Below are 110901 nucleotides of genomic sequence, written 5' to 3' on the forward strand. Positions count from 1 at the left end.
GCAAGAATGCTCCTAGTATTTCACCATTAAATATGATATTAGCTGTGCATTTTAGTAGTTATTCTTTTTCAAGCTGAGGAAGTTCTCTTCTATTCCTACCTCACTGAGAATTTTTTTTTTTTTTATCGTAAGTGGGTGTTGAATTTTGCCAAATGCTTTTTCTGCATCTATTGATAGGTTCATGTCATTTTTCTTCTTTAGCTTATTGATGTGATGGATTTTATTATTAGGTCTTTGACTGTTCAACCAACCTTGTATACCTGGCATAAATTTCACCTGGTTCTAATTGAACTTACAACTTTTAATACTAACAGTAAAATTAATATTTTAGGTTAGATTTGTGGGTTTAAAAATATTGTTTTTCACCAACCAAAAACCCCATTAACAGCTCCTAAAACTTCATACTTATGAATTTAATATAATGTAATACTAATATAATTTTTGCCATGAATTTCTTAGAATCCTCCTTCATACATTTTAAAGCTCTCAATTTATCAAAATGGTATTTGTATACTTTCAGAAATCCATCTTAGTACTCTTAGTACCTATACATTCTCTCTCTCTCTCTCTACACACACACACACACACACACACACAGATAATTTAGTACCAATCTTTTATAATTAGACTGGTATAAAACAGTTATCTCAAAACAGGGTACAAAATGCCTTTGCATCTTCAAGTTCATCATACAGCAAAAGAGGGAGGAGAGAAAAGTTAAGAGACGTAGATACACTGGCAGGTGTTTGGAAATTTTTTTTATTGTTACATTCCAAAGAGGACATAGGAAGAAAAAAAGCCAGTTATCCAATAACTGTTACATCTTTCAGAGGGCGGCACCCAGAACTCCAGTGCTAGTTCAAAGCTGCACATACTGGAGCTCAAACAGCTGCCTCGCAACCTGACCAGAAATGCTGACAAATGTATGTCATCAATCCAGAGAGGCTTGGGTTTAAAAGAAAATTTCCTTATTGCAAGTATCCAAGTCCTTAGGATTCATCCTTAAAGATATTAGAAGATGAGAAAGACCACACACACCAAGACTATGTTTAGTCATTAGAGTAAACTAGCAAATGGCCAGTTTGTTCCAGGATGCATTGCATCAGACATCACAGTACTTGAAGAAAATCTGCATTTTGTGAAGAGCCAGCAGGCATTTCAGATCTAGTTTACCATGAAGTACAGCTACAGGCCAACCAGATACCTAGATAATATTGTCAGTGCAAAATTCAAAAGGAATAAGTCGGGGCTTTGATGAGGATGGCTATACTGCAAAATATAAATGAAACTTGAAAGTAGAAAGTAAAGTCTATTTACAAAAGTTTGTTTAGTAAAGTGACTTGAGAAAAGTTATATTAAGCAGTTCCCACGTATCTCTCCTCTCCCCCGCCAAAGAAAAAAATACCTGAATTATCTTAAAAACCAAGTTAAAATTATGTGATGAAAATGAGAGTGCTTGTTCCAGGTAAAGGACATCAAGATAATTTACAGGCAGACTTAGTTTTATTTGTAAAAGTCACAAATAGGAAAAGGTTTATTGGCTGACTCTGAGGTGTGTGTTTTTAAAAATGTCTCAATATATTAACAAGAAAAAAAAAATACCAAGCACATTTCTATTTCAGGTTTTGAATTTTCCAGCAAGAGTTGGCAAAATCAACAGGGTATGAAAACAAAACCCAGGAAAACTCAGTCAATTTTTTTCTAGGTGTCTCATTGCTTTCTAGTTACCTTGAATTTGATTCTCAATTAGCTGAGGACAACATGACGGTCAAAGACGGATTTTCGCTGCTCTTGAACTTGAAGCTTCCAACGCTGCTGGGCATACTCTACCTTATTCAGCACATTGGCTCGACTGCGGGAGCGGGCCAACACATCATGGGCATTTGCAAAAGGCTGGTGATCCTGAAAGTGCAGGAATGGAGAACATCAGAGATTAGGTATGATCAGTGTAAAACGCACTCACAAAATAGTGGTTATTCAGCCACAGAAATAGTAGCAGTTGGACTTTTCAAAGAACAGACCACCTATTTGACCAAGCACTCCTAAGCACTCAACTGCAGAACAGGTAGTTCAAGTAGCATAAACAATGAGGAGTTATTTGTGAAATGTTCCCATGAGTCATCATTTCCAAAGACATTTCCCTTAAGAAGCAGGGACCAAGACAAGGACAGTGGTCATTAATGTGAAAGAGAAGCTCCTCTAAAGAGTAGGGGAAAGAGTAGTATGTTATATCTAGATACTACAGACATAGAAAGTAGGACTTTTCCTTGCTTTATTAAATACTATATATCTAATCTATGGCAGAGGGAAGACCTGTCTTTTAATTTCCTAACTTCTCTTATATTGTTACTTGCCAGGTGGGACCACATTTACCCTGGGAGATGAATGGAGAGGATCTTACTTTGGCTGGTTTTAATTTCTCCCTACACCCTCAACACATACACTAAATGGACCAGTTTCCAAAAGCTTTCTCATTTCCCCACTGTTTCCCAATCTGTAATGAAAAGTGACAGAGCTCAAGTGCTACAATTACCGTCTATTACCAAGGACAGTAAGGAATTCCTTCTTCAGCACCTCTATTCAATAAAAACTTGAGTCTTTTATTGCTGAGCACGCAGTGCCTTTCATGTTAGTTGCTGCCTTAGGAAAGAGGTCATTGAAGGCTTATCCAGGTATCTGTGTAGAAAACTAACCTATCTTGGTCAAAGTAAACCAATGCCACTGGTGTTTGTTGCCATTACACAGGAACCACTGTGCTAATCTATCTATGAATGAGATATAAACACAGCTGCTGCTAGATGACAAAAAGCATTCAATACTAATTCATGGCTTTTGTTTGCCTTTTCCCTGCTCTCTTATTCCCAAACCCCGGTTAGCAAAGCTTCTAAATGTTCCAAAGTAGGATCCAAGTCACAAGTCGTATCTCTTAAGCTAAACTTTGCCTCTAGGAAAGAAACAATATTGTTTTACTGTGCATGTTTGCAAAAGCTCTATTATATATCCAAGGCAGGAGCTGGCATGTCTATGGAAAGCTATACACAACTACACACATAACTATATTTACAATTATAATATATGGCGTTACAACAATTGGTCTTTTTATACTAAGACATTCATAGAGTTTTCTATAAAGGATCTTTCCCTGCCTACTTTACTAAAATTCTCTCAACTTTTCACTTTATTTAGGAAACAGCTTGTGCAAACCCCATTATTTAAAAAAATTTTTTAACCTACAAATGAAAATAATAAAAACAATTTCATAAAGTTAAAAATGTTTCAAAGACATAAAAAACAAAGTGAGGAAAGAAGGCAAAAGTTGTTGGATTACTTGATTTCCTATAAGGGAATAAACTGATCCAAGGTCATCTGACAATTATAGCACAAACACCAAAGCTTAGCTCACCTAACCTTGACTTCACATCATATTGTCTAAACATACTGATTTTGTTCAGGTAGATTAAAATGACACTATAGAAATATGATGATGGGCTTGTATATAAAATATTATTACCATTGGTTTGTTTTGACATAAACGAGACTAGGAAGAAGGATGTACTTTATCAGCAGAGCACCTCTCAATTTCATAGTCCTGTTATCTACTTTTCAAGGTAGGGGGAGAAAAATCTTAAAGAGCAAATTAAAGGATTTAACAAACCAGTAATCCTTTCGGTCTGTTCTCCACCTATCAGAACAAGATTGAACTAGTTGCTCATAGTCATGGATGCTGGGAGAATGCAAATAGAGATTTACCCTTTTTATATGTTTGTTCTTTTTACACCTGATAAAATTACAATAAATACAAAACATGTTTGAAAGTAATGCTTTGATAATAGCAATGATATTTCATGGATATATGATACAGTAAATACTGTGGCTGCTTGCAGTGAGCTTCTTAACTATTTGTACTAACTCTCACTTGATTTAAAATGCTCTACACTGAACAAAAATGAAAAAAATGAAAACAATTTAACCAGGAATCTAACGAAAGCATTTTTATAAGCACATAATTAAAGAAAAATTCTTATCTTGGGTAAGCAACAATTGTAGTAATTGAAATTTAATTTCTTTTTGTACAGAGTTGTTACCATAAATTCACAACCCTGATCAGAAAACCTTTCACAGCCCTGTTCAGAAAACCTCTTTCTGGCCGCAATCAGTTTAATGTATCCAAGAGTCAGCCAGGGCTCTCAGAAACAATGTTTTCAAATGGTCAACTTACACATAGAATCAATTACTGGTGAACGAAAAGGTTACTAAGCACATGATCTTACCAATCAAATGCCTTTCCTACATGTTTTTGTGTACACATTTATGCATCCAATTCTTTTATGTTCTTTGTGTATTACATTGATATTGTCTATTCCTAAAATCAGGAACCAGATATTTAAAACTATAAGTGATGCAGTTTAAGTCAGACTTTCTATCTATGTGTCTTATAATGAAATGGTTTATATGTCCTTTGACACATAACATTTTTATATGTGAGTAGTTCTCAGCTGGAGGTGATTTTACTCCTCAGGGACATTTGACAATGTCTGTGGACGTTTTTTATCGTTATGATTGGGATGGAGGATGCTATTGGTATCTCGTAGGTAGAGGTCAGGGATGCTGCTAAATACTCTACAATGAAGTGGACAGCCCCCTACAACAAAGAATTAGCCAACCCCAAATGTCAATACTGTAGAGGCTGAGAAAGCCGGTTATATGTGAATTAACATGGAACTCGACTACTTCTAGTATACAACGTCCTGTCCTTCTAGCTCTCTCACCCCATTAGTCCCTTATGCCTGATTGTTGACCACATCAGATCTCCAGTCTTGACCTTTATCCCAGCCCATCAGTCCCCTCCTGGAATTCTTCAAAAATAAATAAGCATTGTTTATATGATTAAAAATAAAAAAGGTCCACAGCCATGCCACCCTGAACAATGCCCGATCTTGTCCAATCTTGGAAACTAAGCAGGGTCGGGCCTGATTAGTACTTGGATGGGAGACTGCCTAGAAAGACCAGGTGCTGTAGGCATTAAAAATAAATAAATAAAATTAAATTAAAAAGGTACACACACTATTATTAGTCATTTTTTTACATGTCTGTTTTATTCATCTCTTTATTGCTAGCACCCAGCATAGTACCTGATAATAAAGTTACTCATTATGTATTATATGAACTCATAAAAGGGAAAAAGGGGTAGGGATGTTTCTATGAAAGCTCTACAAAACAAAAATCTTGCCCCAATAAGTTGAATATTCATAATTGTTATTCATGAGACAACAATGTGTTGATCAAAAAGCAGGTTCTGTTTGTAGTTATAACTCAAGCCATCCAGTCAGGATCCCCTTTCCCATCTTTTCCCAATAAATCCACAAAAACCATTCCAGAACAAAAGGACTTTTGACTATGATTGGCAGGTGCTCACCCTGGTTTTAGCTTTTGGAATCGGTTCTTAAACTCTGCTGAATTTTATCCACTTTAAGGAACATAGTCCAATAAAGTAATCCAAAGTAAAAAGTAATTTCTAAAAAAATTATGTATGTGTGTATGTAGGTAGGTAGTTAGGTATGTAGGCAGTAGTGGAAAATTTGGAAACCTGCCCAAACAGGCTAATGACAAAACAAACAATATAATTCTCTCAGCTATACTAAATAACAAATTTATGGACCATGTCAATTTCTGGACATTTTGTAATGACGTAATGTTAGCACAAAAAGGAGACCACAAAACAATTTATACACTAATTATACCAACTATGTGAACAAATATAAAAGTGTTTTAAAGATAGGAAGAGAATCCGGAGTGATGGTTTTATTTTTCTCTAGAGTTAAAGATCACAAAATTTTTTTGAAAGAAGGATAACAGAAAATATAAAACATCAGCAGGTTATCAAGCTGCATTTCATTAGAAAAGAAAATTGCAGTCTTCATGCTGCCCTTCACTAAAGCCTCTTTACCTTCTATGATATTTGGTGATGCTGACAGGAAAGGTGTTCAGTCAGGAGCTTAGGAAGAAAACTATCTCGGATGCTTTTCTCAATGTAAACAGGGAAAGGCAATGCACATTGTGCCCTTGGTACTGAAGGGCAAGGCCTTGTACAGCACACTCACCAAGGATCATTAGTTTAAACCACCATATTTATGGCTCTACAGAGCAATTTCCTCGTAAGGAAACATATACTAAAATTAGAACTGTCTTTAGCTTCTCTAGTTGAGGATCTGCTCTAGCACATGAACATCTCTATGTGACTATTTTTCACTTGCACTTTATATCAGATGACAGAGACCATGAATATCTAGGGCATGCTGAAAACTTACCCCAACGTCATCATCACTCTGTATTAATTGTGAGTGTCCAAATAGGCGTCTCTTCAGTATGGGCTCAACCAGAGTGAGATACACCATGTACAGAAGTAGAAGGCCCAAAATGGATAGATAAATTATAATGGTAACCTAAAGGAAATTGAAAATAAGTTACATCTCTGTTCAAGCCAAGAAATCAGAATTTTGTATAATAATAGTAAAGCCACAGTGAAGACTGATCTATCTGCTAAGCATAAAGGATTTCTATACACACCAGATTCCAACATAAGAAACAAACTCAACTCTTCACCAAGGTATTAAAGAAAAAGAAGAAAGAAAGCATTTTGTCTTTGGGATTTTTTTGTGAGTCTTCAAAACTCTGTCTCCACTTACTGCTAATCATCTGTCACCACTGCTAGCACAGCAGTTTTCTTTCTCACTTGAATACAGTGTCCTAGATTCAGCAGCACTGCTGTCAAGACCAATTAAAGGAACCCTGACAAAATGTAATTCAGTTGAATTTCAACAGAATACTCTTTTAGATCAATTTAGATATACAAAAATATGTTTTAGGCCAGTGATTTCCTTGAGATTTTAATCTGTGTGTTAAGAGCCACTACAATGGCTATAATTAAGTCAGACAATACCAAATGTTAGTGAGAATGTGGAGAAACCGAATCCTCATATGTTGCTGGAGGGAACGTAAAATGGTACAACCATTTTGGAAAACAATCCGGCAGTCTTTTATTTTTTTACTTTTATTATTTTTTTTTCTTTTCTTGTCTATCCCTGGCAGTCTTTTAAAAGTTAAACATAAACTTACCTCTTTAAGGAATCTACCCAAGAGAAAGGAAAACATATCCGCACAAAGACATGTACGCAGATATTCATGACAGCATTATTCATAATAGTAAAAATCTGGAAATAATCCAAATGTCCATCAACTGATGAATGGATAAATAAAATGTGGTATAATTAAGTACTGACACATGCTACAACATGTATAAACCTCAAAAACATGTTAAGTGAAAGAAACTAGTCATAGAAGACCAAATATTGTATGATTCCATTTATATGAAATGTCCAGACCTGTAGAGATGCAAAGCAGAACAGTAATTGTCTAGGGCTGGGAGGAGGAATGGGATTAACTATAAATAGGCACGAGGGATCTTTTTGGTGTGATGGGAATGCTCTAAAAATGGATTTTAAAAAGATTGGTTCTAAATTTGCTAAAATTTATAGAATTGTACACTTACTCTGAGTGACTTTTAGGGTTTATAAAGTGTACATCAAAGATTCTATTTAAAATAAAGTGCAGTAAGATTTCCCTATAGGACAGCACCTTGCTGGTGCAGGAGCTCTCCCACAGGGTCAGTCACAACAGAAATCTTTGTAACTGTTACAGCTGACCACCTCATATTCTCTGTGAAGCCTCTTTTTAGTAAAGGGATGGGAAGCTCCATACAAAAAAAGAAAAAAACTAGGAGAAGAACCATTACCACAATAAAGTAACTGAACTCATTAGAGGTCCAAATGGTGGTAAAAGTGATCTACATTCTATTTTATATAGCAAATAAAGAAAAGAAATCTTAAAATCCAGAAATGATGTTTCTAGAAGAGTCGCTAAATAATTTTTTCTAAAGGTTGAGAGGGCAGGAAGAAGAGAGCCAAATCACATTGTTCTCTCACTAGCCTTTGGCATACATGACCCACAGAGAAGCTGGGATATTTTTCTGGGATATGCTAATTACACATAGGGCATTTTTTGTGCTGTTTCACATATACCTATCTAACATATCCTAATTAATCCACAAAACATCTCAATGATGTAGGCAGAGAGCAGGCCCACTGTTCCTTTTGGGGTGGAGGTTGGAGATGAGGAAGAAGAGGGTAAAGGGGGATGGTGGGGAAGAGCAGTAGTTTAGGTAATGAAAACAATTCAGATGTCCAAAATTTTCTTTCTTGGCTTCACACCATCAAGAAATATTCTAGAAGCAAAAAAGATGGATTTTTTTTTTTTTTACCTTGATTGTTACAGAGCTTCTTTCTTCATACTTGCATTCACAACGTAGACAGTATGCTTCCACATCAGGCCCCCGCACAGGCATGGGCTCCACAACGTGAAGGCAATCGCTAAAAACACAAACATAAGATACTGCTTAAGTCTAGCTGGATTTTCTATTCACACTGATCGAAACTTTCCTGAAATTCAGAGTAATCACAGAATTTACTCAATGAAAGAATACAAGGAACAAAAAATAAGGAAAGTGAAACTGTTTCCTCTCTTACTATCAGCAATTTGGTAAGATTTAAAAACCATAAAGACATACATAGTAACTATTTTCAAAGGTACTACTGTTAACAGTTAAAAATCACCTGAAAAATCCCAAATGGGATCAAAAACTACTTAGCAGATCAAGTCCTATTCAGACTTGTTCAGTTACCAAGCAAAACTGCTTTAAATGGTTTAAAATGACCTGGGCACTGTTCAAATATGAGATTATCTCTTTTATGAATTAACATCATTCTTAACTGCCACAGTGTGGTATATGAATACCTAATAAAACTTAACAGCTGGTAAATTCTGAAATTCTGAAACCTGAACACTCAAAGCTACAGTAAGAAACAGTTACTTTTCTTAATGAGCAAATATCTATTGAAAAGGCATGAAGGAGGAGGATTAGGACAAAGAAAATATTTTAAAATGAAAACATTACTTTGGAATATATAAAAAATAAAAGGCTGAATGTTTTGTTGTTGGATGTTGTTGTTTGTTTATTTTTCCCCATTTTCCAGGCTACTTATTTATGGCTTATGAAAAACCAATTCTATCAGAAAAAGCTTTTCCCAGAAATCTGTCAAGTCTAGGAAATGATTAAGTTATTTCTCTCCCCAGAGCCTACGACTCTGATCACCTTCAGCTAAAGTAGGCAAAGCTTTCCTGTCCTCTAGCCAGCTGCTGGGCAATTTTCTTCCCTTTTGTCATCTCTCTCTTAAGCATTTCCAGCTGCCACAGGAACTCTGCTATAGTAGCTTCTTGTCTCGCTCCACCCATCCTTCTTGGGGACACCCAATGCTCTAGGCTGATTCTTTCCCTTTGCCCAATCAAAACATATTTTTGTGTTCCACTCTCTCTAAGCTATGGCATAAGAAAACCCAACATGGCATAAATGATAAATGTTCAATCAGTATATTTAACAGGTAATTTAATTTTAACAAAGGTAGTATATAATGAAAAAATAAGTCTCCACTGGTAGAATTTCAAATAAGAGTTAGGTCCTACAACATACAAGTGTGTGATATCTGTTCCGAACATATAGAAGACCAGGAGTGTATCCAGCTGCATGCATGCATAAAATGGGCAGAAGAAGCTAAATCTTATTACAGGTGTATCTATCTCAGAATCAGAGCTCATCCAGCCCAGCAGTCTCAGAGAGGTCATCTGCACAGATCACAAAATAAGTTAGTAGTTAAAAGGACCAGAATCTAAGGCTTCTGACTTCTACATCAGCCAGTCTGTATCTCTCTGAAATACACAGGAAAATGACACATCTCCTATTTAGTTTCCTCTTTCAACTTTAGAAGCCTTAGTAAAAACACCTAGGAATACTTGGAAATCTAAGTGTTGAGTACTGAGTGTTTATTTTGAAGTAAAAATACCGTTTAATAATGAATAAATACTGAGTACTGTGTAAAAAGTTGTGCGGGGTGGGAGAGGAAGCAAGAACGTTGGTTCTCACAGGCCAGTAAACAGAACCCAAATACAGAACTCAATCACTTTAGGACTAGGCAACACCTCCCCCTAGTGCCAACAGGAGGACATTACTGGCTTTAAATAACGCCCCAAACACAAACCAGAGAACTCAAACTTTTAAGTCACACAGCAGAAGTCAATAAAGAAGTAAAGCTAACAATTGGATAAAATGGAGGCCAGAAGGTAAAAATTATATCTAGGGCCAGATAGATATTGGAGGCCTTGTAAAACCATAACACGGCGACTAATCATAACTTGCCTACCCTTCTGCTAGTTAAAAACTTTCAGTGATGACTGGGAACCTATCCTCAATGAAAGACTAAGCGCAGGAAGGAAGCAAGGGAGAGAGGGAAGAAAAGTCCAAACCAAGACTTGTTTTCAACTGTTTATTTTCAAAGGTCCCTCTTTTGACCAGTAACCAAGGATGAATGACATATGGTTCTGTCTGAACCTGGAACAACAAAGTCAGTGAAAAGATTAGTGCTAAACAGTGAGTTCATTTGCCAAATAATAGGCATCATATTCTATTACTGATAACAGAATAAACTGTAAGTGCTCAATATATTTGGAAAATTTATAGAAATAATAGTTGATAGCTGGTCACGGGGATGGGGAGCACAGCATAGGGAATGCAGTCAGCAGTAATGTAATGGGTAGGTATAGAGCCAGAGGAAAGAAAGAGTAATCAGGAGAATCATTTCATAAACTGTATAAATGTCTAACCAATGTACTGTATACTCGAAACTAATAATAAAATAAAATTTTTAAAAATCTGAAAAAAATAACTTAAAAATTTGAGCTTTCTTATATAAAGTAACCTGTAAGAATATAAAACCTGTAAGATATAAGATAAAACCTGCTGATATAAAACCTGTAATCACTTTGTAATGAGACAGTTTAAGTGGAAGTTCACAAGAAGTTATCAAATATACAATTACCAAGTATCAGACTGAAACAAGATGGGAAGAATAGACAATAACATCAGAAAAATGAAACATGCTCGAAGAATGCCTTTTCTTTTTCAAAGTCAGCTTGGAATATCATAATCGAATGAATTTAATTTTGCTTTCAAACTTGTACAGGCTGTTTAGCTGTGAAATTGAATACATGTGAAAGTATGGAGCATTTGGGACTATTTTTCTTCTATGCCTATCCTTGTAATCTTCTGCCATGGTTACTGCTACAAATCATAAAACATTACAATTCCATGGGAAGAAGCCCATCCATTCTGCTACAATACAACTGCTTCCCAACCATTTTATGGCACATGTAGAAAAACTATCATTTGTAAAGTCCACTGAGATAAAAGAGAAGGCTGCTGGTGACTAGCTAGTCAGGATCGCAATCATCACAGGCCTTCCTGATTACCCCAAATCTGAATGGATCAGTATCTTAGCACATCTATAATCTATTCATGGCACACCAATTGGGAAATTCTCATACACATGACTCATTCCTATTTCTTCCTGAGCCTTCTGACACTTTTAAACATAGTCTTCTATATTTGGCAATACATCATCAAAACATGGAAGTTGTAAAAATTATAGCACAGATAAATGAGACTTGCTTACTTTCCACTGAAAAGCAAGAGGGAGGACCAAAATTTAAGGGGGACAGGAAAGTAGCTATGGGTAGTTTAGGTGGCACAAACTCAGCCCCATTCCCACAGAAAACCCTCTCTTCCCGGGACTTAGTGTTTTGCTATATTCCTTTATGCTTACCGTCATGCACTCAGGGCCTCTCCCTTCTTCCAATCGGAAATGGAATTTGACACTTTTGCTTAAAAGAATATTTAAAAAGAAAACAACACATTGGATGAACATTCTGGGCTAACAGTGATGACGACGGAAAGAAATCTGACAGGTAATTCAGTAATCCAGAATACTTACCAATCTTTTTGGGTTATGTTCTTATTATAAATATGCCCGGGATTATCTTTATAGGGAGGACAAATACATTTACATCGGACATCTTCGCAATTCTGTAACCAAAATGGAAACTTAGTATAGCTTGTTGACAGGTGTATCATCAACATTTTAAAAAACTGTACCACATACATTTTGCTAAGCATCCCCTAAAACCATTTACTTAAAACTTTAAATAACTTTGAGAGATACAAGTTTTTAAAAGCCACAAGTTCTTTTTGGTAATGCTACTGAATCATTATACATTACCTAAAATCATTTTGAAATAACTCCTAGTACATGATCTGTGACTTATTAATCAGATTTATGGGTCAGGGGACAATCAAATTGTACTAACATCACCATCTATCAGCCAGTAGAAAGACGCAGTAGATGGATAGCTGTGCCTGCAAATAAGAATGCAGATTATAAAAGGATGGGGGATGAATCATACTGAAAATTATTCAAAAAACAAGTCACAATTCTTCTATCCACCCTATCCATCCTTCCACCCTTTAGTAGAAACATATTAATGTGGATAAAGGGGTTGGGCCAGAGTCCTATAGAAGGGATGAAGTATTAGAGGCACTCAGCTACAATTAGAAAGGAAGTACATAAGGGAAATAGCTCGAGTTTAGCTGAGATCAATTTGTTCTACGCTTCACAGGAAATTTTGCTTCTAATCCTTGGTAGACAGAGAGGACAACTACCAATAAAGTAAATTTCAAGAGGTGGAGGAGGTGACTAATAAATGAATAGGGGGAGTAGGAGATGCTTCCTCAGCAAAGGGGGATTTTTCTGAGAAGGCAGTCATTCATTAATCTCCAGAGGACCAGGTGCACTGCTCCTAAATATGGTATGTCTGGAAGAACTATTACTGACAATTCATTTGCTCATTCAGCAACTACTTAATGAGAATTTGCTCGGTGCCAGAACCTGTGCTCAACGAGGTAGATTCAGATAAGTAATTTAGGACACGCCCTAGTAAAGGAGACTGAGAAATAAATACACGATTACAATACACTACCTAAAGTGGAGACAGGAGATATGCAGAGGGTGCCAGCAGTTTTGAAAGTCAGGAGACTTGCTGCTGTTTCTGTTTCTTGTGAGAGGTAGGGAAGATTTCAAAAAGAATCCCTGATCAAGAACCCCTGATCAAATCCCCCTGATCTGTCTGTAACCTGTCTTTCTCAACCCCTTTATTTAAAAATATTATAAAACTCCTACTTTTTTAGAAAAATGCAAATGTCATTCTGTTGTCCCATCATATGTATGTGAATTCCTTCTGTTTTCCCCAATAAGCCAGCTAGCTCATCAAGCAGGAAGCACAAGTGTGTATGGAGTCAGGGCAGGTCTATAGGATAGGGGCATGAAGGTGGCTAGAAGGCAGCATGAGGAGACTAGAAGAGCCAAGAAATGGAGCAGGGGAGAAGGCCACAACTCACCTCTCCTGCAGTTTGGATCCTCCCTTCCCAGTAAATTATCGGTTAAAGGGAAAACAAGAAAGGGGCCAAGAGGCCCTGGAGGTAATTAAGTGAGGATATTAGGCTGGTGAGAGGGACTCTGTAGGTCCAGTTGGGAAGGAAGGCTGCCAGGAGGGCAAGTTCCCGCAATGGGAAAGGAATCTGCACAAGGATGAGTTAAGTTAGTCCTTAGAGGCAAGACTTCTGTGAGATGGGGGCTTTCTATCATTTTGGTTTGGAGAATGCAGGCAGGGTGGTGGTCTGTGAGGCTGGTGGAGAGTGGTGCTTAAGGGTAGAAAGTTCAAGTTTAAGGCTCCCAGAATTGTCAAGGTTGTAAAGTTTGAGGTGGGTGCTGTCGAGACTGGGAAGGAAAATGCCGAGGAGGTGCAGGAGCTGCGGGCACTGTCAGGGCTGGGTGGAGCTGCCCAGGCTGCGGGCACTGTCAGGGCTGGGTGGAGCTGCGGGCTCCAGCGAGGTATCAGGGCGGGAAAGAAGAGAGTACAGTCTGAGCTGGGGGGTGGGTGTCGGGGCGGTGGCGCTCAGACTGTAAGGGTAAAAGGGCGAGAATGCTATCAGACAGTCTGGAGGCTCATGGGTAGGGTTTGCCAGGGCTGCGAAGCCAGGGGTCGGGCTGTCAGAGCTGGGAGAGTAATGGGGTGGGGAGCAGACTGACAGACCCCCGCCAGGCCGGAGGCAGGGGAAGAGCTCCTGTGTGGAGCGCTGGCTGGGCGGGACTCACCTTGGCGGCATCTGACAGCTGCACCAGCAGCAGCACCGACAACGCCAGACAGGACAGGCTGAGCAAGGAGCCAAGACGAAGGAGGCCTCCCCAGGGGGTCGCCATCGCTGCGAGATCCAGCAGCCCCCACAGCTTGGAGACACCCCACAGCTCGGAGACACCCCCCGCCGAGACCTGTTCCCGACTAGGTTCAAGCTCGGCTCAGGCTCTTCCGCAAGTACTTCCGCCTAGGCCTTCGCGTCACAGGCTGCGCCGGATCAAGTACGAAAAGCATCCGCCCCGGAAACGGTTCCCGGTGCGAAGGGCCCGAGGCTGCGCGGTGCCGGCGCAGCCAGGCCTACGCTCGGCCCGGGCACCCAAGCGGGCTCTCTCGGGGAGCCAACCTCGGCCGAGCAGAGCTTTGAGGAATAAGGATATTTATCCTGGGCGCAGAAGCAGCGGCGGTTCTGGACCGCCGGTGCGTTGAGAAGTCTTCCCACCCAGGGAGACCCCCAGCCACCCTCCAGCGACCCCTGCAAGGCCGAAGTGAGCCTACGCCGCAGAAATTGTTGAGAGGGCGACCCATCCCTGCTGGCACAGATCGGGCGGGTGCTAGGCGTGGAGACGGTTAAGGGGCTGGCCGAGCCATCCCTTCTTAGAAAACCCACCCCAGTCAGAGAGTTGGGGGTCGTCTCGGGCACTTTGGGTACTAACCTGCCGCCTGCGCGCCTCCAGGATGCCATTCCCGGCACAATCTCTGTGAGCTGCCTTTGCAGGTGTGGTCTCCGCTTGGGGCTCCCCGCTTGCGGGGAGCTGGCTGCCTTGATCCAACGTGCCGCCAGGAACCGGACCACAGCGGCGGGGCCGGCCTGGGCCAGGTTGGACTCGGGAAAGAGAGTTGGCGAAAGAACCGCCGTAGTAGCCTTTTCTGCCCGGGACTCCAGAAGGTGGAGGATGGCAGCGCTACAGTCCTATTCAGGGGCATCTGGCCCCCAAAGTCAGGGGGAAGCCCTGGCCCGTCAGTGTGGATCATCCACTGCAGGGAATTTAGGATATGGCGCAGTGTCTCTAAAATATTTTTCAGTTAGTGGGGACGCGGGCGGGGGACGGGCGGAGGTAGTGGAAAGAATACAGGGCTCATCACACATCCACTACGGATTTGCTGAATGACTTTGGGCAAAACACTTCACCTTTCTCGGCCTCTGGTTTTTGGCTCAATATGAGATTGAAGTCTTTTTCTATGAATTTCAAATTCTGCTCCCATGGAATACCTGTGTTTCATAAACATTTTTTAAAGGCGGTCCTCTACTAGTTTGTGGAAATGTTTTAATTAACAGACTGCATTTCTCTCCCATGTTTCTTGTTGATACTAGAATCTAACAGTGGAAGGTGTCTGATATTGCACCAAATATATTTAGCCCCTTTCAGTCCTAAGTGGCAAGTGGTGCCCAGTCCCAACTAGAACCAGAGGGGCAGGACTAGACGACCTTTCACCAAAGCCCCTCCAGGCTACGCTATGAAGATGTCATAACGTTCCTGAAATATCAAGTCTCTATAGTGGGTGTTCTGCTGGCCAGAGGACAAACTGGGGTCAAATGTGTCTATGAGGCACTGTGGATCTGTGATTGCTAAAAGTTAACTTATCAACAAGTTTGGGATCAATTTGGGGTTAATTGACTAGGTCTAGCATCTAAAGGGAGTGCTCACTCTGGCTGGAACCTCATAGGCCACCTCTTCCTTCTTCAGAATTGTTCTCGGGGCCTTGATGGTACAGAGGCTTAGAGGAAATATATAGTAATGCCTGACAGGCCCCATCTATTTAATGAAGAAACACCAAGTACACTCAATGTAGGCAGAATTTTAGAGTTACACTGTCCAACAGAGTAGGCACCAGCCACATGTGGCAATCGAGCACTTGAAATATGGCTAGTCTAAATTGAGATATACTGTAAGTGTAAAATATACATGGATTTCAAAGACTTTGTACAAGAAAAATCTAAATGTTTTTATAGTAAAGTTGCAATATTTTGGATACATTGGGTTAAATAAAATACATTAAATTTCACTTGTTCTTAAATATGGCTATTAGAAATTTTAATATTTGTATTAGGCATTGCTGTTCTAGAATATAGAATGTGGCTGCCATGAGTGGAGTGTGACTATAAGATGGTTTCATCACTGGAGACTGAAGAGGCCTGGGTAAGGAGAGGGATGACAGGAAACAACTGGCACAACTAGAGCCAAGGGTTTGGGGGAGGTATATGTCCGTCAAAAAAACAAAAACAAATGAATGTAATTTTAGCTGATGCAATAGAAGTGGAGGGGTCAATTCTTCTTGTTTTGCCCTGCTCATATCCAGATAACTCTTACTTTTAGGTCAGGGGTTTTCTAAGCTAGAAAGAGTTCCCTGATTTAAGAGTACTCCTTTCTGTGTTTGTGCAGACCTCTTTCCTAATTTACCCCATTATGGTAAAACTATGTTTTCATATCTGCCTCTATATTACCAACCTCTACCAAAATATTTCGAATTCTTTGAGGGTAGGGACCTTGCCTATTATCTTTGTACCTGGAGACTGGGATATAGTAAAAACCAGTAAATGTTTGTGGAGACCTGGAAAAGGGAAATGGGAGAGGCTCCTCTAGTCATTCTCAAAGAATCAGGTACCTACTTGAATCTTTACTTAATTCTTTTCTGACCACAAGAGGGCAAAGCTGAGATGCCCAAAGTATAGATGGGATCTGGGGCACCATGATAGGAAAGAGGAGATTTCTGACCTTGGCTCTTCCTAGATCTTTGGGTCACAGTGTTCTGTTTACAGGCAAGGCTGACCTTAGTCAGTGTCCACTCTACCCCTCCCTTTTCCTTGCTTCCTTGTGACTAGGCTTCCCTACTTCATTCCTTTTAAGGAGTAACACAGGCTCGAGTGCACCTTCTCACTGGATCTGGGCCCTCTCACTTCTTTGTGAGGCCTGAAACATTCCCTGGTGGCCCTCTCACTTCTTTGTGAGGCCTGAAACATACCCTCGTGGGGGATGGTCAGGAGAGTAAGAAGAGCCTTCTCTAAATTTAAGTGTGGAAGTCAGAAGGTTAGGAAGTGACAATTTATGTATCTGGGACAAAGGTTTTGCCAGCTCTGTCTGCAGTCCCCCACCCACTTTCCCTTCCAGTGATCAAATAGCTCTCTGGATGCTTCTTTCATATTTCTCCACCCCATCCTATCTGATCTACTCAGCACTTTTCCCAGTCCACACCAGGTCAGGAGAACAGATGGAGTCATGCACAACATCAATGATGGTGGTTTCCTTGATTGTGCCTCTAGTGGTTATGGCAGGAGGCACAAACACAGAGTTCTTCAGGTTATTTCTAAGCGTATCTGGGATTATCCTATATGATGAGCCCTCTCTTTTACTCCATGCACCACCAGGATGCTCTCCCCTACTTGGCCCCTTTAGATTTTGTTTGCTGCTGCCTGTAAAGCCGCGGAAGTGCGCCACACCATCAGTTGCTGGTGTCCACCATGATGACAATGTATGAGGCCAGAATATCTCTGTTACTAGAGATTCTGGTGTCCCTATTGCTAACAAGTTACTGCAGTTCCTAAAATAACAGCAACACAAGTTTAGTACCAAAGCAGAGAATTTTTAAGGTTTCATTCAGAGAGGTGCTAAATCAGTATTGTTGGTTTCCCAATGTCTTAAGGAAATACTTGGAAAAAAAAAAGTCTGTCCTTTCTGACCAAGATTTTCAAACAAATGAAATGCTACATTATTTGTATTCATTTTCATTTTTACCAGTATAGTTTTAAAAAAATCAAATAGTATTTCACAGCAGACCCTGTCCCAGCCCTCTATACTCTCAATTTCTACTCTCCAGAGACATTTTTTTTTCCTTTAGCTATCTCTTCTGGAATTTATCTCCATATTTCTTTACATCCTTATAGTACTAGTTCTTGACTTTTCAGTTGGGTCTATTATTTTACTTCTTGCTATAGGAAATAAACTATATATTTATATTTTAATGCCCTCTCATAAACATATGTATTATTTCTTCATTTCCCATCCCTCAATATATCTATTTCACCTTGCTTAGGTAAATCACTATTCATTTATTATGACTGTGCATATTATTCATAGTTTATACAATTAGCATAATATCACATTTTTTAATTGAACTATTACTTCTTTTTCCATGCTTAAGTACCTAGCATTCAAATACGTATAATTAATTTATCCCAAACCCTCCACTCAATACATTCAAACATATCAGGTAGCCTATAAGTTTAGTTTTTAAATTGGAGACAACTCTCCAGGAGTCCGTCATCCTCCATTCTGGACTGGTTCTCAGCCTACTGCACAGCTTTTGTTCTAGGATAATTTATCATTTCTTCCCCCCATTTCTACCTCTGTTTTTCTGAAAGATTTCCATAATACAACTCTTCTTTTGAATTTTTACATTTCTGTTATCATGTTTTAAATTTCTTAGGGCCCTTTCTTGTCCACCTCCCCCCACTCTTTTAAACAGCATTCTGTTCATCTGGGTGCTGTAATATCTTATTTCTATGAGGATACTTCTAATGTTTTGTTTCTTGAATTGTCTGTGTTGAGTTTTGCAGTCTTTCTTTCTGTCTTTTCTACCCTTCAAAGCTGGGTAAAAAGCTCACTTAAGACATTTCTGAAGTGTCTGGAGATCCTTGGCTATTCATTCGATGTAAGAGTGAGGCATTAGAAAGCTGATGGAAGCTCTGTGTATATAGATGGGGCTTGTAATTCGGACACACTACAGTATTTTTTAAACTTATGGTTGCAGCCCCACTAGTGGTTTATGAAATCAATCTAATCAGTTGCAGCTAACATTTCCGCCCCGCCTCCTAATGACAGATACTGAACACGTCACACACAAAAAGGAAATTATTTTGTGAAATTTTAGTTTCACACACATACTCCATGTATACATATTATATACTGGATCAATCTCATCAAATTGGAATTTCTTATTGTAGGTGCTTTTTCAAAGAATTTTGAAAACATAATACTTAGGGTCCTCAAGATCTCCAACTCAAGACAGGTCTTTTCTCTTGGAAGGAGAGCTAAGTTTCCTTGGAGAAAAATTCTCTAAACTCCTGCCTGCTGGCCTGGTAGTCAGTGTTCATTCATTCAACTATTTGTTGTACACTTATGTGGCAAACACTATTTTAGGTACTAGGTATACATCAGTGTATAAAAAAGACAAAACTCTCTACCCTCTTAGAACTAAGATTCTAGAGGAGAAGACAATAAGTTGTACAGTATTTGGGTATTATGCTATGGTAACATGATAACAGAAGGGAAAGCTGAATATCCGCATATAGATGCCAGTTAGAGGGTAGATGTGCGAGTGGTGAATGTTCTTATTATTTCATGAACGAAGCAGAAAACAAGGTCATCATCTGAGAGTGAGAATGGGGAAGGAGGCACTACAGATATGTATGACTGGCTTGCTCTTCCCAGGATGCTGCTCAGTCCCTCAAACACATAGGCTCCAACTGGTCCACCCTACAGGCTTCTGGTATACACGGACAGATATGAATCCCAGTAATGGAGTCAATTTAGGCTGATGCTGAGATTCCCACCCCCATTTTTCCTTCCTTTTTATTGTCACTCTTCAATTCCTGTCCTTCCCCTCATCCCTTACCTGCTGAGACTGAGCCTTACTATTTCTGAAATTCTACACACCTGGATCCTCCTCTCTGGCTGCCCTTATTCAGACCTTAGAAGAGGCCCTTTTCATACACCCCTGTGGTCTAATTGGTCTTTATGAAACCTGTTCACTTTAATATACTTTCTATTCCCCAACTGATTCCTATATATCACAGAGAAACTATTATGAATTCAGACGTGGGGGATAGTCTCTATAGAACCTTCAAGACAGAGTAATTGCTTCCTCAAATGGTCAGTCCCAGCACCAAATTCTCAGGTCCTTATCCATTTTCAAAATATAGCAGCTCCCTCAAGTACAAGGTCATCCAGTATATCCAAAATGTACAGCATTTCATAACAGAATCCCAAGATATCCCACGTTAGTTTGCCAAATGATGAAAGCAAAGTTAAATTCCTGTTACCCAGGCTCACAGTTGAGATTATATTCCGACTCCCTTTGCCTTCCAAGTCTCTCCTCTGGCAAAGTATCTCTACTAGATCAATTACACTTCCTCTCCCCAACCTACTTCTGCTGTTCAGGCAATTGGCAGGGATTATGTACGTCAACATTGAAGTATGTGGGTTCCCTGGAGAAAGGTTTTCTGTATTAATCACAAATTGGGAGGCTAGTCAGGTCCAGTAAAAGCAATGCCAGGATTGAATTCCCCTCCCTGATTTTGGCGGCTGGGATTTGTTGGTTAGGGGCATATGTCTAGGAAAGAGTGTGATAAAGGTGCTGGAAAGAAATAACAAAGCATGTAGTCATCAGGCTGCTGGAGCCTTTGGACAAGTTACTAACTAAAAGCAGGTAAAGACCCAGATTTTTCTATGTCTGGTCAGGCATGTGACAGCCCCAGTCTTCCAGAACAATTATTTGGTTCGTGAATTCAAACTATTTCACTGCATTGAGTGAGATTATGACACCTTAAGCTCAGATTGCCCCAATTGTTTCTATTACAAAATTGGAAAATCACTGACTGATTCTCAGAGGCCAAAAAGACCCTTGAATAAAAAGGTCTTTGATGAGACTGTTTGTAAGGATGGCGGTCAACAAGAAACTACATTTGATTCACAGTGCCATTTAACAAAGATGTCCTAGAATCAAAGAATTTTGTCATTACAAATGATTTTGTAGGTCTGCTTAACCAACCTTCTACCCAATGCAGACATCTCTTTCATAATATTGGTAGGAAATGATCATCCTACCTTTCAATTTCAGTAAGAGAATTGAGACAGTCCATTTAATTGCTAAACAGTTGTGTCTTTATACTACTCCGAGCCTTAGCTTTTCCTTCTGCAAAACTTTGAACAATACTACCTTTGTGGGAGCTAGCATAGTCCCTGGTTTATAGCGGGTGCTCTCTTCAAACTGAATCAAGATATATGCCTCTCTACAACTTCTACCTATTGGAAATGCTTGCCTTCTGGTGCCAGAAAGAACACTTTCCACATGACAGTTCCGAAGACAATAATTATGTTACCATTATCCTTTTCTGGAAATACGACATACTGTATACACGTCCCTGTTTTACAAACGACAACTTCTACACACACAGAGTCCTGTAAATGTAGAATGTGTAATCAACTAAAACACCAATATCATCTTCACATGAACTTCTGTTAATTCAATTCTCCCCCACTGTGCCAGTACAACAGATTTTTTTAATGAAGGAATATATATTTTTTTAACTCTGTGAAAGCTTAATTTTGTTGGTTTCATTCTACTAAGATGATTATGAATCTTGAGTCTATCATTCATTGCTTAAGAGTCAGGTTGGGGGAGTCTTTTTACATTTTTGTATATTTAGAATAAATGGACAGAAAACCTTTTGAGGTGGAATGGTAGTAATATGAGTAGTAATAGAACCATAATTCCAGATCATGATAACCACTGTCATAGTTACAGAATGTTTCTTGTTGACTAGTTAACCACATTGTTTCAATATTTAAAATATTAACACTTAAAGGTAAGTTTTTATCACCTATAAAATGCATTTATTTGGAATGTCATTTAGGCAATGGCTTTAACTATGTATTAAGGTCCAATCAACTCTTCCCCTTCCCAAACCTCTCCTATTTGTTTGGACTAATATTTCCTTCTAGAAGTAAGTGTTCCACACTGCTGGGAGCATCAGCTTGCCACTCTGCCTTTATTTACAGGTGAATGTCAACTGACCTTTCCCTCGGAGTAAAAGTAAGTTCGAAGTGTACTTATTCACATCATAAGGTCAATAATATAATAAAAATCTGTTAAGATTGTTAAAATGAGAGAAAATCACAACGACTGTAATATAAAAGGTATCTGAACAACAACAAAACAAAGCAGTATGAAGGAGGAGAAAAAAAGTGTCTCCCTGTTCCTGCCAATATTTATACCCTAACTTATAAACAATGTCTGGCAACAACAGCGAAGGGACTCTGAAGGCTCATTGAGGCCAATTAGTCCTCCCCTGGAGTGCCTGTTTGCAGAAAAGTTCTTGGGGAGATGCTGGTACTGGGACCCGCACACTGGGCCTCCTGCTTACCTGGCTCCAGGTCAGACACATGGCATTCCTCCACAGCTCCAAAAGGGCTGTACACCTTTGCATCAATCTTTCCCTTGCCCCATTCAACCTTATAGCAAAGGAGGCTGGCTGGTTAACCTTTAATCCCGAGTCCTGAAAATTTAATACATTAGACAAGGTTACGGCCCTCAGTGTTCCTGCTCAGTGGCACACACTGACCAGATCTGGGACCCAGGGACAGCTGAGCCACCATAAAAGACTATTCTCATATGCAGTTAAAGCTTTTAGGGAATACCAATTTATATGGATTATCTCATTAGATACTGTAGATAAGTACTATTATTGCCTCTGTTTTATAGATTGCAAAACCATGCTCAGGTTCACTAATTTGCTCAAGGACAGACAGCCAATAAGAGGGAGAGCTGAAGGGCCAGTAGCAATAGAGGAAATGAGGACCACAGAAGACCCTATGCGAGAAACACTGATACGATTAAGCTGTTCCTGGGCTTTCCCACCGTCCAAGGGCCCTGACACAGACACTTTGTCAGACAAGCACACAGAGGGGAAGATTTCACTTTATTGTTATATCAATCTCACAAATAAACCCAACACAGTTAGAAACACTGAGCAGATAAAGTGCCAATACAGAGGCCTGGCAACAGGAGGGAGGAATCCAGTTCATCTCCTCCATGTCCCCGACCTGGAAAGATATTTCTATTATACAAGAGTGAGGAAGCTGACATACTAAACAATCCATTCTATAGACACTTTGAGCTAAGGAATAGAAAATCTTACTAGGTGGGATCTATGCAGGGAAAGGAAATAGAAAAGTCAAAAAACATTTGTTCCTCATATAAGTCAGGCATATAAATACCGAATGACAAAAACAGTACTTTTCAAACTTTCTGTATTTGAGATGGACATCTGTTACAGAACGAGAGGGGTGGGTTACTTCTGGCTTCTGCCTCGCTTCAGAACTGTGACCTAGGTAGACACTATCTTCCTTCACCCTTAATGAGAGGCACTAGAGATAATTTCCTAGGATTCAGGGAAGAACTGACCTTACCTGCTTACCTTGCCAGCCCCCCAAAAGTAGACCCAGTGCTCCTTAATGAATATCAAGAAGATATGGGCTGTCACAGTAATCAACTTGGCAGCATTTAAAGATTAATGAAGTTCAAGATTTCTCATAATTGTCTTTAGACATTTTTAGGTACCTTTATCAAGCCTAAGGCTTAAAGCACAATTATTTGACAAATTATTTGATTGCATTGAGTGAGACTGTGATACTTTAAGCTCAGATTGCCACAACTGTTTCTGTTACAAAATTGGAAAATCACTGACTGATTCTCAAAGGCCAGAGAGATCACTAAAGGCCATCTGATCATCCCCCTGACACCATATAATCCTAAACTCGAAGGGTCAGAATCAGTCACATCTTTCCAGTACCTATGAATTCCTGGTATCTCTGGTCCACAGGGACTCTAAATAAGGATAACCCAGGCCAAGGAACTTCCAACATGCCTCATTTGTGGCCAAGAGTCAAGGCTTGGCATGGAACTTTCAACTAGGGAAGGAAAGGGTGAAGTGTATTTCAACTCAGTCCTAGGATAAGAAGCAAGCCAAAGTGGTGCCATGATAGAGGAAGAGAGTGAAGAGGCTTCAATGGAAAGGCACAGGTCCCTCCCAGGTAAGAAAATGGGGTAGAACTGGATGGGGTATTGAAGGTTGGTAACCTGGGATCGCCCCTGCTGAGCTTCAAATGTGACCTCCTCTACTTAGTGTTTAGTTTTCCATTTTCCACTTTACTTCCTCTATAGGGGACAATAAGAAGGGGGTCTGGGGATGACTCAGTGACAACTGCTGCAAGTACAGCTGCATAGCTATTCAAGCGAGACCACCCAGTTTCTAGTCTTTAGGAAGTTTCTAGTCTTTAGGGAGTTTCTGTAAGGCCGAAAACATTCAGAGTTCCAAAGGGTTGTTTGGTAGAGACAGCAGCTGAACACTAGACAAGATTGTTGGTAGAAACTGGCAAAGTTCAAAATGGAATCCATTAAATACTCTGGAAACAACTGCTATGAATCAAGGGTATACTCACAAATCCCATAAAGGGATACTCACAGCTGGCTATTTTTCTGACTTCTCTGAGCACTACTATGACCAAACTGAAGGGGAAATTCTTTACAAGTATCTGTGTACCCAAGTTGACACCCCAACAAAAAAGCTTTGAGAAGTCCCTGTGATCTCCAACACTTTGAGAGGAGTCAGGAAATATTGGGCAGTCAGAAAAGGTTGTCCTTAACACTGTCAGCTCCTGTCCTGCCTCTGTCCTCATACTAGGACAGAGCTGAAGAATATCCCTACCTTCAGTTCCCTGTCTGTAAGTTTCAATACTGACTTCCATCCCAGAAAGGTTTCCCTATGTAGGCCTTCCCTCCAATTGATTCCACCTAGTACTCCCTTCTATTCTGGTCCTGCTCTTAGTTTTTTCATCTTATTTCCATGCTCCTGTTCCCATCTACTTGAGTTCATGGCAGACAAATAACAGGTTAGGCAGAAATAGTGACTAGATCTTGGGAGTATCAATTTCTGACAATGATGCCCAGATTATTTCTGAAGCCTTCAATTCCATCTCAGGGAGTGATGGATTAATGTTCTTCTGTCTGTGGTTCCTCCTTCCTCTTTCCCTCCAAGAAGTTCAAGGTAAAAGACAATCCCATTCATCTTTGTACCCTCAGCTTTAGGCACCAAGATAAAGGCCTAAATGTGATAGTTTGGGGCAGGGGACTTTTAGTAGGTTGAGCACACAGCTGAGAAGGCTACCCAGATCCTCTTAGCATCTATCCCTAAAGTATATTCTTCCCCTACCCTGTCTTTTTACAAACCCTCACCTCTTTGTCTTCCTCTCAAGGCTTGAAGACAAATGAAGCAGCATGAGAGAATGAACATAGACTTAGCTTGTCAGGTCTGAGATCTAGATTTCTTTTGCCACTAACTCAGTATATGAGCTTAGACAATTCACTTGCCTATCTGGACCTTTAAATGAAAGGGTTGAAATAGATTACCTCTCTGGGCTCTTTCACATTTCAGTTCAATTCGTACTTGAGAAATCAATGAATGAATTAGAAGAAATTTTAATTCTGAGACATAGGTAACCTGCATCTCTGTGAAACAGCTGAAAGGAGGTAAAGGTCAGGTTCCTATTTATTGTAAATTTTAGCTATAGGAAAATAAGCAAGTTTATCTATGGAGAAATAGAACCTGGCAGCCCCTATACTTGACTATTAAAGCAAATTCCTAGAAGCAGCAGAGAAATAGGCCACAAGTGAGACCTGGCAGTGTCAAAAAGGTCTATAAATTAAGTGATAAAAGGAGTAAAAAACAATGGCTATAACCAGACAAGATCTCTAAGCAGAGACTAAAGTCTAGAGAGGTCTGGGTGGGAAGGAACCCCTGAAGCTTCTATTAGAGAAAAGGACTTGGTCCACAGCAGGTTGCTACTGCATTTGGTTCAAACACAGTTTTTTCAATCTGTCAACCTGGTGCATGTACATATGTGCAGACATGTTAGAGGCTGCAGTTATGCTTCTGAAGTGCTGAAATGAGAAAGAAACAGAAGAAATTATACCAAATTCAAAGAAGTTAGTTTGAATGCAAGTACAAGTTTAGTTTAAAAGCTACTCATTTTCCCCACCACTGTGCAGATCATCAGTGCTCCTTCTGAAATGTGGACTCAAGAGTTTTGTGGGATGGGATAGAGAGGGGTGTATTTGTAGTATGATTTAAGGCCAAAGGCAGGACACAACCCAATATCCTGTGTGAGAAACCCTCTGGTTAATGGCAAGTGGATTTGACTTGATCTGACCCATCTGCGCACTCACTTGTCTTCATTCAAGGAAACTGCCTCCACAAAAGGGATTTCTTCCTTATCTGTCTTCCCCATGATCAGCCGGTGTTTATCCAAGTTTATGATGCACTGAAAACAAAGGAGAATCACTGGCTACTGTCAATGATCTCACTTTGGGGGTATCCTTGTAAGATGACCCCTGCCTAAGAGAAGAAGAAGTGAAGGGAAAGCAGAATCAATCCTACCTTCAGGGATCGGAGAGTCTGGAGACCAAGAGACAAGTTTTTCTCATTGTCTTCTAATAAAAAAATAAATAAAATTCAGCCATTTTTATGCTGGTTTAGAAGTCAGCCTTATCACCATTAGATTCCATCCATCCAACCAACCATCCATACATATATCCATCCAATAAACATCTATTGAGCATCAAAATTAAGTAATTTTCCCAGATCAATATAGTTAAAAGGCAATAGAGCTAAGATTCAAACCCAGGTCTTTTTAAAACTAAGGAAAAGAGGCCTTTAGACAAAAACCAGGAACTTAGAGTAGTCTAGAATAGAATACACGAGGGAAAGTATGAGAGATGGTGGGAAATTATAAAGAGATTTATGGCAAAGTAGTAAGAGGATCTTGCCTTCATGGAAAGCTTTCAGGGACCATTTTCCCTGGCACACAAAATGTTTTGCCCCTTGAGGTTGTTTTTTTTTTTTAATCATGAGTTACACACTCCTTTTTCTGAGTGATTCTCAACTTGTCTTGAATGTAGCTCAAGGCCCAACTGAAACTTTGGAAGGCAAAAATATAGACCTTGGGACAAGGTCTATAGAACAAAGTAGAAACCTTGGATTTTGAAGAAGTCAATATTTACAGGCATGAAATCTCATGAGGGTTTGGTAGAAGTAGGGAGAAGAGTTACATTAGGGATCCATAGCTCTAAGCCCAAATTCTACTCACCAACCACAGCTGCTGGGCAGTCCAGGCGGAGGGATCCCAATGTGATCACTAGGTGCTCAATCTGGCCCACTACTTTCAGATGCCGAGGTAGAGAAAGCTTCTCTGCTTCATGCCTGTGAGATCTGACATGCTCCTTGAGTCTGCATCGGAGAGGAAGATACCAGAATCCTCTTGGCAGAGGTTTCTGATGGAATCTGGCAATGCTTACCTTCTGACCCATAGTTGAGATTTTCCAAAGATTTCCTGGGATTAATCTATCCAAAAAGTGCTCGCTAGCCTATACTTCTTGTTTCAGGACTTTGTCCTATACCTGCCTGAGGATAAACAAACAAACAAACAAACTACAGATTCAGCTCCTGTTCTCAAAAGGCTATGCTACTATCTGCACTGTTAAAAGACAAGTTGACATACTCAGAGAATCCTATTCTGCATCCTAACATCTCTACCTATGTGCAAGGCAGTTTAGTTAGTTAACATGTCCTTTTACCCATCTGTGGATAAGAGATCTCAGAGAGGGCAGGTTAATCCTAATTTTAGAAGATACTTTGTTCAATGTCTAATTTTCTATTTGTTGTTTCTATTTCAGTCTATCCTTATCAATTAATCTTGGGCTATAAAGTTAGTAGTGGTAACTGCATTGATATTGATATCAGCAAGGAATATCATGGAGAAAGTTTTAATTAAACTTGTCTGTGCAGGGGAGGAAGGAAAGAAACATCACCAAGGTTATGTAATGTGATTGGAACAGCTAGCACCCGAGCTATTAAGGGTTGGTGGATAAATACTTAATTATGGACTTTCCGTGCCAATACTTCTACTTTACTCCATTTCCTCTCTTTTGGTGTTATAGCCCATCCAAAAGAAAAATAATTGCGGTTTTACAGATGGTTATTAATTCCTCTGGAATCATGGCAGTCTGCTGCCTAATTATGTACCAGGACGTTATTAATCTTTCTGGAACGATCATGTTGCACTATATCTCATCTTTTTACCATATAAAAAAACTCAAGAGTCTTCTCACAAGAACACTTGCATCCTGGACTCCCCCACAGCAACCATTTATAGCAATGTACAAAACTCATAATGGCAACTTCAAAGAGTCACAGTGATAGTAAGGGGTGAGGACAGGGGAGAAAGGAACAGATCATGTGGCAGAGGTCACTGATTATACAAATCAAGTCTTGTGTAAGCCCTACCTAAGAATATGGACATCTTGAAAGTAGCTTAAAATGGGTCATTACATCTACCTTAGTGATTGTTTCAATGCAGAGATTTAGACTAGGGAATGATTTGTTGCAATTAGGGTTACAAAAGTAGAAAAGGATATTGGGTTGATCCTCCCAATTCTGGGCTAGACCTCAGGACCCGTCCGGCATTTTGGAGGAAAGAGAATGAAAGCAATAAAAGTACAGATTGAGTGAAAAGGAAGAAAGATACAAAATGGCTTTCTCTGTCTAAAAGATGGAGAACCCATTACCAGCTGTTAGAGAATAAAGACATTCAATATATGAGATGTTTGCCTCAAAATTACTAGCAGGGGCAGCAGTAAGATCTGATTTTACATGTTCTTCACAGAGAGAAAAGGCACCAAGATACTATTGGTTTATCACCCTCGAAAGGTTCAGGCCCAGCAGCAATAGCAGCCCTATTCCAAGTTCTGATTGATACTTCTTGGGACAGGTACTGTGACCTCCAGAAGGACCCTGAGTAAGTTAGGCCAACCACATCCCTGCTTTTACTCACCTGGAGTACACCAACAAGACAGCGCCATCTAATTTGTTTTCTGGGCAGGGCACAAATCAGGATCAGGGCATGGTACACAATGAGCCAAAGATCTTTCATTCTCATTCTAGAGCCCAAAGTTCTGAGGCTTTCCTGGCTGACTGACTTTTCCCCAGTAACTGAGTACCCACCACTCTGTCCCTCTACTAAGGGCTGGTTCCAGCTGATATTTGAGCTCTGCACACTTCTCTTGGGGCCTCTGTGGAAACCCACACCATCTCTAACCTCAAAATACATTCGGGGAAAGAGTGATTGGCATCTGAATTCCACCCAGTACAAGTGATTACTTACCCCAATCTATCCACACAGGCTGAAGAGATGAGATTATACTGACAGCCTGTGTCAACCAAGGCTTTCACATCCTTTCCAGCACACTGTGGAGAGGAAATGTGCTGTTCAATAGGAGCAAGGGAAGAGAGATCCAAAGAGCAAGCAGCAGATGTCATATGAAAGGCAGAGTTGGAGAGCATCTCCACAATTATGGGTTGGTAGTGTCCCATTTTTACCCACTGCTGAGTCTCCTTTGAGGGGCTCTTTTTTCCTGCTGAATCTAGAGCTGACAGAGGACCCCAAAGGACTTTGGGTATTTCATTCTATATACCAAGCAGCTTTTAATTGTGTGTGTGTGTGACATATTCCTTTGCAAAACTGATGAAAGTTTTGGTCTTTTTTTTCCCAGAAGATGCATACAAAATGTTGCATACACTTTCTGTGTTGCATGGAGTGACCCCCTTGAAACTAACTTATGAATTCCATGATAAGACCCACACTATATATAGTTGGAGGTGAGAGACCTACTATTGGGCTCATAATGGGCTAAAAGCCTACTCTTCAGAAAACCCTGGAAAATCTGTTCTTAGAACATTACCTGGCAAGAAATCAAAATCATGTCATCATCCTCAGATTTCTTCAGTCCCTCAGACTTAGTCTGATTGAGTTTGTTGGTCTTGGATGCCCAAGGGACACGACTGCTTCGGAGCTTAGACAGGTTCGTTTCCATGAGGCGCCTCTGCAGAATGTTATGAGGTTGCTTGAGGGATAGAAAGCAGAAGTTCCTTAAGGACAGGTCATTTCTTCCTTCTCCCGCTGTACCCCAGATGCCACCAAAATAATGAAGGAGCCTCACATTAATGAGCTCTACCCTTGCTTCTTATTTATTCTTCTTACAAACAGGGATTTCACTGGTATTGTCAGACCAGGTACTATAAACCAATTTGCAGTAGGCCACCCCGAAAACATGAAAAAGCAAGGTAGGACACTGGGAAATATGGATAGGGCCAATGAATATTCTATGGCTAAAGAAAACTAAAGGACCCTGTGATTTGGACTACCTGGGCCTGCTGCCTTCCCTCCCCTTACAAGGGTATTTCAGGAGAGAAGTTGCCTTAGTCTATATGGAATAGGTGCATCTTCCAGGCGACTTAAAGAAGGAGCAGCTTATTTTCAAAAGCTAAAGAAATCTACCTAGCACTGATTGTCAGAAGCTCTGCCTATTTCTATTTCAAGTCTCCCTTAGTCTTATCTTTTGGACCTATTCGTTATATGCCTTAGTGGCCTGAGGGCTGAGTCACCACCCATGGGTGGATGCAGTGGGAAGACAGGAATTCATACCTGCTGAAACACTTTGGAATGTGGCAGAACCCACAAGAATCATCCTTATTGAAATCCTCTGGATCTCAAGGAACATAAGACAATTGCTGCCATAGTCTTATCATCCATTCCCCTCTCTGCGATGGGCCAAAAAGTGGGAGTGTAAAAGGTGTAGAGACTGACTAAGAAGCAGGGGACTTAATTTGATCTTATGTCTGTGCCAGGACACCTAATGTGAGGAAACAGAATGAGGAATGTGAATTCGAACTTGCCCTTTGATTGAGCTTAGGAAAGTTTCTAGGGCGAATATATCCATGCTCTACTGTTTCTACCCAAAGTGACCTCCGGAAAGTATAAGCTATCTCTTGATAAGTCATTTGACCTGAGAAATTTCTATACACAAGCATCTCATTCCCAGTTTACAATAACATTCAAAATCCTTGAAAATACAGACTCTAAGCCCAAGTTTCTATGTAACACATACCAGATGGCACTTCAAATCTAGGGGGAAGGGAGTCACTCTTAGAAGCCCATAACCTAGAACCTTCCCAGGGAAGGGAGTAGAACTGGAAGTCTTCATTATCCACTATCTTACAGATTTCTGAGGAAGAATGGAGTTAGAGCCGTGACTCACTGTAACCCTGGTGAGGTGAAGAAATGTATTCCCAAAATACACTGATTCTTGGCAAAACAGATTCTAAATTAGTATCCTTGAGAAAAGGAGAGAAAGAGGTACTTAAAAGAAAATGAGAGTTTCTTAACTTGATAAGGAGTTAGAGGAAGTGCTAACTCTGTCAAATTTCCTGATGTGACACTGGAAGAAACATTGCTCCTCAAAAGAAACAGAAATTCTTCATCCTTATCGCTCTCACTAATAAGCCTGCATTCCTAGCTCAAGTCACACTAAAGCAGTGTGTTTGTTTCTGCCGAGACCATGCTTAGTAAGACCAACTCAGATAAGTTGAATTTGTAGAACTGAAGACTGGAAGGGGCTTCTAAGGCCATCTAATCAAAGCCCTCCTCACTGAAAGTTTGGGGCTTTCCTTTTACATGGGTCCTGCTGAACACCACTTTTTCTGGTTACTCTTAATCTTGCAGAAGAGTCTAATCACCACTGGATAGATGAGGCAAATGAGGAAAGTTTTAAAATCATTTTCCTTCAAGTCATTTCTATTCTGAATTCTCCTCCCTTCCTACTGGATCCTTCCTCCACAGGCTATAAAATATACTCAAAGTTCTCTTCTCATATATTAAGGAGAAAATCTCAGACCCTGCCTCCTCAACTCCACATCCTCCTCTAATCACATCCTTGTCTTGAATGGCCTTTTCTTAAAAACAAAACAAAACAAAACAAAATCACCATGTCTATTTCCTGATATATTTCCAAATATACCATTTTGCTTGACTGCTCTAGGGCATTTGGCCCTGCTGACTACAGCCAGCCCTCCACATCCATGGGTTTCACGTCTGCAGATTCAACCAAATGCATATTGAAAATATTCAGGAAAAAAAATCCCAGAAAGTTCCAAAAATTAAAACTTGAATTTGCTACGCACCAAGCACTACACTGAATCCAACAAATGAAGTGATATATAGGCATATCTTGCTGTAGCCTGTATGCAAATACTACCCCATTTTATATAGGGACTGGAGCATCCTTGAATTTTAGTATGGGAGAAGGAAGTGGGCCCTGGAACCAATCCCCCGTAGATCCTGAAGGATGGCTGTATTCCTTTATTTGTTCTTTTCCTTAGTAACCAAAAAACATTCAAAGATAATACGTGCTCAATATAAAATGTTCACATATCACTAAAGTGTATAAAATTAAAAGTAAAAGCTTTCCCAATCTCTCAACCCCTTCTCAGTCCCACTCCTTACAAATAATAACCTTTAAATGTATAAGTATATCCTTCTAAAAATTTTTAATATGGTTACAAACATATACAGAAATAGGATATTATAATATTGTTCTAAAATTTCTATTTTTGTTTAACATGTGAAAGGCATTTTTCTGTCAGTATAACTTTCTTCATTCATTTTCATAATTGAAAGTACTTATAGTATAGTTTAGGAATTGAAAATTCACAGCCAATGAATGTCATTTTATTATGCCTACATGTTTTAAATGACAATGTAACTACACACTTACTTCTGCTCCCAACCAAAATTTCACTAAAATGAGTCAAAGAATAAGAAAGGCATAAACTGACAAGGACAAAGAGAACAGTAAAGGAAACAACAAAGAGACAGAGGTTGACAAAATATGGGAATCTGAAAAGCAGATAGAAAAGTGGTAAGTGACCTAGACTAGAGAAAGCTAAGTGCTTCATACCATTCTACTTCACAGAATGCTTGAGTGGTAGAGACTGCCAGTTGCTCATCAAAATCCATGTTCTCTTATTACTGTGCAGATACCTACATTATGTTTCTCAGACTTCCTTGCAGTTAGGCATGGCCATATGACTGAGTTCTGGAAAACATAATATGAATAGAAGTGGCATACACCACTTCTAGACCTGGCTCAAAAAAATCGCCTCTGCACACTCCTCCATGTTCTTTTCCTCTTCTAACTGGTTGGAATGGAGATGACCACTAGGATAACCCTGAAGGTCATATGTTGAAGACATAAAAGTCAGTGTCAGCCTGGGTCCCTAAATGACTACATGGGAGAGCTGTCTTGATGACCTTTCCATCAGTACTATTACTTAAGAGCGATTATATATTTTGCAGTCTAGCTGTAAAAGCATTTTTTCCTACTCAAACTAGAACCTTGAAAAGGCTGAGGAGTTAGAGGTATTAGAACCTGTACAGTTGGAGGGTACAATTAAGGATGGAAATAGACTAGTGTGAACCCTACATAAGACTACCACTTGACCCAGACAACTGGGAAGAATACCAAAATTTTATTTTGCTATACAAGTAAGTCAAAAGACTCTGGTTGATATTTTGGCTAGGCTTAGGAATTATGCACTGTCAGATTTCTAAAACAACTAAAGGCAGACTTCTGTCATCCTTCCAAATTTCTAGTCTGGTCCATTCTGTGGACCAAAAAATTCCATTAGTTTGATTTTGTCTGGGTTCAGTGCAGCAGGTAAAGGGACTGAGAAAGTAGCCTTAGAAGTTCTTGCTCAAATAATGATTCTGTGGCATCCTACAGTATAATCTATATCCTTTCACATCACTTTTCTTCCCATTCTACAGCCTGTTTAGAAGAGATATTTAAGCAGACTGTGTGCCAAATTGAGGAGCTTCAAATATTCCTACCCAAGAAATAGCACTGCCTACAGAGGCCATTTCTTGCAGAAGCTCCTGATGATGATGGAGGCAGCACATTGAGCTTGCCTGGACTTTAGATGCCTAAACCCTGTTTAGGGTTTAGCAACCACATTTCAGAAAGAGTAGAGAACCCAGGACTGCTTAGGGTAGTAGTAATTGCCTCGTTGAGCTAAAGCATAAAGCAGGATTCATGTCAGAATAACTTGATAATTATGTCCAAAAGGCCACCAGAGTACCTGCAATACCTGAATAGCTAACTACTAGTGTGTATCTTGAAGGATATCAAGAAAGTTGAAGACAGTCCTAGGAAAGCCAGTATTTCAATAAACATAAAATGAACCACTTAAGTAAATTTCCAAAGCAACAGTCAAGGAGTAGGAATGCAAGTAGTACAAACTATGTAACATAAAAGTGCTGAAGGGATTCTGAAAGAAAGAATTAGATAACGTTAATCAAGGAAGGCTTTTTGAAGAAGTAAAGGGTAGAGATTTGTTTGTTCATTGCTATGTCAAGAACTGGGGATATAGCTGTGCAAGATAATCAAGATCTCTGCCCTTGTAGAATTAACATTCTAGTGGGAGGAGTAAATAGTAAACAAATAAATAAGCAATTTTTTGATTTATTAATTTTACCATTATCTATTGATTTTCTATTATATGATATAAGGGTTTAATTATTTTACACCTCCCCATCATGTCCCTCTCCTATTAATATTCTGTAAATAATTGTTTTGGGTCAAATCAGTATTTACTGCTTACATTATTATGACTATGTTCATATTATTTAAAGCTCAGTCAAATAATGTATTATAATAATGTTTCCTTTCTCATACAAATATTTATTTTTCTCAAAATTAATAATTACCTAGATTTCTATTTATGTAATTTTCTATATACAATTTAAATCTCTTTCAAGTACTTAAAATTGTAGATGATCTAGCATGTCCATTTTTTTTTCTTGGAGACATCCTTCCTGGAACCCTCTATCCTCCCATTCCATTTTGACTGGTGTTCTCAAGGCCTGCTACACAATCTGTATCCTGGACTTTTCTTTCAACACCATTCTCAGAATTTTCTTTGCCTCTCTTCTCTATTGGATCCTTTATTTCTTGAATCCTATGCTTTTTTCTTTGCTCATTGGTTTCCCTCACTTTGGTGGAGCATATCCTTTAGTAGCTTCTTGAGGATGTATGAGAAATTCCTCCTGAGTCTTGATTGACAGTTTGGCTAGGTTTAGAAATTATGTATTGTTAGATTTTTAAAGAATATTATTCCATTGTCTTTTAGCTTCCATTATTACAAGCAGGCTGCTTTTTGTTGTTATTGCTGTTGTTGTTAGAAAGGATTCACACATAGGCAGGGAACTGGACTAGATCACCTGTAAGTTCTTACTCTGAGATTCTATAAGGCACGTTCTGGAGACAGCCTCCTCTCCATACCATATCATAGTTAGCTGACTTTCCAGAGAATGATGAAGCTGTAATCAGATGCTGGTCTCCAACACTACTGCACTCCAGGCCAGAGTAATCATTTCTTCTACTGAACTCCTCTAGCACTTACTGACTATAACATCTTGGCGACTAGCTTAGGCTTCCTGTGGTGTTATTTATATTCCTCATGAGCTGTCTACTCAACAACTACACTTGAATAACTAATAGATATTTAGTTGTTCAAAAATCAAATTCCTGATTCTTATTCCCTATCCCTAACCTGCTCCTCCTATAGTCTCACTCATTTCAGTAAATGACAACTTTATTCTTCCAATTGATAGATCAAAAACCTAAGGTCATTCTTGACTACTCTTTCTTTCAGACCCTTAATCCAATCCATCAACTAAACTTATCAACTCTGCTTTCAAAATGTATCCAGAACCCAGTCACTGCTATCACACTGCTCTGAGCATTCTTCCCCATTTCCTTCAGTATCTCCTAAAATGTAATCTTATCAGAGAGGCCTTCCCTGACCATCCCATATAAAATAGAAAGATTCCACTCTACCTTACCCTGGCCACTGCATTCCCTATTACCCTTATCCTGGTCTATTTTCTCCATAGCACTCATTGCTACCTGATATATATTTACTTTTTATTTTCTGCCTTCTCCCCCGATAAGAATGCAAGTTCCATAAGGGCAGGAACTCTATTTGGTTCACTATTATAACTTCAATGCCTAGATTATTGCCTAACATGTAACAAGTGTTTGATATTTGTGGATTAATTAATCTGTTCTATCCTTCCTCCTAATCTATAAACTCCCCATAGAAAGAGAAATTTTGCTATCTTTTTTGTGGTCCTAGTACCTAGTAGTGTCCGGAACACAGCAAGTCTTCAAATGTTTGCTACTTGGATGCAATCATGACTCTGAAAATCTCCAGTTTGTACCAGATCCTGGTGTTATACTGGTATTTCATGCTCCTCTTCTAAGGTGCTAAAGTTCTCTAGTCTAAAACATGTAGCATGATGTGTGTCTTGTGGCATTATGAATGGCTAACCTATAGGGTAACACCTATGGTTGCTCCAACTGACAGAGATTTTGATCAAGTAGATCAGATACTGAGATTACAGGGCTAGTCATTTCATGTTCAGTTGGTTTTGCTGTGTTCCATCATCCTTTCTCTGGCCTTCATTCTTAATTCTAGTGAGTTTTGCTAAAGCATTTGGCTATAAGCATAATCAATCATAGATAGGAAAACAAAACTCTCTATTGCTGGATGATTAGGGCTTTGGTCTAATGGTCAGTAATACTATCACATAGGAAAAACTGTACATTACCCTATGACAGGACTGCTTTCAAAATTAAAAAGTCCTTACCTCAGTGAGAAGAATATTTATGAACCTGGTAGCTAAAACAAAAGAAATTACAAAGGGTAAAACTCCAAGACTGGAGGTCTTTTTCCTCCAGATTCATCAACTTTTTAAAAAATAATAAGTCAAAATATTACTCATCTCTCTGATTTTTGCCTCTTCATCTAATACAGACAAAACAGCACAAGATGAAAGGACAAACAAGATAAGAAAGCCAGACATAAAATTAATTTCCATAGCAGACTTTGTAGCAGCAAACTACGCACAAACAGGAATAGGGCAAAAGCACTGCCTTGGAGCCAAGAGAACAAGACCACATTTGATTGCCAACAGGCGCTCTTTGCCAATCTAAAAAATTGGCTGGTATCAAATAGTGAATGTTATAAAAACAGCACAGTAAAGGTAGATAATTCAGAAAACTCAGCATTATCATTCGAATATAGGTTGCTAGCATGAGGAAAACAAGCCATCTCACTGGCACAAACCCCAGAGTCAATTAAAACTAATTTGTCCTTTTCCCCCCTCTCTCTCTGGTGCCATCCCTTCGCTACTCTTTTCCCCCTTTTATTGAGTTTGTACTATATATCCATTCAATAAATTTTGGTATCCTCAATATTTCACTTCAGTGAGAGAAAACTGAGTCAATATTGGTCTATACTACCAGATACATCCACAAAGTTAAATGAGAGAGCATTTCCAAGGTTATTCTAAGATTGTACTGAGAAGCAACATCAGTTCCTAAAGACCTTAAGCACGCCAGCCAGCTCACCCTAAGACTCATAGCTCTCCTAATCCTATCACAGTCCGCCTGGCTTCTGTGACCTGTTCTAGCTCTTCTGTGCAATTATTTGCACATTAAAGGTGTGAGAACAGTGAGAGAGGGATGTCAACTCCATGGCAATGGGGATGGGGAGGCCCAGAAAGTGTGAACCATGGTTCAGGGTCTCACAGTAAACTGCTGTGTCACATCCATAGCAATAACCTGCTTTCTGAGGATGCTTCCTTCTTCCAGCCCACTGCCTACGTTCTATGTTATCAGCTTCTGGGCAGCTCAACTGAGACAGGATGGGGTCAGAAAAGCAGATGGAATTCTTCCTATACCAGATGAAGTAATATAAGGAATACTAGGAAGAAGGATGGAAAGATAGTTCCTCAGGAATAGGAAACTCCTTGATAGCCCAGGACAACTAAATGTCAATAATATCTTAAATCCAGGACGAAGGGAAGAAAAACATTCCACATTTTACTTATTTTCGTAATAGTGCTCCCATTATTGGTTCCTGCGGCTTCCAAGAACTAGGATTATTGTGGCCTGAAGGTAAGAAGATTTGAACCTGATTTGTAAAATGAATCTAGACTGCTTTAAAGTAAAAGAGAAGAGAGTTATCTTTTTTCTAGGAATACAGTTCTGTCACTCGCCACTGAGCGAGCACAAATCAGATTGATGATCCTGTGATTTGTGCAGTAAAAACATCTTGGAAAAAAACAGAGCAAGACAACTGGATTGACATCCCCTGCACATAACTAAAAATGATTCTCTATTATAATGGGGAAGGGCAAATCTGATATTGGTATCTATGTGTCATTAGGGTTTTTTTTTTTTTTTAAGTGGATTCAGCTCTGTCCTTCATAATCATTCTTGGACTGGAAATGGCAATTTCAGTGAACCAGGTTGACATCCTCCCCTCCTTGCCAAATTAAACTTTCCAAACGCTAAAAAAAATACTGGAAAAATTATAGTGTACCTACTTCATTTAAAAGACATTTAATTAATGCTTCATAAATTATTGCCCAGATGAATAAAATGATCATAAAATTCATGAAAACAAGTAAACTACAAGAAAACTCCAGATGAAACTGCAAGGCTAAACATAAACTTGGCCCAGCACCACTACAATGATTAAACGATGAAAGACAAACTCAGTTCTTTAAACTAGCAACCCTTAGCCATCCGTCCTCCTCCTATAGCTAAAGGGCAGCATGGTCTCTGAATCCAGACGCCCAGTCCTGGGGTTTCTCCTTCATGTGAAGAACAACCCTGCTAGAAAAAGCCTGAGCCAGCCCCAGCTGTAAACGTTAGCTGGTCAGTGAAATGGAGCAGCCTGGCTTCCTCCGTCTCTCCACTCTAAGGGTCCTGGGGTGGAGTAGGAGGAGAGATGAGAATGACGAAGAGATGTTTACGGTTCAGGAGACCTTCACGTTCGACCCTTCTCCCCCCGCCCCCCGCCGCCTCCTTCCCTCCGTACACCCCGTTCCCCTCTCCCCAACCTCCCTAGGATGGAAAGTCAAAGGAAGATAAGACTAAAATCAAACGGAGAGGTAGATTTTACACAGGGGGAAGATGGATCCAACAAAAGTGATCTGGATATAATGACTGCCAAGAAGCCCCCTTCCCACTTCGTCCTCTCCTTTTCACACCCACTAGGAGTCACCTTTGTCTGGGTCATAGGACCGGCCAAGCAGCCTGTGAGGCTGCCTTGGTTGCGAGGTTGAAGCCTCACGCGATCAAATTCGGTACTGCGAATAATGGGAAGGAAAGGCGACCGGGGGGCAAGAAGGCGGGGCAGTCTCTTCCACTCCAGAGCAAGGAGATACGAAGGGAGGAGGCAGAGCCCAGTGGGGCGCAAGCTAGAAAAGCTACGATAGAATATCCTGAGAGACACTGAGGCAGAGGGCTGCTGGATGGAGAGGAATCTGAAGCAGATCAATAGCGAGACAAAGGGGCCCGGGCGGTGACTCAGTGAAAGCGGCAGTGGGCGGGCCCAGGGGGAACAAGCACAGCACGAAGGCGACGGGCCGCCGCGCGCGGGGATCCCGAGGCGGGCGTGGCCGCGAGGCTCACCGTGTCCTTGGACGAGCCCAGCTTCTTGAGGCCGTCCAGGGGCAGCAGGTCGGCGGAGTCCTTGTGGATGAACTGCACAGCCTGCTTCATCCGGCGCTGCTGCCGCAGCGACGCCGCCTCCCGCATGTCCGTCTCCTTGCGGCCGCCCTCGGTGAGGAGCCCTGAGTAAAACATCACTGAGGAGCCCGCGACCCAGCGTCCGTCCGCCTTGCTCCCGGCTCCGCGACCTCCCTCGCCCTCGAGTTCCTTCAGCGCCGCGAGAGCCGCGCGCCGCGATTTTTATAGCCGAGCGTGACGTCACGGAGAGCAGCCAGTGCGCGGCGGGGGGCGGAGCCAGAGCAGCGCCCCTGGCCCGCGCGCGGCTCCCAGCGTCAGTGAGCATCTGGGTGTCACCCTGCCTGGGGGGAAGAGCCGGACGGGAGTAGTGGCGCTGGCGGGACTCACCCGAAGCGCGAAGTGTCCACCTCGGTCACTTTACCCAACCGCCCCCTTCCTGTGGAGGGTGCTCCGCATCCCCTGAACCGGGAGGGGGTGTGGGGCCTAATGCTAGAGCGTCTTCTCCCACCCCAGCCGCCGCCGTCCCCGGGTTCCGCTCACCTGTCCACGTAGTGGCCGACCCTGGGATCACGGACAGCTGGGCCATGTCCCGAGTCCTACTGTCTGCCTGCTGCTCGACTTCGCAAATTGCCACCTCTGCACTCCCTTCCCGAGAACCTGCGCCCACAGCCCGGGCTCGGGAGGGTGAGCGACACACTCAGAAGTTGGGATCGCTCAGGATTTCTCCAACTTCAGGTCGGTCCCCACCCACCAGGCCACGTGACTGGGGAGGGGGCAGCCCCTGCGGGCGGGCTGGAGCTGGCTTTCCGGGGACCTCCCCTCCTGCTTGGGACCTGGCACCCGCGCTTCCGAGCCTGGGAATCAGGGCTGGGTGGGAGCCTGCGGGTCATCCTGGGGCAGAGAGCAGCGAGAGTCCCAGGCCCTGCGCGACTGAACACGAGTGCGAGCCCTACACCTGCTCTTTGGAATACCCCGCAGAGAAGCACGTTTTTTTCAGCCAACACACTAGGGATTACCGTCTCTCCAGCATGTTTCCAGAGGCAGTTGGAACCCGGTTTTCTTATGACTCTTTCATACTCAAGCCATTCTAATGGGGCATCCTGGGTTCTGGCCTCTCTCGAGGTCGTGACTTACTGCAAACCACGTTTCCATCGTAGGAACAACTACTGCCCTCTCCCAGCTTATCTCACTGGAACAGCCATGAAGAAGAAAGATCTGCTCTCTATAGAGAACTAACAATAAAAGTAACAATAAGGACATTTACCGAGCATTTCATCATGCACCAGGTATTGGAATAAATACTTAAAATGTAGGAGCTCATTGAATCTTGGCAACAGCTCATGAGATAGTATTATTGCTATCCCCATTTTACAGGCAAATACCTGAGACCTCTTAACTGGTCTCCTGAATGTGCCTTGGTTCCATCCCAGTTTCTCATTTGCTACTGCCAGAGGAATCTTTTCAAACTACAAATATGATCATCTTACCTCCTTGCTTAGAGCACCTCAAAAGTCTTCCTATTGTTTTTAAGCTAAAGATCCACATTCTTGCATGATCTGCCTCCATCTGCTTCTCCACTCTGAGCCTCACTCATGAGCTTTCTTCCAGTTTGCTGGAGGAGCCATTCTCTCTCTTTCCAAATGGTCTACCTTTGATTATCCTGTTCCCTCTAGATGGAATGCCTCTCCCACTCTGTTCAGACAGACTTCAGTTTCATTATTGTTCCTTCCAGACCTCAGCTCCATTTCTTTAGGAAAGCCTTCTCTGACCTCCCAGAGGGTGAATTCTCCCTAATTATATACTATGCATCTCTCTTAGACATTTTATGTTTTTTGATGGTGGTGGTGTGCTAATTAATTGGTTGATTAATATTTATCTCTTTCACCAATTGTAAACATCATGAAGACTACTGAGTCTTTTTGGGTGGGGTGGCTACCATTGAATCTCTAGAACATAGAAGGTTCTCCATAAATACTGAATATATAAGTATGGCAAGAAGTTAAAGTTTTGCCGAAGTGGTAGAGCTTGGCTTTTAAACCCAGGACTTACTACCCCCAGAACCTGTGCTGGTCCTCCTAGACCTGGAAGGGCTGGGATTGACCTCATGAACTGGCATTTTTCCCTCGGTTCCTGCCTCCAACACTTGCCCTAGATTCAGAGCTCACAGACTGTTTGTGGGAAAATAAATTTAGAAGGCCAGGAGGCTGTTTACCTGGCTTCAAGTATTCTCCCCCACCCCATACTGCATTGAGGGCAGGGTCTCCTGGAGGGGAAGGCAGGAGGGGGAGTAGGATTGCAGCTCACCTTCCGGTCCCCTGACTCACTTTCAGCAGTGAACAACAGTGGCTGCCCTGGCCCCTTCTGTTACCTGGATCCCTGCCTGGTCACTCCTCTAGGCGCAAGTCGCCCAGGGAACAGTGAAAGACAGCCTTGCCTTGTATCTCTAGGACAGATGCCTCCAAGCTCAGCAAAGCATCAGGACAGGCCCAACAGCGAGGGCCCCTGGGGCTCAAGCTGGGACAGCTACTTTCCTCTGAGAAGAAGCCAGGCAGGCAGATTCTGACTCCCCATTCCTCAGGCAACTTAGCTCAGCCTTGCAGCCTTTTTTGCTGAGGACAGCCCAATGGAAGAAAGGGGCTCCTTTGATAGCTGGAGCCCCCCAGGGAACACCAGGAAGCTGAATCTCTCTGTTGAACTGGGATTTGTCCATATCAAGTGTTGCTGAAAAATAGATAGGGCTTTGGCTGGCACTGGGAATCTTTTTGTGAATGCAGAGCTCTTTGCCATTGTAGGATTTGTGTCCTGCAGTTGGATCTGTAGCCACAACACTGGTTGTTGGTTCCCTCATCTGTCAGAGATCTTCCTTAGCCAGACTCATACTATGAGTTTCTTGAGACTGAAGACTGGCAGCTCCTTTTGTGGAGCATCACCTCTGGGCAGTTTATCCAGTTTACCCAAATGACTTTGAGCAAGTCACTTCCTACTTCTAAGCTTCAGTTTCCATATCTGTAAAATGGGTGCAGTGAGATTACATATAAAATTTGGCTTTGTAAACTCTGGAGAGCTATAAGAGCAGAAAAAATTAATAATTCACCATATAGCCAACTTCTCCTGCCCCACGGACCCATCTTGGAAGAAATATAATATAGTTAAAAGCACAGGTTTTAGATTCCAATACACTAGGTTGAATCCCTGCTCTGCCACTTACCAGCTATTGATTAGTAAATTACTCCATCATTGTGAGTTTCGGTTCTTCATCTAGAAAATGGTGCCAGTAACATATTTACCTCTCTGGGCTTCTGTGAGGAATAAAGGAAATAATACCCATGGCACATCATGGCACATAATAAAGGCTCAGCAGAAAGTAGCTAGCTTTATTACCTGGAACAGTTTCAGAAAACCCATAGATTGCCGAGCCTCAGAGTGGGCCTTGGTCTATGCTTCCTCCAAGCCTCCCTACATTTCAGACTTGAGTATATTTTATCCCTCACCTCTTGCCCCTTGGAGCCAAGGCCTCCTGAGGCAGGGGCTAGCTAGCTTTGTTCTACTCCCTGGTGCCTATAAATTTGGAGTTTACCATGTCGGGTGGCTCTGTTCTAAAGTTCTCTACATCCTTCTTTGGTTGCTGTAGAGGATCTGTCCTTGAAAATTGTACCAGACAAGCTGAGGCTGTTTCAGTTAGGATTTTATTCATGTTGTTCTTATTATAAGTGACATAAGCCCAATTGACTTAAGCCAAAATGCAAACTTTTTGGTCTCTTTAATTAAAAAATGAAGGGGTTTCAGGCATGGCTGGATAGAAGGGCTCAAATGACATTTTCACTGTTTCAGCTCTGAGCTGATGCCACAGTCGGCAGGCTCTTTTTGTCTCATGGCTGCCGGCAGCTCCCAGGTTACAATCGATTCTCCCAGCAACTCTCCTTTGAGTCTTCAGCTAACAGGGCAGCCTTTGAGAATGGGACACAGGATGAGTGCCAGAGCTGGGAGGCCAGAAAAGTAGATGAGAAGAGCAGAGGAGAAAGGGGAGATGGTCAAGGAGTTTTAATCCCTGTTCCCTTCCCACTCATGAATATTTTGCTCTGACTTTTCTCTTGGTCACACACCCAGAAAGTGAAGACCACTGCCCAGATCCCCTTTACTTACCGTCTCCATCTTTGTAGCTGCACAGTCTCTTCCTCCTCTGGTGCCCTCACCACCCCCACCAACTCCCTCTGGCAGGATGATTCTTCTAACAGCTGTCTGCTGCAGGTACCATATGTGTGCCAGGATCTCTGGCTACATGGATGCCCACGACTTGGCACCCAGCCCTGAAAACTGTGTCGACTTTGGCAGGTTAAAGCAAAGACAAGAGATATTTCTGTCTTCCGAGTGATTCCCGACATCACCATAGCCTCATAACATGGGGCTGATGGCAGCCCCGCTTGTGTTTTCCAAAGTTGGCTGGATCTTTTGGATCCATTCCTGTTAGTAATTATTTTATTTCACTTGGTGAGATGAAGACAGGCTCTGACCTCAAATCAGACAGCAAAGAGGAGAGAAAGAAGGAGAAAAATCTCAGTATCTGAAGCAAGAATGTCTGGTGGAAAGAGGAGAGTCTAGGCTTGGCTTTGAATCCTGGCTCTCCCCTTGCTTGCTGTGAGGCCTTGGCTAGGTTACTGCAGCTCTTCGAGCCTCAGTTTACCCATATGGCAGGACTCTGTGTGGTTTAAATAAGATAACATGTAAAGCACAGGGCCCATTACAAAGTGAGCCCTCAATAAATGAGTCCTCTTCCTCTTTCCTTCCCCTCTCCTAGGTATGTAGAGAACCTAGAGACAGACCAGCCCTCCAGAGGCCAGTGGAGAGCTCTTCCCTCAGGAAACAGACCTCCAAAGCTGCCAAACTTCTCAGAATGTTTTGCAACCCTGATTACTGTCTCCCTGGAGTCAGAAGCTGGACTTTGCCATGCTGGAAACATCAAACTTCAGATCAGCATTCCTGGAGAATGTGTGGTTCTGGGCTCAGCAAGATATATTACCATCTTCACACATCAGGGGCTGAGAGCTGGAAATAAGGAAAGATGAAGGATTGACAGGTTTTTGCCCGTGTGTGTGCGCGCACGTGTGTGCGCGTGCTGTTTCTGACCTAAGAGAGACAGTTTTAGGAGACTGGAAAAGTGCATTTCATATTTCCAGAGCAGGAAGATAGGGCTTTTCAGAAGGTCTTGCGTGAGAACCCAACTCAGGCCCTGTGTCCTTTTATGCCTGCTTTAAACTCTAACTCTTCTGCTCCTAGAACACATCACTAGAAAGCTTATAACTATAGGACTCTTTTTCAGTGAAATGGGAAAAAAAATAGTAAAAAGTGTGAACCTATTTTAAAAATTTATCTTGGATTTTACTTCTGAAGTCTCAAAAAGTGGAAGAGAGTGATGATGATAATAATATACATTTACTGAGCCTTTACTACATTCCAGGCAGTATTCTAAGAATTTTCCATGTATGTAAACTCATTTAATCTCACAATAACCCTATCTAGTAGGTACTGTCATTATCTATATTTACCATATGAGGAAACTGAGGCAGAGAGAAGTTAAGTAACTTGTGCAAGGTTGAATAACTACTAAGTGGCAGACAGGGATTACAAATCCAGCTACTGCAGAGGACATAATGGGAGTCTTAGAGAAAATGAGCATTATGAAACATAAATCTTGGTGAAATCTTTCACCAAGCTCAACAGAGAGAATGCATTCTTAGGAATATTGGGAGGAGGATATTAGGTAAGTGATTCTGCTTGAGTCACCTCAGTTTCTCATTGGGAGCCCCGAGTAAGGGTTTACTAAGCCTCTTATATTTTTGCACCTACATCACCCAAACCTTCAGCTTTGGTACCCGATGTGGCTGCTAAAAGCTGCCTTTTGCAAGCCACCTGGGTCTAACATCAGGGTTCTAGGCATATATTCTTGCTTCGCCACCATTACCATCTTGCTATATTATCCACAGTTTGATATGATGGACAGACAGCATATACAAGCAACTTCATTGGCACCGTGTGATGATGAGCAGTTTGTGGTCACACACAGTTAGTACCTACAAGGCTGCAGAGGCTCAGCACGTAGGCCTGGTCAGGGTTCACCGCAAGCTCACACTCTTTACTGCCATGCTTTTCTGGTGGCCATGGCCATGTCAGTCACACATTGCTGGGCTCTGCCCTCCCCGGGCCATCAGTTCCATTTCCTGTTCAGCAACTTTTAATTAATTAAAAGTTAATTTATTTTCAACCACCAAATGTGTATAATAAGGCAAAGCCAACACCAAGCTTAGATTTGAGATAGGTTTATATTTATGCTTTTCGCATTGTGTAGGGAAAAGACAGAAAACTCCAAACTGTGCTTTGAATTTATCCTTCAGTTCCAGGATAGAATACAGGGTCAGAGGGTATTCCAAGTCAGGGGGATATGGTGGCTCTTAGAAATACATATGGTGACACATTACACTAAATTAAATTTGGGATAATTTTTCCCCTCATTCTTTCAACTTTTGTTTCTTCATGTCTCAGCAATATTATGTATCCAGCCTAGCATAGTGCCTAGACCATGACAATAAGTGAATAAACGTGGGTGAGGTGTGCATGCATGTGTTTGTGTTTTTGGACATGATTCAGAGTGTCGTTGATAGTTCGAAAGGACCTAAATCAATGACTTCCTACCTGGTCATTAGTAGGCCAGGCAGAAGGAAGGAAAAGATCTAAACAGACACAGTCCAAGGGTCTGTGTGAAACAACATGCAATCAATTGTCAAACCACAGCCCTGCTCCCCAGTGCCCCACCGGTAACATTTTGTCTTGAATCATGGGCATTTGAACTCCAAGGGCATTTAAGCTCCAAGGCCAAGGGATGAATGAAACACAGGTTAATTCCATTTTACAACCACTAGGCGGTGCCTGTTCTAGGAATTGCAGAATGGCTGTTAACCTGGAACTTTGATCATGAGATGAAATGTCAAGTCCAGGGCCAGTGCTGGGAAGAGCCTGGATTCATGACTCCAATGATGAGCTCATCCAATCTAAAGTAACAACTCCCTCCCAGCACTTCCTCATCCTCTATCTTTTCACTCTTCTTTATTTTCTTTATAACAGTTATCACACTGGACTTTACAATATGTTTGTTTGTCTCCCTCCACTAGGATCTAAACTCCACAAGAGCATAGACTTTATTTTGCTCACTACAGTATTACCAGCTCCTATAATACCTAGCACTTAGTAAGCCTTCAGGAAATATAGTACAAAAATGAAATGAATGAGCAAACACATAACAAAGAATTATGAGTAACTAAGGTCTGTAGTCACATTTCCTTAATGCGATACTCTGAAAACCAAGCAATGTTGAGTTATTGTCATTGTTTGCAGCAGGTAGATTTAATTCATATCCCTTTTATTCAGCTAGAACAACTGGCTTGTGAATTAAAGTGGTTTTATTTTCTAAATCTATTTTGCTGTGTTCTCTGGAAAGTGATCCCTGATGAGTAGTTTTGTCTTTGTGGAGCAGCCACGCTGGGCCAGTAGGCCCCTGATGGTGGTCTCCTGCAAGCTCTCAGGGCTGCCTGAAGGGAGTAGGAAGCAGAATTCCACAAATATTGAGGACATTTCTGAGCTGCGCTCACAAGCCCCTGGAGTAGAAGATATCACAGAAAGGAAACTTCCCCAGGTCTTCTCATTTTCTGTGGATGGGCCTCTACTGATCATACCCAGGACCTGGATTCGGAGAATGGCTTGCCTAGCAAGAAGGCCATAGGTAGCAAGGCCTCTCAGTTTGGTGAGGAACTATTTTACTCCAGCCTCACTTAACCCATTTGCCTCTCAAATATAAGCTAAGAGTGATGTATACTTGGGTAAAGCTTGTAGGACCTATCCTGCTGTGTGATAGGAAGCAGAGAGGTGATAGCTCTAGTAAGAGGCATCTCTTCTTTGTTGGGAAGAGTAAGGCTGGGCCTGCTGCGGGTCTCTGGGTTTCCCAGAGGTCTGCAATAGGCAACATCCCTGGTGTATCTTCTGGCAAAGACCTGCCCAAGGACAGGTGAGTCCTTGCTTTGCGCAGTATAGCCACCTCCTTTTTCAAGTTACCACATGATAATTTTAAAATCACCTGCAAACCTAAATCTAGTGTGTGCCTACAGACAACGCACTTAACAGCCTAGAGTATGATTCAGAGGAAGCAATTTTCCACAGTGAAGATAATCATCTGTTAGTGTGAAAAGGCAAACAATCTTTTATTAGCATTGGAAACTCAAGGGAAATGTTGCTAAATCCATAAATGTAGCACTTGAGTAAATGGCTCAAGTACAATATCCACAGCTGGAAGGAAGGACTTGTACACATTACACCTCCACAGAGTTCTCCAACAGAACTAGCTCTCTGAGAGGGAAAGTAAAACTCAGCTCTGGCCTCTTTCTGTTTACTTAATAAGCAGCTCCTTTAAGTCCTGGTCCCTGTGCCCAGTCAAGGAATCCCAGAGTTCAGAGGTCCCTGGTCATCTTTCATCTACATACCATTCCTAGGTGACCTCAACCAGTTTCATGTCTTTATTCTGTGACATTAAAATTCATATTCTATTCCTGACCTTTCGTGGGGCTTCGCAGAACCAATTGCCTATTTGAACTCTCCATTTGGATGTCTAATAGGCACCTCATACTTAGAATGGCGAAAATTTGACTCCTGATCTTCTCTTTCTCAATGCCTTATTATTGCATAAATAATCACCCCAAAAACCAGTAACTTAAAATGACAATAAATCATTGATTTTGTTCACAAGTCTGTAATTTTGGCTCAACAGGGACTGCTCTGTGAAGCATCTGCTGGGAAAGCTCCGCTTGGGGCTGGAGAATCCATTTCTAAGATAGCTCACTTACATAGCTGGCAGGTTCTGCTGTCAGCTGGGAACTCAGCTGGGGTGTATTGGAGGCAGGAGACTTGGTTCCTATCCACATGGCCTCTCCGCAAGCTGCTATGGCTTCCTGAAGGTATGGTGACTCAGTTCCCCATGTGAGTTTCCCAAAGAGAGGAAGTGGAAATTGCCAGTGGCTTAAGTTCTGGGCCCAGAAACTGGTAAAATGTGACTTCTGCCATATAATATTGGTCAAGCAGTCACAGAGCCCAGATTCAAGGGGAGTAGGAAAAGACCCCCAACTTTCCATGAAAGGATAATCAAAGAATCTGCGGACATGTTTGAAAACTGTCACATGTCCCAAACCTGCTTCTTCCTACGGTCTTTCTATCAGTTGCTCAGGTAAGTAGGAGTCATCTTTGGATGCTGTCTTTCCCTTCCCCTTCCAGTCAATCCTCCTCAGCAAGTTCTGTTGACTCTCCTCTGAAATATGTCCAGAATCCTTCTATTCTTTCATCTCTAGCGCTACTTCCTTAACCCAGACAGCCTCATCTCCCACCTGGATGACTGCTTGGTTGGTTGCAATAGCTCTCTACATCCATGCCTGCTTTCGAAAATCTATTCTTCATACAGTAACCAGAGCTATCCTTTAAAAACATAAATCAGGTCATCCCATGCCTCTACTTAAACCCCTCTAAAATCTTCACAACACATTTAGAAGTAAACCTGAACCCCTCTTTTGGGATTCCAAAGCCTGACGTGCTCTGGCCCCTGTGCAGCTTCCTGGCCTCGCCTCGTACCACTCACCTTCTCACTAGCACATACATGCCTGTTCCTGCATGATGGCCTTTGCAATTGGCTTTCCTCTATATGGAATGCTCTTTCTCCTCATTTTCCCAAGGCTGGTTCCTTCTTGCTATTTAGTTTTTAGTTAAAATGTTAGTTCTCTAGAGAGACCACCCACAGTCCACAATCCTAAAGTAGCCACACAGTCATCTGTTACATTAACCTATTTTAATTTTCCACATAACACTTACTACTAGCTGATACTTTTCATTGGAGATTTATTTGTTCATTGTCTGTCTCCTTCCTCTAAAATGTAAGTTCTTTGAGAGTAAGAATCTTGTCTGTCTTGTTACTGTGCATCCCTAGGGCCTAGAAGAATATCTGGCACATAGCAGATGTTCAGTAAATATTTGATTTAGCAGGTGGCAACAGTAGCCCCAGGCATCCAACAGGACCACAGCGTCAGTTAGGTTGGTTGACTGGGAGAGAGAGGAAGCTTCAGGAGGGCCTCAGTGGCTCATGCTTGTAAGAGGAGCACAGCTAAGGTGGATGGTCTATTCCTGGAGGATGCTTCACAGAGATGAGGTTTATGCAGCCTTCCTCCAACACCCAGCATATTTCTGTCCCTAGCCTTCTTGTGAAATCAGCCATACAGATTCACACAGTTATGAGCTTGGGCAGGATGGCTTGGTTTAGCTCACCCACCTCCCCATTGGTCAGGTCCCTGACTCAAGTTATATTACATTTGAATTTTCATCTTATCATTAGACTCAGAAATGTAGGCAAAGTTCTGGTATTACAAATTCCAAGTGCTTGTTTTAATTCTCTTCGAAAATTTGAACACCTTCATATTTTAATGAAGGTGTTGAAATTTAGAAATGAGAATTTAGGAGCCATCCAAATAAAGAAGAAAAGTTTGATTAGGGTTCTTTTTTTAATCAATCTTATTAATAGGTTAAAATAAACCACAAAACCACTGAGGTAAAAAGCGAGTTCAACAATAATAAAAGTCTTTGTTTTCTTTAAAAATATTTAACTATTTTTTAGTACTTTGGTATAGAGAATTGTGTGTACAGTTTATTACCAAAATAACAAAACACTATGTTTATGTGTAGTCAGCCCATTCATTAGGGAAATGGCAGCTTGCTCAATAGGATTCTTTTTTATTCACTGTAATGAGATTTTTGCCTATGGATTTAAATTTTTAAAAATACAATAATATTAAAAATTCAAGTTCCTGTAGAAGAAAATGATTGTGAGGCCCTGTTGTGCTGACCACAAGTGAGATGATTCCACGGTACTCAGAGGCCAGGATTTGTGTAGATGCCTCTGGCAATGATGTGACCATTAAGAGAGACTACCCTTAGCAGCGCTGCTCATGTCCTCAGAGCTGAGCCAGTCTCTCGCCCTGGAGGGTGAGAAAACAAGGCAAATATAACAGGCTGGTCTTTACCACATCCCACCTGGACCTCGGACAGCCCTGGTGGGAAGCCCACTGTGGAAACAGGACCCTTTGCAGTATGACTCAAGGTTTGTAAAGTCTCCTTTTCATGAATTCTCATCCACCAAGGAGATCCTGTCCGACCCGCTCTCCAGGCCCTATCACCATGTCCAGAAGAGTGTCTAAAGACATCGCTAGGGATAAAACCTGCACTGGGCCTTTGCTACAGAGTGGAAGCTGGCAACAAAGAAGGCTGTCAATTGGTCTACATTATTAAGTCTGAGGAATTACTTAGTTTTTATTTTTTTATTTCTAATTCTTTCTGTTTTAAGTGTATTTTAATGACCAATGCTTAGAACTCAAGATCCTGGGATCAAACTTAGGCCACACAACCTGGAGAAGAAGGCTGCGGAGAAACAGAGTCCTACCAAGTCTCAGGTGTGTGGATGGCGTCTAGAGGGCTCTCCCTCCCTCCTCTCCCCTACCCCCCTTTTCCTGATCTGCGTGGTCAGAGCTTGTACCTGGATGCAGAGAGCTCCCTTAGGGAGGGCTGGGCTGGAGGAAGCTGAGGTTTCAGGTGAGGCAGCCCCTTCTGTGGCCTCCTTTCCACCACAGCCCACTTGGGGAGGAGTGAGAACCCGGAAGGACAGGTGAGTCTCACCTGAGCTGACTGAGGTCCAGCTCAGCCAGCCCTTGATGTATCTAAGACATATCTGCCCACAGCAATGAGGAGCGGGTATGACTCCAAGCCTTTCTCAGTCCACATTCACAATGCTGAGAAAGAAAAACCAAGTTCATTTTACCAAAATATATGTATTATCTATAAAAATGGAACTCTAACGAGTCACTGCTACTGGAGGCAGTGATATCTGACTATGCTGGCTGCGGAAGCAGACAGCTGTGTCCCACCAGCCCACAGGCAGAACATGGAACTAAGTGGCATGTGGGCAGACTCATTTGTACGGTCTCAAAAACCTGGACACTTTGGAACGCAACAATCGGATGAAAGATCTTGGAAACATCTCCCGGGACTCCTGGGCCGTGTACTTGAAATAGTTCTGGGGATGGGCCAGGACATCAAACAGTGCCTTGATCAGCTTCTTATCCTAAAATGAACAGAAGTTTTGTTACTGGGCCAAAATATTTAAACATTCTGAAATTTTGCCAATGGAACTATAATGACCCAGTGTTAGGCTGATTAGCTGAAAAACACTTTGTTTTTCAAAAACTGAGTTTTAACTTTTTTCTAGTTTTCATTTTTCCTAATTATCAACAAAAAGCATGTATTGCTTTTATAAAGGAAGACTTAATATATAAAAAACTGTTTTCTTTTTCTAAACCAGACAAGATGCAAGCAACATTGGCATTTAGGGAATATTTATTGGGTTAGTGACATGGCAAGTGCTTATTGAAATTACTTATAAACATCTAAAATTTGGTGAATTTCATGCTTGAAGGACGGAGGAGCTGAGGATCTTCAACTATTTGGAGAACAAACATGAAAACAATTTGCTGCTGCCCTGGATTGATGATAAACAAGTTTCCCACTGCTCTTCCACACATTTCCAAATTGAAAAAATACAACTTCACTTGACAACACTACAGACAGCCTCGTGAAATTTTTTTTAATGAAGTCTAGTGAAGATATAAAACTGAGCTCAGCCCAGAGCAGGCTAGGTGTCTGAAAGATGGCAATACAGAGCAAAGAGACCTTCCTCTGAAGGTTGCTCAGAAGCTCTGTGCATGACTGCCATGTCCACCTTCGGTACATACTCACCTTGAGTATTTCCTGATGATTCTCAGATGCATAGAGCCTTCCATCTCGAACTATGTCTTCGATGAGTTCCTGGTAGTCCTCTATTGGAAGAAAGGACATATTTTACATTTGTATGGTTTAGTTACTTCCAAACTCAGTTTTTCTTTCCTTTTTTTTAAATAAGGTTCTGAGAAATGCTCCTTCTGTAGCTGCTGTCAGAACAATGACCTCTGCTATCCGGGAGGCAATCAGAAGATAACATCCATAGACTCCCCAGCACATCCTTTCACCTTCCAGCATTGGCACCCATCTTTCCTGTTCTGTCTTCCTTCAGATAAACCCTCTGTGCATCCAGTCAAGGCCTATCCTTCCACTTTGCTCACTGGCTCCATCTTCTCTCACAAAATCAAGGGCATTGTTCCAGTAATTCTGCTCTTTCTTTCCTATATAATAAAATGTCCTCTCTCTACTAGTCTCTTCCTTCAGCATGCAAACATGCTGTTATGTCTCCAATCCAAAAAAAAAGTCCCTCTCTTGACCTCATTTCTCCTTCCAGCTTCCATTCTGTGTCGCTGCTCCCATTTGTAGCAAAACGCCTTGAAAGAATTGTGAACACTCACTGTCTCTGATTCTTGTCTCTGATTTCTTTCTTTCTCAAACCCAGTCCAGTCAGCTTTGGACTCTACCACTCACCCAAAACTGCTTGTCAAGGTCACCAATGGCCTTCATGTTGCTAAACCCCAAAGGTCAACTCTCAATCCTTATCTTCCTTGATGCATCAGTAGCATTTGATTTGACAAATTACCCCTCCTCCTTGATCCACTTCTTCACTCATCTTCTAGGACACCACACTCTTTGGTTTTCCTTGTACCCCAATGGTTTCTTTGTCTGAGGCTCTGTTGCTTTTCCTTCTTCTCTTCCTGACCTATTATTGTAGGAGGGTCCCAGAGCTCAGTGCTTGATTGTCATCTCTTTTCTGTCTATACTCACTCCCTGGTGAGCTCATCCAGGCTCATGCCTCTTCTCTCCCTCTCTACTTTTCTCCTTTCTCTCCTCTTCCTTTTTTCTCTCTCTGTCCTTATATTATATAAAACAATCAAGCTTCTTATCCACCAAGCAAGACCTTTCTCTCCTTTTTTTTTTTGAATGGGGTTAGGGGTGGGGAGAATTTGGCTGGTTGGAAAGGGAAGAAAGTTACTCATTTTCTCATTAATAATTTTGGGTCCTGACATACACATTAAATGCAGAGCACACAGTGTAAGCCTTCTCCAAATGGAACCCCTTCAAAGTCTAGTCTATTTCCTACAGTCATAATTCAAATCAAGCATATGCAAAACACAATCTTGCTGAAAAAAAATGCCTCTTTGTATGCATATCATGTGCAACAAAACCAAACAAATCATAAGAACATCACTGGAACTGTGTGGGAGGAGTTCTTGAAAAAGCGTCCCCTTGTCAAGTGATTGTAAATGGAAATTAATAGTATACTACTCATAATTACAATTTAACACATATGCAATTTCACTGGTACTCTATTCATATGGCATCTTTCTTCTTATGCTTTTATTTTAGTGAGTATAAAATATGAGTAAGGGCACATGCTTTTTATCTTGAATGCCTCTGCTGCTGAGTCCCTACCTCAGAGGACTAGCTCCTTTTGATGATGGGCATTTGCTGTGCTATGTTCTGCTTCAGAGAGAGCTGGAGAGCTGTTTACCACTATATCAAATGCTTCTAGACCACTCCCTTTTAAAAATATTTCCTCTGCTTTTAAGAACTACTGTGTCTCCCCACTTGCTCTAACAGTCATGAACAAAGCAGTCAGGTATTATAGGCAAGAACTCAGGACCTATAGTCCCAAAGACCTCTGCAACTTTATGCTGCTGTGACCTTGGGCCAGCTAAATCTCACAGCCAGAGTGGCTTCATCTGTAAAATTAGGAAAGAATCGTGTCTATTTTATGGGTGATTGTGAGGAATATGCCATGTCAAAAGCACTTCGCATGTGCCTGGTGCTCAGTGATGCTCAGCCCACATTAGTCATGACTACAGTTCTCCCTGTTCCCCAGCAGTCAGTGGGACAGTCTACAGAGGCCTCATCTGCCCTTTCTAAATGTGATATCCGTTCTTCTGAGCTTAGAAACCATATATCAAACTTATCTGAAATATATGTTTAAAAAATATATTAAATAGGCTCTAGGTGAAAATCTAAATGTCTTCTGTATGGCCAAAGCAGCAATTTTCAACTACTTTCTGCTGTAACATGTGCAAGACGCACTCCTGTGGGCCTGACCAGGGTTATGTGTAATTTCCTTTCGTCTTTAATTTTTTAAAAAATCAAGATGTTTTCTTGTATCACAAAGGCAGAGTTCAGAACAGCCAGACTAAACTATGTGAGCTTTTATGACACTTATTCTAGAGTCTCCACGTTTTGGTTCCTTCCTGACTCCAGATAGGGGAGGTTTTCAGCTGGCTGCTTTCAGGTAGATGAGGCACTCTGTCTTTCAGCAGGGCCCTGTGGGAGGCACTTGTGTCTACCTAGGAGTCCGATACTAAGAGCCCATGTCTTGGGTATTTGACATGGTTTCTGGTGCAGAGAGGATAATCCTAGCTTTTGGAATACATTAGAAATAAACTTTGTGAAGTGTTTTTAGGAAATCCATAGAATATTTTCTTTCCAAAAGACCTACTTTGGGCACTTGTCTGTCTAAACACCTTCAATGGCTCCCTATACAATTAGATTTACTCTTCTAAGTTTGGCACTCACAACCTAACCCCCATCCCCTCCTAATCTCATCTCTCAGTGCTAAGTCCCATGCACTCTACTAACTGGCCAAATCATCAGTCTCCACATATGCCAAATACTTTGTCATTCCTTCTTCCTGAATGTTCTTCCTCCCATTTATAAAACAAAACAAAAATCTCATGTTCTTTCTAGATCCAAATCTCTTGAGACTTTTCTCCAAATCTTTCAAAAACCCATGCAAAATTAACTGTTGCCACTTCTTCTATCTTCACACAGAGGATAGTACATGCCCCATTATAGCATCTATGACAATATATACTTTTTTAAGTTTCTATCACTTACCATGTTGTCTCCAGCACTTAGCCCAATGCCTGGCACAGTAGATGCTCATTAAATATTTGTTGGATGGATGAATGAGTAAGTTCATGAATGAACAGATGACTCTTCCCCTATAGATTATGAGGTCCTCTGGGACAAGGTCCAGTTTATTTTGTATTCTTAGTAAATGTTGGTCAACAAAGTGTCAGAGCTAAGTAGGGCTCCAAAGATATCCTTTCACTTAACAAGAAGAAAATGAAACCAGAGAAGTCATCTCACTTGCCCAAAATCACTCAGTGAGTTAGTGGTAGACACAGGGCCAGAACTTGAGTCTTTCTCCCCTCTCCTCAGGATTCCTTTTAATAAAAGCCACAATTATGTTAATATTTATTGAGTATTTACTATGTGCTGGGCATTGCACCAAGTCCATCAGATATATTCCCATTGAACTCTTATATTAAGTTTAATGATTATCATCATTTGCCCATTAAGAAAATGAGGCTTAGAGATTGTAAGTAACATAAACAAAATCACAATAGAGATCAAACTAGGCTAGCTGACTCCAAAGCCCATGTTCTTACCCACCAAGCTATGCTCCCTTTTATTTTCTAAAACATCTTTTCATTCCAGTAGTCAGTGTTCCCAAATGCCAGTTTAAAATTTGGCACTTATGAGTCAGCAATGTCCTTTGTCCTGATCTTGCCTGACTTTCTGGGCATGCGTGCTGGTCAGTAATCCACCAGTTGGCCCAGAAGTTGATTCTGTTCAAAGCAGAGATGCTCCTCCCAAGTAGAGCCTTCTCCAAAGGCAGCCCGAGCTTCATAGCACTTACCATCATATGTCACATAGGGGACCTGGAACCCTCTGGCGCTGTTCCCTTCGTTGGACTTAAACTGAATCCACAGCTTCTTTGATCTGGAGGTGAAGGCAATAGGGCGTTCATAGGTCTGGCAGGTTTCATATGTCGTCACAGAATTGGATGAAGCTGCCAAGGGAAGTTAGAGAGGGGTAAGGTTCAAAATTCATCACTGAGTAGGCATACGATGAACATTTATCTTTTCAAATGCTCACACTATAAAACAAATTATGCTCAAGAGCTCTTCAGGCCCAGCTGAGCCATCATAAGAGCTAAAGTCCGGGAAATTGAGTAGATGCATTTGGTGATGCGGGCCTCCAGGGGAGGCTAACTGAAAGGCCTGTGGCCAAGCAAATGGCAGCAGCCCAGGATGCAGCACACTAGGAGCTGGAGAAGGAGTCCGTACATCCCAGAGCTGACCTGCTGTAACCTAGGAATAATTACCGCCAACTACTACATACGTCCTAGGACCAGGCAGTGTGCTACGCACTTTATAAACTTTATCTAACTAACTCTCTGAAAACTGTAGAAAGCTGGTTCAGTCGTTGTCTCATTTATAGAGATTAAGCACCTGGCCAGGGTCACACAGCCAGTATGTGGAAAAGTCAAGACCCACACCTGTCTTCCGACACTGAAACCACTAATAAGAACAGCAAACACATATGCTTTAAGAATATGAACTCATTTATTCCTCGTGATAACCCTATGAGGTAACAACATTATCACATTTTAATGGATGAGGAAACTGAGGCAAAGAAAACCCAAAAAGTATGCCCAAGACCACAGAACTAATAAGAAGTGGAGCTGGGAGTCAGACCCAGGCAGTCTAGCCACGGAGCCCACTCACTACACTATCTCTAAGCTGTGCTGACTGCAGTGTCCCTTTGTGGACACTGGGTCACGTGTCAAGATGGGAGGAGGGTTCTTCCTGGCTGGACCATGCCTTTTGCTTTGGTCAGTTCCCACGCCATGAGTTAATTCCTAGAGTGAGGTAAGTGTCCAGGTCCAGCCATGCATGAGCTTCATCAATTCTCTGTGTCCTTGTGGAAGAAGGTACCCAGCAAGCACAGAGCAAAGACTGACCTGCAGGAATCCCACTGGGGTTCAGCAAGAGGCCTCAGTGTGTGGTTTTTGTCTAAATTTTGTTTCTTGGCAAACTCTAAAAACTTATGACTCATCTCTATTCTAATACAAAGGTGATATTCTAGATCTGGTTCTCACATTGAAAGCTGGGTGGTGGGGGGCATGTCATCAGGCTTCCCAGCTGGCCCTGGGAGGGGAGGGGAGCAGAGGGGTAGGACGCACAGGTTTTCCGCATCACCAGGTAGTCTCCACAGTCATCCTCTATAGGCAGGAAGATCTCAGGGACCACAATCAAGATGCGGCGCTTGGGGGGCGGGTTGATGGTCCACGTACACTCAGTGTTGGCCGGGTAATTGCCTGGGTAATTTGGGGATTCGATGTATCCGGTGAAATCTCCCAGCTCCCCCCCACATCTTCTGTCTGGAAGAGGAAATGCCATGAGTTATAAAGGCACAACATCACTCTGCCATAGCCGCTGAGAACCACTGTGTCCCTTTTGTCATTGAGGAATGGGGCCTGGAAATGATAGTATCCTGGGATTGAATCTGTCCTGTTATGCCCAGGGTCCCCTCTGGGAGCCTAGCTACATTCGCTCCCCACACAGAGCCCACCCTTCTGAGTTCTCAGGCATCATTTTCTTTTTAGCTTAATGGTGCTCAAGGTCAGGGGCAGGCGTTTGTGAAACAAAAGGACAACTTTAGTTTTCAATATTTTGTTTACAAAGTCCAAGTGCCAGGGGAACCATGACACAGAACCTCTAGGTCTGTCAAAATCTGGGAGAACAGAGCTTACTGCTCAGTAGAGGACATTTAACCCCTTCCTAGAGATCTTTGATGAAGACATGACAGCCATATTCTTTCGCTTTTTTTCTGGTCAAGACCATGTTTTATTTTTAAGTGGGGAAGAGAATTCTAATTAGCTATCAGTCAGTATGGGGCAGGCTAGATATTCACCTTTGGCACCAAAGACAAGGAGTGAACACACGCACACACACGCGTGCTCATGCGCGCGCGCACACACACACAAACACACCCCTCGGCCACATATTCATTCATTGACTTTCCTCATCCAACAAATGTTATCAAAAGCTCTGGGGGTTCAGAAATGAGAAAGACACAATCCTCGCCCTCAAAGGATTTATTGTTTAAAACTGTCAGGTGAATCTGTGCAAGAGAAAATGTTAAAGAAATTACCCTTTTCCTTTTTAATTGTAACTGAGATTTATTACTCTAGTAAAAAAAAAAAAAATAAGCAGACTTTTCTTCTTAGAAGATGGGGAAGGGAGAGCCTTGGAGCTGAGAAAACTGCCTTTGAGCCTGAAGGAACATGCCATGTGGCTCCCAAAGAGCAGAAGGTGGGAGTACAAGAAACAGATTTCATCTTGGTGTGGAGAAGAACCTTCCAACACTGTGAACTTCCCCAAATCTAGGATATCATGACAGGTAGTAAGATTCTTGTTATGCCAAGTTTTCGAGAAGAGATTAGAGGGCTACTTGTGAAGATATGGTTAAAGGGACTTCATTGGGATAGAGAGAAAACTAGATAATCTTCCAATCATAAAATTGAAATGATTCACTGCCCCTGTCAATCCCAAACTCCTCCAGCTTAGGGAAGCCTCCTTGCTCCTGAACATTGCTGTCTTAATGAGACCAAATCAGCTGAGATTTACTTTTTGGCCTTTACTAGAGAATTTTACACAATGATTACAAACAAACAAACAACACGACAAGAAGTCATTGAATGATTTGCTTCCTCCTTCTCATAAAATACCAATCAAACTCCTTACTGTAGTATTCAAGGCTTCCCTTCCTGGAGTCTCTTCCCCAAAAGCGTTTTGCTTTTCTGAGCCTGTGTTTCCTCCCAGCTATGCTCTTAGGCATAAAGCTTTTTCTCCTGCTCTCCCCACAGTCTCCCCACCAAAACTTTCTCATGCCCTCCAGAAGACTTTGCTCATTTCTCCAGAAAGAATGAGTTGCTCCCTCCTCCACAATCCCACAGCTTGTGCTACCTGAGAGGCTAGGGACTTGTTCTGCCTGGCACATAGCAGTCATGAAATAATGCTGGCTGAACAGGGATGAATTGAAATTTTGCCCTTAGGAGGAAATTACAGCAACTACAGGCCTGTGAATGTGCCTGGAGAAGTAGCCAGAATCAATAAAGGTGACTACCTGGGGGTCAAGCCCTGGTCTCTTTCAGTGCTGGTCTACAAAGTCGTGAGCTGGGCTAAGAACATGTACATGGTTCTGAATGAACCTGAGATCCTTGACACAGACAGACACACACACACACACACACACACACACACACACACACACACACACACACACACACACGGACCCAGGCACTTGACTTTGTAATTAGCGCTGTGAAAAGCCTTAGAGAGAGACCTACTTTTACACTGGGTTATATTTGTGGAGCCATCAAAGTCAGTCGTAGTATTTCCTGGGCAAGAAACACAATTATTTTTTCCAAATTCAGGCTGATATGTTCCTGCTGGGCAACGAATACATCGGTGAGTGGTGGTGTTGTAGAAGTGTCCAGGAGAACATTGAACTGTGCAAACAGAAATGAGTGGAAAGAATGAAAAAAAAAGTATTTTTATCCAATGTAAGATAAAAGATTTCACAGTTAATGAAATCAATTTTTATCCCAAATGAAGTACTGCTTTCCTACTAATCTGTGGCTAATCAACACTTAATTCTCTAAATAGCCAGCCTAGGTGGAACTTGTGACTCATGTTGCTAAGAAAAACACAAAGGGAACAAAGTATGGCTGTATCTTCAAAAAGTTTGTGGTCCATGCAGAGTCAGGAATAAACAGTTACAACTCGTCTTCATGCAGAGCATGTTTGTGAGTATTGAGGGTACAGAACTGACACTGGGCGTGAACCTGGGCTCCTACAAGAGGCAGCAGGAGTAGGGCTCTGGAGAAGGGGTAGGACGTGTCAGGGTGGGATGGTGGGTCGCTCTAGGTAAGAGTGCTGAGAGGGAGGAAGGCTGGGAGGAAGAAGCTGGGGAACCTGTGTACACCTGCTCATCTCTCCCTGGTTGTCCCTCCAGTCATGTTTAGGGGATTCCCGTGCTCCCTGCATATCCTGCAGGGGTGGATAAAGCGGGACCTGACATCCCAGCCAGTGGGGCACCACCCAGGGCCCCTCTGGGCTGGGCTTGATCAGAGCTTTATCAGACTCCTGTGGTTCTCAAATGGGAAATTCAGTTCTGGAAAAAGGCAAATTGCCACATCCTCACCTCTGGTTTCACAGTGCTGGAAGGAAGTGGCTCCCAGATGTTTAGTGGGGAGGCCTCCGCCACAGGAGAAGCAGGAAGTACGGCCAACTTCAGGCTGGAATGTGCCCAGGGCACAGAGCTGGCAGGGTGTAAAGCCATCAGCAGAATATTCACCAGGTTGGCACAGACCTGGAGACCAATGACCCTAAGTGAGCAAGGCCCCTGGGGCAGAGATCCTTTCCCATCTCTCTGCAGATGACATCAGACTTTGGACAGGCCTCACAGTCTGTGCTGACTCAGCCCCCACCTCAATGACAGAAGCCCTGTCCTGCCCTGCCACTGACCCCGAGTAGGTGGCATGTGAGTGCCTGATGTTTACCCATAGGGCTACATAGTAAAGTGCAAAGATGTCTCCAAGGAGCCAAATGCTGACTGCTTCCCAAGCATGGAGCAGGCCTGGGTGTGCTTCAGGCTTAGGACTGCACAGGGCCCAGGCAGCACCTGCAATGCAGAAGACCCCAGAGAGAGGGTTCTCAGCCCTCAAACCAATCTGGTCATTCAACCCAGAAGTATACCCTCACCCAGCTGATTACATCCTACTGATAGAAAGACTCTTCCAGTCACAGAAGAATCTCCTGTTTTACCAATTATATTTACTATGTTACATCTCCTTGCCCTCAGGTGTGTCCTGGCCTCCCTCAATTAGTCTATGAAATCCAAGCAACCAATTCACATTGACTGAGGAACCAAGTGGCCTTTACTTTAAGCACCTTATTTTATTACTATTTTTTTAGTTTATGACAAGGAGCACAGCTTCTATGACAACTAGGTCATGATAGGCAAGATGCTATAAAAATCTGTTGCCACTTGATTAGAGATCCTAATCATCTCTCCTCTATTAATTTTCTTTCTTTTTTTTTTTAGGCGAGGCAACCCTTGGTCGATCTCACAGATTGCAAGGAGCTTGTCATTTTACAATCCCTTATTTTTTTATGTTTTACGCCTACAGCACCTGGTCTTCCTAGTACTAACCAAGTACTAACCAGGCCCGACCCAGCTTAGCTTCCGAGATCAGGTGGGATCGGGCTTGTTCAGGGTAGCATGGCCGTAGACTCTCCTCTATTAATTTTCATAGTCTTCTTTCTACCCATAAGTTAGGGTTTTAGTGGCATTTAATGAACACACACCCAAGTGAGGAGTCTGGAACCTGTCACACCTGGCTTCTGATTTCAAATCCTCCACTCCTTGGCTGTGTGACCTTGAAAGAGTCACTTTAACATTATAAAGTTGTTATCGTGAAACAACGACCATATAAAAAGTTTATGTAATACACTTAGCATGATGCCTGGCATAGATAGGTATTCAATAAACGTTAGTTATTATTATTATTATTATTATATTCTTATATTTATAAATATAAAGGTCACATATAAGTGTGAACATATGCCCCAAAGTACCTCCTCATCAACTTTGCAGTTAGTTCTAGGATTTCATAACAGGTCAAAGATGTGGTAGGAGTTACATTCAATCTGAGGATCTGACTTTTAAACCAGAACAGGTCCTGCGGTTGAACTTGGGGTCATTTAGGTGGGAACTAAAGCTGGCTCTGGGCATCACTGGAAGGAGAGGCCAGAGCCGCAGGGGGCCCTGCGCACTGTGCCACGTACACACCCACAAATCTCCACGTCAGATCACCTTCCATTTGAGCCCACAGTGTCAATACAGCTGATCCTTCTTCTATTTAATAAAAGGGAAGACATTTGTTAATATATAGGAAAGAAGCCCAACTGAACCTAAGTAAGCTTGGCTCCAGAGTTAACATTTTATAAGAGACAATTAAAAACTCTTCACAGAGTTTTTTTTAACAATCAGGTGGATCCTATTAAAATATCAATATGCTATGAATCTGAGACCAAAGCTAGAAAAATAATCAGAACTACTTTCTCCATTTTAATACTTTCAATAATCTCTATGTACTAGCAGATCACTCAGGTCTTAGGGTTTATTTATTTATAGTGAATAAAGCATGTGATTGCAACATTTACACTTTTTTCTGCCGATGTATTTTATCAGATTGTCATTTATTTATTCAAGTGGGCATTACCCAGCAAGTGTCAGGCACTGAGTCAGGCACGGGAGAGCCAGGGAGGAACCCGATATGGCCCCTGGAGCAGTGTGCACTGTCTGTATTGAAATGTACTTATGCCTCCTGTATAAATAATGATATTGGGGACTAGAAGAGCAAGCAGGGGTAGGCAGAATGCTTACCTCCACATTCAGACACATTCCAAGCTTCTGAGGTCTTCAAGGCCCCAGGATTTTCTGGTCTTGGGCATGGTTCGCATGTGATTTGTCCTTCCTCATTTTGGAAGGTTCCATTTGGACACAAAATGCAGCGTTCTTGTACTCCATCATAATATGTCCCAGCCCTGCAACTGACTAGCCAAAGGAGAAAATGATCTGGTCAGTGATAGGACAGAGGCTAAGGAGGGGCAATGTGAATGCTACAGATGAAGATACACAAATGGCAATGACCCCACATTACCCCATACAAACCCCCTGGATACAGAATGTGCAGCACCTCTATATTCCCTTTGAACACCCTCTTTGCCATGATTCCTGTTACCTACCTGTTAGAGGCATTAATGGGTCTTCTTTCCCTAGACCATGATTCCTGTTACCTACCTGTTAGAGGCATTAATGAGTCTTCTTACCCTAGACCATGAGCTCCTTGGGGGCAGGGATCATGGTGGCCCTAATTATTTTTGAGCACAAGCACTTGATGACTCTCCCTACTACACAGGACTGCCAGAAGGATTATAAAAGTGAAAATCATTCATTGAACATAGGCCTACTAAGGGAAGAACAGAGAGGAGGGTAATTTTAATTCTGGCTGGTGGCATCCTGGAAGGTTTCTTACAGGAAGCCACATTTGCGTCAGGCCTTGAAGGATGACTAGACTCTCCCCAGGTAGGAAAGCAGGCAGGTCGTAAAGATTCATGCATGACACATGGGATGAGAGGGAAGAAAGGAAGGTTTGGGGTAGATTAAAAAATTTCTTAAATGCTAGGCATTTAGATTTTATTCTGCAGGTAGAGGAGCCAATGAAAGAAGAGGAATGAGACCAGAAGTTATGTTATGAAAAGGTCATTCTCTGGTGGCTGAAGGGAGAGTGATCTCAAGGGTCTTACAGAGAAGCTCTCCAAAATAGCACAATTCATATTTGGAATAAAATTAATATGCTACAAATTGTAAATCCTCATCAATATCTCCCGAAAGAACAAACTACAAGGAAATTAATAACTATGCTTCTGATTACATTTCTGGTGTTGTTAGTTAAATGTGGATTTATATCTTATTGTAGGATATAAATATAAAGTAAATATATTGAATTGTGTTTCTAGTATGATATTCAAACATCATCATCATAACCACTAAAAGAGCCTTTCTAATAGCTAACATCTGTTGAGTACATACAATCCACTATATGCCATGCCAAAAGCTTTACTTACAGTATCTCATTTATTCCTAAAAACAACCATAAGGAGCTAGGTGCTATTATTAGCTCTATTTTACAGAAAGAAAGACTTAGGAACATTAAATAATTTTGTCACGTTCTCACAGCTAATCTGGGAAATACACCTACAGTGAGATCAAGAGCTTTGAGATTAAGGGAAGAAAAAGTCATTTAACAAAAACGCAGACTGAATCACAATTTAAGACTTTGCCAAGGATTCTCTATGGGGCATTAGGGAAGTATGACTGAAATAAACACATTCTCTTTTATGTTTAAGATACCAAGAAATAGAAAACAAAGTATCGAATGATAAAATTAGTTATTATATCTCTTGGAATAGCTGTAAGGGGGAATATCTGTTTTTATTCTATCCTACAAAAGTAATCTGTATATATGCTTATAGAGTTAAACATGACAAAGTTCTCTATTGCCAGTAATAAAAATGTCTTTTCATTATTCTCTATAATTTTTTTAAAATGAGGCTTTTAAAAAATCAAAGTAAGCCAAAATAAACCACATTTCAAATATTATTTCTATAAATGCAATCAATCAAGAAGGTCTACTCTACATTCTAAGTGTTAATACTTTTTTATATTGTTTGGATTTCCTTTTACAGCGTCACGTATAATTTTTATTTGATTTTTTAAAAAAAATCGAAAGTGAACCAAACTTGCTTTTTGGCAGACAACATTGTAATGAGTATGATGCATAGATGTGTGGCAGACAAAGCCTGTAATTCCAGATTTATTCTCTAAATGCAGCCCTGCTGGTTTCCACGATCACTCTGATTTCAGCTCTGCTCCCCCGAAAAGCTAGACTGAATTATGTACTAGGGATTCATGACTGTTTATTCCGTGCCCTACCTGATTATTCTGATGCCTACAGCAAGCCAGTAAATGAGAGAATAACCCCTCCATGGTTCTAACAGGCCAAATGTCACGAAGACTGACACAAAGTAACTAAAACCTAGGCTGTCTGGAACCCCTCTAGCCTAAGCCATTTCCATTTAGGAAACAGCAGTTTTCATAACACTCATTCGCCCTAAAGGGAAAGTGCCCGTATGATGGCAATGACTCCAACAGCCCCAGTAATTGTAACTTAGAGCCAGATCAGTATGGTCTGTCCCATCACAGTTTCTCTGTCCGCCTTCCATGGGTGGACAACAAGGGACCCAGTTCTCACTGAAAAGAGTAACTGGATGGGCTCCTGCTGCTCTGGGTGTCCGTTCCTCCTTAGAACTATTTAACACCCTCCTCCCCCGCCAAAGCGTTTTCAAGATAACATTTTGAGAAGCCTCACAATATCCCACATCTGTTGCAATTTCTCAGCTGAGCAAAGGGCTGAGAAATGCCCCTTGAGCTGCCCTGAGGAAAGGAGGGCACCAGTTCTTTTTTTCTCACAGTGAAAGGCCTGCTTCACATAAACAAACTCATATTGTCACTCACAGCTTCCATTTTCCTTCCAGAGAGAAAGACCTACCGAAATAATTCATGCCAAGCACCTTCCACGTTAATTTGTTTCTTTCACAAAGTAAAAACGAGCTAAACACTAAAAAGCTATTCTGAAATGTCATGAAGAGACGTCTGAAAACAGCTCTTTGCAAATGTGCTGAAGATCTGGCCTGAAGAGACCTCAATCACACGTTCCAGTTGGTTCTCTTTTCTCCTCCAGCAGCCAGCTTGTTTTGCTGCCTGGGACAAAGGAGTCAATTGCCCCCAGAACACTTCACGATCATAGCAAAGCTTTTGTGTGTCTTCAGTGACCATTAAAATCCCATTCTCAAATCCCACACAGCTGTTTTCTCCCCTTCTTTAAAAAAAAAAAAATACAAGAAAGCTTTTCTGATGCAAAAGGGAGAGGCCAGCAGGACCAGGATTAATGGCGACAGAGACCTGAAGGATTGCCCTCTTTTCAACACTCCAGCCTTTGAGTATTTCAGGCTATGGACAAACACTATAGTCTCTCTGTGGCTAAGATGGTGAACCTAATAAAAGAGGTCACTCTCTAGCATCTGACTGTTTTCTTAAGAATCAGGCCTTGACTTCTAAAGGAGAGCCACAAGCAGCCCATTCAGATTCCCAGGGCGTCCTAGAGCTGCGCTTTGTCTCGGCTCAGAAGTGACAGCGCTCTAGGCATCGCTGTGGCCTCGGGATCCTGGTTTGAACCCTTTTTAAATGAAACTTTCAAGATAACAGGAGACAGCACCTCCTTGGGCTGAGAGGTTGATTTGTCATGTCTGGCCAGGTTTTTGGTGTGTGCTCAGTTCGCAATTTGAAAACATTCTTATAGTTGAGGCAGAGAGATGGGCCCAGCTTGACACTTCCCTTGCTGGGTACCTCAATGTGTGCCGTGTTCTCTTCATGCCTAGTTAACTGGGGCTGAGATTTCACTTCCTTTGGAGTGCCTCTTTTGCCCTTAATTTAAATATTTTCCCAAAGATTTGCCCTTTGCCCTCTTTTCTCTTATGTTGGCAACTACCCTCGGGATTTCTTCTGTTGTCCCTCTGAAGATTCATTTATTCATTCATTCAATTAAATACTTACTAAGCCCTGATTATGTGCTGGCTACTGTTCTAGGAGCTGGAGATATAGCAGAGAAGACAGATATGGCCCTGCCCTAAAGGGACTCTCATTTCAGTGGAGAATATAGACAATAAATGAGCAAACAAGTATATAGTAGAATGCTAATTAGTGGTAATTGTGATAAAGGTAAATAAAAATCAAGGTGCTAGGGAAAGTCAAAGAGCGATGGGGGTGAAAGTCGTGTGTATGCTATTTTAAAAGAGTATCCAGGAAAGGCCTCTCTGAGCAGAGATCAGAGGAAAAAAGCCTTGCAAAGGCATTGCCTAATAGCAAAAAGGCCAGTGTAGCAGGAACACAGTGAAAGGGACAGGGTGATAGGAGATGACTTTTTAAAAGTAAGCAAGGGCCAGATCACGTAGGTTCTTGAAGGTCATGGTAAGGAAATCAGACCTAATTCTAAGTGCGTTAGAGGTTTACATGAAGGAGTGAAACGATTTGACATGTTTTTACAAGATCTTCTGGCTGCTGCATTGAGAACGACGAAAGGCAGGCAAGGGTAAGGAGAACAATTCAGAGCCTATCACAATAAAGTAGGCAGGAGATGGTGGTGGCTTGGAACAGAATGGTAATAATGGAGGAAGAGAAACCTAGTTAGATTCAGGATAGAATTTGAAGGCACAGTTGACAGAATTTGCTAATGGATTAGATGGGGTGCATGACAGAATGAGAGAGGTCAAGAAGACTGAGGTTCTCAACTCAAGCAACTAGGTCAATATAAGTGCCATTTACTGAAATAAGAGAGAAATAGGTTTTATTTAGGAGGGAGGAGAATAAAATATTATGTTTAGATACATTGAGCTTGAGATGCTTGTTGGCCATGCAAGTTTGATATTGAAAAGGCACTAGTTATACTTCTGGTCTCTGATTATACCTCAGGGGTTTACAAGACGATCCACTGGGTGTGGGCAAAACATTTTCACATCTATGTATGTTAATTTTTTACCTCAAAAAGTAAAAAATAAAGAAAGGTTCACTGGTTTAGTATATGCTGTAAGACTGACCCCTCAGTCAGTGTACATCTTCGTGAGTCACAGACACACGTGAAGAAGACACATGGTCTCCAGCCAAAGAGAAAAGCATTCCACAACTCTGTGGGTGGGAGGTCCTGACTCATTCTCTTCTTTTCAATGTATTGAGAATTACAGTTTAACTGTGCCTGGTCAAATAGATTTCCTGACTGTATTATCCAGTTTCGACCAAACTGTTACACTTTGAATGATTCCTGTAGAAACCTGGACTGAAGGCGAAACCAAAGAATTGAGCACAGTGAACAGGGAAGTGCCAGCCGTGTCCTAGTGTTCATTCTTTGTCAAACCACATCATGAGGTAGAAATGATAACGTTTAGTCAATAAGATCTGACGAGAGTTGAGCCAAAATACTAAAGATTAACAAGAAGACTATTTGAAAAATGGACTTATGACCACTACTGTTAACAATGAACCTTGTCAAATTGTAAACATGATACCTTAAGATGCTAGCCAGCTATTTAAAATTGTTGTTTAATCTGTATCTCATTCTTCTGTCTTTATAATGTACATAATACAATGGCCAATAGTACAAGTGGAATTTTTAAATAGGCAAATATTCATAAATTTAAGAATATTTTGCTGTGTGTGTGTATGTGAGAGAGAGAGAGAGAGAGAGAGAGAGAAAGAGAGAGATATCAAAAATGTTCAACACTTCTGGAATAGAGAAGTCTATAACTCAAAACAGACGTCAGAGCTGGAGAGGGCACCAGCATGTGGTGGCATTTAAAGCTATGGCACTGGACGAGGTCACCTAGGAGATCGTGAATGTAGAGGAGGTCGACAGAAGACAGCCTGAGAATACCTGATGTTTTCGAGATCAAAAATTAGGGGAGAACCAGCATAGAAAAAGAAAAGGGAGCAGCCAGTAAGGCAGGAGGAGAACCAGAAGTGTGTCGTGTCTGAAATCCATAAGAAGAAAGTGTTTCCGGAGGGAGGCAGTGATCAGAGAGGCCTGAGTGAGAGTTAGGTAGGCCATAGGTAGGAGCATGGGCTGTTTCTTCATTGTCAGAGCACGTGTGGACAGACACAGGATAGACTGTTTGGACATGGAGAGATGAAGTAGTTCTCCTAGACCTACTCAGATGCCCATGGATATCTCTATCTAGAAGTCTTGTTACAACTTAAATTCAACTTGCCCAAAGGGAATGCTTCTCTTCCCTTCCATGCCCAATTCCTCCTGCCCCTCTGGCTTTGCTCTGTTTATAAACACATCTCTACCCTCTCAGTCACCAAGGCTTCAACCGTTGGAGTCCAAACCACAATTATAATCCCAGATTTCTCTTCTCCCTGCTCCATCGGTCAGCTGCAGCATCCTGCAGGTGTGTCCCTTTTGTCCATTCTCTATTCTTCATCCCTATAGCACTAGTGTCCTTTGATCCTCACTATCTCTTATGGAAATTACTGCAAAAAACCTTCTATTTCCCTTGCCTTTTGTTCCTCCCAGCCTCAGCTCCGTTACACCATCAGAGTAACCTTTCCAAAGTGCTTCTTTGATTACTTCACTACCTGACTCAAAAACCTCCTCTCTCAGTGTCTGTGACTCAAAATTCAGTCTTTAGTCTCCATTTCTATATCTGAGTTCATTCTTTCTCATGCCCTCTCAAGAGCCTATTTTTTCTCCCTGCTTTTCCTATAAATCTTTTCTGATTATTTCTTCCCCAGTGATCACATTCATCTAACTATTCAACCAACCCACAGGCTTTTTCTCAGTGCCTCCTGCATATGAAACAGGGCTGGGTGAGATGAGCGACATATGGGAAGTAAGAGCCAGGATCAGAGGCCAAGTCAGAATTCTGAGTTCACTCCAATTCCTTTCTCTTCTCGGTTCCCAATTCTATATATCACCAAATGCTATTTATATTTTCCCCTAAATATTTCTCTAATCCCTTGCTTCTTTTCTATTCTGTCTAGGATGTTCAAGTTCTCCATATTTCTTATGCAAAGAGTTCAAAAGCTCCTAAATTGGTTTTTCTGCCTCTAATCCTGACCCCCCAATCCAGTCAGAGAGATTTTTTTTTTTTAGAATACAGATCTGACCTAGACGCTTTGTGGTCAAATCCTTTAATGGCACCTTGCCGCCTAGAGATAAAGTTAAGGCTCCTTAGCAACATATTCAAGGTCTCTCATGACTTACCATGCTTTTTCCACCAGCCTAGTAGCCCATCACATCCCATCCTGCACTCCAGGTTTAGTAATACTAAAATGTCAGTAATCCCTGTGCACATCTTTCTCATTCTCATTCCCCAAGACTGTTCCTCTATTGAATTCTCTTCTCCATTTACATGTCATCTGTGCATTCTTCAAAATTCAGCTTAGGCTTTCTATCTTTGGGGAAGGCTTTCCGACTCTTCCCTGGGAGGGCTAAGTGTGACTTGTGGGATGGTGTCATATTTCTGCAGGCCCCCTCCACACCTAGCACAGAGCTGGCCTATGGAAGGTTCGCCATATGAGTGCAGTATGAAGATCATCACAGGGCGCAGGCTGTACCCAGGATGGCTGACAGTTTTCAAACTGAGAGAGTTGAGAACAGAGGCTCTTGAATCAGATATGGATTTGAATCCTGGCTCTGCCACTTATTCATTGGGTGACATTGGGTAAATGGCTTACCTCCCTCTGCTTTATTTGTTAAAAGGGCATGATCCTTCTTCCCACTTAGGTCTTAGCTCAGATGTCACCTATTCTGAGAGCCTTCCCTGAATACCCTGTGGAGACTAACCTTCCTCCCCTCCGATTCTATTTTATCATCTTCATAGCACTTGTAACTTCTGAAATTATCCTTTCCTCTTTACTTTTTTATTGCTCATCTCCCTCTGTTAGAATGTGAACTTCATAAGAGAAGGCCCCTCAAAGCTCTTCTTCAAAGCTCAGCTTCCCCCAAGAGAGACTAAGCTGAGCTTTGAAGAATGCACAGATAACATATAAATGGGGAAGAGTATTCAAGCAGAGGAAGAGTCTTGGGGAATGAAAATGAGCAAGATATACATGGGGGATTACTGACATTGCACTATATTCTCACTGCTTCATTCCAAGTTCATAGAGTGGCACTGAGCGGTATCTTGATAAATACTGGTGGAATTAATTTTTCTGAACTGCTACAGAGGAAAGCTACGGCTGTTAAAAGCTGAATTAAACTTTCCTAGTCTCTCAAGAACTCAGGCACTAAAATACTTCCCAGTTCGCCAATTGCCTGGATTGTGTCTTTTAAAAATCTCGCAAGTTTTAAGAACAATCAAATACAAAAAAAAAAAAGTATATTAGCAGTATATTTCTTAAATAATTTATCCTTTTTGAAAGGATAAATAGCTATGGAAGAAAAATAGTTAGAAATACATGTCATCATTAATTTTTCTTTAGCTATGAAGGGCTTTACGAATTACTATGAAGCTTTAGGAAGTTGTTCCTTGGAGAACATAATTGCTATCTTTTTTTTTTTTTTGCCATCTTGCTAAAATTGATCACAGATGGTACAAAGGTCACCTGCAGAGCAGGCTGTCCCCAAAATCCTTAAATGCCAAATTAATAAGACTTCACTATGTAAAAATGACTATAAGAAAGAAAGTATTTAACTGGTCAGAAGTGACTGTTCTTTGATGTAACTTGGGACTTTAAAATTTATTTTTTAAATGAAATTAGAAAAACAAACAAGTCAATGAAAATATAGGCAAACAATATGGATATTCTCAGAAGAAATTCAAATGGCCACAAACATATGACAGCATGCTCTGTCTTACTGATAATCAAAGAAAAACAAGTTAGAAAAAGTATATATTAGTATGGTCTTTTTGGAGGGTAATTTGGCAATATCAAAGTTTTAGATACATGTATCCTTTGACCTGGCAATCGGATGTCTACAAGTCTATAATCTTCAAAAATATTGGCCATGTGCACAAAGAAGAATATTCACTGCAGCATGGTTTGTAATAGAAAAATTACAGATAACTTATATGTCCACCAATAGGATAGCTATAGGTGGATATTTAATATGGTTAATAAACACTGGTGTCTTAAAATAGACTAGGAAGCTTGAAAAGAAATAAGGTAGCTCCTCTATGAGCATGGAAAGATGTCTGATCTACTCTATAGTTAAAAATAACACATAGCACTATTCGAATTACACTGATATATTTTTAAATGTTTTTTTCATACATAAACCTATAATTTATTTTCAACACAGCAGCCAAAGTTGTCCTTTTAAAACATAAGTCAGAACCCTGTTACGCCTCTGCACAAAATCTTCATTTCTCACATTCAGAGTCAGCACCCTCACCACCATTCGCATTCCCAACATGATCTGGCAACTGCCCTGACTTCCACCTTCCCCCTCCCTTCCTCAGCTCACATAGGCCTGGACTTCTTTCCAGTGCCTCAGGGGTTTTGCACTTGCTGATGCCTCTGCCTGGGTCTCCTCCCTGACGTGGCTTCTTCCTCTGTCCTTCACATCTCTGCCCAAATGATACTTTGCAAGAACACAGTCCCTGACTATAGTCTACATTTTGGGGAGTATTCTCCTCTTCACCCCTCCCCTTTATTCTGGCACTTTCTATTCTACTTTCCACCCCTGCTTACCTGTTCTTATCTTATACCCTTACCACTATCTGCTACAAGGTATATTTCCTTGTTTATTGGATTGTGGCCTGTTTTCCTTCTCTAGCATCATAAACTCTGTGAGAGCCAAGATTTTTGCTCTTTTGTTTTATTCCTGGATTCCCAGCACCTAGAACAGTACCTGGCGCTATTGGGGTACCACACACTGAACACAGTGGGTGTTCAATAAGTATTCAGTGAATGAATAAATAAAATTTCATTTTTATATGTGCATAGAAACAGACTGAAAAACTCTTGACATGATTGCTTCTGGGGAGGGGGACTGGGAGCTGTGGGGAGAACTTTCGCCTTTACTGTATATATTCTGTACCATTTGAAATATGTACTATTTCGGTTATTAAAAACTAAATAAACATATTTTAAAGGAAAAACATAATAGTTCCATCTCCCCTTGCAAGTGACCCAAAATACTTTTTTTTGGCTCTTTCCTGCAGACACTGAAAATAATTTCCCAAAAGAACTATTTTAGGTTTACCTCTACGGTATGTACCATACAGAGTTCAGAAAATACCAGTAAACCTGATCTTTATAAAGTTCTGACATCATCAAATAGACGAAGAATGTAAGAAAGACAGACAGACAGACAGACACCATCCCTCTCCTTCACCCCGCACACACTGTGGCTAGCCCATGCCATGTGTCCACTCAATAAAAAGCCATTCTAATTAAAATACCCGGCTCTTCTTTTCACCCATTTCCTCCCTCCAGCAGGAAGAAGGAATTTCACTGGTAATTCTTTGTGCTGTTTCCTCTACGTGGTAAAATCTTGAACACTGCTGTCAGTCAGGGTGAACCTGCTTCGGTCCCTAGCAGGCTACAAAATCCTTCCATTGCTAGAGGGCGCTCTTGAGACAACACACATTGCCTCCCTCAGCAACAAATCCGACCTAACTTAGCATGACAAGCATCTCACTCCGGCTACATTCACACACAACAGCAGCTACATAAATCCCACACTGAGTTTTTTTAATAAGTTATCATGGTCATGAGGCCTCTGTTAAGTAACTCTTGACCCTCATTCTTGGGTTTTTATTTCCCAAAAGCATACTAGTATTGGTAAAAGCATGGTAGTATTGGTAATACTCTCACCGGGAGTTGGTCTACAGGGCTGTTGACACCAGTTTTCCCTGAATTCTTAAGTGGCCACAAAGGCTCCCTGAAGAGCCTACCAAGCCTCTCCCTAACAGGTAGCAAATGGGGCCATGAGAAGGACTGGCCTGTCTATCCCCGAGAGTTTCTACAACTCACCCTGGAAAGTAGGGCAGCAACAGCCGACTCTCATCAACATTTAGGGATGGAAGCTGGAATTCTTAGAATTTTAAATGAGAACAAACCAACTATTTGCGTTGTTTTTACGTTCCCGCCCCCCCATAAAAGTCTCAGCTGGAAAAAAAGTCAAGACTATTTGAGAACCAGACCTTGGTGGATAGTTATACTTGATTCTACACTTGATTTTAAACTATGTTTTGGCAAAGCAACAGATTTGGGCTGTGGGGCTATTGCTGACAAATCTCCCAAATGAGTACCCAGCTTTGCTTCTTCAAAAACACTGATCTATTACTCCTTGGCTCAAGCTTCATTTCTCAGGACCTGCGATTCGAATGACACTTCAGAAAGGACGTAGGTTTGTTCTGGAGTGGTCTGGTTATTGAAATTCACCCTATTTGGGACCAGAGCACAGGTTTTAGAGTTGGACCATCAATGTGATCTTGAGCAAGAGAACTTAGCCCTCCAAGCTCGTTTGTTCTTCTGTTAAATGGAGATGATAATACCTACCTAGTAAGATTACTGTTAGGATTAAATGAGATAATGCAGATACGGTGCTTAGATACAGTGCTGTACCTGTGACAGCTGGGAACTCAATAATTCAATAATTCATTACCATTATTACTATAAAATGAGACTCACAATTTTGTCCATCTAAGACTTTTCAGATAGTATCTCCCAAAATTGCCCAGAACAGTCTCTCACAACAAACAAATCTCAAGACTGATCACCCTAGAACCTCTTGCCCAGGTTTCTCTTGCCTAGAACTTCATCAAAGGAATAGAATTGATGTTGCTCAAATGCCAGGTCTCAAATTAATTCTGCCACACACCACCACCACCACCACCAATACACACATACACACTCTAACACACATGAAACTGACACTGCTAGCGGCCCTGAGGTGAAGCTCAGGGATCTCATAAGGCAGCTGAGCAGCCTCCCAGCCTTGCCTCTGCACTAAACTATGACCAGGATATTGTTCATTGCTACCTTCAAACAAGCCAGAGAGAGATGAGAGGAGAACAATGGCAGTGGCATGTGCCTTATCCCTGCAGTCCTGCCCTAGCTGGGAGACCACAGTCATCTGAAGACTGCCGTCCCTCAGACCTTTAGAGGGCAAAACGCCCTCTTCTCATCAACCTGCCTCTTCCTTTCTGCCCCTCAATTCGGCAAACAGTTATTAAGTGCCCACCACAAGCCAGGCACTATGCCAGGTGCTGGAGAGCTCCTGGTCCTGTAGACACGACAGACACCACCGTGTACTTCCCAAATGAGTGGGTGTCCAGGGTGTTCTCCAGAGTGAGCCCAGAGAGGGAAGGATGAGCCAGACTTTGGTTACCCTTAGTGTTTATAGAGCTCAAGACAGTTGTTAGCCAGAATGTCCTAGCCAGCAAGGCCACTCACCACACTGGTTTCCCACATGGCCCTGGCCCACTCCACAGGACTCTGCCTGGCGTTCGGATGTTCTCAAAGACTTTTTGGCCACTTCAAGGTCCACGCCTGAGAGCTGGAGGTGAAATTGCTCCCTGTGGGCAGCCTTCCGGAGCGTGCGGGTGGCTTTCCGGAGTCGCTTCTCTGTTCGCTTTACAGTGCAGCTCAGGTCGCAAGAAGCTACAGAAATAGAGGGGACAGCAGTGGGGGAGGACATCAGGCTGTGGCAGGCGAAGATGTCCAGACCGACTGCAGCATTCACCAACACCCACAGTTCCCTGTGGACAAAATGGGGAGAGACCTGGAGCTGGGTAGCATTTGATACCAACAGAAATTTGTTGACCAAAATGGTAGCTTTGGGTTTTCACGAAGCAGATAAAATCATCAGGTTCCAAACCAATTCAGTTTAGTTTGGGGGTGATAAAAAACAGGAGATACTTCAGTGATTGTACTACCCCCGCCCCCCACCTCCGAAGAATGATAAAAGGTGAAAGGCAAAGGAATAAGGAGCAAGCTGTGAGAAGCCTGGCACCATAAACTGTTTTCAGACCAACCTGTCACCTCCTTTTGGTTAGTTTCAAGTTCAAACTCAACAGTGATAAACATTTCCTTAGTGGTGCTTGGTCGGCCAGGGGCTCCGGGGACTTGCTTGCTGGAGCTGCATGTAAGGTTTACGTAGCGGAAGCTCTCTTTTACTGAGCTGTGCTTTTCTGTATGAAGAAACAAAATTATCGGAAGCCAAATTCTGGCAAAGCACTGAGTTGAACATTCGCTAGAGCTCAGTAAACATTTCATTAAAACAACTCTTGAGGGACTAAATGATTAACTCCAGATGCCAAGACATTGAAAGCCCTCAGCTTGGCGCATGATAACATTTTAATTTTGAAGAGCCAGTATTGCCTCCTATATAACTTAACAACTTAGCTCTCAGAAATTATTTTCATGGATAAATGCTGGATGTTTACGACTGACCAGCCACATCTGTGGCTGACAGGAACCAGGGTCATCCTGCATTCCCGACTGATGGTTTGCTAAAGTGCACTCGTGTTCTCACAGTTGGTTTCCTTAAAGCCGGACTGTGATGTACCAAGCAGAGTCTGAGGCTTCAAATAAGGAATGAACACAGGAGTAGACAGGAAACCAGCTCCTGCTTTCAGGCAAACAGACCTTGAAGTAATTCCAACCCAAAGAGAAAGCTGGAAAGCACATCAACAGTGATGTCTCATTTTAAAATAACCAGGCGCAATATATGGCACAAAGAATCAACAGAACCAAACGATATCATGAAGGCATCTAGGATCGGAATGAAAGTGTTGTGTAAGGCGAGGCTTTGCACATCTCTGTGCCTCACTTTGCCTGTCATCCCTCCTCCATGGCTTCCAGTGAACCTTTTAACTAAGGATTATTCACCTAAACCAAAGAGCAGGTCCACATATCATCCACACGATTAATTTAGCTCAATTTAAAAATCTTACTTTATTAAACTAATGTATCATCTGTATCCTATTCTTTAATATACAAGAATATTCAAAGAAACAGTTCATCAGAAGCCAAAGGAAGAGAGAAGCAAATTAAATTTCTTCTCTACATATTTTCCCCAAGATCTATCTTAACTTTTCAAGAGGCTAACTTCAAATTTTCAACTAAACAGGTACTCACTTTAAACTGTTTTTCCTTTTCAAATTTTACATATCTAGTTTTTAAACTTTTTATTTTGAAATAACTTTAGATTTACAGGAAAATTGCTAAGATAATATTGAGAGTTCCCATACACTCTTCACCAAGTTTCCCTTAATGTTAACTGACATCTTACATTAACACATACATTTATCAAAACTAAGAAATTAACATTAGTGCAATAACACTAAGTAAACTAAAGACTAAGTCTATTTTTAAATACTGCTTTTTTTCCCCCTTCTGATCTAAAAGTATAAATAGTCACTGTGAAGAATTTGGAAAATTCAGGGAAAAAAAATTAAAACCACCCATGATCCTCCCACCCAGATATAACCATACAAATGATATGGTGAGTTTTCTTTCTTTTTTCTTCCACCTACACTTTTTCTTACATAATTTGGGTTGTATTAGATATATAAAACGTTACTGTCCCTTTTTCCATCTTAACTTTATAACAAGAACATTTTCTTGTCATTAAACATTCTTTGAAACATATAATTAATAGCTACATAATATTCCATCAAATGGAGGTACCAAAATTAATCTTGGTTAGTTACATAAAACAGGCAGTCCAAAGTGATTACAGTAAATATTTGTTTGTACGATTTATTTGAGAATCGATTGGGAAAAGAAGCCTCCCTAGTATGTGAATCCTGATTTTTTTCTAATCTCCAAAATTATTTTATGAAATAATACTGGAAATGTGAGCTAGGGAAGAAAGACACGTATCGGGTTCTGCTCTTTTCAATTAAGCTAGTTCTACTTGGATGGTATATGTCCTTCTGCAGCCTCCAAAAACTAGATTAAGCAGGAAAGCTAGATATTATATCTTTGTTCATCAAAGATTATCCCTTCTGAGCCAAATATTTGTTCATTTGTTTGGCTTACATTTCAAGCAAACTGGAAGATCTAGCACTGAAAGCCCTTACTGACTTCTGTAAATTCACAGGTTTCCTCAGAGCTTCACCATCTATACCTCGCAAAGGAAGCTCTGAAGGATAACGCCAGGACTGTACAGTGGTGCTAAACTGGGCTCCTCTTCCTCCCATGAAGAGAGGCCTCGAAGATTCTGAATTGGTCCGTGCCATCTGAAGGGCTCGAGCTTGTTATGGGCCCCTTTCCCAACATGCAGGCAAGTTCCCTGCACCAGCCATCTGATTCCATACCTGGTAATGCTGGTCGCAGACCCTCAGGAAACAGCTCAGCCTTTTTCAAACTACACTTGCCTTCATTTAGCTTAAAGGTTACACTTGTCCTGATGGTGGCGACATCTTCAGAAAGAAACAAGTGAGAGATGTTACCTTCAGAGGCAAAGGAATGGAAACACCAGATAGGTAATGGCAAGCTATCCATTGGCTGGGTCCCACTGCACACTGTACAACCTGAGCCCCTCTCTTACCCTGAAACCAAGAAAGGTTTAGATCATGGAGTACCCATCACCCTGGGACTGGGATCACTACGAGCCTCCTAAGAGCTACTCTTATCCCACCTGAGATGAATCCAGTGCTCAAATATAACAAAGAGAGGACCAAAACCGACCTTAATGGTGAGATGAAATCTGAAGTCATTTCTGTGCCTTCTCGAGAAAGAAGACCAGAATCCTCTGGTTCAGATTTGGACAAGACTGCTGAGGAAAATGGGGAAGGGCAGATTCTCTTGAATAAGCCTGCCCTAGAAGGACAGGGCTGAGGAAGCCACCATTTCAGACAAGGATGGCACTCACTAAATATGGCTAGGATTTTTCAGGGGATGGAACGGAGCAAGGGTCCCACTCCGAGGGCCTCATGTGCAAAATTCTGCTTGCCTCCCACGGTCAGTTTTAGCTACATGTTAGGCCCTAGAATCAATGACCAGGATTCAAACTCTAGCACTTCAACTTGTAATGAGAACTTGAGCAAGTTACTTAATCTCCCTAATTCTCAGTTTCTTCCTCTATGGAAATAGACATAATTATGGGACCTATATTACCAGGTTGTTGTAAGGACTAAATGAGATAATGCAAAAAAAAAAAAAATGTTTAGCCTATTGTCTGGTATAGAGTAAGAACTGAATAACTGTTACCTACATGCTTGTCCATCCTTGTGGTGCCCTAAATCTCCAAGTGACTGTCACTGACAAATTTGGTGAGACAGACCATGATGCTTGCTCTAGCTGTGCCCGAACATCAGGCAAGAGGGGCAGTGAAGGATAATGCTTAAGACTCTGGATCTAGACTGCCTGGTTAAAATCCTGGCTCCACTATTTTTTATCTGAGTCGCTTTGGGTACGTTATTTCACCTCTCTGAATCTCAGGTTCTTCATCTGGTTAATGAGCAGAATAGTAAAATTTCCCCAACAGGTTGTCATGTGGTTTAAATCAGATAACACAGGTAATGCAGTGACTGGCATATTTTAACTATGCGATCAATATACGCAGACTGTTATTATCCTGCTTTGGGTCTCTAGCTTTGCTCATATATATAATATGGACATCAAGGATCATTTCTTCATTCAGATGTTCTCATGATGTGATCACAGAGATGTCTAAATGTGGGAAAATGAGGCTTCTTAAAAGCTTTAAATTTCATTCTTTGTATTTTGACAAAGCAGGTTCAGGGTCCTTTCTCTGAACAGAATTCTTGCTCCCCGGTCATACCCATGTCTACTTCTACCAACACCATGTGCCCCAGGCACACATTTCCTGCCAGGCCTTTGAGGTGCTCTAGGGGTACAGGGAGTTTGGGAGACCTGAGTCTCCTGGTCCCAGAGCTCTATAAGCCTCTGCCCAAAATGGTGATTCCCCAAGGCTGAACACATGGCCTCCTAACACAGAGTGGACACTCAGGTAAGTGTCTGTTATATGGCAAGTCAGATTTCAGGCATCAAAGCTGTAGGCAAGAACATCCTGTAGTGTGCTCACGGCATCAAGGAGATACAGAGAAAAGAAAACAAAGCCAAAGCCAAGAACGTCACTCCAAGAATGAAGCCCATTGAACACAGTAAGCCCCAGAGAGAACACACAGATTTCGTAATTACCCCCAAAAGCAGAGTCATTTGATTTTTGATGTTTGTTCCTGAGAGGAGAGGGAGAGCCGCAGGTGACAGAGTAGGCATCTTGCAGTCCTGACAGACAGAATGTGTATTGTCAACATGTAAGCAAGATTACAGTCTCTCTTGGTAGCAGCTAAAATCACCTCCCACCCCCACTCCACATGGACCACTAGAAAAATGCCCAGGGGTCTCAAATATTGGCCTCTGGTGGTCAGGGGAAGCTGATCAAAGATTTGGAAGCCTTTTGGAGGTATTTAACTTCTAAAGGCCAGGTAGGCCCGGCCCTGGCTTGAAGACCTGCCCCAGGGGCTGGGACTCACTCACCTGAAGAGAGGTGAATGCCAGAGTGGCATCTGAGGAAGCACCTGTCTCCTCCGCCACTCTTACCGCAATGCAGGGACACGTGGGGTGATACACTAGTGGGCAGGACCCCTTTCACTTCTAGACACAGAAAGAGAAGGACACTTCCAGGTGTGACAAAGACGGCTGAGTTTCATGCAGCAAAGGCCCCAAGAAAAGGTAGAGCTGACACCCAGCGCAGAACACAAGAAACCGGGCTTTACCTTTCCCACCGAGCTAAAGGAGCTACTTGTATGCTATATATTTTTTTTCATGCAGAAAAGCAACCAGGAAAATAGGAGTGAGTTCCAACCTACGCAGAAGCACAGAAGGAAACACCAAAGAGCCTGAAAAGTATCTCCTGTTTTTGAACTATTTAAAGAACGGCTGTTGCAGCTGAGGGGAGGGACGATCAGCTGCATTACGGGGCCAATCAGACGTGGGAGAGTGCTGCTGGCCAGTGGTGAGCCCGGTGACTGAGTCTCAGCCTCGGAGCCCCTTACCCACACAGTCTTTTTTATTCCAGTGGAGCTTGTATGCAGAGTGGCACTGGCACTTGTAGCTGCCCACCGTGTTCACACAGATCTGCTGACAGCCTCCGTTGTTGACACTGCACTCGTTGGTGTCTGTAGAACAAAGCACGCTCCTGTCACGGCAGCCCATTACTGACCCAGCTGACACCATCCTTCTCTTGAAGATGGACCAGAATGGGAGATACTCGCTAAACAAAGGGAAGGTGCTGACTGCCTTTAGGACGTGCACTTGGCACCGACTGACCCCAGTCCCCACCCAGGGGATTTCCTGACATGAGCCTCACTAGGATGCTGTCAAGTTCCATTCCTGACCACACCATTCCTCCATTAGAGACACTCAGAAGGGGTTACACTCTTCTTTCAGATGTCCGAACTCATGCTGCACAGGCTTCCAATTTAAAACTCCACCATTCTCCTGGGCTACATACCAAGGAAGACAGAATTAGAGTTCCCCACTTGACAGTTCACATACTTGAAGCATAGAGAATGAAAATGACTTGCACTGATCCCCATCAGCCTGAGAAGTCAAAGGTGGCTCCAACTAAAACCTAGATACATATCTGTATTCAAGGAATATTCTCTTGGAGTTTCTTGATGTACTGGAAAAATATGCTTTTAGCCATGCCAAGAATGTGTTGAAAAAGAGAAGAGACAGCACTAGCTATGACAAATCACTACTATCCATTCTTCTTAAGCACAGGAGACAAGGATTGGGCCGAAAGTATTTAGGCCAGTGGTTCCTAAATCCTCAGATCCTCAGAATCACCTTAACAACCCCAGACATTCTGAATCAGAATCTGAATCTCTATTTTCAATGATTGCTGAATGAACTTGATGATTGGGGGAGTGAAGTGGGAGTCATTTGGTGCCAAATCTGATTTTGCCATAGTATACATGACCATAAGGGCAAATGACATCAGAACATGATGCTACATGGGCACAGAGCAGAGAGATAAAGTCAGTGGTCCCACCCCAGCTCAAAAAACAGCTCAAAGCACTCAAACAAAGCTCACAATCCATTCCTGCTGATGATGAAGCAAAGATGAAGACTGTTGGTGCCCTGCCAAGCCTCTCTGAGGACAGTTACGTTACTATCTTCCGGAAAGTTCTAATGGATAGGGTATCAGCTCCTGAGAGGTCTTCCCATTCTCTGAATATAACTGCATCAATAATATCAACAAAGAATTCACAGCTGAAGAGCTCAGCTCTTCTCTCTGCTTCATTTCACACTCAATGTGTTAAACGGATAAATGGGAGGAGATTTTCCTTAGCACAGTGGTCCCCAACCTTTTTGGCACCAGGGACCGGTGCTCCTATGACAGTCTAATGCCTAATGATCTGAGGTGGAGCTAAGGTGGCGATGCTAGCGCTGGGGAGCGGCTGCAAATACAGATGAAGCTTTGCTTGCTTACCCACCACTCACTTCCTGCTGTGCGGCCCGGTTCCTGACAGGCCACGGACCAATGACTAGTCCATGGCCTGGGGTTTGGGGACCCCTCCCTGCCTTCGCAGATGCTTCCCTTGAGTTGATGGACTCACTACTGTACAGGGACTGAATGTCCCGTTCATCTGCCAGTGTAGGAAAATTGGCCCTGATCTGGGGAAACCTTAGGGGTAGGCCCTGCTCCCCTACAGGCCCAGCTTCATCTGAGTCCAGAGGGGCATTTTGCTCACCTCCACAATGGGTAAAGCCATAGAGGGTGTACCCTTTGTTGCAAGCACATGTGAATGTGCCAGGATGGTTGATGCAGCTGTGGTCACAGGTCCTATCCAAAGAGCATTCATCCACATCTGTAATTGTAAAGAGAGAGGGGACTTGAAACCAACTCTTAGGGAAGCGTGGTGACTGCCTTTAGGACGTGCACTTGGCACCGACTGACCCCAGTCCCCACCCAGGGGATTTATAATAACACCCGTGATGAGAAAAACAACATAAACAGAGTAAAAACTATCAGTTTTCCCACTCATTTGTGTTAAAGAAAGTTTTGAGCAGCCCACAATAAGTATACTCACTGCCATGACCCTTCTTTTCAAATTCTGTTGCAAATTGTACTTGCCTAAAAGCTCAGTTGTTCTCTCTCACCCATGCTAATTTGCAGGAATGAGCAATCTAAAATATTTAAGTGAAGCTAAATGAGATAACATACCTAAAAAGGATTTCTAAACGATTATTGTTATGTTACTATTGGTAAAACAGCGATAGTAATTTTATAAGCGACGGCAAATTGAAAGGAGAAAACATTTGGATTAGAACTAAATCTGGTTCCTATCTCTTTCTGATCTTTCCAGAATGAGTCTTCTGCCCCAGAAGGCCGCCGATCCTGGGTTTTAATGCCCTCTGCACTAAAAGAATACATTAACGCTAACATCCTCAGTAACTTTCTATTGCAGATGCTAAAATTTTGTATTTAAGCTCCACACTGGCTCCTCTTGCCCAGTCCTCTGGCTTTGTAACTCCCCCATGGTTCAGTCCCACAGGGTCCCTCCTGTCCTGGTTCAGTGTGGAGGCATCTCTGGCTTGAGCGAAGGTCATGGAAACTAGCCACAGGAAGCTGCATTTGTTGGTCTAATCATCTTTTCTTCCCTGATCTAGTCTTCACATCTTTCCTGTAGACTAAAATTTTGGTGTTTCAATTCCTCAGCTCTTTGGAGGGTTTTAACAGAGTTACGACTTCTATCTCCAAATAGATAAACCAGGACCAGTGCAGAGCTTAGTGGAAGCCAACTAGACCATTGCTAGATCTCTTTTTCAACACCAAATGTACCATGAGACACTACATTAATAAAAACAAATATTTGGAAAGAACTGGAAGAATAAAAAAATGAAATTAAAAGGGCAAATTCTTGCAAAATCTCTTCTTCCCGAGCTTTTCCCAGAAATCCTGGCAACTTCTTCAGTAAATTTGTTCTGTGCAAATATTTGTACTATCAAGACTGATCAGTGAAAAATGAGAAAAAGTCTGTTTCTTCCCTAGTAATTGATGTCATTCTATGAATTCTGTTATTAACATCAGCCAGTTGTCGAGAGAGTGAACTCGTCCAGTAGCTGACTTTGGCTGCTCATGGCGACGGGCTTTCGCTTTGCCAAAAATAATGAGATCACTTTTCTAATTTCTTTTTAATGTGTTTACACAGCTTAAACAGTACTTCTTGCTCTATACATTATGAAACATTATGTGGAACAGCAAACTTGCTTTCCAAGTCAAATAGAAGAAAACCATGCAATAATCACACAAAATGAACTCGTTGAATTTAAAGGGGCTATACTTAAACTCCTGACAAAATATATATTAAGGAAAAAAAAAAAGAGAGAGACAAACAAACCTATTTCACACCATAAGGTTAAAAATGGTAATGTTTATCTTTAGTATCTGATGAAATCAGTTATTATTTTCTGATTTTGATTTAATTCTAGGATTTCTAATGAAATTAAATTAGGCTATTCTGAGAAATGGAACAGGAATAAATGATAGCACATCTATTTTGAGAGCTTCTTCCTGTATATCGATAGGGCATAAAAGGTGCTCATCTGAAAATATAAATGATGTCCCCCACCCCAAACAGTTTACCACTACCCTAAAGAGTTATTAGTATCAACCACTGCTACCCAGAGAAGCTTCCTTGCCATACCCCTTATGTGGGAGGGGCGCATATGAGAACAGGTCTGCAGTCCTGCCCAATGACTGACCATCCTCTGCTCCACTCTATCCCCTCTCTCCCTTTCCCCAAGCACCAAAGCCCGGTCCTTCCAACAAGGGCTCTAACGATGAGACCAACTGGCACACGATCTTGATTATGGGTTGAGCCCAACTTTTTGCTAGGAAAAGGTATGTTAACTAAATCTACAAATTTTTGCCACCAAATTTTGTTATTAAATCCTTAACATTAAAGAAAATTTTAGAAAAGGAAAATTATTCACAATCTCAACACTCTAATACAACCCTGCTTGCATTCCGTGATCCCTTCCATGTCTGCTGTAATCACACCAGATGGGTTCTTTGAGGTGTTCTCTAGTCATTCGCAGCTTAATTTTCAAAATATACCTGTGAGCTACATCAGTGTTTTTATTCTATCTAACAGATGAAATAAGTGAAGAACAGGTTGGAGGCTGGATTAATGACTCTGTGGAGAAGCCCAGTGACCCAGTCTCTGCCAGGGTGGGGTTTCGTCTCCTCTGCTCCAACCAGCAGGCACCGCACAGCAAAGCTACGTTTCAGCACATACCTTGGCAAGACTTCTCATCTGTTAATAATTTAAATCCCTTTTTGCAGCTGCAGTCAAAACTGCCCACGGTGTTTTTGCAGAAATGATCACAACCTCCATTGCGGGTCTGGCATTCATCAATATCTGTAACAGGCAAGCATCGGCAAATCAGACAGCAATACTCGCCTCCTATTCCACAAATCCCTGAAGAGCTATTGCGTGTGCTTCATTATTTTCTGAAACAAAAACAGACCCATAGAAGCATTTAAGAATGTTTGCTGATGTTTTTAACCTTACACACGTTTTCTTGTCTGGCTTAACCAGTTTTGAAAGACAAGTGCCTCATCCCCTTGAGAACTCTTACACTGCCCTTGACTAACATTAGGGAATAATCTATGGGAAAGAATGGTGATGTCCTGTTATATTCTCATCCTTACCCTTCTCTCTCAAGATAAGATGGCTCTCTTTGGTAGACTTTCTGTTCCAGCTTAATGATTAAAGTTATAAGGAAACAGAAAGTTTGTTTTGGCAAATTACACAATGATCAAATAGTCTTAATGCTTTTAAGTGATTCCTGATACTCAAATTAATTTTATCTTTTCTCAGTTTCATCTGGTTACTGGTTGTCTACTTTTTATCATATTAAAGAAGTAAGCCTTTGTACTCTTGCCCATGAAATACTAGCCCGTCATTGGGATCTCCACACATCAGTAAAAGTTAAAGGTACAGTTATTCATTAAGTTCTCTGGATAACAACCTTGGCTGTTATTTACATAATAATCTCTAGGCTGTTATTTATGATATGCTGATATTATCTCCTGCAAATGTTCCCTTGAACATCTGCCTTTTTCTAATAAGGCCACTACCTGAAATGGATTATCTGATACTTGTAGAAGCTGATCTTCTTAACAGTTAGTGTAATTAAGTTGGTTCTAATTAAGCTTACTCAATTATAACCTTCCACTAGCCCAGGGAAGAAAAGCTTCCATCAATATGAATCATAAGCAAATATGGAATCACTCAGGGGTGTGGAGGGGAAGAGCTGCCTTTATCTCCACACATTAGCAGCATGGAGAGGCACAGGCTACCTTTACAGGTCTTCCCATCCAACTGGAGAGTGAATCCAACGGGACAACTGCAATGAACACCTGTCGAAGTATCCTTACAGGTGCGATCGCAGCCTCCATTGTTGACAGCACACGTTTCTAACAAGGAGGTAAGAAAAAGGCAATTAGCTTCCTAAAGAAGTGATGATACAGGTGGGAGGAAAGGGATATTGGTGCAGTATAAATAGTTGAAAAGTTCATAAAAGTTAAGAAGGATGGTGGGGTATTCATGGTTATACCCCCAAGTCTCTGCCACCTGCAGATGAGACAGAAAGCAGGTGCAACTCCTCCCACTCACCAAAATAAGTGACATCTCCTGAGCAAGCTTGATGGGGTGACCAGAGGGTAAAGATGCCTCTCCCAGAATGCTGAGCCTTTCCCCTCCACTGGCAGATCTGAAGCCACTAAAACTTCCTGTTGATCCACAGCCAGTAACCTGCTAAGTATGATACAGCTGGCAGGCTAGATGTGAATGCAGAATAGGCAAAGGGGGTGTTCCTTCTTTAAACCTGAACCCTCTCCCTTCAATGTGAGTAATGGGCAAAGCAAGAGATAGTAAACATCGCCCACCCCAACCATTCCCTCGCTGCAGACCAATGGCTTCTTTCTTGCAACTGCCAAGTAACTTAGATTTGAAGTTTACCTTTCCAAAAAGAGCTGTCAAAACTATATGAAAAATCAGTTGTTAAATTGCGTCTATAGAGATGAGGAACAATAAACAAATGGCCTCTAGTCCTGCGTTTCATACAATTATTCCAGGTAATAGGCAAATGTTCTTCGACATTCATTCAACTGTGAGCATCTAGGCATCCAGAAACCTGATTTTACTTCCACAGCTGCCTCATTGTAGAGCCTGGACAGACAAGCTTAGTTCTGATTAAATATGATAGAACATGTGTGTTTATCTGTTTCTTCTCAAAACTCCACTAAAATGAGACTATGAAGATTTTTTTTAAGTACAAATCTTTAAGGACAAGATAATAGATGAAAGATGTCAAATATTCTGGAAGTAGCATGTCATTGGAGGAGCAGTAACTGGCATAAGCAGAATTCTAAACTCTAGTGGTCTGCAGAGGGGGTACTAATAAATGGTAAGCTCAAGTGAGCCACAGAATCTCAAAGGCTCAGGAATTGGAGGTACTAAGTTACCCTAGAGGCAGAAGTGAGGATGAAGTTTAAAATAGGAAGATCGATTGAGAGTCTGTATAACAAACAGATGAACTATCAGATCCCCTCCTAAATTTCACAGCCAGGTGAGTATCCCTTCCCTGTTTGAGCTGCAGCAGAGAAATTTATTCTCTGGAGAAGTGGGACCAGAAAAGCACTGGACTCAAGGGCACCAGGAATAGCAGAGGGGTAGAGAGTAGCACTGTCAGTGAAAGTCTATACCCTGAAAAGAGAGATAGAATATTCTTATGTCCCCTCAGCTCCCAGGAAGTTGGCAGTCAAGCCTCTGTCCCCTCAGCAGGAGATGGAAGGATTTCTCTCTAGCTAAATTGCCCTGCCTAACTGAAAAAAACTATAGATTTTGGTATTTGAAGATCGCCACATGAAATGGCTAAGTCATTGTCTAGTCACCCAAGCATAAAGCTCACCGCCTGACAGAATATCAAAATTGCTTTTTAGTATTTCACTATTAAATATAAAAAGTCAGCCAAGAATCACTAGAAACTTCAAGAAAACCTCTAATATAAAATAAATACACCAAGTCAAATGAACAGAGTTAAGGAAACTTGGAGGAAACAAAGATAATACAAGAAACAAAAGAGAAGTTTAAAAAATTCTTATAATTAATTTCCTCGGAGAGATAAGAAAAGCATCCATGAAATAAGGACAGGTTCCTTCAACAAAAGACCAAAGTAAAATTTTTGAAAATTCTTGAAAGCAGAAACTTTAAAAGGATCCTATAGAAGGATTAGAAAAAGAAAGAAAAAACTCCTAGAAAGTAGAACAAAAATATAAAGAAGAGAAAAAAGAAGAAAATTAGAGGATCGATACCGAGTTACAACAGTGAGCTAATAGGAGTTGCAGAGAGAAAGAATGAAGAAAATGGAGTGAAGAAAATTATCAAGGAAAAAATATAAGAAGGTTCCTCAGAACCAGAGGACTTGAATGTTCATATTGAAAGGCCAACTGAGTGCTCGGCATAACAGGTGGGAAGAGTCCCATGGCAAGAGACATTATTGTGGAATTTTGGATCACTAGGGACAAGAAGAAGACCCTAAAAACATCCAGAGAGAAGCTTCCCTGGGTTCCATATAAACGATCAAGAATAAAAATGATTTTACTCTTCCTAAAACAACACTGAATGCTTGAAACAGACAGAGCGCTATTCAAAAGTCTGATGGAATGTTCTTTCCAACTCTGAATTCCACATTGAGCCACATTCTCAATAAAGGGTGAAAGTATAACATGAAGCTATTTTCAGGTGTGCAAAGTTTTTTTAAACATCTATATTTACCCATGTAAACTAACAAAAGAGAAGACGTGGGATCCACTGAAACAGGAGAGTAGGGAAGGAAGCTCGGGGCTGGGGTGGACAGCCAGCCTGGAGGGTCAGGCCCCACGGGAGCAGGCAGAAGCCTCGGAAGAGACTTTTTAAGTAGAAAATGCAATTGATAAGTTAACTGCTGTCTGAACACGTTGAAGAAGGTTTTAAAACTCTGCCAGAAATGTTCAAAAGAACTGGTAAGAAGTACTTAGAAAACTAAGCAAACGAAGAAAATATAATCGTAGCATATTAAATGCCTCGGTGAATCATAGTTAGATATGCATAGTCACAGTCATGTAAATACATAATATTGATTTAAATTGTGATAAAACCATGTGACGGGTATGGGAGAGAAAAATGTGTGTGAGGAGGAAGGGCAGGCGCAGAAGAGAGCTAAAATTTGTGTTCTGTAGTAAAAGTCAAAAGCTAATATTTAAAATTGACAAATCAGGAAATAACTGGAATATCTCAATAAAACTGCAAAAAAGAAATAACTATATACACTTCACTTTGCAGAACTATCAGGGAGAGAGAGTCAGGAGATGAAACAACTAGGCGAATTAAAAATTACTGCCTCTGGAGGATGGGATGAGGGAATGGGAACTTAGGAGACAAGGAAATGATGTATTTCAATACAAGCTTAATAGTACTAATTAATTTTTTTAAGTTTTTATGTTATTCACATGTATTATTTTAAGACAATTAAAAATAATTTTAATAAGGCAGAAAAGAACTCAGAAATATTACCTGCTTGGTAACCAATATCTGCTCAAAATCCTACCTGACTATGAAATTCAGTACCTATCGAAAGATGGGTTTTGTTTACCTCAAGCCAATCTTCCTCCAGAATAATATGTCAGAGGATCTGTCTGAGTCCCACCCCCGCAGCCACCACCCTTACTTCTGCTCTCATCTTCAGCTCAGCTGGCAGACCTTCCCACGTCCCCCAGCCAAGTGCCACTCTTCTCCATGCATCTTTTCTGCCATTAACATGGGCTGAGTCAGAAAGAGAAAACTCAGCTGACAAAAAACAAAACAAAACAAAACAAAAAACAGACAAATTGCCATGCTAAGCTAGGGGCCACCCAAAATGCCTCTCTGGTCAGTCATAGTTACTCAGAAGGAAGAGAACTGACATTCACTGACCACCCATGAGTCCCAGGCATTGAACTCTGGGCACTTTTGTGTATTATCTTAACTGAGCTTCCTGACAACCCTAAGAGGTAGGTTTTATTACATCCATTTTAAAGAAAGATCAGGAGACAGGGGCTCAGGGCAGTTTGTCCAGGTCTCACAGCTAGTTGGGGCAGCACTAGGATGCTAACCCGGTTATTCTGCCAGTTGGGCCAATGCTCGTCCCACAATACCAAGGTCTCAGATGGTGACTAAACAACAGCAGTGAGTGAAGAACAGACACACCCTGGCTTGACAGGAGCTGCTGACCCTGGTCCAGCTGGTCTGAGGGCACAGAGGTCCCAGGTTCAGGTATGATGTAGTAAGTTGGTGAGGGAAATGGACAATGACAATGGCCAGGGGAGGGTAGGTAAGGCACCTACCCATAAGCAGCCGCCGTTTCACCCGTTTGTCCCCGTCCGCCACTGATGTGGCATTGCTCTCTGTCACCTCCAGGGCAGTGTCCTCTCTCTCTAGAATAGATGGAAAAGAGCACAGTTCTGAGACCAAACGAGTCAGATTATTCATCGCCTCCACAACCACTTCTGCTGAAATCCCAGACATGAGAACAATGTAAGATATGTGACTGTTCACTGAATAAAAATGAGTTGTAATGAGGCTCTGCGGGAAACACAGCATGCTAAATGGCCGCAGAGCCTTGGTAAACATGGGAAAGGTTTTTGAAGCACACTGCACTGACCAAAGAGACACTAGGGAATGCAAGCTTCAGATTCACTCCAGTATCCTTAGTCCAGGACAAAGAGAATCTTGGGACTGGGAACCTCTAAAATGGAGCAGGCAAGGATATGCCATGAAAGACAGGACAGGCATACCACCAGAAATATGCCTGACTCCTGCTGACCATAAAGACCACTGTGTCATCACAAACGTTAGCTTTAACTTCGTGTTGACCCAGTCCTTTGGGATGTTTTGTGCCAGTCTCCAGAACACTAGCTTCAGGAGCAGCCTCGTCCAGGAGAGAAGAAAGGGCTTTCCAAGTTCACTCGAGGAGGATGGGACCACCATCCCAGGCCTACATCACTTCCACTGACATATGTAAAGCAGCATGGGAACTTTTGGGGGCAAACACACAGGAAACTCCCTGCATCTGGTGTTAAACACCATTAATAGTTCGGGTTAGGGGTGGGCAGCATGGGGCAGACCCTCACCCAGTGTGGGAGTCACTCCTTACCGAGGCAGCTCCTCCCATCTGCGTGTATCTTGTACCGTGGATGGCAGCTACACTCTGGGCCGTCAGCTGTGTCCTCACAGGAGTGCTGGCACCCACCATTTCCATGGTTACAGGTCACTGAGAAGAAAATAAATCAATACATAAAGCACTGAGATTTCCAAAACCAGGGCTGTGTTTGCTCCACAAGAATTCTGATTTTCATTCAGCAAGTATTGGAGCACCTAGTATGTGCTAGGCACTGGGCATGAAAGAGATAACCCTGACTCAGACCCTGTCTCTATGTAAACAGATAATTACAATATGAAATGTCAAAATGCTGAATGACAGATCTTAGCAAAATTATACAGGAAGGTGGAGATGGATAGGTTGGGGGTAAGGGGTAGATTTTTCACTACTAAGGGAAATCATATCACAAGATTCTAGACTACTGCGTTTCTCCATCAGGAGAAGTACGCATATTAATACAGCTGTCCTGGGACTCTGGGAAATGCAACAGCACTTCATGTCTGGAACAAACAGACAATATTTAATCCGTATATGTGTGTTAGGATTTCTCTCATCAAATTCCATTTGGTTTATTTAGAAGAAAAGGTAATCAGAGGAAATGAAGACTCTTTGCACACAATTAATGCAACACTAACAATAACTACAAATGCTATGTATGAATGCATTGATGCCAAGCCAAAATATAAAGCCAACTACAAAATAATTTATTCTTCAAAACGAACGGTGGTTACCTCTGTCAAAGGAAATGGGAGGGAGGAGGTTATATGTTCTTTACACACTTTGGACTGTTTAAACTCTAACATAGACAGGCATTTGTAATTTTTCTAATTCAAAAGAATGAAATGCATATTTGTGATGTGAGAAAGAAACTGTTCCGTTGACTATAGTTACGCAAAAATTGTGTGATACGTATGAACAACAACTAAAGAGGAATATGAAGAAAGTGAAACAGCTGGTTATGTGGTCAAATTCTGGATCTTTTATTTTCTTTTTTTCCCCTCAAGTGTGATTATGATATTATTTGAGTAGCGACCTCTCAAAAACATTTTAAAAATTAAATAAACTTTCTACTGGCCCCTGAAAAACTGAAATGCTGAGAGTCTCACTCCACAAGTGAGTCTTGGAGGACCTGGGTCCTCCTTTTGAAGATACCTGGAGTCAGGTAAGCGGTCTTCACTCTGCCCAGCCCACTGGAAGCCCCCAGGGACAGCCTCATTTTAGGGGCCCCAAGAGCCTGTCAGAACTTGTTTTGAGGATGGAACCAGCCCTGGTTTGGCAGGCTTTGAGGCTGTGCTCTGCTTTGTAATGGAGACAACGGAAAGAATCTCTCCCCAGTGAAACCATCTCCTCATTTCTTAACCACTAAGGTCTACTAGCTATAAGTGACCATCCCTAGCAAATGGCAGGGGTCTTCGGGAAGGTCCCTGGCTTTAGGAAGAGTGCCTAAAAGGAAAACTTCAGTGTTTCCTCTGGTATCCATAATGGTTTTGGAACATCTTTAAGGGCCGGTTGTTTCCTATTATCCATTGGAGTTCTGTTATTGTGTTTCATCATTGTGTGGTAACTGTGTCAGGACTGTGTACACCATTCATTGATCCATTAATTAAACAAATGTAGATTGAGCACATCCTGTGATAGGTACCAGAAGAAGAATGAGAGGCAAAAATAAGACAAGGTCTCTGATAAGGAGGGGCTTATAGTTGGGGAGACAGACACATAACTAACAAAATATAACCCAGAATGTCATACCCTACAAATGAGGACTAAACAATGCTGTGCGAGCCAAAATACAAAGTGGCTGCCCTGTCTGAGGCCATCAGAGAGGATTCTGAGGCAATATATAGCATGATGACTAAGAGTACAAGCCTTACAGTTAAGCAGACCCACACGAATACTAATTATCACCATGTGGCCTTCTCCCCAGTTTTCTCAACTAAGAAGAAAGATAATAATACTTAGCTCCTAGGGTGGTGACTGTAAGAATTAAATGGGATATGGGACATCTTTGGACAAGACTTTGCACATAAGAAGTGCTCCCAAAAGGTAGCTGTTTATCCTTCTCACTATTAGAAGTTGTGCAGGACATCAAAGGTTGTGAGAGAATTCAGTAAGCCAGGAAGGGAGGAGGGCTTGGAAAAGGCTTGCAGGTGTGAAAGAATATGGGCTGTTCTCTGAAAGTCGAAGAGTTGGGCATCTGGGAAAACGAGGTGGGTGAGGCTTATAAAAGAAGCAGGAACCAGGTAGCAAAGAGCTGTGATTGCCAGATGAGGAAATTTGATTTTATGCTGTGGGAACAGAAAGACCCAGCTTTCAACATTCACACCCCTTACTCCTGAATTTCATTTCCTTCTGATTGGTTCCTTTAAAAAATACCATTTCCCTTGTCTGCTGAGGGACTACCCTTGTGCAGTGAACTGAGTACTTAGTGGAAGTTGGCACTTCATGCCAGATGTCTTCCCTGATGCTCCTGCTGTGCCATGAGGTGGTGTTCCTGCCAGGCTGCAGAAGACAACCTGTGGGGAAGGATGGTCCCCAGCGAGGGTGTGCGCCAGTCTATATACTTACAGATGCAATCTCTCTGGTTCTTGGCCAGCTCAAAACCAGGCCTGCATTCACAGGCGACGCTGCCCCTTGGGGCCTCCTTGCAGAGGTGACTACAGCCGTGATTCTTATTCATGCAGCTCAGCCCCTCTGCAAAACAGCAGCATGCAGTCGGTGAGCAGGGGTGGGACACAGACTTGCCAGCCTGGGTCTCCATCAGCCTCATATTTTAAAAGAATATGTCATTAAAATCAAGGCAGGTCAATTAACAGAGACATGAAAAATCTCTTATGTCACCTAAGATATGAAGTCTCAACTCTCTGAAAGAGGAATGGGCCCTCCAATAAAATTTAAAAAAGTAAGCACCCATCAGAAGCTTTCTGCTGGCTGTGGAATCAGAGCCTGCTGACCCCGGGAACTGGTTACCCATGCTGATCAAAAACGCAAAGACAAAAGGAGAGTCTCCCTACGAAAATCTGCAGAGTCCATTGAAGAATCCCAGTGTTTTCACATACGCTTGAAGGTGATTTTCAGAAAATTCCCATCTTCCTCTCTACCCCCACCAAATCCCCACTTGGAAGGGGACTGTGACTACTATATTTTGGCACCTCTACAGGGACACCTGCCCAGGAACTTCTCTTTTGTGACCACCCTCAGTTAGTCCCTGGGCTTCTCCCTCAGCAAGCTTGGAGGACAACCCTCTATAGCTGTCATACAACAACAACACGACACCAGAGAACAGAAGGAGACCTCCTACATGTGGTTTCCTTTAGCTGCTGTGTAATTCTTTTCAGGTATACTGTAAGTTCCACTAGGCCCAACCTTGTGGTTATGGTAGCAGAAAGAGGGGAAAGGTGCTTATTTTCCTGGATGGTATAACGTGCATTGAAATGATGGGACTATAGCAAAGTATTCACCCACATGGTTTGCCAGCATCACGCCTCATCTCAAAACGGATTGAGATCTTGCCACCTGCCAGCATTCTGAAGGAGCTATGTGCATACCCAAGCGTATTCTCAAAACATCAGCTCAGTTTGCAGTGCATTAGTAAGTACATGCTCATTGCACATGCTCGATGCTTTGATTTTGTGCAGTGCAACTCTAAAACATCTTTGAAAGTAGGGATTGTGCTCTCATTGACTCTCTACAGACAGGACACTTTCTAATACTGGAAGTAGCACTGTTTTAAACATGACTATAAAAAGTTTTCATTCAACTTCTCTAGGATCCCACACTGTTCTGTATTGAGTCCCAAAAGCCTTAGACATTTGGTTCTAATGAAATCAAAAGTCACCACTCTCCAATTCTGCTACAGAGCCATCAATCTGTGCTTAACTGGAATAATTGTTTTAAAACAAACAGATGTCAGTCCTGTTCCAAAAGACAGTGTAACAGTTAATACATCCCATACTCTCTTAAAACCATCGTGTTTTTAATCTGACAGTTACAAGCTGTTTGAACTCCAGCACTCAATCTGCTGGAAGTTGCCGGGGACTCACTCGCCCATGCCAAGGGCTGCTGTCAATTAACACAGATGGAGACTTGCACTGGATCAATGGAAATTTCTCTTTGCTCTGGCTGCAGATTTCTGAAGATGTCATTTTCTTCCCGTACTAAGATGGCACAGGAAATGAGAGCTACCTCTGGAAGCAGTATCCTGCTCTCTTAGAAAGGCCCAGCAAGTATTACATTCAACAGAGCATTAGAAGTGACAGGTGCAAGGAGCACCTAGGGGTGCATATAACAGTGCCCAAGAAAAGAAGGCAGTAACACCTGCAAAGTAACACCGCCAAACAGGTCAGCTGCTGCTGCTGCTGCTTCACACTGTTTACAAGTCTGTTAAGATGTTTGCAAAATGACCTTTACTGCCTCAGAGCAATTCATTTACACAAGAAATACTTCATAAGAACTGTGTGCCAGATGTCATGGGGATACACACGAAAGTTGGTCTCTGATGTCACCATATCAAGCTAAACCTAAAGTTACCAGGAGGTAAAGGAGGTTTAAATGGCTCTGGAGGTGCTGAGGGCTTTTCAGAAAGTGACCCTGAAGCTTTTCAGAGTGCCCTGTCCCAAAACAAAGCCACTGCTAAGGCAGGCAGATGGATCTGGCCCAAACTGGGAGGCCCAGCCACGGTCCTGGCTCCCCCAGACACTGGCCTGGCAGTCATGTTTAGGGTTATTAGTTCACCAGGAGGAAAACAGCTCAGAAACATTAGAAATGCTCCATTCTGGTGGTCTCCATCCTCAGCGTCTCGCTGCAGAATATTTCTGGAAACCAAATGAAAATATGTCTTGCCAACAGGGCAAGAAACATTCCACAAAGGGAGAAACAGGTCCTAATGAGAGCACAGCCCCTTCCTCATTGCGCTGACACTTTCCCCACTACTCTGAAAGGCAGCAGTACAAACATCTAAAAATATTCTCAGAGTAGACAAAACAAGAGGAATGCTCATTTTGAGAGCCTGAGCACCCATGAATAGGGACAAAGGCAGGCTGGGGTGATGTGTCTCTCTCCAGCCTACCCCCATTACATGGGTGAAAACACACAGTCTCTCTATCAGAGCTTTGGGGTCTTTAAAGATTAAAAAAATTCAATAGTGTGAGCTTTCTCTCAGAATTGGCTATTATGATCCCCTATATTGAAGAACACAGTAAATAACTATTAAAAACAACAACACCAATACTAGAAAATACTAGCTTGAAGTATTAGCTTCTTTTAACTATTCTTCAAGTATCGACTGCAGGTTTTAAAGCCTATTCTAATATAGCTTCTAAGGGTTTAGTGTGCACATCATGGAGGAAATCCTAAAGGATACCGTTTACAGATTGTTCTATTTGAAGAGTTAAAACTCTGGGATGGAAGGGGTCTTCGTTACAGACCGCTATAATCTGTTGGCCCACGCTGACATGAATTTGCCAAGCAATCAGGTTGAAACACGAGAGAAAATCATGGAAAGCACTTCCAGACCACAACTTAAATTCTTGGATTTTGGTCTTAGCTCCAGACGAATATGTTCATTTTAAATACTCTTCAGGGGTTCCGAGAACGTCTGAATTGTAGAAAATTTAGGAAACACAGACTGTGGAAAGGAACTGCTTTTGTATTTACTTCTGTTTTGAGGAGCCTGTGTCTGTAATCGGTCTGGGGGGCTTGCGGGAGGAGAAATAGGGCCTGAGCCGCTGTTTCTGGAAGTGCAAGGGTAAGAAGTAAGTGGTTTTGTGAGTGGGTGGGATCCACGCTGGGGGTGCTCAAGCAGCGGCTTGACCTATAGGTCCCTACCTCCCTCCCTGCTACCTGAAGAGAAAGCCAAAGTTACTTGCCAGGAAGCAGCTTTGAGCAAACGAAGGGGAGATGCCCTGATATCCGTGCCACTGCACCTTAATTCTGCCTCGGACCAGATGCAGAGCTGCCCAGAGAAGCCAGAGAGCCCAGACGGAAAATGAAACCCAAATGCTACTCTATCAAGCCTGCGCGAGATATGGATCTGCCTGATTAGAGCCAAAGTATGTGACTTTCCTGCTCAAACACTGACAGTGAGCAGGCTGGGGTGGTAAGAGCCACCAAACCCACTGCCCTCTGTGTTTTCTCTGACAACTCTTAGTACCCAAACAGGCTTCCTAGTTAGGTATAAGGAGGAAGCCATTATTCTTGGAAAATGAGACAAAAATCACCTTCCACAAAGAAACCCTTGAAAAATCACTAAAACTATGATTAAAACAATAAACCCACCAACCGGTGATTAAATAGAACTTAAAAGCTCCTCATTCTTAAGTTATGAAAATGAATAAGCAGCACATGCCAGCAGGAATTAATCGTCTAATATTTAGGGCATTTCCCTTAAAAACAGGCACAGGCAACCTGTAAGAAAAAAATACAGCCACCAAAACGTAATTGTTTGGCTTAAGAAAGAACAGAGAAGAGTTAAAAGCACATCACTCTGTTACAAGTGGCTGATTGGCCACATGTACTCAATGCCCCTCCCTCCCGAGAGTCCATTGAACTAACAGAGGAATAAGAAAAGGTATAAACTCAAAGCAGAGAGAATGAAAGGGGAGCCATCAGGAGAGAAGAGTTTTCTGCAGATTTGTGGAGGAATGGTACTGGCCATATGGGTGAAGGAAAAGCACAGCTTGGAGAACCCAAGTCTGAGGAGGGGGTCTCCTGGACCCTGGAGCCCCAGAGGCTCAGAGTTCAAAAACGCAAAACACAGGGAAGGCCAGATCTAGCCTGTGGTAGAAAACAAGGCGAAGCACTGGAATCTCCACTGGAAGTCTACAGTCCTTCCCCACCCACCCTGAGCGAGGAGCAGGCTCACACTTGGTGCTGTGGTTTGCAGCACGTTTTTGAAAAACTTGGCAAACTGTCTATTTCAACTGAGACATCTAGTCATGTTTGATATGTACTCTATTTAAAGATTAGAATCAGAGAATGTGAGAGTTTGAAGAGACCTCAGAGCTTACCCAGTCCAACCCACTTGTTTTGCCAGGTGAGGATGTTGAAGCTAAAATAACTTGCCCACGGTTACCCACTAGCAGAGTCTGGACTCATCCTCTGGCCTCCAGATTTTCTATAGCCAGCCTTCCCTTCTAAAGTTGCTAAAGTAGGGGAGAGATTCTCAGATGTGGCCTTGCCCCCCAGCCCCCACCCCCACCCACAACAGAGCAGAGAGGTACCTTCCAAGCGGTGAATGCAAGTGTGCTGATTGTCACTCAGGAAAAACCCCTCCTTGCAGCGGCACTCGTAGCTCCCCATAACGTTGACACAGGTGTGCTGGCAGCCACCATTGTTCTCCAAGCACTCGTCCACATCTGGAGGGGGAAAAGGCTTAGCCTTTGCTTTTGTAACTATTTCAAACACCCCACCCAGCCCGGCAGCTCAGGGACACCTGCTAAATAGAGCTGAGGTTCCTCTTCTGGTCCCTGCATCACAGAAGCTCTCAGAATTGAAGCCAGTGGGACCCCCATATGATTAACCAGCCCTCATAAGTCTGGGGCTCACTAAAAAAGGCCTTCCACATGCACACAAGAAAATCAGTTCAGTAAATACTTATTGAACACCTTCTCTTTTCAAAGTACAGTTCTCAAGGAGACAGCAAAACATAGATGAGTAAGATCAAATTCTTTCACTCTAGGAGCATGCCTTTCAGGAGCAGGAAAGAGACAAATGTACCAGTAATTATGAGAGATGGTAAAAAGGAAAGAGAAGTCACAACTGGCTGTGGGGTATCAGGATGGGTTTCTTAGAAAAGCTGATGAAGGAGGGGGTCCTGCAGGATTTCTTCAATTACAAATCAAGAGATGGGATTCTAGGCAGAAGAAAGAGCACGGGTACTAGTGGGAAGGCTGGAGTCCAGCATGGAGTCTGTTCAGGTTAACAGTGGTGGTCACTCCACTGAGCTGGAGCACGGGTACAAGCAGGGAAGTTACAGGAGACAGAGCTGGGAAGATAGATCGGGGGTCACAACGCAGAGCATCTTGAATAACAAGCAAAGGCCCTACTTCATTTAGGGAGTGGTTGAGAATCACTGGAGCAAAGGTGACATAGTCAGACCCTCGTGTGAGGAAGGATAAGGCAGCAGCTGAGAAAAGGACAACAAGGAAAAGGAAGAACTGAAATCCTGGGAGTCAGCTTCACATGAAATAGCCATGGCTGGTGCTAGTGGGGGACCGGACCTGGGGCCTGGCAGTAGGGATGCCTAGGAAGGAAGAAATAAAAGGGGACTATGGACAAGGCACCTGCAGGGCGGGGAGCCATGTGGGCATGAATTGGGGTGGCCAAGAAGCATGGGGAAGGACGACACTGGGTACAGAGATAGGGGTGGAAATGTGGGTGGCCCGAGCGTGAGATGCTGACATTCAGGGCTAGCTCCGCAGGCAGTGAGAAACCTAAGCCTGGTGTTGTAAAGACAGCTCTGAAAGCCACTTGTGATGCCTGATGATGGGGTAGATGCACATGAGAAAGCTGAAGGCAGGAGTGTAGGAAGGGGAGCCGAAAGGAGGTGCCAGAGGTAGAATTCAGGAGAATATCAGGGGCAGGAGGAGGTAGAGGAGACAGCAGAAGCTCCAGGGAAGGAGCCATGGGAAAGTCGGGGAGGGATATGCCACCCCCAGGGCCACACACCCTGGGTGTGGCTAGGGGGCTTTCCTTCCACTGTGTCACATACTACCCTGAGCACAGCTCCATCAACACGCTTACCACGTTGCAGTCTCAAAACCTTTTTCTAAAATTTGTACCTTTTGACCTCTTGGAATGTTTTATTTATCTATCTCCACTAGATTGCAAACTCCTTGAGGACGGAGATTGGTGTTCTATTTAGCACAGTCCTGGAACCTGCCGATGCACATGAACTGTTCAGCGCATGAACAAGCAAGCAGGAGAGCACAGCATCACCAGGCCAGAGAAGAGGTAATTTCCAGAAAACTCTCAGACGTGACAGAAGCCCAAGGAGAAGGCCAATAATAAAAGCAATGTATGTTCTCCAGCTTGATTCCCATGTGCCTATCATTAGCTCCTGGGCATATCGGTAACAAGAAAATTCACATTTAAATATCTGTTATCTGGTTTCAAGCTTCGGATCTTATAGTCATTTGTCTTCCCACATTACCAAGCAGATGCCTTTCTAAACTGATGGGACCTGAGCCATCGCCTAAAGCCTAACAAACTTGCCCTTCCCTGTGCCAAAGGATGAAGGGAGAACATTCCAAAGGCTAAGCCATGCTGGAACACACCTGGCCTAGGTGTTTCCTCAGTGAGGACTCGCTGTGTGCAGGACGAATCTGTTTCCTTGAACACCAAATCCTGGACTGGTTTCTGAGTAAAGATGTTCTCCCCATCCCATGTTTAACTCACTATTCCTTTTCTTCAAAGCAATTAGAAATGTGTCATGAAGTTGAGTGACGCACTCTGATTGAATTAATACAAAAGTGTGTGTGTTCACATGCACACATTATGTATCACTAGGCTGGTGAGTTCCTCCAGACTGTAAAACAGTGTTTTACAACCCTGGCTGCATGTTAGAACTCTGACGCCTGGACCCACCTCCTGAGACACTGATATAGCTAGTCTTGGATGAGACCTAAGCGATGGTGTTGTTTTAAACTTAAGTGATTCCAATGTGCAGCCAGACTGGAGAACCGCTGCTACAAAACTGAATAGCTATGTTGTGCTTCTGACACTCAATAAATAGAAACCAAATTCAGGTGGGGCGAGCTGCGTGGAAGAGCTGCATTTCATTTTTCAGGCTCGCAGCCATTCAGATATTGGAGGACTCCAGGTTTGGTGCCAGAGCTAAGTGGTGTTTGTACTCTGCACATTCTGGTTACCATATTTGTGGCTAATGTGTGGCTAGGGGGCTGAGGAGAGGTAAGGGCTCATCCCAGAGAAAACGGAAAGCTGCCTCTCCTAAAAATTTTGGCTCTGAGTTCCTTTCTTGTCACAAAAATGTTTCAAGTTTAAATGGCAGAGAAGTCTCTGTATGCTACTCCCGCTCTCCTTAACATAACACTTTATTATCTCATGTCTTCCTTTTAAAGACTCCCTAGACCCTTCAAATCTATTCAGTGGCTGCTCAGGATCTTTCTGCAAGGCAGATCCTTGCTACCAAAACCACAAAGAGATCGCCAAGGAGAGGAAATGAAGACAGCCTGCTGAAATACCTATGTTAGCGGCCAGGCAAAGAAAGACTCCAGGTCTCAGGATTTCTGAGTGGGTGTTTACTCAGAACCATCCCCACCCACCACCTGGCCCAGGTCTTTAACCCTTGGATGGTTTGCTTGTTGTTCTTAGGAAGTTCACCCTTCCCCCAGGCTATGAGTTTGAGCACAACTGTGATGAACAGGTCTGCCATCAGATAAAAATCCTCAAAATGCCACTGTTGGTAAATCAAAGGGAAATGTGAGATTTCCTTCAGAAAACAGTAAAAAAAACAAAACAACCAAAAATGCCCCACAAATATACTGTATGCTTCCCAAAAAATTACCCACTAAAAGTGATTTTTTTGAGTTTTTAATTAATCTCAATTTATTGCTGCTCTCAGGGTTGTCTCTATAATGTGTCTTTTTGTGGTACTGATGGCTGACGAAGTCTGAAAAAGGGTTAGCGATCCTCTACCCCTCAATCAAGTCTTCCTGATAGATAGCTGCAAGCTTTAATAGCCAAGTGGTCTGATCCAAAGCCTGATCTCTCATATAGGGCACAGACAGGAAGGGACAGAGTCTACATCAGAATGAGGCTCCAGGTGACACTAAAGTGGATAAAGGTCATATAAGGGGGCGAGTGTCAAGTGGAAATATTCTCCTTCCCCAACACTCAAAATACAAGTTCTGTCTGTACTCATCTAGTGACTTTTATTCTGATCTCAAAGTTGATCAAGTGGCCAATCCCACTGCTCCACAAGGGGTATCTAAATAGCTGTCCCCACAGAGTCAGGGCCTGGCTTCAGTTACTCCTTGGTCAGCCAAGTGGACATCAGCAGGTAAACCACATGAAGAGTCAAAGTGTCAAAGGAATTTGATGCCATCTGTCTACCATGATGTCCTCCTGTACAACTGATAATACCAGCCTTAAAATGCAGACATACCACAAATACCTGCCTGCCAGGTGTGCTGCATCCTCTAAGACTACCCAACACTCAACCCTATCTAATTGCTTGCTATTTCTAAATTGTTTTATTCCTGGCATAAGAAACCAATGTAAATAATACTCTTTGCAATCTCTGACTCAAAAACTGAAACTCCAACAGATGTTTCTGTTTTGTGGAATACTAGGAGGATGTTAAAGGAAAGTTTCTGTTTGAATTCTCTCTCTCTCTCTCTCTCTCTCTCTCTCGCTCAAAAACAACAACAACAACAACAACAAAAACGGGGGTGGTGGGGTAGGCTTCTACCTGGCTGAGATCCAAGCACACATTTGGAATCTTCAGGACAAGTAGTTTTACCTAATTCTAGAATAGAGATACTTACAACATTAAAGAAACAGTTATAAGTCAAGACCCTTTTAACACAAAATCAAAGATCTTAAAGGTGACGAGTCAATGTTAGAAAGTCAATAAGTAGTAATGATGATGCTTACCCATCTCCTTGGACTAAGGGAGTATCTATATTATAAATAATCATATAAAAACTAAAACACTTTACACCTGGTTTTCTGTCAGGAAGCGTAATTTCTAGGGGGCCAGAAAACACAAGTCTCTGATCCCCCTTTTTGTTTTAATGAGTATTTCATCAAAGGAAAGAAAGGGGTGGGGGTGCCGGAGGGTAAAGGAGAATTGCCGTTCCCAACCGTTTTCCTTACCAAGACAATTATGACCATCATGAGCCAACATGAAGCCATCAAAACAAGTGCAGCGATAATTGCCTGGAATATTCAAACAGTCATGGACACAGCCTCCGTTGAGTTCGTTTTCACATTCATCAATGTCTGAGGAATAAAACAGAAATAAACCAGAGAGGTGTTATTTCTTCAGTATGGAGAAATATGCATTTATTTTAACCAGCTATCCCACTTCTAAGAATTTACCCTGAAGATACATCAAGAAAAGGAAAATAAATATGCACAAGGTTATTCATTGCAGCATTTGTAATTACAAAATACTATAAACAACAACAACAAAATACTATAAACAACCTAAACGCCCATACATAGCAGGGTAGTTAAGAATTATGGTACATTTACTCAATGAAGTACTATGCAGCTGTTAAAGAAAACCAAAACAATGAGAAAGATCTTTATGAACTGATTGGGAGAGATTTCTAAGATATAGTATAAGTAAAAAAAGAAAAAGAAAACTGCAAAAGACTATCTGCAATGTTATCTTCAAGGAAAAAATAAGGGTATATAAAAAACACACATGTGAAATTCCAGCATACTTTTTTGTTTGCAGAAGACCAAAACAGTTTTGTAAAAGGAAACAGATTTGGAGGACTTTCTATAAAGCCACAGTTATCAAGACAGTGTATGATATGGGCATAAAGACAAACACAGATTAACGGAACAGAATCAAAGGTCCAGAAATAAACCCTTATATTTAAGGTCACTTAATTTTAGACAAATGTGCCAAGGCAATTTATTAGGAGAAATGATAGTCTTTTCAACAAATGGTGCTGAGACAATTGGATATCCACATGCAAAAAGATTAATTTAGGCCTTTACCTCACACTGTACACAAAAATCAACTCAAAATGTATCAGAGACCTAAATGTAAGAGCTAAAACTATAAAACTTTTAAGAAAAAATATAAAGCTTTCATGAGGAAATCTTTAAAAACGTGGGTTATGTAAAGATGTCTTAGATACAACACCAAATGCACAATCCATAAATTTTAAAATGTATAAATTAAAATTTATCAAAATTAAAAACTTTTGCACTTCAAAAGACACCATTAAGAAAATGAAGATAAGCCACAGATTGGTAGAAAATATTTCCAAATCACATACCTTATAAAGGACTTAGAAATAACTCTCACAATTGAATAATAAGAAAACAACTCAATTTTAGAATAGGCAAAAGATTCGAATAGGCATTTTACCAAAAAAGATATGTGAATGACTAATAAGCACATGAAAAAAATGCTCGACGTCATTAATTATTAGGGGAATTCATGTTAAAACCACAATAAGATACCATTTCACATTCACTAGAATAGTTACAATAAAAAAGAGAGACAATGACCAATGTTGGCAGGGATGTGGAGAAATGGGAACCCTCATACACTGCTGATGGTAACAGATGGCACCGTCACTTCGGAAAAGAGTTTGGCAGTTCCTTCAAAGATTAAACATAAATTTACCATATGACCCAGAAATTCTACTCCTAGATATACATCCAAGAGAAATGCAAAGATTCACAGGTGAATATTCATAGCAACATTATTTATAATAGCTCTAAAGAAGAAGGAACCCAAATGTCTATCAACTGGTGAATGTATAAACAAAATATGGTCTATCTATATACTGGAATACTAGTCAACGATAAAAAGGAATGAAGTGCCAATAAAGGCTACAACATGGATGAACCTCGAAAACATTGTATTACGTGAAAGAAGCCAAACAAAGTGCGTGATTTCATTTATATGAAATGCCCAGAAAAGGTAAATCTATAGAGACAGGAAATAGATTAGTGGTTGCCTCAACCTGGGGCTGGGAACAAGAATTAACTGTAAATGGGCACAAGGGATCATACCGAGATGAGGAAAATGTCTAAAAACTATATTGTGCAATGATTGCACAACGCAACTAATTTACCCAAAATCACTGATTTATAAACTTACTTAGAATTGGTGAATTTTATGGTATGTAAATTATAACCTATCAAAATAGTTAAAAATAAAATACACATTTAGCTGCTGATTTGTGCAAGAGAAATATAGGAAGGATAAACCAGAAACTACAGAGATGGTGACCCATAGTGTGTGGGAAAAGGGGTGGAAAGGAGAAACGAGAAAGGGTAATAGGAATAGGAGGAGAGAGTAACTCTTCTTTGAGGTTTTGTATAGCTTTGACTCTCAGAACCATAGTGATGTTTTACATACGTACATGAATATATACCTACGTACGTATATACATACAATCAACCAAGAAGCAGGGGTGAGAGTGAGAAGAGGGATAAAAAATGGAATACAAAGAAAAACGAACGTTAAAACCTGTATGTTTATATTAACCAATGTCACCCCAATAAATTAAAAAAACAAACAACAAATGAATATAACTGTATTAAAAATGAATTACATAACCACAGTGAAGGGGATGAAAAGTACCAGCCTAAATAACTTTGAAAAACAGTGTCTTGACTGAATGTTGTAAGGCTAAAAACAAAAACAGCTATATATAAATACCGTACCCTAATTAGTAAATATGTTTTACTCACAGAGTTATAGATTAGTAAGTCTATAAATTCTTTATTTGTATGCTAGGATTGAACAAACAGGTAAATATATTGCATATAATGAGAGCCAACTTTCTCATTGTCGGAGAAAAAAGTTATGAATAAGCAAAGAGGGAGGTTAAAATGAATCTTGTGGTATTGTTTTGGAATTCAAAGTATCAATGTAACTGTTTTTAATATATATATACAAAGAGATAGATATAAAGAATAAGTATAGATATGTGTGTATGTGTGGATTAACATACATACATATATTTCCTAGCTCTGTCCACTGAGAGGACTTAAGAGTAATGACATCCCAGTAACAATGAAAACACCAAACATTCAGATCTTGGTTTCTATACACGATTTTCCAATAAAAGGAAACAGGGCTCCTGGGGAAAATACAAGATGAATCTGGACCATTTTGTGAGACCAGAAAATTAGGAATTTCTAAAACAAGGGAATATAGAAAGGACACAGGAAACAATGGCTAAAGCTGAAATAATTTGAGCCCGAAATAAATAATTATACATATAATTAAATACCCATGAGTCCATTCTAGCATAAATACATAAACATATAAATCAACGCCTGAATAAATGGGGAAGAAGGGATCTTGCTTACAGAAGATCTCAATTAATAGATGTATAAGGAACAAGGAAAATACAAAATTACTAACAAGCACACATCATAGTAATAATTGTTGCAGGCAAGATCCACAGTTGTATGCTAAAATCAGTGGGCAAAGATTAGAGAAGAAACAGGATATTAGCATAGGCTGAAAGTATCTGCCCCAAGATATGTATCTATTGCAAAGGGGAAAAATATTAACTTTGCAGCAGAAAAACACAGAATACGCCATCTTAACCACGTGATCAACGTTAAGGTCACTTGTAATGGGACATGTCGACATTGTGTGCTCCTTGATGTGATGATGCACGACAACACTTCTGCAGCAACCTTGTGGAAAGCTTTACTCCTATATTACTACAAATGCATAACCTCAATCTTATCACGAGAAAACATAATAAATTCTCTTTTCTTTTCAATTCCCACCATATCAATTCTTATGAGAAAACATAAGGCAAATAAAAGACCTGAACAGTACTCATCAAAAGTGTCAACGTTATGAAAGACCAGGAAAGAATGAGGAATTGTCACAGATTGGAGGAGACAACACATAAATGTAAGGTGGAATTTTGAGTTGGATCTTGGGGGAGGAAAAAAGAGCAGTAAAAAACTGGTGAAATTTGAATCAGGTCTATAGTTTATAGTATTATGACAATGTTAACTTCCTGGTTTTGATGCTGTATTATGGTTATAATTAAGTTGTTAACATTCAGGTAAGGTAAGTGAAAGGCACATGTAAATTCTGCACTGTTTTTGGAAAACTTCTTAAGTCTAAAATTATGTCAAAATAAAGTTAAAAAAAAGATACAGCTCCTCATACAAAGGCCAAGTTTAGATTCATCCTTGTTAAACTTGATTCAGTTCCCTAAACCTAGAAATAAAGAACAATAAATAAATAGTGACCACTGAAACATCCCATTCCCAAAGCCTGGGATATAAGCAAAGATCATTTAGAATACAATGTCACTTATCTAAAACTACTTTAATAAATACTTATTCAGAGCCCATACTTTCATATTTCCAAAATTTTGGCAGAAAAAACTTTGTGGAGGATAAAATTCTGGTCACTCGGTGCAAACTCAGTTTCCATCCTTGAACTTAAACAGGAGCAGTGAAGCTGGTGATAATCACAGCACAAATGATACCGTGGGTTGGACCCAAGAGGCTTAAAAACTAATAAGCCAAGAATCACACACAAAGGAGTTACATCTTTGAATCTTTGCAATCTTCATTTTCCCTCATTTTCCTTCTTGCAAGAAAGTTTCTATTTCTGGACTCCTCTACCAAGAAATCCAAACCAAACAGAGACATCCTAACAAGGTTTAAAAAGACTGCAAGTACTCAAAAGAGAAAATTCTCCTAGGGTTTTAGTTTAAAATGCAAAGAATATATGCTCCCTGTTAACAGTGATTACCTATGGATAAAGGAATACAAGGGTCTTTAGTTTCCTATAATACTTTTATATTGTTTGACTTTGTATAACACTAATCATATATTATTTTTAAAACCACTTTTAATAACACTAATCATATATATTTTAAAGCAATTTAAATATATAAAAGCAACAACAAAATAGGAGACTTTTCAGCTACAAACTGTTAGCAATTCAATTTCTTTTGCGATATGCAAAACCCAACAGTGAAGAATAAGGAAATTTTTGCCACCTGTCATTCAACACCATTTATTAAATATGTACTTTATCCAAAAGAAACTATGGCATGGTACCTGTCCCCATATACAGTTATCAGAGGGCACAGTGAAAAAGTGAACATTTTTCCCTCAAGCAGGGTACCAACATGTCTGAATTCCAGTACTGTAAAAATATTTAACATGGTGAGGGTATGTATGGTATGGAGGAATCAACAGAGATGTTTCAGGGAGAGGTAGCCTTTTGGCCTCTCATGATATAGGGCAGATAGAGAGATGGTTGTCTGTCCCTGGGAAAATATGAACTTGGAGAAACAGGAGGGCTTTATGGATGGACCTCCAAACCCACTTGCTGTGAACCTGACCAGGAACATGCTTCCTCTGATGGGAGAGGCAGAAGTTTTGCTCCTCAGTGAAAAGGAGGCTGTAAATATTAGAATTTCTCACTCAACCAAAGAGAGACACCAGGAAGCTGAGTGAATAGGAGAGATGTGGGGCCAGGGACAGAGCTAGAGTAGAGAAATGACTCTCTTTCACCTGAAGGCTAATTGTGTGATCGTGGCCACAAGTCCCTTACCCAATTCCTCTGGGCTTCAATGTTCCTATCCATAAAATGAAGGATGGGATTGGCTCGGAGCTCCCTGAAAAGCCCTGCCAGCTCCGACATGCCATGATTTCCATACCCAGGAACAGTCTCCAGTCTCCAGCTGGTTCTGACTTCATGCCACTGAGCCCAGAACTCAGAATGGCAAAGTCCAGACTCCCAGATCTGCAGCTCTAAGGGCTTCAAGTATCCCTTTGCACACATCTTTCCAGGGTGAACTTGCAGCTCCAAGTGAGGCAGATCCTTGGTGTATCTCCCATGCTTGGCAGGTCACAATGCCAAAGTGCCCAGAGCCATGGACAAGGTGGAACCTCCAGAGCCTGCAGGGTAGGGCAGGACTGGCACTCAGACTCCAGAGCGAGGGCGCAAACTGCCCCAGGGAGGCTCAGGATCTGCCTTGCTCTGGCAGGCACAGCTCTCCTGATCAACACAGCTGTTGACTTTCTGCCCTCGTACTGAGTGGAACCAAAAGATACTAAAGCACCTCTTTTCCTTTTTAGAAGCTAGACAGTAGGGACATTTCAGAGCCAGATAAAACTATAGGATCAGTTCTGGGAAGGACTCTTTAAGGATCTAAAATGTGTTTCAGAGAGTCGGGGACATGACATGGGAGAAGGGGCAGCACTTTTACCAACACGAGTGGCCACTACAAGAGCTGGGGAAATGGGGAGCTTCCCTGGCTGGCCCACCCACCACTGGTCCCCAAGTCACTTACCCTCACACTGCCTACCCTCCCCTTGGTAGCCAGGCTTGCAAGAGCACTTGTAGGAGGTGAGTGTGTTCTGACACAGGGCATTGGTGTGGCAGTCATCTAGCCCTTGGGCACATTCATCCACATCTGCAAAAGAGCACAGCAACTCCTGGTGTGGTACCCCCGCCCTGCATGATCTGACCTTGGTTTCTCTCTAGCATCATTTCCTACCAGCCCACCCCACTTCACTCACTAGCTAAACTGCTTGGGAGGCTCTGGGATGAACCATACCATTTCCAGGCCCCTGTTTTCAGGTACGGCCTGATCCCTCTGACTGAAATAACCCGCCACTATTTCTATGTGCTTTTAAGACTCAGGTCAGATCCACCTCCTCCAAGAAGCCTGCCATGACCCCAAGTGTAAGTAAGGTGTCCCCTGTGATGTGCTCCCATATATATCTTCTTTCATAGCACATATCACACAGGGGTGTCTGTTTTCCTGCCTGCTTCCCCCTCTAGATGGTATCTTGATCACAGATTGTGTCTGTGTCCCTGATGCCAACTTCAGTGGCTGGCACAGGAGTAGGCAATAGTAAATGCCTGCGGAAGGAAAAGTCAAGTTGGCAAAAAGCTCTGAAAATCAATCAATGTCTGTTAGCTTTCAGGGTTTGCGGTAAGGGGGAAACTTGCCCTGGGCTGTGAGCACCCCATCCTGAGCTCTCAGGTGGTGCAGAGCGAATGATACCCACACCCCTTCTCCACTGCCCACCCTCTAAACCTGGAAACCTGCCTTGGCAGAAGTATTTCCTGGATTGACACCACTCCGGGATGTTAATTAAAAACAAAAGTTTTGAAGATATTGCAAGTCCAATTAACACAGAACGTCCAAAGTTCTTATCTCTGGTTGCCCAAACCCAGGCTGGTTGCTGCTCACGGGTATACCCAGATCCTCAACAGAGGCTGCTTCACAGATAGAACAAATCTCGGGAGCCGACCCTAAAGCCTGGAGAACTTCTCAATGCCCAAAGAAAGCAGGGTTAAAGCTGCCACGACCTAACGATGTACCCCGGCTGGCAGAGGCCCTCAGTTTCCCCATCTACACAAGGAAGATCTGGACCCCGAGACTTCAACCCTCCTCCCTGCTCAGCCGGCAGAGCCTGACCAGCAGGCGCTCTCCGGGACCAAGGCAGGAACTGTCATCAGCCCTGGGTCCGAGGCCTGGCCTCAGTACTCCAGCTCTGGGCCTCTAGCCCCAGGCGTGGCCTGGCCGTCGGGGTGAGGGCCCCCAGGGATCCGGGGCCACGTGTAGCTCCCACAGCCCAGCCCACCCCACTCGGATCAACCCCGCTTGGGGACTCAGGACCCCCTTACTGGCGCCGGCCCCGCCTGCACCCTGCCAGGTGCGACCCCGCAGCCGGACACTCACCTTCCAGAGGCCCCGGGGCGCGGCCCCGGCTGGGCAGGACGGCTGCCGTCAGCAGCAGCGGCAGCAGCAGCGGCAGCGGCGCCCGGGCCGCCCCGGGCGGGCCGCGGCCCGAGACCCCCATGAAAGGCGCGGCAGCTGCGGACAGAGGCGGCGGCGCGCGGGCGAGCGTGACGGAGGCTCCAGGAGGTGTGTGCGGGCGCCCTGCCCGCTGCGCTCTGACACCCCTGGCCCGGCCCCGCCCGGCCCCCGAGCCCCGGCCTCATTTTCACACGGTCCTCCCCGGCCGGGGCTGGGCGGCGCAGGGGCAGTGCCGCCCCTCCCGGCCCCCTCCTTTCCTCTTCCCGGCTCCCGGGTGCAGGGGGCGCGGCCGCGGTGGCCCGAGGGTGGCTGTCAGCCTGGCGGGGGCAACCCTGTGTCCCCTGCGCAGGCCCGGCTCCAAACCCATTGCTCTTTGCCTGGCTCCAACCCTCCCGGAGCCTCGTGCTCCGCCCGTTTACAGTGTCCTACAACTTGACCCAATCCCTCTTTTGAGTTCCAGCCTCAACTATTCAGACATGGGGCACCCAGAAAGTGTCCTGTGTAGCTCAGAGTCCTATAGTCTCCGAACCCCAAAATCCACCTACGGACTTTTCCCATGTCCACTGGGGAGGAGTGTGGTTGCAGTGGGAGTGACGCCACATACATCTTACCCTCAGGAGAATTCAGTAAAGAGGGTGACCCCAGCTTCTCCTCACCTCGGCACACCCTATGCACCCTTCTCCACTCGCCCAACCCAGGCTCT

The 110901-nt window shown here is 42.1% G+C and overlaps 3 protein-coding genes and 2 pseudogenes across 8 annotated transcripts; 1 reads left to right on the plus strand and 4 right to left on the minus strand.

The window, feature by feature from the left end:
• Positions 1-740: 740 nt before the first annotated feature.
• Positions 741-14385, minus strand: TMEM9B (TMEM9 domain family member B). The gene is made up of 5 exons (XM_039863541.1): positions 14154-14385; positions 11937-12028; positions 8318-8426; positions 6309-6443; positions 741-1902 (listed from the first exon to the last, which is right to left on the minus strand). Exons 1-5 carry the CDS (start codon positions 14256-14258, stop codon positions 1747-1749), a joined length of 597 nt encoding a protein of 198 aa, XP_039719475.1. The 5' UTR covers positions 14259-14385; the 3' UTR covers positions 741-1746.
• LOC120603295 (uncharacterized) lies at positions 4903-5022 on the plus strand (annotated as a pseudogene).
• Positions 14386-22869: 8484 nt separating the features above from the next.
• Positions 22870-39665, minus strand: NRIP3 (nuclear receptor interacting protein 3). The gene is made up of 7 exons (XM_039863540.1): positions 39406-39665; positions 29764-29925; positions 29187-29269; positions 27114-27253; positions 26405-26457; positions 26194-26288; positions 22870-25908 (listed from the first exon to the last, which is right to left on the minus strand). The coding sequence occupies exons 1-7, from the start codon at positions 39577-39579 to the stop codon at positions 25893-25895; spliced, it is 723 nt and encodes a 240-aa protein (XP_039719474.1). The 5' UTR covers positions 39580-39665; the 3' UTR covers positions 22870-25892.
• A 10358-nt stretch (positions 39666-50023) lies between these two features.
• SCUBE2 (signal peptide, CUB domain and EGF like domain containing 2) lies at positions 50024-110306 on the minus strand. 6 transcript variants are annotated; one of them, XM_039863535.1, is made up of 23 exons: positions 110121-110306; positions 108720-108842; positions 102553-102678; positions 97935-98069; positions 93283-93408; positions 90712-90828; positions 89903-89992; positions 85838-85954; positions 84771-84893; positions 82221-82337; positions 80517-80639; positions 79999-80115; positions 79660-79746; positions 77811-77915; positions 75522-75677; positions 74941-75147; positions 62803-62973; positions 60556-60723; positions 59699-59860; positions 57530-57727; positions 56201-56353; positions 52327-52406; positions 50024-51655 (listed from the first exon to the last, which is right to left on the minus strand). In XM_039863535.1, exons 1-23 carry the CDS (start codon positions 110239-110241, stop codon positions 51503-51505), a joined length of 3075 nt encoding a protein of 1024 aa, XP_039719469.1. In that variant the 5' UTR covers positions 110242-110306; the 3' UTR covers positions 50024-51502. The 6 variants fall into 6 exon arrangements, with proteins under 6 accessions (XP_039719469.1, XP_039719468.1, XP_039719470.1 ...); XM_039863534.1 differs by having other exon boundaries at positions 57446-57727; positions 110121-110272; XM_039863536.1 differs by lacking the exon at positions 85838-85954 and having other exon boundaries at positions 57446-57727; positions 110121-110273.
• On the minus strand, positions 61535-61647 carry LOC120603296 (uncharacterized; annotated as a pseudogene).
• Positions 110307-110901: the final 595 nt, after the last annotated feature.

This window comes from Pteropus medius, unplaced genomic scaffold, assembly GCF_902729225.1.
Source record: "Pteropus medius unplaced genomic scaffold, Ma_sr-lr_union100, whole genome shotgun sequence".
Classification (NCBI taxonomy): domain Eukaryota; kingdom Metazoa; phylum Chordata; class Mammalia; order Chiroptera; family Pteropodidae; genus Pteropus; species Pteropus medius.

Bases quoted from the DNA above. Each gene is read 5' to 3' on its own strand.
- TMEM9B (XM_039863541.1), bottom strand. From the start codon at position 14,258: ATGGCGACCCCCTGGGGAGGCCTCCTTCGTCTTGGCTCCTTGCTCAGC. The intron at 12,029-14,153 runs GTGAGTCCCGCC...TTTTGGTTACAG, and splicing joins AGCTGTCAGATGCCGCCAAG to AATTGCGAAGATGTCCGATG. The intron at 6,444-8,317 runs GTAAAAAAAAAA...AATTTCCTTTAG, and splicing joins GAAGCTCTGTAACAATCAAG to GTTACCATTATAATTTATCT.
- NRIP3 (XM_039863540.1), bottom strand. From the start codon at position 39,579: ATGTTTTACTCAGGGCTCCTCACCGAGGGCGGCCGCAAGGAGACGGAC. The intron at 29,270-29,763 runs GTAATGTTCTAA...TCCTCTCCACAG, and splicing joins TGATTTTGATTTCTTGCCAG to TGTGCTGGAAAGGATGTGAA. The intron at 27,254-29,186 runs GTAAGTAATCAC...TCTCCGATGCAG, and splicing joins GCCTGTGTGGATAGATTGGG to ACTCAAGGAGCATGTCAGAT.
- SCUBE2 (XM_039863534.1), bottom strand. From the start codon at position 110,241: ATGGGGGTCTCGGGCCGCGGCCCGCCCGGGGCGGCCCGGGCGCCGCTG. The intron at 82,338-84,770 runs GTATGTGCTGAA...TTACAATTACAG, and splicing joins AGATGAGAAGTCTTGCCAAG to ATGTGGATGAATGCTCTTTG. The intron at 51,656-52,326 runs GTGAGTATGTAC...TGTTCATTTTAG, and splicing joins ATCATCAGGAAATACTCAAG to GATAAGAAGCTGATCAAGGC.